Here is a 125,333-nt window from a genome sequence, read left to right as displayed (position 1 = left end):
CAAAAGCATGTAGAAACAAAATATATAGTTCAATTTCCCTTAATTTAACAATCATATAAAAAACACATTATTTCTTTTATTCCGGATTAGACGTACCCAGCCGATTGTAGTCTAGAAAGTCTTTTTTAAATTTTGATATGGCCCGGCCATTTCAAGTCATCCCTGGCCAGATTGTTTATATTTCAAGTATCTTTTTGTACAATGTAATTGGTACATAATGTGCCTTTTCTGGGTTCTTAAAAGATTTTTTGTGTGTGTATCTTTGCAGCAGTCCCTCTTTGCAGGACGTCATTTCTGGATGGAAGGTTTTTTTGTGTATCTTTGCAGCGGCCCCTCTTTGCAGGACTTTATTTCAGGGTGGAAGTTTTTTGTGTATCTTTGCAGCGGCCCCTCTTTGCAGGACTTTATTTCTGGGTGGAGGTTTTTTCTGTATCTTTGCAGCGGTCCCTCTTTGCAGGACTTTATTTCAGGGTAGAAGTTTTTTGTGTATCTTTGCAGCGGTCCCTCTTTGCAGGACTTTATTTCAGGGTGGAAGGTTTTTGTGTATCTTTGCAGCGGTCCCTCTTTGCAGGACTTTATTTCTGGGTGGAAGGTTTTTTTGTGTATCTTTGCAGCGGCCCCTCTTTGCAGGACTTTATTTCAGGGTGGAGGTTTTTTCTGTATCTTTGCAGCGGTCCCTCTTTGCAGGACTTTATTTCAGGGTGGAAGAGTTTTGTGTATCTTTGCAGCTGTCCCTCTTTGCAGGACTTTATTTCAGGGTGGAGGTTTTTTCTGTATCTTTGCAGCGGTCCCTCTTTGCAGGACTTTATTTCAGGGTGGAAGTTTTTTTCTGTATCTTTGCAGCGGTCCCTCTTTGCAGGACTTTATTTCAGGGTAGAAGTTTTTTCTGTATCTTTGCAGCTGTCCCTCTTTGCAGGACTTTATTTCAGGGTGGAAGGTTTTTGTGTATCTTTGCAGCGGTCCCTCTTTGCAGGACTTTATTTCTGGGTGGAAGGTTTCAGAAAGTACTATGCACCAGAATACATGTACACCCAATTGTTATTTGGATTATTTTACAGTAATTACACAAATGAAACGCTGCTTAAAAAGTCTAAAGGGTTAATGTATTATAGATATGACTTTAAATAGCAGATATATTAGGATATTTTTCAAAGTTATTGTTTTTTGTTTTTGTTTTGTTCTTGCAATGACAATATATATGTGTCATATATACAGCTTAAGGGTATAATGACCAAATAGTTACTAATTACCATAACTATATGATGGCTATGCGTGCGTGATAGCGTGCTAGGCTTCCAAGGTTACTCAGTGCATGCAAGATGAAAGATTCTTAGTAGCTGAAAGGCATCATGAAACGTGACTAGGCCATACAGCGAGAGCTGACTTGAAGCAAGAGACTGTGAGCACTGACAGCAGTCTTTTGGAATAGTATTCCACAGCAAGAGTGTACTTGGAAAATATATATATTTTATAAATGTCATTTGATGATTGGCTTGATGATTGCCTGGTGTAACTAATACTACATCATTAATGCGTAAATCAGAACTAATCTGTAAGTTGTCCGCCTTCTTTCTAGGAGTTGCCAATTTAATGATGAATTGATATTGGCCATGGCCCCTTTTTTGGGGGGATTGGGTTGGGGTGGTGGGGGCTACCTGTCGTTTGATAAGATACAAATGATAATGAAATTATTATACATAATGTAAATTATAAACAATTAGTTAGCCTGAATTAATACTTTGAAATACACTATTAAAATTTCAAAAGTTACAATATTGTAAAATATGTTTCATACTTTTACCTTTGTCATGCTATGAAAAATTTGCTATTTTCTTGTTATATTTTATATTGTGTATATTAAATAAGTGAGTGAAATATTTGTATTGAATTTCATTTTAAATGATATTGTAATACTGATCTCTAAAGTCTGTATGATAAATGTACATATATATTCACTAACTTTGTATTACATGATGTTGATAACAAGGAAAAAGATATTACTTATTTCCAATATGGAATTATTTTGGTTTTACAACATAAATGTATACATTATTAGTATGTTTTTCACCATTTTGTGTTTTTGCAATCATGTTTATATTTGTATATTTTGTCGTTACTTACCTAGAACTCTTACAGTCCGACAATCAAACTTTTACACTTTATGGGAATAAAGTAATTTCAGGGGGGAGGTGGTGTCATGCTATGAAAAATTAGCTATTTTCTTGTTAAATTTTATATTGTGTATATTAAATAAGTGAGTGAAATATTTGTATTGAATTTCAATTTAAATTTTATTTTGTATTTTCTGATTTCAAAATTAGGCATACATTTATATATGATTAAACTAAATAATACCCTTTTTCTTTGTTAAATCTCAAGTACATTTAGGTGGTCAATTAGAATGTCACAAACAGGTGACATGTTGTTACAGAGAAGCAGACAAAGAATTGCAAAATTCTTGTTATATTAACATCTGTGATAAACTTAATTATTTTAAAAGCAAAGGCAATTAAATTTCTTGATAGTGATTGCAAAAATGTAAGTTATTTCTCAAATATTTTCAGAATTAAGTCAGATCTTGTAGTTCCGCCTCTCCAGAAATAATGTTTAATTATTGGTCAACTAAGTTAAACCAATGGACAGTGAGAGAACCCCTTAAAAGATCCCTTTTCCAGCTGGCAGTATCATTCTGTCTGATTAATAAGTATATTTATTTACAAATTAAATAAAAGCTGGAAAAGTGGATTAAACTTTCTTATATTTTTATATTTAGTAAGTTGTATTTTATTCTATGTACATTTTGTAAATGCTTGATGTTAAACAAATAAAATTTAGTTAAGAACACTAAGCTGTTCTTATTTTGAATACTTGAAAATATAATTATGTTAAAAACTTTGTTACAAACTTCCGGTAACAAATGTTACTTAATATTTGAATAATATCTATTTTTTTTTCTTATAAGCAATTCAAGTAAATGAATGTAAAACTTACTTTCATTGATATGGTAGAATTTATTATTATGTTTTGTATTAGATCATTCTGCCTGATTAATAAGTATATGTGTTTACAAATCAAATAAAAGCTGGAAAAGTGGATTAAACTTTCTTATATTTTTATATCTGGATATTCCCCATTTTGAAAGATTCTGCACGATAAACGAAAGCAGAACACTTTATAAACACTGTGCAATAGATCTAATTCAAAATAGATATTAACCTGCAACCAACATGACACAATAATTTTCTATTGTTCAGCAACTAATCCTTTATGAAGCGAGGTTTTTACTAGATAAAACGATAAGCTGTTGGTAGGGTTTTATACAAAGTTTAAACTAGTCTTTTATTTATACAAACTTATCTGTTTTACTTTACCTTTGGATTTTTAATACCTATATGTTACCATTTTGACGTAGTTTGAACTTGCGTTGGTATGGACGCGTTGCTAACCATTAATAGCAATGTGATATATATCATGTGAACAATCAGAATACCATAATAAGCAGTATACTGCTCGGGAGCCTTCCTAAATTCAAACTGTGTTTATTTTTTAAATATTATTTATAGTTATTTATAATAAATCCTGTTGCAAAAAGGAGAAAAAAGTCAAGGTTTCTGGCCAGTACGAAGATACACTTTTTTATTGGGCCGCTTGCGCATGCGCATAGCGAGCCAAAGTTATAAGCTACATCTCATGCTTATGGCGAACCGAATTTCGGCTGAAATATACATGCACGTAGTAAATAGTTCCGTATGGTCGGTAACAAGTTAGAAAATCCGTACATTCATTCACTACAGGAGGGTTATCATACATTTTGAAATGTATTTTGATATCGAAAATTACAGTAAATTTGGGCTGTGTACAGAAAAAATATCAATGCGCGATTGAATCACGTGACAGGTCACTGAGGTCAGCCATATTTTTTCGATATCCAGGATATTTTGAAGAAATTGTAAGTTCTTTAGTAATTTTGACAGTTAGCTCGATCAAATAAGAAATACTTTATGAAACTGAGCCACCCGTGTGAGATTTGTAATTACTAAAATTGTTCGGTAACAGGGTAGCGATTCGCCCCACCTAAAATTAACATTTCTAAAATTCATTTTCGATTAAATAAGAAAGGCTTTATGAGACTGAGCCACCCGTGTGATAAATGTTTGAAGATTTGTTTATAAAATTTGTCATTGTTGTATTAATCTGATAAAATAAAGGAAATTTAGACAATGCAAACAGGAAAAGAGAAAGGTGTATATAATCTGGATTTAAGGGGTGCAGGGGAGTACTATGGAGTTGTAGGGGCAGGACATCTGTGTCGAAGTGGTTATGGTTGTTGATTCTAAACCACTAGCCCCTGCTGTTGGTTCGAAAAACAAATTCAGTTTGAACGGTTTGACCCATTTTACAAACTTTTATTTTTCATACTGTCAACCGTTCAAAATTATTTCAGCGTCTCTTTGACAAATTAAATTAGTTAGCCTAATAATTCTATGAATACTATTGACTATGTTATTTGTTGCATGACATTATATAATGGCAGATTGGTGAACCAAAAATTATTGTTTATGTTTACTAGAATGCATATCATAGAGGAAAAAAAGAACCCCATAAGAACACCCAAAATGACACAATTGAAAATATTGCAGGCTCAGTTTGTTTGAGGCTAAACAGTACTGGAAAATGCAAGTTACTGTCCTCGCCCCCTAGCACATACTGGCTTAAGGTAGCTCGCTACTTTCCGACCGAAATTTGAAAACATCTCAGATCTTGATGATTTTTCGTATGCAAATATGTAGATATGTAAGCTTTACTTCCGCAGCATTATTTTGTAAAGAAAAAGCGTTACTATGACGTCAAAGCGCCCTCTATCGGCGGCGGCGGAATAGCTACATTTATATCGATAAAACGGCCTGTTTCTATCAATTCTCATCCGATTTCTCCATTTGAGTTTTATAATGTTCGGTAAATGTGTGCCTTTACATTGATGTCTTTCTTTTAACTTTGCTAAACATACTGCGATTTTACGGCTAATTTCCCTCTGTTTTGACGAATAAATTTGTTGAAAATATCGCACATCATCGCAATAACAATTGTAAAATAAAAACAAGACCAGCACGGTGAATTTTGCTATAATTTTTTAAGCATGAAGTGAAATCGTAAAGGAAAATATTTATGCAATAAAAATATAGGGTCAACGCGTAAGATATTTTGCTATTACTGTTTGAAAATAAAATAAAGGGTGAGTAAAACGTAATGAATTTGGTGATGTCAATAGCCGTTGGAGTTTAAAGAATATACCAGAAAACACTTTTATTACGTCGAACATTTAAAATCACACAGGGACTCGATGAAATATTTTTTTTATAAATTGCTGATTATTTTCATATTGAAATGCATATGTTAGATGAGCAAACTTACAATGTTTAATCCGATAAGGCATTTTATTAATACGTTTCCAATTTGCTGGACGCAGCCTCATACATATTTCAGTTTTATTTTTTACAATTTGGTGATTGTAATAAAAGAGTAAAAAGTGTTAAATTATTACATGAAATAACTAATTTCAGCGCAAAAAAGTAAGAATCGCATATTGCTGTATGAATGAAGTAATAACATTTAGTCGCTTAGCTGATACCCGTTAGAATATTTTTTTACGTTACTTCAGCTTTTAAACACTTTCATAAAATCAAATACAGACAGACGAGCCCCGGTGTCAATACACATATTTAAAATGCAATCTAAGTAGATATACATACAAATGTGCCGAAAAAAGTGATAAATAAAATTCAGAAATAATATTTAAAATATGTTAACAATAGTTAAAAACAAACTGTCCAAGATATAAAAAAAACATTTAATTTTGCTTACCATTTTCAAGTTTGTGCAATACATTAATCTAATAAAAAATGTTATGATAATAGGTTTATAAATTAAAAAAATGAACACTAATGTGACAAACTTTAATAATATTTTGGAAGCAAAAATCATACTCCAAAAAAAAAAAATTTGCATGTTTGCAACTGCAGACTGGAATACGAAACACTATATATAACCATTACGCTACTCGGAGTTACGTGTACGTATACCGACTATTTTTACAACAATATATCGTACACAGAGCGACTCCTAAAATATTATTTTTTATCTAAAGATTTCTACTTCATCTATCCTCTGTAGAGCAACAACTGTAAGAAAAAAGGGTATTTCTCTTAAATAATTTGTGCAACTGATGTTACCACTAAATACGAATGATGTATAATGTTGACGTTATTGTGTTCATTATTTTTAGTACAGTATAACATAAATACAAAATATAATTATTAAATTACTTGTGCAATTAATGTTACCATTGAACACGAATTATGTATAATGCTGACGCTATCGTTTTCAATTTTTTTGTATACAGTTTGCTTTTAGTAGAAAGAAACCCACACACAATAAGGTGTTTATCACAGTTTATGTAAACAATAATAGGCTCTATAGCATCGTATTACATGTACAATGTGTGTGCAAGAAAAAATCACACAAATTGAGGATCCTACATGATCCTCTTCAGTACAAGGCGATCTGATTTACATATGTAAAAAATGCGCAACATGTCTTTCGCCTCAAATCGAGAAATGAACTGATGAATTGATTTATACTATTCGAACTTGTTACATATGATAACACACAAGTTAATGCAGTACCGAGATACACATAACATAATGACACTGCGACTGCGCCAGCCTTTTCATTCTTTTTCCTGACATTCTTTTCAAGATTTATGTTTGTATTTTTTCCACTTAGGCGGGCTTTTCAATTATATCTTTCAATATTCTGAATTGTCTTTCAGTTTCTTGAAGTATATATATCCATTGGTTGCAGTTTTTTAGCAGATATTAATTCCAACTTGATAAGCAAGATTTGCAGACCGTCTTACCCTGTACATGTATAATATTTCAAATTGTTCATTAAAATGCAGGCAGCTGACAGAATATTTCCTTTTAAAAGAACATTTTTCATTCCTGAAATTATGCTACTTACCGAAAAAGTCTTGAATTTTTTTTTGAGAAAAATATTTGACGTCATCAAAGTCATTACGTTTTACCCATTCTTTATTTTATATTCAAACAGTAATAGTAAAATATCTTACGCAATGACCCTATATTTTCATTGAATAAACAGTTATCATCAAGACTTCTCTACATGCTAAAAATAATTATAGCAAAATTCACAGTGTTGATGTTTTACTTATTTCACAACTCTTCGAAATTTTCAACAGATTTGTATGTCAAAACGGTAGGATTGAGCTGCAGAATCGCATAAATTTAACAAAGTAAAAAGAAAGCATCAATGTAAAGACATACATCTACTGAACATTACAAAATTTAAACGGAGAAAATCGGATGAGAATTGAAAAAAAGGCCGTTTTATCGATAAAAACGTTGTAATTCCGCCGCTACCGATAGGGGGCGCGTTGACGTCATACCAACGCTTTTGCTTTTTCTTCACAAAAAAATATGCTGCGGGGAAGTAAAACTTACATATCTAAATATTGAATGTTCGAACTTGTTTTTCCAGTTGTCATTTTATTTTTTCCTGTAATGAAAATTAAAGCAGTGCCAAATTTGTTTTCCTGAAACAACAATACAAATCACGCCTCAAATAGTAAATTAGAAAACCAAAAATAAAAGTCACAGTTGGGTTAAAAATTAAATATTCTAATCTTGCTCATACATTTTAATAAGAACACATATATATATTTCAAAGTAGCCCTATCATAATTATTAATAAATGAATACAATGGTAAGCTGGTAAATGTCAGTTCTTTGAAGCTCAACGTCTATTGACGTCAACAAATATATATAACGTTTTACTCACCCTTTATTTTATTTTAAAAAAGTAAAAGCAAAATATCTTACGCGTTGACCCTATAATTTTATCTCATAAATATTTTAGTTCACTGTCTCACTACATGCTCGAAAAATTATAGCAAATTTCACCGTTGTTTTATTTTTTTTTCACTATCTTTATTGCAATACCACACGATATTCGCATCAGATATGGACGTCAAAACGTAGGGAAAAATAACGTAGAATCAAAGACTATTATGCAAAAGTTCAAGAAATACATAATTACAAAGACATACATTTACTGAACAATATAAAATTAAAACGAAGCAAATCCGATCAAAATTAATAAGAATAGACTGGTTTACTGATAAAAAGACGCAATTTCGCCGGCACCGATAGAGGGCGCTTTGATGTCATAGTAACGATGTTTATTTATAAAATAAAAGTGTGGAAGTAAAGCATACATATATGCATGTTTGCTTACCAAAAATCATCAAGATCTGAGATTTTGTCAAATTTCGGTCGGAAAGTAGCGAGCTACCCTTCCAAAAAGTTACTCAATGGGCAATCGGAACCAAGTTGCTTTTCAGCAATCAGTATAGTTTAAGTGATTTAGTATTTTGTATGGAAGTAAAAAAAAAACTACTTTGCTTATATGCAAACAGTAAGGCCTTACATGTTGTAAGTCTGTCCTAGGGGAGTTGTCTGAATATTCTTTAAGGCTTAGGTTCTCACACTGACACTAACTGAGTTCAAATATTTTGCCAAGTTCAGTTTTTATAGTCTAATTATTGAAAGAATCTAAACCAAAGTTTTTGAAAAAAGCAGAAACATAAACAGAATCTTGATGAATAGTATCCTTTTTGTTCAGTTCCCCCATTCTTTTTTTCATTAAGGGAACACACATTGTATTCTTTGGGAATCATACGCCACTTTTCATGGAATGGCACTAACATGTCACATCGGAGGTTCCATGATCACTGCCATAAAAAATACACCTGCTAATGTTTCTAATTTCAAAATTTTACCATTACATGTTTAAATGTTAATACTGCTTAACCTGGGTCTATTGCCCGGTGTGAACAGTAGCATGCACTTTCCAGTACTAATAATCCATGAACTGTCTCAATCAAACTGATTCTGCACAGCATTTTCAATATTGCTATTTTGGACTTTCTTTTTAGAATTTCTGTTTCTCTTTATGTACATTATTACCTAGTATTAAGCTTTAAATGAGCGAATAAAGAGACCACTAAGGACAAACACATATGCAAACAACTGGATTTTATTCATTTTGCTCAAGCATTGTCATTCAGTCATATTTGCGGTATTTAAAGAAAGATTCTACAATTAGATTTTTTTATTTTCCCACAAACGAGTGTGTGGTTCCCCATTCTGCTGTATGCTAGTGCATACAAATACGGACGATAGTACTTAGACTGTGTATCATTTAACACTTTATTTACATGATGGGGATTTTCTAATAATATGAAAAAATTGTTGATATAAGAAAAATATATAATTCAATTGATAGCATGGGATTTGACTTATTAATTTCACAAATAATCATTGTATATTATAAAAATGAATGATATTGTCTTAAGGTCAACATTTTACTTGCTTATGATTTGTTCCAATAGTTTGATGCATTGACCTGTTTTGAGTTGGTATATATACATTTACATGATGTAGCTGGTTTGACTATTAAGCCAAATGATTAATAGATAACTATAAGTTGGGAATGCTTTATTGTTGATATGAAAATCATATAAATGTTAAATAAGAAATGCATTTATTTCAGGTGTGTGATATAACGAACTGTTGTGTTAGGTTTTTAATGTGACATGGTCAAGACATTCTATGATAATAGTTGTTCAGTATAAATTCTCTTTAGATGTTTGTTTATAAGAAAAACCCACATTTATTTTATTGAGCTCTGGAAAATTTTGAACACATATTTGACTTAGTAGTCAAATTTAAGAACAACACTACTGTCATGGAAGTATTTCCTGTACAAAAGCAGTATACCAACTTTAACAGGTTTGTCATTTTTTCAATAATAAATTTAGGTCTGTTGTTGATTGCATGTACAGTAAAGGTCTTTCCTTATCATAAGGTTCAAAGGTATGTCATCTTGTAGTAATAACTGATCCCTTAGTAATAAATTACAGTCATCAAACTTTTTAAACATGTTTACTGTAATCACTTGTTGCATGGTGCATATACCTGAGGCCCAGGATTTTGTGACAAATATCATCACTTTACTATTAGATTATGTGGAAAAATGATTAATAAATGAATTACAGTTTTAGGATTTTTCAAAATTTTCAATTTGCACCGATCTTGTTGTACATCAGGATTTTACTTTCTCATGTTTGTCTGATATCATTGCAGACCTTTTCTAATTCAAAATCATGGCAAAGTATTTAAAATTATAATTCTCCCTTCAAGAATTACATTAATTACATTAATTCATTGTAGGAATAGTAATCATACAAAAAATATTATTGTAAACATGTTACACTAGAAAATTAAAAAAATGAAATGTATGCTCATAGTGAAATGATCCATTCAAAAGTTAAATTTTCAATTATTTTTCTGAAAAACAATAACAGATTATGCCCGGCATCTAGTTTCTTGTATTCGAACAAATAATGCTGTTTCATTGTTTTAATAAACCTTGCAAGAAGTTGCCCACTCTGTTCAAATGAAGCTGTCTGAAGTACCCAGTAGAACAATGTTTTATTTCTGGAACAACTTAATTGAAGTGAAGCTTACTATGTGAAGGAGTTATTTCTGTATTCAAAAGGAAACTTCAGCATACAGAATACCAATTGAGGTATAGTAGTCCACTTTAAATTTTTACTTTTATCCATCTAAAGAAAGCATGAGATACAAAAAATAAGCGATAATAATTATTTTCCTGACATCAGAATACACTATGGTTCTGCTTGCAGTTAGAAGTGATGTTCTTTTCTTGTACAGCAGCATTAATTGAAACCAATATTTGTCCTATCATTTAATTGAAAGTAATTGACAATATTCTTGTTTGTTTTTCAGCAGCATTTGTAAAGTTTAAGTCTGAATATCACACTATCCATTACTTTTGATTTTCTTGTTTATGTTTTCTTTCATTTCATTCAGCCAAACATAAATAATTTATCATTTAACTCCATAATTAATATCCTACAAGGATAAAATATAAATAAGAAAGACAATGTAGGAGTGGCTACTACAGGTTCACTTTAATTTTATCGAATAAATAAATATACATTCATACACATCGACGACACTTGAAGAAAAAAAAAAAAATCACTTTAAACTAGTGAGGAGTGTCTCTGCACTTAACAATAACAACATATGCAATGATATGCTCATATAAAAGTCCCATGTCGTCGATCCGAACATTCCAAAAATTGTGGTTCCGTGTAATTCCAGTGCACTGTAAGGAATAATATGTCTTAATACACACAAATGTGTTACCTCAAAGTCAGAACCACAAAACTCACTCAAACTTAGCATCCATCCTTGCAACGTTATCAAAAGACAACAAAAAATTGTCTACTCTGAAAAAGACAAAACAAAGATAATTTCCATATTAAATAAACATTAATCAATACCATTGATTAACCTTAGAGTATACATTTTTTTTTTTTTTTACATTATTGTGACATTACAAAGTCCAGCATGACATATACAATCTTAAGTATAATCTCAAAACGTGGGCGGGGTGGGTGGGCGTCTGTGTGTAGTGAACCTATAGTACCTCGAATGGTCAAATACTTTTTTTTTTTTTTAATGCGTTTATTTAAGGTCGCCGCCGGAAAGCCCATATGGGCGACCGTACGCTCAAGTCGGGCCATCCTAGAGCGTCCCGCCGAGATTTTTTCGTCGATTTTTTTCCAGCTTTTATTGGTGGAGGAAGACCCCAGGTGCCCCTTCGGACATTATTTCAGGCACGAGCAGGCACCTGGGTAGAACCACCGACCTTCCGTAAGCCAGCTGGATGGCTTCCTCACATGAAAGATTTCGACCAGAGTGAGGATCGAACCTACAGTGGTGAGGGACCAGTGATCTCAAGTCAGCGACCTTAACCACTCGGCCACGGAGGCCCCAAATACCCGTGTGCATACACCTTATATATTGACCAGTCTTACGCATCGATACGCTTGGTGGACAGCTGAAATACAGCTGCGCTGTCCACAGTGACCGAAAAAACATATTATATTAAAGACCAATGATAAATAAATTTATGTTTTCTTTCATTTCATTCAGCCAAACATAAATAATTTATCATTTAACTCCATAATTAATATCCTACAAGGATAAAATATAAATAAGAAAGACAATGTAGGAGTGGCTACTACAGGTTCACTTTAATTTTATCGACAGAAAAAGAGCGGGATACGTTTCATAAGTCGATGAATAATTGATCTAAATGCCCAGATTTAAAGACACACTTCGTTTAATTTCGTCACTTTCTCTAATGTATAAATTTTTAGATGTCTCAGACTGCCATCTACCATGTTTTTGCAACAATCTTTCACAAACTCCTTGATTACTAGCCGAAGTAGCACCTCCTGATCTAAATGAATGCAAACCGAAATTTCTAGTATTCAAACCGATATATGCTAAATTCTTTATGAGAATTTCTGTAGCACGCGTATAAGAAATAGGAGAACCCCCTCTCAAACATATTCACCTTTTTTCTTGCAAAAACTTACTTTCCTAAATAAGTAATCCCCCGAATCTATATTAATTTTCCCCATTTTTAAATACTTCTCCAAGGCAGTAACAGGACAGGTAAACTTATTAGTTCTTGCTATAACTACTGTAGCTCCCTTCCTTAATTGATCTGTTTTAGAAGATCCTAACATTATTTTGACCTGACTATCATCAATTTCTAAATCAGATCGTTTTAATTGTATTACTTCCGCAAACCGTAAGAATCCAGAAAAACTAAGAAGAGACATTGTAATAAATCTCAATATCCATTAAGTTTACATTTGAATTAAAATGTAAAACTAATTTAGCTAAATCTTCGGCCAAAAGAGGCTCTTTAGGCTTAGACGGCTTACCACACTCCCTTAAAATGCCACATTTAATATTTTTCACAAATTCAGAAGAACACGGATCTTCTAACCCGGCCATTTTATGAGCACAAGAGATTGAATACAAAATACTGTTTATTTTTGACTCTGACGAACCATAGGTGAAAACTGATGACAAATATAAAGCTACATGTACATCAAGCGCAGGTAAAGAGCTGAAATTGTATTTCTTACACCATGTACAAAACAACTTAAAATAGCATTTATATTTCTTTAACGTATTTTCCGCTTTAGATTTTAATGTGAACTTTTTAAGCTTTACATATTCTTCATGTAATTGTTGTGGTAATTCTTAACTGGTCCAGCTTTCGCCATACTCCAACTTTTAAAACACGTCTGTGAAATGTATAAAATAAAACTTCTATTTAAAGCAACATAACAATAATAACAACCCAGCCCACTTTACGGCAATCTCAAACAGCAGATCATGCAGACCGAGACTTCTGCTACATAAATAGATATAAATACAGACATGTACAGAATTTGTGTACATCAACATCATTCTTATCGATCGGATCGATACTTCGTCTGCATAGGATGCTAGACGGACATGTACAGAATTTATGTACATAAACCTCTCGATACTTCGTCTGCATAGGATGCTAGACGGACATGTACAGAATTTGTGTACATCAACATCATTCTTATCGATCGGATCGATACTTCGTCTGCATAGGATGCTAGACGGACATGTACAGAATTTATGTACATAAACCTCATTCTTATCGATCGGATCGATACTTCGTCTACATAGGATGCCAGACAGATATGTACAGAATAGTGTACATCAATTCGTACTAAACAACTTACACAACACAATTTCGTCTACGTATTAATTAAAACAAAAACAGTCGTGTAAGAAGAATAAAAACCCCGCTGCTATCATTCAAGTACGATGTTGTCTGTCTACGACGCAAGACAGACATGTACAGAATTTTTGTACACCAATGTACACCAGTATATATGCATGTATTAAAGGAGGGGGACATGATGATAAGTAAACGAGAAAAAATGTAATGCTGTTAATCTGAAATACTTATTACAAAAATAAAACTTCGTTCAAAATAGATTTATTCATTTTAACTTGCAAATAGATCAACAACTAACAAAACTTCGTGTTTTCTTATTCTAAGCGAATAGCTAAAACTTTACTATTAAATCTTCTGGAATCAAAAATACAGTTAATGCAATTTTTGTTCATGAAAATATTTTGACCTGCTTTAAACTCTAGAATATCTTTGATAAAATCTTGCTTGACGCCATTGTTTTTAAACAAAATTGGCCAAAATGACGAACTGGGCATTTAGGAACTATCAGAGTGCCTTTCCCTTTACATGCTAAAAGGTGAAATATAGTTCTAGAAACAAGATATATAGGTGGCACAAGCCAGTTATTGCAGTCTGACCAAGACTGTGTAAAAGCATCGATTGCCTCAGACTTATATTCATAAAACAAAGAGTTAAACCGATTTAATTTGCGATTTTTGAAGCTGGCAAACCTATCGACTTCATGAGGACCCCACATTTGATCAATAAAATTGAAAAATTCGGTAGTAACCTCCCACTCATCTGAACTATATATTTTTACTTATGTCGTCTGCTATCTGATTATGCTCACGTGGTACCCACTGAATGCTTAAATCTATGTTCCATTTTAAAACATAATTTTAAAGATATTAAGCGACTCAAGTTGCAAATCTAATTTCGTGCTACCCGACTGAACAATTTTCTCACATGACTGAGAATCAGAAAACCACTTTACTTTAGAATTTTCTAACAAACTTCCATAAGCTCGTAAAGCAAGATAAACTGCTCTTAACTCTCTAAAAGTTGAACTCTTAGCCTGTTCTTCATTATTCCAAAACGCTATGGAACACACTGTTTTTGCAGTCAACGATATAAGAACCACATGACAGATGACTTGCATCAGAATATATCAAAGTCTGTACCTGATTGTACGCCGACAATTTTTCTGACATTTAACTTCTCTAAATTTCAACCCCAAAAATTTACTTCAGTAAGGCAAGGATGATTTAATGGCAATTTTTAACAAAAAATCCCACGACTTACTAGTCTCTATCTCTTTATACAAATACCTAGTCATCAGTCTTTGCTATATTCCCAATAACGGGCATCATAGAAAATGACTTTTCCTGTAAATTTCGCTAAATGTCTAGCAGAGACATAAGGGAGAGAACCCAACAATAACTTGAGAGTTAAGTTAAAATCATTAATTCTTCTTTGAGGAATGGAATATACAAAATTTTTCACTGTTCCAGAAAAAATACCAATCCACTCCAATTCTTGAACTGGGAACCATATTGATTTTTTGATTAATTAAAAAACCTGCCATCTCAAGACTGTTCTTAACAAAAATAAGAATCGGCTTTAGTCTGTTCAAAAGTTTTGTTGCTACCCCCAACCATCATCTAAAAACATTACAATTTTTATTCCGTTCAATCTCCAGTATTTAACCATTTCCCTCAACACTTTTGTAAAAATGTAAGGGGCGCTACTGATGCCAAAAGGTAAAACAGTAAAACAGTAGTTTTTCCCCTTTACTGAAAAACCTAAAAAACGTTTGATGGCTTGGAAAAATGTCTAAATGATGGGTAGCCCTTACTTAAATCGAACTTAAAACATATACCCATCATGTGTAAAATACTCAAGTCCAACTTTCCAGTCCTCAAAAGATATTTTTTCTTTCCAAATATGTTCATTAACTTTTCTCAAATCTAAAATCAATCTCTTTTTTTCCTAAATTGTTGATGGAAACAGTCAATGGATTGATAATATGTGGTGTAAATGGAACCTCAACAACACAATGATTCTTTAAAAGTTCTGAAACAGCTTTTTCTACAAAATCCATATTATCTAATGCAGACTTGTTATTTTTAGAAATTGACCTTTGAGGTACAGAAAATAAAGGTAATTTGTATCCATTTCTCAATGTATCTAAAATATATTCATTAGCTCCCAATTTTTCCCAAAATGATACATTTTTCTTGAGACGACCCTTTTACATTTCCATTTAAAACCTTGCTTTTTCAAAATCTAATTCCTGCATCTCAAAAAAATTCTTTTGAACATAGATACATATCTAAATACTTATCATTAACTGGTGGCTGTACTTGTACTGGTTCCGGTTGTCTTACGTATGTCGATTCCGTCGGTACCCTGTTTTCCAGACAAGAAACGGTTGCATTGACGCCGGAAGTGCCCTCTGTACCCACAATGCGTAGCAGACGTCATTTGGTGTTGCTCGTCTTTGGCCACGAAAAAGCTGATTGAAGTTGGGACGTGGGGGTAACCAATATCTTGAATCATCTGCCCTTGGTGTGGTTGATTTGTAACCCATGAAAGAAAGAGAATCACTCTTATAAGGATGAAAACGAGCTTGTTTTTGAAGAAGTTGTCTTAACCTTTTTAATGGCTCTAGATTCGGCCTGCTTGAGTTTCCGTTCATCATCGCTATCGCTAGCGAGAGAAGGCTTCTCATATTCTCGGACTGTAGACCAGCCCCCGGGGGAACTATCTGCTATTTGTATCAATTTATTCCTGTGTTTAATCTTACTTATCAAACCTTTAACATCAGCCTTCAAATCTGATTTAGACAACTCCTTCAAAATCGACTCCAAACCGTCAAGAATTTCAAGGTTAAATTCGTGTTGAATTCTATGCGACTCTTTATTCAAAGTTACTTTTTTAACTTTAGACTTCAAACTTTGAGAAGTTATATCACTCTTCAAGTCAGACAAACGAGAATCAAAATAACTTCTAAATAAATCAAAGGCTTGAAAAACTTCGTTCCCTTCCCCCGGGGACTTACCTCGTCTATCTCTGGAACGCTCCTGTCCTTCTCGACTATCTCTCGATGGAAACTCACTTTGCCTGCTTGGCGAGTTTCTTCTAACTTCTGGTGAAATACTTCGTCTGCTTCTTGAAGTTCTCGAAGGCGAATACTGTTCTCTGTCCCGAGTTAAACTTTCTCTGGATCTAAATTCAACGTGTTCATTGCCACGTTGCTCATTATCTTCCATTACTATCGTGTAATTACGTCTGTGTGTAGTGAACCTATAGTACCTCGAATGGTCAAATACCCGTGTGCATACACCTTATATATTGACCAGTCTTACGCATCGATACGCTTGGTGGACAGCTGAAATACAGCTGCGCTGTCCACAGTGACCGAAAAAACATATTATATTAAAGACCAATGATAAATAAATGACCAGAAACTAGCATTTTACATAGTGGTGTAAGCTTACTATGATAATTTATGCAAAGATATGATAAAAAAATTATAGAAGAAATATGTCTTCGATTTCACTGGTAAATTGTTAAGTATGGAGCACATTGTCTGTATGATGTTGAATATATTCAGTGCCAGATAAACAATTACTTGCAACATGACAAATATATTTTATTTTCAGATATTTGTAGCTTCCGCTATGGAAGAACACAAGATTAATTGAACTGGAATCCCTTCAGACGTTGACATAGCTAAATTCCGCAGTTTCAACTATAAATGGACATTAAATTAATATACATTGGTTTTATTTTATATATGTATTTGTTAATATTTTGTTTTTCCATTATTTCCTAATATTGTTAATTTTGGATAATATAATGCCACAGAAAACTTGTCGGTCTTGGAGTATGGCTTTTTAACAAAAACACTCCAGATTGTTTGTCAGAACAATGAAATTACAGTTTTGCTTGTTAATGAACTAATTTACGTAAATAGATAATTTTTGTAAGCATGAAGAAATTTGGAACATATCATATAATGGGTATTTGAATCTTTTGCATGCAAGATTTAAATATATTTCATAGAGTAGATTTAATATTTTCATGAATGGCATTGAAAAACATTTACAATGTATAACTTTGCCACAATGTTGGTAAATGGAGGCTGCTATTTTACTGTGACTGAAAGTATTTCAGATATGACGCCTTATTATGTCCGAGATCTATAGCCCATCATACAAGCCAAAGAGAGCAGATTTTTTTCTGTGTAAAATCATTAATTTTCAATGTTCATATTTGAAAGTGATTCTCTCATATTTCCTGAATTTCCTTCATGATTTCCATATTAATTATCTACTCTTTATTTATCACATGTTTCTGAGAAATAAATGTATTTCCCACAAAATTTCTGTTTGTTTATAGGCTTTTCATCCTCATTCAAATAAAATCTGGCTTCTTTTGAAATTATACTTTATTGTGAAATAATCTTAAAGTACTGTCATTTTTCACTGAAAAGCATGTTATAAGTTATGGTGTTCAATTGATTTCTTGGGGATAAGAGTTATTATCAATCTGATATTCAAGTTATCATTAACCCACGTGCATATAGACTGGATAGTGTTCAAACAACTCGAAAAAAAATGGTTGAAAAATCTTTCTTTTTATATGCATACTAGTAATAAGTGTTCCATCAGGGATAATTTTTCAGTGATAGTGAATACATGATTTATCAATGTCACAATTTCATCTAGAGAGTTTCAGAAATTCTCACAAAACAATAACTCAAGTATGATCAGTTAAAACTAGAACTATCACGTAATGTGATAAATATCCACATAAGACTGCTTTGGACATTAGGATGTAACAGAATACCTTGTAAAAGAATTGAAATAGAGCTATGTTTGTGGGCAATTAAAGATAGTAAGTTGTGGTTCTTGTATGTTGCTTTTCCTTTCAATGTGGTTGACCATTGATGAAGTTTTATTGAATTACTCTGTAATAAGTCTAGAAGACAAGGAAAAGGATCAAAGGGCAATAACTCTATAAACACTGCTGTAATAAGTCCAGAAAGACAAGGAAAATGATCAAAGGGCAATAACTCAATAAATACTGCAGATGGAGTAATGGTTATTGTACACTGCACTTTCTCTCATTTCTCTTGACCATTGTATGAAGTTGCATTGAATTCCAACCACTAGTTTTCAAGTTGTGCGCTGGACAAGAGTTTCAAAGGGCACTAACAGTAGGGTCATTCCTGCAAAGTTTGGTTACTGTGCAGTCTTTGGTTTCTGAGGAGATTTGTTTTAAAAAATTTATACCGACAAGAACCAACAAGTATATATTGCAAATAAATTCATATAAATTTCATTTGTCAATGACAAATTCTAATAAAGCAAAACAATTATAAAACATTATCATTAAAATTTATTAGTTGAGTATTTGCCCCCACAGTCGACGATATCGAATTCATGACAAAATAATTGAAACATGCAAAGGAAAATAATAGTACTGGGGAATAGACCAAACCACTTTGCAATTACATGTATAATCATTATTGAACAATCATTTATAACTGTTTTTCATTCACAAATCATTGTTTATCATTCAGTTAATCATACATAAATCAACAAATCAATTCAAGTTCGAATCGTACACAACAATTAAGTCCAATGGCAGATTGAATGGCCAATCACCGAATTATTGATTACTGCTAGATCTATCTGTCGGGGTTCAATCACAAACAGTATTTAACACAATGTTTTATTATAAGACATTGACTAAATGATATTGTAAAGTTGCATATAATGTAAACACGGATGGCCAGCCCAAAATACAGTAACACCGCGTCGTTAGAGACCAAGGTGACTTCCTATCAGTCAGTGTTACCGACGACTCAAACTGATCGGTTTTAGGAGATCTGATCGTTAAAAATCATTCGCTCTCCGAAAATCTAATGTCTCTGGTGGAATGCTTAGCTGGCTAGGCAATCTTGCAGGGCATTCCTAAATATAGTGTAAAAATGCTGTGCATGAATACTCAGCTAGGTAGGAAATTAAGCAGGGTATTTCTAAATATAGTGTAAAACTGCATTGATGGAACGATATTATTAGACATAAACTAAAAAGTCATTACTTTCATTGTGATTTACATACATTTTGAGATATTCCCTGCTTAATTTCCTACCTAGCTGAGTATTCCTGCACAGCATTTTTACACTATATCTAGGAATGCCCTGCTAGATTGCCTAGCCAGCTAAGCATTTCACCAGAGCATTTTTACGCTATATAATATATAGTAATGCCATTCTAGATTGCCAAGACAGCTACGTATTGCAGCATAGCAATTTTACACTATATTTACGCATGCCCTGCCCTGCTAGATTGTTTAGCCAGCTTAGCATTTCGCAAAGCATTTTTAATCTATATTTAGTAATGCCCTGCTAGATTACCTAGCCAGATAAGCATTCCAGCAGAGCATTTTTACACTATATAGTAACGCCCTGCTAGATTGCCTAGTCACCTTAGCATTCCAGCAGAGCATTTTGACACTTTATTCAATAACGCTCCGCTAGATTGCTTAGCCAGCTAAGCATTCCAGCAGAGCATTTTTACACTATATTTAGTAACGCCCTGCTAGATTGCCAAGACAGCTGAGTATTGCTGCAGAGCAATTTTACACAACATATAGGGATGCCCTGCTAGATTGCTTAGCCATCTTAGCATTCCAGTAAGCATTTTTACGCTATACTAAGTTATGACCTGCTAGATTGCACAACCAGCTTAGCATTCCACCACAGCATTTTGACACTATATTTAGTAACGCCCTGCTAGATTGCTAAGCCCGCTGAGTATTGCACGGATCATTTTTACACTTTATTTAGGAATGCCCCGCTAGATGCCCGAAACAGCTGAGCATTACAGCAAATCATTGACTTTTCTATATAAATAGAAGTGCATTTTTGCTTAGTTCACTGTTCACTGCTAACTTCTCAGATACGATAAATTTAGCCCACCCACTTTGACAAAATATAAAACCTACAGATTTTATGAAAACCTACAGATCTTATGCTTTTTCTTAAATTTTTACAACAAACCCTTATTATTAATTGAATGTCAAATAAGAAATATAATAGCATTTTAAATTTTGTATATATACATATTAAGACATTACGCAGGGCATTCCTGAATACATTGTATAGTGTAAAAATGCTCTGCTGCAATGCTCAGCTGAATAAGCAATATAGCGGAACATTCTTAAATACAGTATTAAATTTGCGTTATATTCCGAGCTGGCTAGGCAACCTAGCAGAACATTCTGAAAAATAGTTTGAACATCCTGTGTTTGATGAGCAATCTTGCGGTACATTCTGAATTATAGTATTAATATGCTCTTCTGATATGCTCAGCTGGCAGACTGACTCAGTTCCAGGATTTATTGTAGCCAACGTTTTATTGACATTTTCGACTTTTAGGCACTTCTGAGGCACACGCAGACTTTAAGGAATTTTGGAGCCAATAGAAATAATGATATTTTGACTTCTAGGGACCTTTAAGAGACTATTTCATTGTCCTGCGACTTTTTGAAGAACACTCGCAGGCTTTCAGGAATTTTGGTGCCAATGCTGATTAGACTTCTAGGTACCCTCAAGAGTCAATTTTGTTTGTCCTCAACTGATTGTGGGACAATCGAAGACTTTCAGGAATGGAAATTACATATTTTTGACTTCTAGGGACCTATAAGAGTCCATTTCATTGGTCTGCTGCGTAGTGTTAGACACTCGCAGACTTTCAGAAAAGTTTGATGCCACTAGAGATGATGACAATTTTTACTTTTAGGGACTCGCCAGAGTCCATTTTTCTGGTCTGCGATTGATTAATTCTGGGACACTCGCAGACTTTAAGGAATCTGTGGTGCCAATGGAGATAATGACATTGTTGACTTCTAGCGACCCACCAGAATTCATTTCGCTGGTTTGCGACTGATAATGGGACATTTGCAGACTTTCAGGAATTTTTGATGGCAATGGAGATAATGACATTTCTTACTTCTCGGGAACCGCCAGAGTACATTTCTTTGGTTTTCGAGCATTTTTACTCTAAAAGGTCATTATCTGCATTAGCACTAACATTTCCTGAACGTCTGCAAGTGGCCAATAATCAGTCGCTGACCAACGAAATAGAGTCTGGATGGTCAAAAAATGTCAAGAATTTCATTATTTCTATTGGTACCAAGGATTACTGAAAGTCTGCGACTGTCCAAGAAAAAGTTGAAGACCAACAAAATGAACCCTGGATGGTCCCTAAAAGTAAAAAATGTCAGTATCTGCCTTGACATCAAAACTTCCTGAAAGTCTGTGAGTGCCTCAGAATCAGTCGCTGACCATAATAATGTACTCACAAAGATCAGATATATAATTATCTGCATAGACACTAAAATTCCTGAAAGTCTTCGAGTGACTCAGAATCAGTCGCAGACCAAAGAAATAGATTCAGGAGGATCCTTTTGAAGTAAAAAGGTCATCATCTCCATTGGCACCGAAATTTTTTTTACAGTCTGTGAGTGTTCTAGAAACAGTCGCCGACCAACAATATGGACTCTGGATGGTCCTTAACACATGTAGAATTCACAAATGTCATTATCTGCATTAACACCTAAAATTCCTGAAAGTCTGTGATTGTCCCAAAATCAGTTGCAGAACAAAGACATAAACACTTGAGGGTCACGTAGAAGTAAAAAATGTCGTAATTTGCATTGGCACTAAATATTTCAGAAAGTTACGAGTGCCAAAAAATCAGTTGCAGACCAACGAAATGGACTACTGAGAGTCACTAGAACCCAAAATAAGCTATCAATCTATTTGTACTAAAATCCTGGAAGTCTTCGAGGCTGTCAGTCAAAGGCGCAGACAAAGACCAGTGGTACATTTTCAGAGGCATAAGGATTACAAGAGGATGCATAGGAATAAAAGAGGAAAAATACTGAATACTGTATTTAAGATTGCCCTGCTAGATTGCCTAGCCAGCTCAGCATTTCAGCAGAAACAAAATATACTTTATATTAAAGAATGCCCTGCTAGTTTGCCTACACAGCTCAGCACTCCGGCAAATAATTTTACACTTATTTTCAGAATTCTCTGCTGGATTGCCTAGACAGCTGAGCATTTTTAACACTTTATTTAGGAATGCCATGCTTAGGATTGCTTAGCCAGCTGAATATACCAGCAGAGCATTTTTACGCTATATTTTGGAACGCCCCGCTAGTTTGCTAGGCCAGCTGTGCTTACAAGCAGAGCACTTTTTCACTATATTTACGAATGGTCTACTAGATTGCTTAGCCAGCTAAGCATAACAGCAAAGCATTTTTTATACTATATGTAGGAATGCCCTGTTAGATTGCTAAAGCCAGCTGAGTATACCATCAGATCATTTTTACACTATAATTTGGAATGATCCGCTTGATTGCTTAGCCAGCTGAGCATACCAGCAGAGCATTTTTACGCTATATTTTGGGACGCCCTGCTAGATTGCCTAGCCAGCTGAGCATACCAGCAGAGCATTTTGTACACTTTAATTTGGAATGCTCTGTTTGATTCCCTAGCCAGCTGAGCATTTTTAACACTATAGTTAGGAATGCGCTTTTAGATTGCCTAGCCAGCTGAGCAATTCAGCAGAGCATTTTTACACTATATGTAGGAATGACCTGCTAGATTGCCTAGCCAGCTGAGCATACCAGCAGGTTATTTTAACACTATATTTAGGAATGGCCCGCTAGATTGCTTAGCCAGCTGACCATAACAGCAGAGCATTTTTATACTATATGTAGGAATGTCCTGCTAGATTGCCTAGCCAGCTGAGCTTACCATCAGATCATTTTTACACTATAATTTGGAATGGTCTGCTTGATTGCTTAGCCAGCTGAGCATACCAGCAGAGCATTTTTACGCTATAATTTGGAACGCCCCGCTACATTGCCTAGCAGGTGAGCATTTTTACACTTTATTTTATAATGCCATACTACCGTGCTTAGCCAGCTGAGCATACCAGCAGAGCTTTTCTACATTTTATTTTGGAATGCTCTGCTAGATTGCTTACCCAGCTGAGAATAATAGCAGATCATTGATTTCCCTATAAAAATCGTTATGGCTTTTTGCTTAGCTCACTGTTATCTGCTAACTTCTCACATACATCCGATAATTATAAAAGAAAAACAGCATTATTTACACTGGTACGTTATTCTATTTTTCGTTTTTTTCTGTGAATTATTATGCAAATATTTCCTATTAAAACTTATTCGTTATTGGACGAAGGTATTTTTGCTTCCTTTGGGACAAGAGGGTGAGCTTAAATGTCAATAAATGCTCATATAATCATGTGTAAACATTCAGTTTTGATTTGGTTGCATGGAACTATTTGATGTTATTTATTAATTGTTAATTGTGAGGATATTATAGTATAAGAAGACAATATTATAAAGGTACTCAATTAACGTATATTTAACTTATTCAAAGTTTAATTTTGAAAATGTAAAAATGGCTTTAAAGCTTTCTAATTAAGATAATGACCTTTGCGTGCGATATCTACATATAGTAAATATAAGTACAAAAAGTATTCATTAGATATAAAGTGTACTTAATATATTATATTTTTCCATTATTGGTTTTTTATTATTCAAAAGTTCAAGTGACAGATACGATGAATGATAAAAGCGATTTAATTAAAGTTTTAAGTTTTAACAAAAAACAAATCTACAGGTTTATGATAACAGCAAATGTTATATACTGATAACAATCAGTGAACTTTCTGCACCCCAATGTTTAAGAGGGTACTAGAAAGTGTCGCGTTCTACCTTAAAGTGCTAACGTTGCGATGAATAAACTCTCAATGAACCACAGCGTGTACAAACATCACTGATAACCATCAGTTATGATCTGTCCTTAGCTGAAAGCGCTAATATTATGATGAAGAACCTTTCAATGAACCACAGCGTGTACTAACATGACCAACTTTTAATTAACAATATCTCACTTTTCTGTACGAAATCTGCTGTGGTCATAGTTTATTTGCACTCTTTAATTTGGTTTGCAAATCATGGTTATTAGGTAAAGAAACAGACGCTTATTTTGGTTGAGTCTATTATGTTTTGTTCAGGGGGTAAGTTGTCATACACAAATTTTCAATTTATATGCATTTATGATTTTGCAATGATTTTTATTATTTCAGATGCATAATGGAATTGTTTTCTCAAATTATTTGTAAATGAAATTGTTATATATCCGATTAAAGGCGTAATTTTAATGACCAAATGAAATTAGTTCACATCTTCATGTGTATTGATCACGTGATTATTTCAGCCAATGAAAAAGCATCAACATGGTCGGGCAGAGAAAAGGTTTGCAAATAGTAAATCGATAATATTGATGTAGGAAATAAAATTTGAATTGCAATTTCAATTGAATTGCGACGCCCTTATGGAATGAAATCAGATTTTGTGAAAGGGCAATTGCAACTTCTCGAGCCTTTTCGTCGGCCATAAAAGCCGAACATTCCGATTGGTATGAGTGTTTGATTATCAAAAATTAAATGTCGCGATATGTAAATGAATGGCAAAACTAGATAATTTAGCAATGTAAACATATTCAAATGCAATTATCTTATCCGTCAATTAATCGCGCTCTTTTCGGTATTTTTATAAATAATTTTGTAGTATACAGCGGGTTATTATGTGTTTTATGCTTTACTTATAAATAGAATAACGACCTGAGCATTGTGAAAGTCCGAAAATGTATTAATAGTAGTAGTTTTAGTTTAACGAAACGGTCATTCGTGTCGCAACGAACTGGAGAATTTTGCAGGAAATGAAATGCAAACATATTAAAACAATTGATTGCAATCTTTAAGTAAGCATATTTTACGAATTGTTTTATCATAGTATTATCATTCTTCGTCTGCAATGTTAACATGAGTTGTTATGGGTTTATTGATAGGCATGTAAGGGGACATATCCGAATGATGGCCTCGGTCAAACTTTTTAATAACTCAGACATGGTGTTTTGAAGGCACTGGAAACTTCTGATATTTCGCTGTCATTGTAATTCTTTCTTGTTTGTGTGTAGACAATTAAGAGTATTTTTGGGTTTTTACCCGAACCTAAGCATTTTGGTAGTTTTGTTTGTATTTGTGACTCTCCGAATTGAGGTGAAAAAGTTAATAATCAAGCTTTGACAGTTGGCGCCAAACAAGTAAGATATTTCGGATAAATTTTGTGAAAAACTAAACGTATGACAGACACTTTATTGGTCATTTTTGCAAATGTTATTGCTTGCACTGTGCGTTAGTGATATGTTTTAAAGGAATCGGGCGGATTCTTGAGTATGCTGCATCTTCATGAAGATTGCCCATATTGGTATATTTTAGGTGTGATTTTGGGTGGGTGGGTGTAAATATAAATTGTTGTCAATCATCTTATAAGAAGCAATGCATGCAAACTATTATTTTCTTCAATGTATGTCATATATCACTGAATAATGTTGTGCAACTGGTTATCTGCCCGTGAAACAGATTTTGAAATATTTGAAATTGTGTTTCTGGCCACACTGAAATACAAAATTGTTCATTTTTAGGTACCCTGCCCCTAAATACACTGATGGGTCAGACTAGGTCATTAAAACAGTAAATTGACCAATTAACAGGCTTTGTTCATTTTGACTATCATGTTGTATGTTCCGAAGAAAATAGCACATGAACTTGAAATTCTATCGAAAAACCAATATTAATAATAAAATCAAAAATACTCCTCTTTATTTTATGCTTATCAGTGGATTACTGATTTATCCGTGAAAATTATATTTGATAATTTCACAGTGAAAATTATCAAAATATAATTTCACACTTTTCAATGACGAAACTACTTTTTCAAGATTTTTCCCATGTGGTACCTCAATTTTATTTTTGCTGACAACTCTGACAATGTCAGGCTGTTTATAGAATTCCAATCACCAAATTTCGTCTCTAATTCTTTTTGTTTCATTTTTACAGTCTGAAAAATACATTCCTTCCACATGCTAAACTGCTCTTGATGACATTTGGGCATATTAAAGTATCATACAAGCAATAATGCCGTATGCTTTATGAAAACTTGAAAAGCAATGGCACCCATAGCAAGCAATGGCACCCATAGCCCGTAGAATAAGTAAACAACCCAGCGTTCCTCAGCCAGCCTTTGAAGTTTTCCATTTTTCTTGCTGCTTTTTGAATGATTTCACATCTGTCAACACTTATTTTTTGTCTGTTACAATCCTAAAATACGTTTTCTTTCTTTAAAAAAGGTGTATGACTAACAAATCCAAATGATATCCCTCTGAATCCAACACAATTATTTCCTCCCGTGAAATACACAACTTTAAAAAATGGCTGCCGTTTACATTTAACAAAGCCAGGTCTGATATAAATACGTAGTAAGTAACGGAAATATGGATGGATAGTTGGACTTTATCTCCTACAAGAATTGTCTGTTTTTATTATTAAAACAAGCGATCATGCATATTTTTTAAATAAAATGAATAATATCACCGTTATTTAACGTTGATTGTCGAACAAATTTTTCAGCTCAAGACTTCTAGTATTTAATGCGAAATTCCGACTAAATGGGGCTCTCAATGGGGAAAACAGATTTCAATACTAACGTTAATATAATGAAAATTTCGTTTTAAATTGTTTTTAAGCATAAATTAAATGAAAATTTGTTTGTTTGTTGTTTAAGCTGTAATTTTATTTCATCTCGAGATCTTTAAAAACAGTATTCTCATTCGTGGCTTGTCAACACATAAGAGGTTAGACTCATGACTTGAACTTCATCAAAATTTTGGAATTGATGATCCTGAAGGAACAGAAAGATGTCACAAGATGTCACAACATAACTTGTTTCGTGCATACCTTTATCATTTCACATTTGCATGGTCTTGTGTGGGTATTTATTTGGTGTTTTATTATTGTATTTCACTCAGGCAGTAATTGATAGCTTTCAACACGTTTTACAGAGCTAAAAGCATGAACCTTTTTAAGCACGGAACATTTAGCTACACATTTTCCATTCATTGCTAGGTCAACTGCTCACAAACAGTATCACAAACATAACCATGTGTTATTTTGTGCAAACCATGTCAACCAGTGACTATGTATTATCCCAGTGGAGCAATTGGATAACAAGTTAACCAATTTACATAAAACTGTAAACATTGGAAAGGTCCGTTCCTTCTTCCTGTCTTCCTGTCACTATGGAAGGATATTATTTTTATTCGTTTTTTTTCTAATAAGTATTGTTATAAATAGCTTCGTTTTCATTGATTATTCTTAACATACATGTAACTATGTCAGTATTTTGCAGGTTTGTCGTTATATGGCTTTCTGTATTCAGCTAAAATAAAATTATGAAATACGAACTATCTACTTGTTTATCCGCACGATTCAAACAAAATGCATTTATAATTATGTAACTAATATACATGTATATATTAGTGATTGTTGGTAACTTAAATTAACTGGATCATATCTAACACGTGATAACTGAGAAGATACTGATCATTATTCAAACATTAACATTTATTAGTGGCGTTTAATTTACATAGATCAGATTTGAACGTTTTAGAAACAATTTATGAACTTTTTACGAGGGATTATTTTTGCCAAATGTATGATTTCTTGTGTTTAACTTTATGAAACGACTTATGATTAATATAAATTTGTAAATTTTATCATTAAAGCATAACTGTCAAATGAATTCGCATAAGCACGTGGAAATCATGACAAAAAAGAATCTTTATACGAAAAAAGCCAACGAAACATGTGTATGCAAAGCTAGCAATAATCTTAAAATCTTACGTTTAGAAATTTAATAATTTTCTTACACAATCCCTACGATCCCACATGTATTTGAATTACCCCAAGGAAAGTTGAACAAATTAAAACGTAATTGAATAATTATTTTCATCCTACAGCAATTACGAATTCTTATATAAACGAACATACTAAGATATATGAATCACTTTAATTTATCTGCTGTATAGTAACATATACACAATGGATGTCTGGAAGATATTTTGTGTTGTCATGCTATGTAAGTATATATGTTAAATTTAATTCAGTGTAATTGTAATATTTTGAGAACAAATATTTTTTTCATTCTTTTCATTTTATTTCATTGATTCCTTTCTTTGAACTATGCTAAATATACTCGCGATTTTACGGCTAATTTCCCTCTGTTTTGACAATCAAATCTGTTGATAATATCGCACGACATCGCAAATCGCAATAACTATTCTGACATAAAAAAGATCAGCACGGTGAATTTTGCTATAATGTATTAAGCATGCAGTGAAAAATACGTGAAGGAAATCTGAAGTCTGTTTTTATTATTAAAACAAGCGATCATGCATATTTTTTAAATAAAATGAATAATATCACCGTTATTTTAACGTTGATTGTCGAACAAATTTTTCAGCTCAAGACTTCTAGTATTTAATGCGAAATTCCGACTAAATGGGGCTCTCAATGGGGAAAACAGATTTCAATACTAACGTTAATATAATGAAAATTTCGTTTTAAATTGTTTTTAAGCATAAATTAAATGAAAAAATTGTTTGTTTGTTGTTTAAGCTGTAATTTTATTTCATCTCGAGATCTTTAAAAACAGTATTCTCATTCGTGGCTTGTCAACAACATAAGAGGTTAGACTCATGACTTGAACTTCATCAAAATTTTGGAATTGATTGATCCTGAAGGAACAGAAAGATGTCACAAGATGTCACAACATAACTTGTTTCGTGCATACCTTTATCATTTCACATTTGCACGATTTGCACGGGTTTTGTACTCTTGTGTGTGAATTTATTCGGTGTTTTACTATTGTATTTCACTCAGGCAGTAATTGATAGCTTTCAACACGTTTTACAGAGCTAAAAGCATGAACCTTTTTAAGCACGGAACATTTAGCTACACATTTTCCATTCATTGCTAGGTCAACTGCTCACAAACAGTATCACAAACATAACCATGTGTTATTTTGTGCAAACCATGTCAACCAGTGACTATGTATTATCCCAGTGGAGCAATTGGATAACAAGTTAACCAATTTACATAAAACTGTAAACATTGGAAAGGTCCGTTCCTTCTTCCTGTCTTCCAGTCACTAAGGAATGATATTATTTTTATTCGTTTTTTAAGTATTGTTATAAATAGCTTTGTTTTCATTGATTATTTTTAACAAACATGTATGCGAGTATTTTGCAGGTTTTCTGTATTCAGCTAAAATAAAATAATAAAATACGTACTATCTACTTGTTTATCCGAAGAGATTTTTATCACGATTCAAACAAAATACATATATAACTATATAACTAATATATATATTCGTGATTGGTGGTAACTTAAATTAACTGGATCATATCCAACAAGTGATCAGTGAGAAGATACTGATCATTATCCAAACATTAACATTTATTAGTGGCGTTAAATTTACATAGATCAGATTTGAAACGTTTTAGAAACAATTTATGAACTTTTTAAGAGGGATTATTATTGACAAATTTATGATTTCTTGTGTTTAACTTTATGAAACGACTTATGATTAATATAAATTTGTAAATTTTATCATTAAAGCATAACTGTCAAATGAATTCACATAAGCACGTGGAAATCATGACGAAAAGGAATCCTTATACGAAAAAAGATAACGAAACATGTATATGCAAAGCTAGCAATAATCTTAAAACCTTACTTTTAGAAATTCAATTATTTTCTTACACAATCCCTACATGTATTTGAATAACCCCAAGGAAAGTTGAACAAATTAAAACGTAATTGAATAGTTATTTTCATCCTACAGCAATTACGAATTCTTATATAAACGAACATACTAAGATATATGAATCACTTTAATTTATCTGCTGTATAGTAACATATACACAATGGATGTCTGGAAGATATTTTGTGTTGTCATGCTATGTAAGTATATATGTTAAATTTAATTCAGTGTAATTGTAATATTTTGAGAACAAATATTTTTTTCATTCTTTTCATTTTATTTCATTGATTCCTTTCTTTGAACTATGCTAAATATACTGCGATTTTACGGCTAATTTCCCTCTGTTTTGACAATCAAATCTGTTGATAATATCGCACGACATCGCAAATCGCAATAACTATTCTGACATAAAAAAGATCAGCACGGTGAATTTTGCTATAATGTATTAAGCATGCAGTGAAAATCTGAAGGAAAGTATTTATGCAATAAAGATATAGGGTCAACGCGGTAAGATATTTTGCTATTACTGTTAGAAAATGAAATAAAGGGTGAGTAAAACTAAATTATTTTGGTGACATCAATAGAATTTGGAGTTCTAAGAATATACCAGATAACAATTTTATTACGTCGAACATTTAAAATCACACAGGGACTTGATGAAAAAAATTGTTTATCATTTTCTCATTGAAATGCATATGTTAGATAAGCAAATTTACAATGTTTTATCCAACAAGGCTTTTTAATAATATTTTTCCAATTTGCATACATATTTCAGTTTTATTTTCTACAATTTGGTGATTGTAATAAAAGAGTTAAAAAGTATTATATTATTATATGAAAAAACTTATTTTAGCGCAAAAAGTAGGAACTGCATATTGCTTATAACAGAAGTAAGAAAATTTAGTCGCTTAGCTGATACCCGTTAGAATACTAACTTTACGTTATTTCAGCTTTGAAACACTTTCTCTTAAAATCACATAAAGACAGACGAGCCCCAGTGTCAAAACACATATTAAAATGCAATCAAAATGGATATACATATATAAAAAGTGATGAATGAAATTCAGAAATAATATTCAAATATGTTAAGAATATTTAAAAGCAAACTTTTCGAGATACAAAAACATCTATTTTTTCTTACTGCTTTAAGTTTGTGCAATACATTCATCTTATACAATTTGATGAAAATAGGTTTATAAATTAAAAAATGAACACTAATGTGACAAACTTTAGAACTATTTTGGAAGCAAAAATCATGTTAAAAATAAAAATATTCACATTTTCGCAACTGCAGACTCGAATACGAAACACCATATATAACCACTACTTTACTCTACTCGGATTAAGGTGAACTTACTTACAAACTTTTTTTAAATACAGTATAACAAAGTGGCCCCTCAAAATATTATTTTTTATCTAAAGATTTCCACTACCAAAACGGCAGGGTCGCGGAGCGAAAACACGCTAATTAGCGAGGGTGCGGGGCAAAGATTAATGAATAAAACTTCGCCACGCGGATGCGCGTAGCGAGATTTAAGAAATAAAACTGCGGGGTCGCGGGACGAAAACACAATTATTAGCGGGGGCGCGGGACATAGTTAAATGAATTAAACTTTGCCGCGAGCCCTCGCTAATTCGCGTGTTTTCGCCGTTTTATTTCTTAAATCTCGCCCCGCGCCCCAGCGGGGCGAAGCTTTATTGATTATCCTTCGTGGCGCCCTCGCTCATAAACGTGTTTTCGCATTGTGCCCCGCCATTTTAACTAATTAATTCTCGACTTTTCGCTTGGCCGGATCGCGTGGCAAAAACACGAATGGCACAAATCAGCCACCATAATTTTTCTTTACTAGATACAATCATATCCATTCCAAAAATGACAATTTCAGAATTTTCCTACTTATTGATTAATACTATTCGAAATTATTACATATGATAACATGGTAGTTTATGTAGACGTACCGAGATACGCATGATGACACGGCCACTGCGCCAGCCTTTTCATTCCTATTTCTGACATTTCTTTTCAAGATTTATGTTTGTATTATTTCCACTTAGGTGGGCTTTCAATCATATCTTTCAATATTGTGAATTGTCTTTCAGTTTCTTGAAGAACATTGTATTAAATCCATAGGTTACAGTTTTTCAGATATTAATACCAACTTAATACGTAAGATTTGCTGACCGTCATACCCTGACCTGTTGTTCATTTATAAAAAAATAAAATTGTTTATCGAAATGCAGTCAGCTGACAGGATTTTTTACTTTTAAAAGAACTTTTTTCATTCCTGGAATTATGCTATTTATCGAAAAAGTCACGATTTTTTTTCTGAGAAAAATATTTGACTACACCAACATCATTACGTTTTACCCATTCTTCATCTTACATTCAAACAGTAAAAGCAAAATATTTAACACGTTGACCCTAGTGTTTTATTGAATAAAAATTTCTTCACAAATTCTCTACATGCTAAATAATTATTTCAAAATTCACCGTGATGTTTTTTAAAAAATTATTTCACAATTGTTCGATATTTCCAACAGATTTGTACGTCAGGGCGGTGGGGAGTTAGCTGCAGAATCACATAAAATAGAAAGACATCAATCTTAAGCAATCATCTACTGAACATTATAAACTTTCAACGGAGAATATCGGATGAGAATTAAAAAAAAAATAAAAATAAAAAAAAACAACAAAACAGGCCGTTTAATCGATAAAAAAGACTAAATTCCGCCACTACCTATGGAGGGCACGTTGACGTTTTACCAACGCTTTTGCTTTTCCTTCACAAATAATGCAGCAGAAGTAAAACTTACACAACTAAATCTTGAATGTTCGAATCTTGTTTTTGCAGTTGTCATTTTTACATTTCTGGTAATGAAATTTAAACATGTTTCCCGAAATAACAATACAAATCAAGCCTCAATTAGTAAATTAGAAAACCAAAAATTCACAGTCGGGTTAGAATTAAATATGATAATCTTAAGCATACATTTCAATAAGAACTAGTTATATATTTCAAAATAGCCCTATCATAATAATATTATTAATTACTATTACAATGTTAGACTGGAAAATGTCAGTTCTTTAAAGCTCAATTGACGTCAACAAAATATATAACGTTTTACTCACACTTAATTTTATTTTAAAACCGTTATAGCAAAATATTTTTCGCGTTTACCCTATATTTTTATCGCATAAATATTTTCCTTCAATTTCTCACTACATGCTTGAAAAATTATAACAAAAATCACCATGTTGAATTGTTTTTATTTCACAATCTTCTTGCGATATCGCACGATATTTGCATCAGATATGGATGTCAAAACGTAGGGAAAATAACCGTAGAATCGCAGACTATTAAGCAAATGTTTAAGAAATACATCAGTACAAAGACATAAATTAACTGAGCATTATAAAATTAAAATGAAGGAAATCGGATGAAAAGTGATGAGAACAAACCGATTTACTGATAGAATTTTGCCGCCACCAATAGAGGGCGCTTTGACGTCATAGTAACGCTGTTTATTTATAAAATAATGCTGCGGAAGTAAAGCATACATATCTACAGGTTTGCTTACCAAAAATCATCAAAATCTTAGACTTTGTTAAATTTCGGTCGTAAATCAACACTGTCAAATATTTTTCATGTGTTTTCTATAGGGCAAGTTGACACTGTAGGTGCGCAGAAGCTACTTAGTGAGAGAGCCAACACTTTGAGGTCAATAGACAAGTTGATAGTGTATATAAAACTTGGGAATGATGAGGTTTGTGCTGGTGTACAAATTTCTGACGCTTGGATACTCACTCTTGCTGACTGTGTCGATACTAAAATGTAAGTTGTATCATATTTTATAACCAGTGAGGAATATCTGTTTTATATCAATTATTTATTCTTTCAAAAGAGATACCATATAAGTCTTTTTACAACTGGCCCCTTACCGCTACAGGTTAAATTACGCCAGTGATTTTTGATTCTTCATTCGAGGATGTTATCCATCGAGCCTGAAGAACGTTGGTGGTGAGCTGAAAAATCCCAGTATGACCCCTACTGTATTGGTGAGACGTAAAACCAAACCAAATAAATAACAGTTTAAAGGGTAATTTCAAGTTTTAATAAATATTTATAACGCAAGAGTAGGCACAAGGGTCGCCATCTTGCAGAATCTTTACTCTTACGAGACTGACAAAACCGAGGTTTTGCCGTCTTTAAGCCACTTGTAGTAAAGCACCGGTTTAAGAATCATTTAACATTAAAACATGAAAATTGTGAAACTTTTAATTTAGAAACATGTACAGAATTGTTCATATGGCGGTTATCACGGTATATCCAATGTGACACCTTCGTGCCATTCCATGAAAAGTGGTGTATGGTCCCCAAGTAAAAGAAAGCGTGAGCCCAAAACATGAAAACAATGGGTAAAACTAAACAAAATGGAATGTTGACAAATATTGTGTTTTTTTCAAAAACGTTTATTATACTTTTTGTTATGAAATAGCTATGAATATATTTCAATCTTTAGTTGAAATCAATACATCCGTTGTTACATACGATATATTAAAAGTTAACGTTTCATTGCCTTCATTGCGGCAATAACACCACCAATATAGTTTATAAGTCTTCTCTATGTATGTATTTTTATCCCGAATACCGGGCGTACCGGATCCCGGGACTCCGACCCATCGTCTCAATGTTTTGAAAACCCCCGCGACGGAGATCGATGTGATATAACGTGATCAACGATTACCACTATTTAGTTTTATAAATGTGCTTCTTTAGCATATTTTTTTTATGATGTTTAACGTAAAAAACTATTGATTTCTTTATGTTCTTGTCTGAAGTTTGACGGAAAGGGCCAAGTTTAACCAAGGTAAAAAGTAAAAGGTTTTGAAAATCAATTTTTAAATGTTTAAAATATGAGTTACAGAACTTTCTAATGATTTAAACTATTAAACTTTTTAAGGTAGTACACCCCTAATGGGCACTATAAGGAATTGTAAATTTGACAACATAGGACAGTTATATGCCTTAAATGTCACCTGTATGCAAAATTTAAACAAAATTTACCGTGTGGTTTATGAGTCATGGACATTTTTATGAACTTAGAAGGGATTTTTTTCAGAAATGAGGAAACTCTAAATAATCTATAATATCATCATTATGAAAAATGTTTTCCTTTTGCTCATTGTTAAGAAATAAATAATGACATTTAGGTAACAAATTAAATAAGAAAAATGATTGTTTTTAAACGAAATGTTTTTAATGTGTATAAAAATGTAACCCTACCCCACCCACTTTGAACACTAGTTTGAACCTTTCCCTATGTAAAAAGCCTTATTTAAAATATCCCTAAAATTTTCCAAAATCAGGGGCTATTTTCAAAGTTTTCCTAAATTTTCTTAAATGTAAATTGGTTGGTCTTGCAAAATATGAAATACTTTAACAGTTTAATTTTTATTTTATTAAACTTTGAAAATATCTGGTATCATATTTGTTATTAAAGTTGGCTTTATTTAGTAAATAAATACCTGCAATAATTATATAATTAAAATAAAACACTTTTTTTCCATAGGGGGTCTGAGAGATTAATAAAAAATGTTAAAAAGAAAAAAAAGAAAGACAAAAAATTGCCCCTTCTAGGGTTTGAACCCACGCCCCCTCAGTTTTAATACACTTTACAGTGATTTTAGCCTATTTGAATACTCTTCAAAGTGGAGACAGTGCATTAGGGGTATACTACCTTAAGAAAAATTACTTTGTTATTATTATTACAAAAATACTAAGGTTTGCATTTTATCAGCACCAATCATTCACAAGCTATTTGCATGTCTATATACAAGTATTAGCATTTCCAAAAATGCCTTGAATCGCCGTTCAACCATGAGAATAGTTCTTGCCTTATACCTATTTGGTATGTGGTCAACGCATAAAGCTACTAAAAATACTTAGATTTATTCGACTATCCCCTTATAGTCGAACTTTTTTGACGTGTACATTGAAATTGATGTCAACGGATGTTTTGATTCACGTTTAGGTACTATGTTCTATTCTTCGTCGACTGTTTTTTTTGAAACGGACTTAAACTGTCCTGCTATCCTATAGATATTATACTTTAAAACTATGAGACGCATAGTTTTAAACTCTCCCGCAAGAAAGTTTTTTTTTCAAGTGCAAGTTTTTGGAAGAAAGAAAACAAAATAACACTCTTATTTAGGCTACATTATTTGATCAGAAATAACATGAAGCAAAAATATTGCATTTTGTGTTGTGTTTGTCCTGCAAGAACCTAAAACTAGTCCTGAGTTGATACATTGACAATGGTATCTGCCAGCTGTACGAATAGGTTACTCGTCAAAAATGGCGGTTTGACGGGTCTATTTACGCATCCCTTTTTGAAGTTTTTTTATGTCCATTTTATTATCATTTGATATAGAATTATTCGTTTTGATTGACTTAAAACAGGCGATGAACGGGTAGAACTGTTCAATAAATTGTATATATCGACATTTTGAAACGATATATATATAGAACTAACCAGAACATATACTTTGTATTTTCCAGTACTCCATATATTTTGGATAAATTTGTTATACTTTGTAAGAATTTGTTTTGTATGAATATGCTTGTGATATGAAATAAAATAAAATTTCAAACTGTCAAATAAACAACACCGCCTGCAAGACCACCACCACCTTCTTAACCACCACCACCACCACCACCACCATCACATTTCACCACCGCCACCATCACCGCCACCATCACATTTCACCACCGCCACCATCACCGCCACCATCACATTTCACCACCGCCACCACCACCTTTAACAAGCACCACCTCCACAACCACCAACAAACCACAAATACTTTTACCACCAACGACAACATAGTATAAGTAAAGAAGTTCAATTTTGTAAAATGCGTAAGAATAGAAAACCCAGTGTTACTGAAAAATGGACAAAAACAAGTGTTCAAACTGTCTCTGGATGATTCAAGACAGATGACGTTACAACGTCTGTTTTCTATTGTTGTATCCCGACCGAGCGGTAGATGAAAAAATGAATGAACAAGGAAACTGATTAAAGCCGATCTAGTACGTCAAGCGCCTGAGAAAATCATATGGTCCTTTGGACAATGAAAGCCTTTGTACGACAAACTTCAGCTTTGAATATCGCGGATCGAATTTGTACTCGGTAAGTTTCAATGCCACATATATCAATCCAATCAAAAGAAATCTATTTCTTTGACGATTTCATGACGGAAGCTAAATGCAACCAAAGGACTGCGGATCTCTTCACCTAGGGTAGTCATCACAGAAACATATCTTTCGTATAATTGATGCAAAAATATATATTCCACAAGAAACGGCCTGCAGAGATTTTGCATTGAATAAGTAGTATCTCGTATTGTTCAATAATCATTTAAATAGACAGCAAGTGGCGACGTTGGCGAAAAGAATTTATTCCTCATCACAAATTATATTTATTAACGCTTCGAAAACGCAACGTCTAGACCGCATGGCTATTTCGTGGTAGACTTAAAATCGTGTACCTCGGAACAGGATCGTTTGCGCAAAAGTATATTTGACATAGAAAGTCCGGCTACTAAAAAGAGAAAACGAACGGACAAAGACGCATTTTTCGGTGTTGGAAATTCGTCCGACACTGATGATGATAACGCGGAGGAAGAGGAGGAAATACATATTGACATGAAAGCGGTAAAGATTAATGTACCACCAGGACTGCAGAAAACAGAAATGACAAAGCTGAAAGATCACGTAACCTATAAAGCTAATCACGCGTGATCCGAGCAGTGCATTTTGAAATTTGAAATGGTAACGTCGGTCTATGATTTGGACAGATGTCCTTTGTACAGACCAATTATGAACTCGTCCGAGTGACATCATTTTAATTTGCATTTACCCGTCTGTTAAGTTAGAATTGCTGAGGCTATTCGCGTCTACAAACCCGATTTGAACGAAGTTCTCATTCCAAAACAAGACGAAGAAGAGATCGATGACGATGATGCTTATAATGATGAGGATAGTAATGACGATGAAGAGTAGTTCAGAAAAATAAAAAATTAACACAACTTCCGAAACAAAAATGAGTGATCGTCTAGTGCTTTAATTTGTATCGCCCGTAGCTATGGCGTATGAAAAAGCTAAATCTGACTGGCAAACGGACAATAAAAAGCGGAGACATCTGGTAGGTGGAAACAACAGTATGCCTTAGACAGTCTACAAAATAAGATGTTTGCTAGAGGAAAACTGCACATTAATCCATCAGCAGCTTAACACAAAAATTAAATTACAGAAGTCGAGGAAACAGGACGAATGTCGAAATACAAAACGAGGAACTTCCTATTAACAGTCCCTCAAAAAATAGACAATACTAGTAGTAAGAATGGACTCAAACATATTTTACATGCCCGTAAATCAAATCTATCAAATGTCGCGTGGGATATAATGCTTACATTCCGGAACAAATGAATGTTCTTGACAAACCATTATAAAACCGTTTCATGCGCGATGCAGGTAACGGAGTAAGGGAAATTTGTGATCTTATTTTGGTCGATAAGTTATTACTCGAGAATATTTTTCGTTTGAGTGAAATATGGAAGTATTTCAAAATTGGTGTTAATTTACATGAGCACTAAGATTTTACTCAAACTGCCGAATTTTTGTCTAAATCTGGTGGCCGAGCACTAGATGCAATTATTTCTAAAGTACATAATTATAAAGATGTTGGCTTTAAAACATTTATTAAAAGTACTATTCATATGTTATTCCTGTAACAGATTACTGTTCCTCAATATGGGGTTTTAAATATTATAACAAAATTAATATGACACAAAACAGAGCAATAAGATATTTTATGGGTGTGCATAAATTTGCACCATTATTAGCAATAAATGGTGATATGGCCTGGATTTCCACTCAACATAGACGTTGGGTTAACGTTTTACGACTTTTGACACGACTTGTAAATTTGCCGTACGATAGACTTCCAAGATAATGTTCTCCTATGACTACAATTGTTTCTGAAAAAAACATGGTGCTATGATGTAAAGACTTTATTGCAACAAATTCAAATGTCACATTACTATGAAAACAAGTTACCTGTAAACCTAAAAGATGTTGAAGATGCATTAATTGTTAAATATAAAACGGATTGGTGTAATGATGTTAGAAATGTTGCCAAACATAGAACATATATTGAATTAAAACAACATTATAATACTGAAAATTATTTGCTTTCGTCATTAACTAAAATTGAACGGTCTCATTTAACCCAATTCCGATGTGGTATACTTCCATTAAAGATAAAAACGAGAAGATAAGTCGGTTTAAATGTAAACGAAATATTTTGTCACTTTTGTCCAGTTAATGCTGTAGAAGATGAGACTCGTTTTCTTATAAACTGCATTAAATATAATGATAGGAACCATTAATCAAAATGGTAAGATAGAAATCCTGATTTTGAGCATATGCCTGAAGTAAATAAGATAGTATATGCTGTCAACTATCATTATGTGCATGTTGCTAAATTTTTAGTTGAAACTATGAACAGAAGAAAGATGTCTCTGTACAGAAATTAATTAAAAATATAATGTTGTAAATGTATTTGCCCTAAAGATATGTACATGAATGAAAACTGTTTATGTACCATATATGTGATTTGATACCGGGAGTAATTGGAAAAAAAAGAGTAAACTTGTATACTTCCTATTTCTCTTACAATGCAGATTTTATTATGTCCAAGAACGTTTTTATCACTATTTGTTCGTGAATATATGTAATTGGTTAATATCTAAATTATGTTTATTATTGTATATTTTGGAAATGATTAAATAATTAAGTAACTTGTAGGCCCACGTGGCCGAGTGTTGTAAAAATTAATATTGGTATATAATATACATGTATATATTCATATATAAATAAAGTTTGGTTGAAATCACACCAGTAGTTTTTCCTGTGAAGGCCGGACAACCTTTATTCGGACGGACGGGCGACCGGACAGACGGACGGACGGACAGAAGGCAAAAACAATGTCTCCAGTCATGTCTCCTGCATGGTTTATTTGATTCAGTTGTATTTCAAGTAAAGTAGAATGAAAATTCAATAAAATAATTCGATTTCGTTACAATAATTTTTAAAGAGTATAAAGCTATATATTATGATTTTTTTATATAATTTATCAATAGAAAAATTGAATTGTTTTTATTTTATTATGGTTGATTCTTGAAAAGATTGTCTTTATATATATATGCCTATTTTTATTTAACAGACATAGAACTATATATTATACAAGCAGAATAAAATGTCCCGGAACAAAGTATTACTTTCTGTTAAATGTAGGGTTTTACACATCAAGCAATGATTTTTGTGCATGCACACTTTGCTTTATAATTATGTCATAAACTACCATATTTCTCAACCATTTTGGAAGTATTCCTTTTTAAAAGCCAAATAATAATTTTTGCTGAAGATATATTATAGCTTTATACACTTTAAACTTTAATATAATAATTTTCGCAAGAAGAGTAATTCAGCAAACTCCATTAGCCGGAAACATATATCCCGATATAGCCTTTTTAACGAAATGTAATCAACAACATTGCACAAAATTTCCATTTTTGTTTGTTTTATATTCTCTTTGAGAAACATGTTGAATAATTCAGTGGGTAGAGGGTATTGTATTTACAAACAATATGAAAGGACGATTGACGATTTTGTATGTTCCAATTCCCCTAAATTTGTGAAAACAAAATTATAACTTAACAAAATGAATTATAAGGTTACAATTGTTAAACATCATGACTGTTACTATCACAAGTTACAATCAAAAGTTCAAGACACAATATGTCAATATTACTTCTGACCGACAGGTGCATAACTGACTTTCAAAAGAGTCGCCGATTTCCTATACAAACAAAAAACTACATTCACAGAATCAAACTGACATAAAAAGAAAACTGGTTGTGTCGAATTATAGCAACAGATCATTCATTGATTAATGGATTGTGGTCTTTTATTTTGTGTGCGCGTGTGTGTGTGTGCGCGCGCACGTGTGCGTGTGCGTGCGTGTGTGTGTTTGCAAACATTTCCGTCTGTTTTAAATGAAAAGTTAATTAAATGTGATAGTTATATTTCATGTGTCTTAAAATTCATTTTTCAGATTTTTGTTTTATTTTGATTTTCTATTGATTTTTTAATTTTTTTAGCAAGCTCGGAAAGTACAGTATCAAATACCAAGATGGTTCAAAACAGGTCATTGCTGAAGACAGGGTGAGTGAGATTTGTTTGATAATAAGTGCATGATACTTTTAATTTTCTTAAAGTGGATAGGTCTACAATGCGCACGTTTTCCATATTTTTCAAATTCTGATAAAAAATAGAAATTTATGATTTGGATATTCTCATAGCTAGGAAATATAATGTTGATAAAGTTTTTATTTATTTAGAATGACCATTTATAGACGAATTATGATATTTTGTTCTAGAACATTTCATTATCTGCTATATAAATTATATATTTTATATCGGATCATGTATCTCACACTTGCCATAAAATAATAATTTCGTGATTTGTTGTTGTCTTATACTTAATTATTCATTGTATCACAGGCCTTCTATTACACACGGTGTCGGCGTCGGCGTAACCACTTATGTTAAAGTTTTTGTAATACGTCGATTATTTTCAAAGTTCATTGACATATGGCTTTAAAACGTTGCACACTTGTTCACCATCATGACCCTAACCTGTAGACAGGAGGAGGTAACTGTATCAAACATTTTGACAGATTTATGCCCCTTTTTCGACTTAGAATATACCTTAAAGTTTTTGTAATACCTGAAATATTTTCAAAGTCCATTGACATATGGCTTTGAAACTTTGCACACTTGTTGACCTTTATGACCCGAACCTGTAGACAGGAGAAGGTAACTGTATCAAGTATTTTGACTGAATTATGCCCCTTTTTCTATTTAGAATTTACATTTAAGTTTGCATACCACCTCAGATATTTCATATTCTCTTGACATTTGGCTTTGAAACAAGTTGAAGTTTTATATTCCTACCGGCAGCTCTTGTTATACATCCAATAACTTATTTCCTTACACGGCTAGTTTTGAACGTTTATAATGCAACTTGTGCCAAGCCGACGGTCCTTAACACCAAGACAATCAGACCCCAAAGTACCTTCATAGTATAAAACTTCTTTTAAAAGTATTAATTTTCATTTTTGGTCGGGTTGCACAGGTGCAAACCAGGGTTATAGTATGGTGATTTTTGGGCGGCGGGCACGCGGGCGACCGGAGAAAAGTTTCCTAACAATTTTCTCAGCAGCTACTTATCACAGCCTCTTGATATTTGGCATACAGCATAAACATGTGGTCCCATACCCGTGGGATTCGATTTTAGGTCTGTCGCTCATCCACTTCCTGTATGCCGACTTAGTTAAATTTTCGACATTAATGGTCAATGGTTGGAATTTTTCGTAACAGTTTTCTCAGCAACTACTTATCACAGCCTTTCGATATTTGGTATAAAGCATAAACATTTGGTCCCATACCGTGGAAATCGATTTCAGGTCTGTCGATCATCCACTTCTTGTTTGCCGACTTAGTTTAATTTCCGACATTAATGGTCAATGGCAAGAAATTTTCGTAACAGTTTTCTCAGCAACTACTTATCACAGCCTTTTGATATTTGGTATACAGCATAAACATGTGGTCCCATACCGTGGAAATGTCGCTCATCCACTTCCTGTTTGCCGACTTAGTTGAATTCTCGACATTAATGGTATATGGTAGGAAATTTCCGTAACAGTTTTCTCAGCAACTACTTATCACATCCTTTTGATATTTGGTATACAGCATAAGCATGTGGTCCCATACCGTGGAATTCGATTTCAAAAATGTATGCTAAGCATTAATTGCAAAATATTATCTTCATTTTTCAGGACTCCGTTGGCGAAGAATTTGTTCTTCTGCAGATGAAGTCAACTAAAGAAGCCAAAACTAAGTTTGCAAAACTTTCTGACAAAATGTTACCTTCAACCGACTACGATTATCAGCTCTACATTACGGATGAGTCCGGTAAATTTTAAAGAAAATAAAAATTAGTTGATTTTTTAAAATTGCATTGCCATCATTTCGTTCTTTCCTCAACATTCCCATTCGCTGCAAAAACATTTACATCGGTTTATCAGGTTGAAGTTTGATTTTTTAGCGTCTGTATACGATATTTCTTCGATTTCTATGCATTATAATCAAACAGAATTTAGAAAGAAAACATTCTTTTATTGTTCTAAATAACTATTTCATCTGGGCAAAACGCAACATTTCACTGTAAGCTTTGTTTAGAAAGTGTGTGTACATGTTCTTAAAATATAAGCATCCATTCGCCTTTTCTGGCACTGAGAGTGCGGACCACGGACATGTCACCAATCATGTCCTTTAATAATATTTAGATTGCCAAATATTGACCTATTAATTTAATTTTAAATAGATTCAAGATTTTTCAAGATTTTATTTTCAAAACACAAGAAGGTTATACACCTATGTGGCCAACAATCACATACTATATATGGCTTCAGCAATCCGACATTTTAAAATCATAATTGCATATTCAAACATGCATACATACACACAAACATGCATATACATAAACATAAGTACATTCACGCTCATATATCTGCATATACACTTACATGTATACACATATATTTTCATATATGTATAGACACTGCTATATGCAACCCGATTTTTAATTACATTGATATGCGAACGATAAAACCTCTAACATTTTTCATAACATAATAGACATAATCCAGTTTTAACATTCAATAAACTTGTCTGTGCATATACAACATAGTACAGTAAAGTAAGTAGTAGTAAGAAAAAAAAATCTATATCTAGTCACAACTTGTTCGAAAGCTAGAATGAAAAGTTGGTGACCAATAAATTTTATTTCATATTGTTATGAATTTAAAATCATGAACGTGAAATGTCATTTGGACATAAAGTAAATATGAATTCTTATTCCAAATCAAGTCACAGCTTGCATTAAAACGAAAGAAGCAAGTTAATGACATATAGATATACTATAATGGTACATAATGAGCTTAAATTTAACAAAGCTACGTGATAAACAAGAAAGGCATATAAGAGTTATGCTCAACAAAATTCAGATCATTACATCTTGGAAGATAAGTTTAAGAATAATTGTCTCTGTAAAGACCGTTTGTTCTTAATGTAAATGCTTTTTCTACATAATTATGTACTTAAATTTCATATGACACGCTTACATTCTGCAGTAATTAAATCAACAAATCTTTGCATATTTGGTCGTCTGTAATAATAGGTTGGTACAAATTGCTTTCTCGAATCGTTATATAAAACACATTCTAAAACAAAATGATATTCGTCCTCTAATTTATCACATAAAGTACATTTCTGTTCATTTACTGGAGTACTAATAGGTCTAGTCATCGGCCACTTTCAATAAAAATCTATCTGATGATAAACGTTACCGTGATAGACAATCACGGATTATTTTTACGTTTACTAAATCAAGATATTGTTGAAATATGTGGTTTAAAATGTACATATAAAAACAAAGATCTACTTGAATTATTTAGTCCAGCAGACCAGTTTTATAAAAATAGGTCAAAATATAAGTGTGAAGACGTACTTTTTGTGTCTCTCATAAATCTCTTAAAATTTCATACGTACGTTAAGTTAAATGTGTCTGTTTAAACACCACAGCAGAATTCTGGATTTACTGATCTGGATTAACTAATTGGAGTTTAAGATGCTCAAGTAAAAAGTGGTTTTAAGTCATTTTTTGGATATTTTGATTATGGTGCAATGTGATTTCGTGGTTTTCTTTATGTAGAAAACAGTCTTAAAGATACGATGTCGCTTACGCTTTAATAGTGAGAACATATCACATATATTTTCATTATTGAAGAATAACGGTGTTTTGGATTAAGAGATTAGACATAGCCTCAGGTTCTAGGCGGGGTCAATAATAACTGTCACGGTCATGGATTACGTGCTCGAAGATCATCAGATCAGTGATAATGAAACATTGGACTTTGTAACTCCAGGGCAACGCTTTAATCAGGCGGAGTCTTGCGACAGCTCAATTGATGACAGAGATGACGTCATTTTTACACATGATTTGTCCGTATTTTCTGACCAGCAAACTGATGACGTTCTATTGAATGACCTCAATGAGTGTGACTTTATGGCTGTTGAGGAATATAGGGCATTGGTGAAGTTATATAGAGAAAACCCACGTGATATTTGTGTCCAGTTAATTTTGCAGAAGTATAATTCTTCTGAAACCGACTTAGATCGCATGAGATGTGATTACTTCGAACATCTTAAACACACTTGTACTGAATTTCCGTTTGATAAAAATGCGGAACTCAAAAAGCGTGTTTTTACGCGCTCAGGGGATCCAGTTGCATTTAGATTGGCACAAGATATCTATAATATCATAAGCGTGACTGAAGGTACCGATTTTAACATATTAAAGAACATGATTAGTACTGCAAAGGTCCGCAAACAGCATGTAGAGAGCATGTCAGCGATTAGGCCGACAGAAAAATGTTCTTGTAGTAACGAGATATCTTTAATGAAAGATTCAATAGCCTCATTACAAGCAAACATATTACTTATTAAACAAACAATGCATGCCCAAGAGATTTCACACAATGAGCAAATGAAATATGTCAAAGATACCTATTTAAAAATAAAGACAGATATACTTAGTTGTGCACAGCTTACAAACACTGTGTCTTCATCAACAGTAGCTACGATTAGAAATATAACGCAATCTGTGGTAGAGCGGGTTACTGAATTTGAAGACCGAGTGCGTTTAATTGAAGTGCAAATGGAACGTGATGACATCAATCCGGGCTCTTCAAGGAAATCAAACAGTGGAAATAATATGAAAAGCAAAACCGTTGTCAATGCTTGTGCATTTTCTCCGCCAACTTACGCATACACGGCGGAACGCTTATGCCAAAATGATAGCATATCACTTTCAAAAAATGCGTGTACACCAGAAATATGCTTAGAGACAGACAAACAAGGGGAAACAGAGAGGTCAGTCTCATTCAATGACGTAACAAGTTATACGCCCGAGGCTGAGAAAGTAGGGGCAACAATACCGGTACGGGTGACAACTCGAGAACAACAAGTGTTGAGCGGTGATAGATTGTTCGAAAATGATTTTAAGCTTGTGAAAAGGAAACGCACTGAGAGATTTTGTGTACTTGGTCTTAGTTCGTGTCTTAATACCGAGCTCCTTAAATCGGTTATCGAGGAAAAGGTGCCTTGTGTTACAGGAATGAGAAAATTCAAGTTACGTCGCAACCCTGATAAGGTTCTACTTAAACTGACACTGATAGCCAATGATAAAGCAAGGCTTGTTCTTAGTGATGACTTCTGGCCACACTACCTTTGATGCGAACCGTGGTTGGCATTGGAGTCACGGCGTGAACGGTCATATTTGTCAAGACCGACGGATAATAACAATAGCAATAAAGGGTTCACCCAATCGGGAAGGCATTCAACATTTGGCAACAAACAAGATTTCCCATTTTACAGTGGAAAACCTGATAAATAATGCAAAAATACAAGGGGCATCACTCGGGAGAATCATATCAGAATGTTTCGGATCATTCACAATGGTCAAATCATTTCAGTATTTTGGATGAAACAAAATGCTATGTTGACTAAAACTATATGTAAAAAATGTAAATTTTTATCTATCAAATGATGGTCATTATGGCAGTTTTATATCTTATTATGATGTTAAATGTTGTAACATGGAACATTACTGGAATTATGTCCAGTGCGGGCTACCTTAGTAATATTTTAGATGAGGGAAATATAGATATATGTGGCTTATCCGAGCATTGGTTAACGCAAAAGAACTTTCATTTTATGGATTCTATCTCGTTGGAATTTATACATTATACAGTTTGTGATATAAATAATGTGAGAAAAGGTGGTGTATCTATAATGTGGCATAGACGTTATAACAATTTAATTTCGAAAGTTGAGACTGATAGTGATCGTATAATAGGGATACAATTAGAAATTGGTTCTTCATTATTTGTCTATTTTTTTCAAGTTTATCTGCCATGTAGTAACTATTCTGTAACAGCATACAATGAAGTTATATCAATGATGTATGATATTTATAATACATACTGTGATAAAGGTATCATTGTCTTTATGGGCGATTTTAATGCAAACATTGACAATGCAAAGTTTTCAGGCAGGAGCGCAACCCTGAATTGTTTTATTAATGACTGTAATTTATTTGCTGTAAACACTACGGACAGATGCTTTAATAAGACAAGTACATATGTCTCATATGATGGGCGCTTTACGTCTACTATTGATTATATATTGTTAGGCAATGAATTCTCAAACATTTTATCTTACATTGAAGTAGCTGATGATTGTTCTTTAAATGTTTCATGTCACAAACCCATACTTTGTAGTTTAAACTTTGAGTGTTACATGCACAATGATGTCAGTTTCGAAACTAATACAAATGTTGAAACAATAAACTGGAAAAAAGTTCAAAGCATGCATATTGACAATTATAACGAACAGTTGAAAAGTGCATTTAAAAACTTTGATTTCAACGAAGATAAGAACTTGTCTGATACTTATGATACTATAACTGAAAATATATTATTATGTTCTAAGTCTTTTCCAAAGAAAAAGTATAGAAAGTACATGAAACCTTATTGGTCGATTGAATTGTCTCAATGTCACGAAGAAGTGAAACAAGCCAGAGAAGTGTGGTGCCGGGCAGGGCGACCACGCGGAATAAACCACAAGGAGTATGCAAATTATAAATCTGCAAAGACTAAATTCAGAAAATTGCATAGGGCGGCAGTGAATTCATATTTGCGTGATCTCGACCATAAACTAGAGGTCAAAGCTGAATTAAATAGTGATTTGTTTTGGAAAGATATTCAGGCACGTAAACAACAAACTAGCGTTTTAGGAAGTAGCATGTGCTTCAATGGAATAAAATACAACTGTCGCAGTGATATAGCAGAGCAGTGGGCTAATTATTTCAAAGATCTGTATAAACCTACGGCTTCAGAACAGTTTGATAAACCTTGGTATGACTTTGTAGAACAATATATGAGTGATTCTTTAAATAAAATGAATCTCAGTAATAATGTGACTGTATTCGAGGAAGATGTAAAGTCAGCCATTCAGACTTTATCGAGAGGAAAGGCAAGCGGACCGGATGGTATTGCCCACGAACACTTGTTATATGGCGCGGATATATTATCACCGGTATTAGCAAATTTCTATACATTGATATTAAGAGGTGGTGAAATACCCGATTCGTTAAAACGCGGTAAAATTATTACTCTTCATAAAGGTGGCAATAAGAAACACGACGACCCCAACAGTTATAGAGCAATTAGTCTGACTTCATCAATACTTAAAGTGTATGAAATAATTTTGCTTAGGGAATGTAAAAAACACATATTATCCTCCATTAGTTCTCAACAAGGTGGGTTTCAGGAGCACCTCGGCTGTTTAATGACATCTTTTTCATTAAGGGAGTGCTTACATTTTGCACGTGAAAACTCTTCATCGGTGTACATGTGTTTTCTAGACTGCAGACAGGCTTTCGACCGCGTCTGGACAAATGGTTTATTTTATAAATTACTACATACTATTTCTGACAACGGGGAACATATTAATACCAACATTTTAAAGTCGTTTTATGATATGTATAAAAATGTATACAGTTATGTACAGTACAAAGGCACAGCTTCTAACTATTTCCCAATACTGCAAGGTACTCGACAGGGAGGAATCAGTTCACCTTCAATGTATCTTCATAAATGGATTGATACGCGAGTTGGAAGACAGCGCGAATGGCGTTTGCATTTACAATTTAAATATGTCGTGCCCCACCGTTGCCGATGATATGGTACTGGTATCATTCTCGAGCGCTGGTCTAGATAACATGCTGAAGATTTGTAACATTTACTCGAGAAAATGGCGCTTCCTATACAACCCTTCAAAAAGCGCTATTATAACGTTTAACCCAGCTATTCTAGTGCATGACTCGGTGATGTTTTCTCTTGGAAATGACGTCATACCTATTAACTTCACATATAAGCATTTAGGTGTTGAATGTGATCAGCATTTGTCAACGATGAAGTCAATGAAAGACGCATGCGTTAAGTTACGTGGTACGTTACTAAGCATTTGTAACAGTGGATTGCATCTAGTTTTTATAAGTCCTGCTACACTCCGGAAAATATACATGACAGTTGTTGTACCTAAAGCGCTATATGGTTGTGAAAACTGGACCTGTTACTCAAAAAAAGACATATCCAATTTAGAATTAGCACACAACTTCTGTGTTAAATTTATACAAAAACTGATTCTTTAATCTTCATTTCACATTATACAAAACAGTTCAGAGTCTCCAACCGTCTGAAATAACCAAAATTCATAAAAACCAAGAGTACATAATAAATCTTTCAATGGTGAACACCAATTTATTCTGTTTGGATTTTCAATAATATCTTTTATCAACATTAAATACACCTTCCTAGTATATTTGTTTTCATATGTTACCAACAATTTTATCCAAAATTTTATATTGTTATAATATCTAATACTTTGCAAAGGCAGTCTTCCTAATTCACCATAAATAAAGTCGTTTTGTGTGGTTTTCTTTACTCTTAATAGTCTTTTGTAAAATTGCATAATATTAATATGTAAACGTTCTACGGCCTTCCCTTGATTAAAACCCAATACTTCACTTCCATAATTAAATATTGGTAATGCCATTTTATTGAAAAGGTCCAATTTATGCCTTAAAGATATATCTGTGAATTTATACACATATTTATCCATTTTGTAAATACCCTCGAGTGCTTGCCCAGCAATTGTATTTTGTGCTTTTTACATTAATACTGCAATACGAATTTTGCCATTTTATGCGGTGGATCCAAAATTGTCTTCTTGTTTATTGACTCTACTCCAAGTTTAAATATGGATGATTCCGTATCTGTGCATTGTGTGCTGTGATTTGTGCAGAGAAAAAGGACACGTTCGAATGTTTTCGCTTCTTTACTTGTAAGCCTGTTTTATTGAAGGAATCTTTTTCAATCTTGAGTTATTTTACTTTAGGCGTGTATATATATTCAATCAAGTTTTCTATTACATGTATATTGATATGGGATTAATTTGTTAGGCGGAATTTTATTTATATCTATATTATTTATATTCAAGTTTTCTTTCCTTAATTTCTCTTTTTTTCTCTCATTTTTTATTTAAGAAGCTGTATATCTCTTTCACGATATGTGTTAAGTCTGAATGAATCACGTCGACACTGCCAGTTTTGCGCATTTATCAGCTTGCTCATTCCTGGATTTCACCTAGAGTTATGAAACTTTACAGGAATGTTAGTCAACATGTTTAATTGTGCACCTGGGTATTTGTGTGTGGATTTATTCAGTATTTGTAGAGTTATTGCTCATGACTTAGTAAAACTTTGCTACTTTTAAATTGTGTCGCACGTAGCTCAAAAAGTATTTGACCAAAAGACATGAAAATGTACAGGAATGTTGCTCAGAATTTGAAGTTGTGCACTTGGGGTTTCGCTTGTCGATAATTGCTGTTTTGTCAGAGTTATTGACCTTGCCTTAGTAAAATTTTGTAAATTTTAATCGATGTCGTGCTTAGCGCAGAAATAATTTAACCAACAGTCATGAAACTTGACAGGAATTTGGTCAGCATGTATAGTTGTGTACCTGGGGTTTCGCTTTAATTAGTGCAAAAATCAATTTTCAACTGGGGTCTTGTGTTGTTAGAAAACACTTGACCAAAATCTTGAAACTGTAGAGAAATGTTGGTTGGTATGAGTAGCTGTGCACCTGTGGGTTTGATTGTGAATTTATGCAGTATTTGATGAATAATTGCCCTTGACTTAGTAAAAGCCGTCCCGTTATGTTGTGTTAGGTGTCCTTTGAGTGTTTTAGTTAGAATCATCCAACTTTACAGGAATAATGACAACATAACTGTAAAGCTGTGCACATGTGAAATCTTTTGCAGTTTTGTTAGAGTTATTGTCCTTACTTAGTATAAATTTCATATTTTCAATTTGTCCATGCATATCTCAAAATATATTCAACCAATATGCCTAAGGACAAATTTCTTGTTTTATTTATACCGCTTACACGGATTGTGGTTATTTCGCATGTTTAAAAGATGCGTATTTGATTTGTTCCATAATGGTTTTCTCGTTTATATTTCCAAAATCTGCCGTATTCAATTATTCACGCACTTGATGTACCATTATTCGAATTTATATATCATTTGCTTAAATATGAAGATGGTCCGCATACTTTCCAATAATACAGAAAGTGACCGTTACTAAGCTTCCGTTTCCGAAGAACACTTGTTATTCTTAATAAATTGTACTTCATTTTGAGTATACGATATTTTTATTTGTTTCTTTGTTAAAGTACGGAGTTTTTCGTTTTTAATTATTATTTATAGGCATTGTTGGCAACACTGACCTGATACACATAACTTTCGGGATGTTTTTCGTTAGTTTCCGTAGTTTGTTAAGATTTACTCCTAAGATTCTAATGATATTGTAGATCTTGATACTTAGTGATAAGAATAATTAGTAAAAATAAGTAGTCAACTGCAAATTCTATAATTTTCTTAAAAGGAATAAAGGTAAGAATAATGGAATTGCTACCACGTAGTTTCAATTTCAAATCTTGGACCAACCTTTTTGCGATTGTAATGAACTGGTTTTTTATGTTAATTAAACAAAAGACAAGTTTATAAAGTGTAAATTGCATCTTTTTGACCGCCAGTTATTGTGGTCGTGATATAATTCAGGCGACCGAATCATCAAACAAATGTAAACTTTGTGCTTTGATTTTTTATTTTGTATATCAAATTTCTGTATTGTTTCGATTATGTGTTCATTATCAAACTAAAGATTATTGGACTTCAAACACTTCCTTGTGGACATCCATTTACTGTCTCTACTCACTGGTCGTTTACTTTTACAAACTTTTCTAAACACAAAGGACTTAATTTTTGTAGATTTAGTTTTCCAAGGTATGCTGAAATAATGTCGTAATGGGGGAAAATGCGTTAGTCTCTCGATTGAAATTTCAAACTGTTAAATATGCATATTCATGAGGCAATATAGAGACAAATCTGCCGTGCAGGGTCTGAATAAGTATATGGCTGGATACCGGATCCTGTTCCTTACAAGCAAAGCACAAAAACATTTAACAAACTAAACTACTTGTAGTATGAACCGGAATAAAAATCGTCTACCTGTTCTTCCCACAAATAATCCTCCATCTTGAAAATTCAACATTGAGCCGGAAAACGAGATACTGTAACACGTTCCCTACGGTGATATTTACTTTATTAAATGCCTTTCTACCGTCCGCTTTAAGCCGATAATCCGTCCCGAGAGCTATTTATTAAGCTTTATAAACTGTTTGTCGGACCGTACATGTCAGAGGCCTTATTAAAAGAAATTAAAAATTAAACAAACTAAAAAAAACCCCAAAAAACGTATATGTCACGTCTTTCTTTACCGCAGATGAAAATTGACAATTTTGACAAACTCAAAGGCATAAACTCAAGCATAACTACGAAAAACGACAAGCAACCGCCAGTTGAAAAAAACTATATGCTTACAAACATTCATGTAAATTTTCATGACCTTAGCTCAGGTTCTGTTGGAGCTACACGAGAGACAAGTTGTGAATTGCAATTTTGACTAAATTGAAGGCAATAACTCTGGTATTTCTGCCCGATTCGACAAACCAAACCTTAGGTGACCAACATTTCATGACCCTAGTTATCCTGTTTTTCAAAACTATGCAGCACGCAATAATTTTGGATGGACGCACGCGCGTATGCACAGACGCACAAACGGACAAACAAGAGTAAATCTAAATGCCCAATGTCTTTGATCCCGGTCATAAATGTTTATTTTAAAATCAATAATTACCGAAGGCACTCTAATTAAACGAACAGTTTGACTGTAATGTTGTTAGAATTTATACAAACAGTTTGTCTGTAATTTTGTAAGAATGGATTTAAAGCATGTTAGCAGCTTATCACCTGGAGAAAAGAAATTCTTGAAAAGAATTATTTTCTATAAGAATAGCAAAATGTAAACACTTCCATTCAATGTACTAAATCACTTTAACAGTAGTTATTGCCAATATTCAAAAGAATCACATGATCACTCACTGTATGGCCAATAAGTACTCTTAAGAAATTTCAAACAGCGTTCCAAAAGAAAATAGCTTTTGAAAAATGAAAAGTTTAGTTGGGAGGGGTCAATGGGCCTTTTAGAAACAAAAGATATTTGACCAATATTTTTGGACCAAGGTACTCACTGACCCCCCTGTGTATTGGAAGAGTAGACATCTTTCCTAAGAAAATAATTTGCAAAGCGGCGTGGACTTAAAAATACTTTGCTTGTTTTTGTTGTTGATAATAATGATGATGTTGTTGTTGCTGATGATGAAGATGATGATGCATCGTTGACGATGATGAGGGCAAGATACTGCTGCAACTGGTGACGACGACAATGATAATGATTGGTTTTATGTGTAAATTTTTGTGACATAAACGGTCAAGCATTTACTGCCAAATTTCAAAAATTCGTTTTGAGCGTAAAGGAAGCTGTGATTAATTCGGCCGAATATATTTTACAAGTGTGACATATACATTCCGTGACATATAAGGTCTAGCAGACGTTCGTTTTTAAAATAGAAGATCGTGAAACAAATCGTCCGCTTTACTAATTAAAATATTGAGAGCGGATCGATATATTAGAATTTTCAAGGGTTTTCCATTTTATCTTCGGCAAATTTGATTTTCCACCTTAATTGTCTATAATATGAAACTATTTATCTAAAAGTAACAGTGTTTGCCTTTAGGAAGCGTACTAAAGGCCACTTTATATCCCACGGTTGCAAACTCAACTACGATCATTTGGTGACTGATATTTTGTTTTCAAGTGAGCAAATCTATTTCAATTCAAAGCTATTGAAGTAACATATTTTGAAATATTTGGGCCTGTCCATATAAATGTAAACTTCAACTCATGTTTTGCTACCACGAGTCCAATAACAAACATTTACTGGTGGTATGAATTTATATAATGTAAACATGAACTGATGTATTATTATTTTTTTTTAATGACATAGGTTTTTTGCTATTATATTTAAATAATGTAAGAATCAAATAATGTATAAACGTTGTTTGTCTTTTCACTTATGACATCGGCTGCATTTATAGCATATGTGTTAAATTGCCTAAATTGATTTAGAAAATTATATCACATTACGTAGGAAGTCGTTTTTTTCAATATTTAACGTGTATATTACCAATACCCTAGATAAGTTTAAACAACGAGATTGATTTATGACAAATATTGCTTTCTGAAAAGAGATTGTTTGTTCATAATGTACAATTGTTATCATAAATTCCAAAGTTTGTTTTAATAAATACGTCAGTACAGCTACACTAAGAAGATTTAACTTTTATTAATCTATTAAAGTCGCTTATTGCTTTGATATTACAGATAAACTAACTGCAAATGATGTTGTTTTTGTCAGAGGCATTCAATGTGTGAAAAAAGGCATTGAAGGCAACTTTGGAGAGACACGCAAATGTTTTCAAGTCAACATGGGCAAAACTACTGAATGTTTCGTATGTTCAATTGTTATGATTTATATCTCTTTATGGAAGTCTATTTCCTCTCGCCGAAATGCATCTAATATGCATTATCCTACAATGTAAAGTACAATTTATCCAATTATGTTATAATGTAAGTAAATAAATAAGACACTTTAAAGTGTTAAACGGTATATATCTGCTGTCTGCAGTGAAAAAACAACTTTAGTTTGCAACAAGTATACAGTGTAATTTATCAATGAGGATCACCGCACATATTAATAATGCCATTTTTTATGTGCTTTGTCTTGTTGCAATAGAAATAAGGCTGCGTAGGATTTCAATTTGTTTCGAAAATGTTCTCCTGCTTACGTTTAAAAAACAAGTTTAGGGATTCTGTATTTATCTACTATTACTAGTATTTGATTAGGTCTTGCTGTTCAAAACTACATAAAATATATTTCAAAGAAATTTATAACTATTGGAGAATATTTTGATCATTTTAGCCAGGAAACCCAATATTTGGATCGAAGGAAAATAAAATTATGTTGCAAGGACTTACAGTAGCATCATTAGATTCTTGCTCATCATCGTTTAATGCATATGCGCCGATAAAACCGCAAGTGAGATGGATAAACACGGTCATTTTGGGTATTTATCACGATTCAATACTTCTGTTTTTGTTATTGTGATTACGTACATAATAGTGATGGAATTAGGATTGTCTTCCTTGTACTAAATAATAGAAAGTAATATCAAAATTTATTCATGCACATTCTTTATACGCCTGAGCAATTTCGGCGTCAATTGTTTTATGCACTTGGTTGTCTGTCTGTCAGTCCGTCTGTTAGCAATTTCGCGTTCAGTCAGCTTTGTATGGACCAAAAGAAGGGGGTCACGTAGTTAATATATACTTATTTAAGTTTTATTGTGTCAAATTAAAATGTCCAGAGCAAAGATGTTTTGCATGTAGCATTGATTTGTTGGCCTCTACAAAAGTGACATAAATCATGACACTTATATAACTCTTCTATTTTATGTTGACTTGTAAAAAATATTATGAAATATAATGCTCCTATAATTTATAATGCCCAAAGCTTTGAAAGTGGTATATACCATAAATTTCTAGTCTTCAAGCGCAGCACAAATTGAGCCAGATCTTAACAACTTTACCAGAAGTGCTCATCTACTGACTAAGGCCAATGCACTTGTTAGTAAGTGAGAGGATCGTTGGCCAATGGGCTGTCGTGTTATTGGTTTGAAACCATATTAAAATACAAGTCAATGTGGCCTTGACTTTTGACCCCTTAATCAAAATAATTTGGGACATCAACTTGCAAAGTCCAATGCACCTGTTAAGTTTTTGAGCCGACGAACCATAGGTCAAAGTGTTACTGGTCGGAAACCATTTTTATCGCAAGGTTAATGTGATCTTGATATTTGACCCTTTGACATCAAATAAATAGGTCATTCATTGGGAAAGACTTATGCACCTTTGAAATTTGAGGGTTTTTGGATTTTTCAGTTTTTGTTAGGAAACTGTTCATTCATTTTAGATTAATGTAATCTAAACCTTTGACCCCCTTACTGTTCTTACTACTCAATCCACGGGGGGAAATACCATTATGTGAAAAAAGCCGAACGAGAAACAAAAAGGACATAGTAATGACACTCTTCTGATTAAAACAGATATTTTATTACTTTTTTGGATCTGTTTTCCTTATTAATTTAGAAAATTTAAACTGTGTCATACATAACTTATTAAAAACAATATTTGAATTTGTACGATTTGGTGTGTAAGTAAAAAGAAATAAAAGATTCTAGCCCTGTTAAATTAAATCAAAATTGAAAAGTGACGTTTGAAAATAAATCAACCGTAAATAGGAGCGTCCGTGACCGTTAAATGTAATCATGTTTTATAGTAGATTAAAATATTTTTTTTTTACATTACCTTATTCCAGATATGTCGCATGTTTGATTTCTTTCAATATAAGATATGACAGTGTGAAAGGTTTCTATCAGAGTAACAATTTTAATTGTTTTCAGAATCTTACATTTCAACTAAACTGATGTAAAATGTGCATGATGTTATTCTCTTCGATTGTTTACACACTGTTTTTGAACTTGTGGGGTCTTAGATGAGGTTTTTCTTAGTTGAGGTGAAACAGAGCTAGAGTGAAGCAAAAAATATGGATAATAAGATACAACAAAACAAACAAACAATACATATCTTAAAAGTGTTTACTTTAAATCGAATCTACAGTTATATATTCCTGCCGTGCCTGTTCCATAAGAAATAACTTGGGCAAATTGCATTTTGGTCATATGTTTTCAGTGTGTTAATTCCTACACCGTGCTGTTGTCATGCATTAATTGTATGTATTATATTGAACGTACGAAAACTTTGGTGATTTTAAAACAATTTTACAGATTGTGGCGCAGTAAAAAACATTCAAAATGGAAAGATTTCTCTCGACAAAAAATCAAAAACGTCTGTTGGAGCTACGGCTACAGTTGAATGTGATCAAGGTTATCTAGCAAGCCAGCAGAAAATTGTCTGTCTAAATACCGGAAAATGGCAAAAATCCATTTGCGCAATAAAAGGTAAAATTAAGTTGATATTTTTATATATGAAAATAAAAATAATAATGTCTTTATATATATGATGTTGATGAATATAATTGTCACACAAAGAAATTGTTTATATATTTGAAACAACAACACATAGGACACGCAAATAGGATGATGTCACTAAGGTCGGTGATGTTCTGATGATATGCCATTTTGTTTTTATAAAATAAAGCATGTAGTACTATATGAAGAGATTGAAAAAAGAGAGTTTTCTCTGTGTTGATTTCTATTGAAATAATCAATTCAGTTATTCATTACCAATATAATTGTGTTACCTTTGCTCTTTATGTGCTCAAACAGTGCAATATGTAATGATGAACTACCATAATAACCAATGAGATGCTGTAATGTCTAAAATAAAAGTTATTTGTTAATAAAGTAATTATTTTAATTAAAATTAATTCAAAAGAAATAATGGCAAACCAATACACGACAGAGTAGGGTCGGAAGGTGCTAATCGGCCCACAAAATGAATAATGGACCCGTGGGCATTTTTCATTTCAGGACCGATTATCATCTTCTGGCCCCTCTATGGTGTGTATTAATGTTTTTATTACACTTGATAGTCCTAAGAGAAGCAGTTTTATTTTTAATTTACTTTGATATTTCTTTCCTTGACATTCCTTTTTCTGTACATACATTTCAACTGTTACGTACAGTATTTTATACAGCGTTGCTTCCCTTATTTGTATCCGACATAATTAAGAAAGTTGACACAATTAATGTTTTCGGAATGAAATTGCAGCTAGTATTTTATTTCTTTAAATCTCAATAAAGCTGTGTTTGTAGCATATGTTCTAATTCTAAAATCAAGCTATTCGTGCTACAATCCTACTTTCACTTTCACACCAAGCTGATTTGATGACTAAGAATGTGACGTCATTGTTTCAGTTTGTGCACCTACTCGTGTTCAGCGGGCCTTAATGATTATCAGTTATCGGCCCCGGGCAGCAAACTAATAATCGGTCACGTGACACTCATAATCACTACTATATATAGTAACAAGAGTATAAAGATTAAGTTTTGTGTTGATGGTAGTGATGCTGTAAGATATGACTTTTATTGCTTACATTTCCTTATAGATTGCCATATAAAGACATGGAAAATTAATAAAGCTTCTTTCATATCATATGACATAAGTCCATGTATAAGTGCATAAAAGTTTAATAGATTATATAGGACCCATAACATATTATTGTGTACACTTTATATTTGGACTACTTTCGTTCTCTGCATGTTAAAAAGCATAACAATGAAACGAAAACAAAGAAAGGCAAACTATTCCAAGCAATTAAATTCAAAGTTTAATAATATGCATAGATTTACAGGAAAGGTATAACAATGAATGAAGTAAGGCTCCATGAATTCAACTGAAATTGTTTTTTTTTGTAATTTTTCTTTTCATTCCACTTTGTTTTCAGGTCCTTTTATATAATTATTTTGTAATATTATGTGGTTTTGTATGTGAGTATATCACAAGTAGACAACGTATAACTCAAATGAGAAAAAAGAGACACAAGTGTGTTCTATGACTACAAAATTCATACTCGAGATAAACTCTGAACAAGAACTGCTGTACTACTTTCTAAGCATGTGCATGTATACATATATATTAACACTCTCATATTACAAGTTGATGACCAAAATAATGACCAAATGTTGAACAGATATTACACAAAGTTCTCCAAATCAACTTTAAAAGATGGAGATAACTTAAGTATGACTAAAGTATGTAAAATTATTGTGGAATTTGTATGTTTTGTGACTAAAATTGATATTTAGGTCACAATACATACTTTTCCTATTTGAGACATTTAGTTTAATTTCCACATAGCGGAAAAAACCAGTTAGAGGACTTGCAGTGTCAAAGAGCCATAACATATTTTAATTTTCTCCCTTAAAACAAAAAGTGCATGTCCTGCATGTATAAAGTACATTGTACAAAGTCGTTATTCTATCATCATTTTAAAGTAGAGTAAAGTAAATATCCCGCTTGGTTCTATCTTTTTGGTGGAGGATAAGTAATCTGAATATCGAAAGACTTATAAACTAGATACATAGACACCTTTGTTAATGAAAACAAATCAATATATATTTAACTGTTGATATATACAATATTGAACAAATTGTGATTACATAACATCTCAGTGAATATTTGGATGAATTTAATAGATTACAAATAATGCCAATTAGATCACAATCGTACTGCCATCAAATCTGATGTATAATAATTTATTAAAAAAAGAGTCAACAAGATATATAAGCTATTTATTCTTGTCAGTTAAACAAGTACTTCAGTAACACCTGTATTCCAGGCTAGTAGTCTCAAAGACTTATGTCAGTGTCTTGCTGTATATAAAGCAAAACTATTTTTCTCAAAATTTCCTTGAAATTTCAGTATTTCCCCACTATCCGGGAATAGAAATATATTCCACTATCTTTTGAAATGTAAATATTTATTTATTATATGCCAACCTTGGTTGTCATGAGTTCATAGACGTTCCATCATTGGGTCTAAAGAGTAACATAATATTCAAAATAAAAAGATATTAATTCGAATGTATAAATAATATGTAATATAACAGAATCAAGTCCTTTGGTTTTGTTAAATTACTGATAGAAATGTAATGTCATTAGCAGGTCCCTGCGACCGGTCATTTTTTAATGACTTTACAGAATTATATAAACGTTTTAAACCTTTTTTCTTCTGACTAAAATTTGTTCAAAGGATACCCTTAAATGGCCGTACATTAGTATCATCATGCATTGTCTTGTTATCGTAAAACTTCATGAAATTTCAGTGGGTAAATGTGAACAACTTCGAATGTTTTTACCACATTTCTATACATTTTCAGACTGTGGTCCTGTTAAAAAAATGTTACGTGGAAGAGTTATCCTTGACAAAACAAAGACGTCGACATATGGAGCAACAGCGACTGTAAAATGTAGCCCTGGTTATAGACCTAATCAAAAGAAAATAGTTTGCTTGGATACAGGGGAATGGGAAACAGCAAGATGCAAAATCAAAGGCAATGTTCAGTATTTATTAGATCCAAATGAATTACCGACGTTAATAACTTCTAAATATATGATATTAAAAATATAACTAAACTGTTTGTTAGTACCAATACTGCTGACTCGACTCACTTGTGATTGCTTTATGGTCTGTAATGATTTTCTCTTTCTTTTTTATAAACTGTCCATGTTATTTACAAAGAACTATATGTAAGCTATGCTAGGCAGGTACCAGTGAAACAACTTTAACGATTAAAAATCTTGAGCATGAAAATACTGTTATAACAACAAAATGAATGATTGCAAAATGTAATAAATGTTTAATTGTTATAAATCGGTTTTGAAGAAGACTGTTTAGTTATACCAACGCATTATCAGCTTTTTCGAAGGTTGGTCTCACGTTTCATGACAAAAACATTCTAGCTAAATTATTTTACCTCTCTTTTACCATTTCGTCACGTCATAATGTAATTTCTTGTTTATGAACATGCGTTACGTTTCATCAAATATATAAATCAAGAGGTATATGAAAACATAAATTACCAATATGTATATATACAAGGAAATATGCTTCCTGCTTCTTTAAAATACATTTTCAAAGAGCAAATAGAATAATGGCAAACAATATCTTATTAAATGCATAAAATCATCTTTAAAATATGTTAAACACATACATTTTATACTCTTTAGTACAAACGTTTAATAAAAATTCAATCAAAATATATTTAATTGTACGGAGCCCCTAAGGTGACATTTTCCACACTTTTTCCCCGGAATTTTATTCGTTTTTACGAAATAATAATTCGTTATTACGAAATAATAATTCGTTTTTACGAAATATTAATTCGTAAATACGAAATATTAATTCGTAAATACGAAATATTAATTCGTTTTTACGAAATATTATTTCGTTTTTACGAAATATTTATTCGTTTTTTACGAGATATTAATTCGTTTTTACGAAATATTAATTTGTATTTACGAAATATTATTTCGTAATTACGAAATATTAATTCGTAATTACGAAATATTATTTCGTAATTACGAAATATTAATTCGTTATTACGAAATATTAATTCGTTTTTACGAAATATTATTTCGTAATAACGAAATATTAATTCGTAAAAACGAAATGTTATTTCGTAATTACGAAATAATAATTCGTAAATACGAAATAATATTTCGTAAAAACGAATTAAATTTTTTCTAGCGTTTCAAAGAGTTTTGGTAATAGTTATCAATTAGGCCTCAAAACTAAGTTCCTGACTTAATATAAGGCATGTACATGCAATATAAATAGTGATTTTTGTTCTCCCCAAGTTTTTTAACTTTACACTATTGTACATAAATTAAAATATTCGCATGTCAATAGCGTTGAGCCACACCCGTGATAGTACACGCGCTAGGAAAATTTACTTAAAATGGGGGTCCTGTGCTTCAAATCCAAACACGGACATTTCTAATACTAAATTGTGAGGAAATATGCATTTTAAATTGATTAGATTAGTGAAATCTGGACCAACCCCCTCCTCGTCCCATTAGTTTTACTTATGTATATGATAAAAGAACGGAATAATATAGCATGTTTCTGTTTTAAAGATACATGTCGTAAAAGATTGCCTCAAACATTAAAACATTGCTGATAGGAACATGTATTTGACAATGGGGAAAAAAGACCATTTTGGACAGAGAATGACTTCTCACTCAAAAACCCTGTTCACTTTAATATAATAACTTGAGAACCATTCGGCTTATAATCGCAAAGTTGATCAAGGCATGTAAATGACCCATTTGTGAGATTAATAGGTTCTTTATCAAGCTCAAAATGACCTTAAATACGATTTCGTAAAAACGAATTAATATTTCGTTATTACGAAATAACTTTTCGTTTTTACGAATTTATATTTCGTAATAACGAAATAATATTTCGTAATTACGAAATAACATTTCGTAAAAACGAATTAACATTTCGTAAAAACGAATTAATATTTCGTAAAAACGAATTGATATTTCGTAATTACGAAATAACATTTCGTTTTTACTAATTAATATTTCGTAATTACGAAATAATATTTCGTAAAAACGAATTAATATTTCGTAAAAACGAATTGATATTTCGTAATTACGAATTAATATTTCGTAAAAACGAATTAAATGCCGGGGAAAAGTGTCGAGAATGTCACCTTAGGGGCTCCGTATAATTGTTTATATTCGTACAATATTGAAGAAAATGTGTTTACATTTTAATGAGTAAAGTAAAACTATCCTGGACAACTAGTATTTCCTATTGTGTTGAGAAATATGAATATTTCCAAATTATATGCCAACCTTGTTTGACATTATTATTATTATTATTATTTACCAAACTTATATAGCGCCCTTTTCATATACATGTTCAAAGGCGCTTTACAATGATATAAACTAATAACTAATTACAGCAGTACAATTTAAAAACTAAAACAGCATTCACATAATAAATCTACGACATAATAAGAACAAGAATATGAGACAATCAATTAAAATGTGGTATTTACCGTTTTACAATGATATAAAAACTAATAACTAATTACAGCAATACAATTTAAAATACTAAAACAGCATTCACATAATAAATCTACGACATACTAAGAACAAGAATATGAAACAATCAATTAAAATGTGGTATTAACTTAGTCGTTTAGAATTAAAATAATTGAATATCGACAACATACGATAAAATATTCTAGCGAAATTTCTAAAACACCAAATTAGAAATAATGTATTTTATAATCAACACCTTAATTATTTGTAACTGTCTTAAAAATATTAGCAGAATTAAAACAAATTGTAAAATTATGGTTGATATCACACAGTAGTCACACAGTTTTCTAAAATCACTGTCTCAGATTATTCACGATAATGAGTTCATTGACGTTCCTTCGTTTCTCTTACAGAATTTAAAGTTTAGCAAACGCTAGTATCACTTCGAACTATAAATAATTTGCGAACTGAATTAAGTTATTTGGTTGTCACTTTACTTATTGAAACATTATGTCATCAACTGGTCACTGTGACCGGTCAATCTTTTATTATTCAAAATATTTTAAGAATATTTGTAACGATTGTCCTTTGACTGAAGTTTGTTCAAATGGTACCTTCCATTAACCGTACATAAGTACCAGCATGCATTGTCATGTTATCGTTATACTTATTATTTAAGTGGGTGTATATGATCTACTTTAAATGTTTTAATTTGTTTGCCATATGTCTGTACATTTTTAGACTGTGGTCCTGTTAAACAAATTGTGAATGGAAGAGTCACCCTTGACAAAACAAAATTGTCGACATATGGAGCAACAGCGACTTTAAAATGTAATCCTGGCTATAGCCCTAATCAAGTGAAAATAAGTTGTTTAGATACAGGAAAATGGGATGCAGCAAGATGCAAAATCATAGGTAGTGTTCAGTATTTATGAAATACAATTTAAGCACAGTCGTTGTTAACTTCTTAATTTATGATTTTAAAAATATCATTAAACCGCATGATAATACCTCTGTCGAAATTCACATCTAACTGCTTATAATACTTGTACATATTGTATGTAACGTTTTTTTTCTTTTACGTAAATAGTTTTGTCATTTATTATTTGTCTATGTACTAAATGTAAGTTATACTAGATTAAGAATACCGGTAAAACAAAATTTAAGACTAAAAGTCTTAAACATTTACCGGTAAATACCTTTATAGTAGAGGTGTCATCGTTAAGGATTTTTATATCGATATATCGGCAATGAATTATCGGCGATACAGCGATATATCGATTGCCAGGCTAAATTTTAGCTTTCAAGTCTTTTTAAATGTTTCCTAAGGACACTGACATAGTAGTTATATATAGACAAATGCAAAAAAAGATAAGCTATGAAAACTGAACAATTTGTTTCTTTTTTTATACAGCTAAAAATGAAAACTAATGACTAGTAACTATAAAGTTTAAAGCCTTTTCCATTTTGAGTGAGACTAAATAAAGGATTGGAGCACCACACTAAATACCGTATTCCGGTAAATACCGGACAAGGCGCTTGAATCGTAAAATGCCAAAATCTTGCTTTTTTACGCAACGGAATGAACTTTAATAGGTCTAATTCATCTTTTCACACTGATTTATGTATGATAATGCATGAAAAATGTTAAAATCAGCGAAAAAAACGATATTTGTCTATTTTGTGATCATGATTTCTGCAAGCGTCTAGAGGTACTACTCCAATCCTGTATTGAGCTAAATCCTTCCATTTTACTTTTGTTGTTGTTGTTGCTATTACGTAGTTACTGATCATGCTAAATCCCGTCCTAGCCGCTCAAATAAAGCCGGGTTTAATTGGCAAATTGTAATGTTTAGAACCTGAATATTTATTAAAGTTTAACATTTTGTAATCATGATTTTTACAAAGAAACACTGACAATTTTTTCTTGGCATTTTCCCTTTCTAAAATCTGAATTGAGGGGTCTTGACATCCACTTAGCAGACGTGCGAGATTACAACGAAATTAGGCAGCATTCGTTAAAAACACTGGGAGGTAACTTTGGCATTGATTTCCGTTTTCATTTTTAGAAAAAAAATGTTTCTGGCATCCATAACTTTACATGTCGCTTTTATTTTGACGTTTTGTGACAGTAAACAGGTCTGTCAGTTGTATAAAACCTGTTCGCTGACGTCTCTTTAGCTAAAAATATATGTGCATTCGATATCCGATATTTAAAAAATGGAATCGATATCGAATCGGATAACAAAGATCGTTGATACACCGATATCGATTGAATCGATGACACCCCTACTTTATAGGTAATTTCAACAAAACGATTATTAGTATTTTTCTTAAGATATATACTTCACACTTCAAAAATATATTTATCGGCCACATTATATTTGACAAGGTTCATGAGTCTTGCGCTAAGATAATGAGAATAACCGTCCATTTTTAGTTAATTGAATGAAAGTTTCACACATGCTCCACTCGCTGTCAATAGAATATACCGAGGAATTCTTTCTTTCAATGTATTCTATAATAGTTGTTATCAGAATATAAACAATAATTTTACTATCTACGTTTACTATCTATGTAATATTAAGCTTTTAACACTTGAGGCAACTTAAAAAAGCATATAACACATAATTAAAATAGGTTGAATATATGTCTGTACATATTCACATCGTACAATATATCTTATGTGTGACCTCTTTTTTCTTACCTTAAATATTTTCATTTGGTTGTGTTGCTATTTTTTCCCAAAGTACTTTATGTTAGGTTTGTAAGAAATTTTCGAATATGATATTTTTTACCCTTGGATATCGATAAATTTGAATCATTAAAATTAAAACAAAACCAGTGTCTGTTGAATATAGGTCATGCTTTTTTCATAACATTAAAATACACCTGTCAATATGCCTATATAGATGTAGTTTATCAGTTGTATACAATCAAATTAATCCTTTTCCACGAGTATACAATAACTATGCAAATTCTTATTTAATTGATGTTTACATGTTCTACTTCTGTGACGACACGTGACATTATCAGGTTATGACATTTCTCAGTCTTCTGCTAAATTTGCTAAACTGATACCTTTTTGATCAAATGGTGAATACTTCAAGATGCTTCGAAACATTTTATATCCATCTTTCGAATATTTAAACTAATCATTCGTTGATAATCGTCTAATAATTAATTTATCTTACTTAACACATTTTACGCGAAGTTATCCAGTAAGGCTTTACACAGCGGACGATTACACTACCTTTTGGGTATATAGCGCAGTTTCGATGCAGCGATTTTATTCAGGCTGCACAAATACAATACGAATAAACTCTGTTTCTTTTAAAAACAATATAAAATGGTGTTAATAATGTTCAAAATTCACATAACTATTAAAAAGCGTAGATTATTAAATTAGTTTCAGCCATTCAATATCCGAAAATGGAACATTCCCAGACAAGAATTTATAGTCCTTTTCAAAAAAATAAATGGAGTAACACACTATCACTATTGTCAACCCCGTTAAGCAAACAATCTGTCACGTGACCTCACAAGGTATTCTTGTTCAAATGTATTATTCGCTGTATGCTCACATGCTTGTAATCATTGCTTGAGCTAAATAAAGTTTATGTTGTTGTTGTTGTTGTTGCAAATGTCACAATTATTCGTCTGTCATTTATTTTATATCATTTCACTTAATCATGAAAACGTCTTTAAAAGTTATTTCAGTTTAAGCGTGGCCTAAATTGCTGCATTTCTGAAGAAAATTTATCTGCGTCATTTTCTTTCAAGATGAGGAAAAAGCATAATACTCATTTATGCCATGAGATGTTTTTTTTAAGTAAATAGCATAACAACATTGGTTTTGGTTCATGAAGTGTAATGATAAGATCACAGCTACCTTGAATCAAAAGGAAAGTTCCTCCCAATAACATACAAATGGCTTATTATGCACTTTTCAAACATTTATATTAATTTCACTTTTTGTATATCATTTGCATGACACGAGATTTATTATTGCCGATACAGATATTTTGAATATAACACCATTGCTTCTTATGTTTTATCGTCAAGATTTAAATTTAAAATATTTATGAACGGACTTGCATTTACTAGTACCGTCCATGAACTGGCTAAATCAAACCAAGCCTGCAACATTTCCAATTATTTTGTTTTGCTCTGTTTTCCCTATTTGATCATTATTTAGACTGTGAAATTCCTTCAAATGTGGTCAATGGTTCTTTGCTTTTTTCCACAACAACGTATGGATCAAACGCTTCTCTTGTTTGTGATAGAGGATATAATGGAAGCCACACAACCATAAGTTGCCTTGACAATGGTAGTTGGGAAATAGCAACATGTGAAATTAAAGGTATATAACAATAAGAATGCATTTCTTCATCTTTTAAATGACTTTTTGTCCACATATTATTATTTTTTCATATATCAATATTGATAATAACGTATTATTTATAATCACTCTAAAATGTTAAAAGGTTTTGGAGCGTAAAGTTCTCCTTTTACTCATTTTTATTTGTTTGGTTCGTCAGACCAAACAAATAATGGTATAGAAATTTCAGACCCTGCTTTGCATATTTGCAAAATCCGAAAGGAGTCCAAACTTCTCGAAGCGATTACTTCCCTTTATAAGTATATTAATGCCGAAAAATTAAGGGGAAACCCTGCGTCAAGATTGTCAAATGACAGGCGCATTAATTTTTAAGCCTTTTCAAGGAAGAAATAAGTTCCTGATTGGTCGAAGATTTCTAATATTGTGTTATTCTTTACAAATATACATGCCTATATAGAGATCCATGATTTAAATACACCAGTGTTAAACAACAGGTTTACGTGAACAAAATATATCTCGAAATTAAAAAGGGTTACACGCTCGTTTAGGAAGCGAGAGGTGTTGAGTTCAAATCCCTGTAAAAACAACTCATGTATTTTTTGTTTTCTTTTAATTCTTTAAGCCAAATAAACAATGAATTAATTAGTCTTCCATCGCCATATTAGTGAATTCGAATTGTATCCCTTTATTATATCATGATTCCATTTGCCACAAAACATGAAAAGGACATTTTGAAAAATAAAGTCGATGTAACGTTTTGCCTTTACTTATTTACATATGGATTTATATATTTCTTACCATGTTCAGTTGCTGATATTTGTAGTTAATATGAACAGACAAAATTAACTCCATTTTTCGACGTTAAAGTTTGCGTTCCACCTCAAATATTTTCATATTCCATTGAGTGAAATTATGCACACTTCTTTGCAAGCACAATATGACTCTCTCCAAGGCTTATAACTGCACCATGGATTTAAAGAAAAACTTTGTTAACATTGACAATTATACTTTATCAATTTTATTAAATATCTGACATCTCTCTCATGGACAGTGCATACGATAAGTATAATTATGCAAATGTAAATGATTTACAAAACATTCAGAACAATGTACAAAAGTAATCTAAATAGAAAATGACCTTTGCGTAGGAATCACTAGGTAAGATATTCTAACCTGCGTAATTTTGTGTCAAGGTTAAGTTAATCATTTTACATTTTACTAAGGTGATACAAAATAGAATAAAAAGACAACAATAATTGATTTCGGTTCAGGACGCTTAAATGTCAAGGTAACAGTAGTCTTAAGTCTGTACAAAGTAACAAAAGTATTAAATACTAGGCAACCTTCAAATTGCAATCTGTAACTGACACACTCCTGTTCTTTGCATGGGTCATGCAATCAAGGGTAATCGTTACAATGAAGTTGCATATAAAACACTTCCCGCTTATGTTTAACGTCATGATATAAACTGTAAAATTTATAAATGAATTGGACTATTTTTCAGACTGTGGGTTTCCCTTAAATGTGGCCAATGGTAATTTGCACTATATAGCAACAACGTTTGGATCAACGGCTTCCCTTGTCTGTGATAGAGGATATGATGGAAACGGGACAATAAGATGCCTTGACACTGGAAGTTGGGAAACACCACCAACATGTTCTATTAAAGGTCAATTTTAAATTGTATCAATTTCAATTTTTGTAAGATATTATTAAAACTTTTGTTAATACATTCATTATGTATATTTTTAACTATAATGTAAGCCCAGACGTAAATGAATTGTTAAAGTATTATATGTATTGCTGTTTATGTTATATAAATAAAGAGCTGACACCATTTTACTTCATAGATATTGTACATATTTTCCTTTTTTAATCTTAATATTGTTTTCTTTCCTTAATTGTCTGATGTTATTAATGAAATATCATATTTTGCTATTCACAACTGTACCGCAAGGACAACGTTAAAAAATTAAAATTTGTAACAGGAAAAAAACAACAACTTCATGGTAGCATAACACTACCGATAAAATATTGAATCTTGTTCATGAATTTTAAGATTTTAAGTCACAGTGATCTGACACAAGATATATGTTCGTCCCAATGCCTTACAAATATGTTATGTAATAAGTAATTGACTCTTCAATTTCAAACTGAAATATTAAAAAAACGTCGTTGTATTTTAGCTGACCAGAGCATATTTTGCTCATATTTGTAGTTCAACAAATAACAACGTTCTTCATGTGATTTGTTGTGATTTTAAACCGTTTGTCGGCGTATGTCAGTACGTCTTTGCTATCAATCTGGTGTTAAGTATCTATGTTTGTTTTAAATATGGCTTCGTGTAATAAAAAATAGCTTAAGGAATATGCTATGTTGATATTGACATTTGGGAAACTAGAACATGGGTCGTTAAAGTATATTGAAATGTGTTCATAATTCGTCCTTTTTAAACATTCAGAGAGCTCTTTTCTATACATTTTGACCTGTATATATTTGTTATACAAATTCAAGAGTGGAAAGCTATATCCTATAGCCTTTCTAAAAAAACAACATGTTTAGAAGCTATTCTTTGTGAAATGGGCGATGATTGCACGCAGTCCCCACTCGCTGTCACTAAAATATACGGAGAATTTATTTCATTCTAGGTAAAGTTAATAGTTACAATGAAGATGAATGTAAACCGTTTTTCCGCTAATGTTTCACGTCATGATATAAATTTTAAACGTAACGAATGAAAATTACTAATATTCAGACTGTGGATCTCCATTGAATGTGACCAATGGTAAATTGCACTATAACGCAACGACGTTTGGATCAACCGCTTCTCTTGTCTGTGAAAGAGGATATGATGGAAACGGTACAATAAGCTGCCTTGCCACTGGCAGTTGGGAAACCCCACCAAAATGTTCTATTAAAGGTCAATTATTATTATGAATTAATTTCAATCTTTGTTAAATACTAAGAACATTTGTCAATACATTCATTATGTATATTTTTAACTACAATGTAAGCCCAGACGTTAACGATTTATAAATGTATTATATGTATTACTGTCCAGGTGATATAAATAAAGAGCTGACACCGTATTACATTATAGGTATTGTATCCTTTTTCCATTTTTGATTTTGTTTTTCACCTTCATATTGTTTTCTTTCCTTAATTGTCTGATGTAATTAATGAAATATTTATATTTAGCTATTCAAAAATGTACCGCAAGGACAACTATAAAGAACTAAATTTTGTAACAGGAAAAAAGAACTTCATGGTAGCATAACACTACCGATAAAATATTGAATCTTGTTCAAGAATTTTAAGATTTTAGGTAACAGTGATCTGATACAAGATATATGTTCCTCCCAATTCCTTACAAAAATTTTATATTATAAGCAACTGACTTCTCAGTTTCAAACTCTTATATTAAAAGATGGTTGTTGTATTTAAGCTGACCAGCGCATATTCTGCTCACATTTGTAGTTCAACAAAGCACAACGTTCTTCATATGATTTGTTGTGATTAAATAACGTTCGTCATCGTATGTCAGTACGTTTGTGTTAATAATTTGGTTTTAAGTGTCTATTGGTCAAAAAGGGAACAGTTAATTATCTTTGATTTCTTCGATTGGTAAATGTTTGATGGCTTTAATATGGCTTCATGCAATTAAAAATAACGTAAGGATTATGCTATGTTGATATTGGCATTTGTGAAACTAGAACATGGGCCGTTAAAGTATATTGAAATTTGTTCATAATTCGTCCTTTCTAAACCCTCAGAGAGCTCTTTTCTATATATTTTGACCTGTTTATATATGTTACCAAATTCAAGAGTATAAAGCTATATTCTATTGTCTTTTTAAACAAAACGATAAAATTATGCTGTTTTGATATAAATATTGTACGGAAACAGGATAAAATGTTCAGGAAACAATTTCTTTAGAATATATTCTTTTTTAATTAGACATGATTTCACGCAGTCCTCACTCGCTGTCAGTAAAATATACGGAGGAATTATTTAATTCTAGGTATTCTTATTTAATCGTTACAATGAAGATGACTGTAAACCGTTTTTCCGCTAATGTTTCACGTCATGATATAAATTTTAAATGTTACTTATGACAATTACTACTATTCAGACTGTGGATCTCCATTGAATGTGACCAATGGTAAATTGCAGTATAACGCAACGACGTTTGGATCAACCGCTTCTCTTGTCTGTGAAAGAGGATATGGTGGAAACGGTACAATAAGCTGCCTTGCCACTGCCAGTTGGGAAAGCCCACCAAAATGTTCTATTAAAGGTCAATTATTATAAGAATCAATTTCAATCTTTGTTAAATACTAAGAACATTTGTCAATACATTCAATATGTATATTTTAACTACAATGTAAGCCTAGATGTTAATGAATTATAAATGTGTTAGATGAATTACTGTCTAGGTGATATAAATAAAGAGCTGACACCGTATTGCCTTATTGGTATTGTATACATTTTCCATTTTGTTTTTGTTTTTCACCTTTATATTGTTTTCATTCCTTTTGTCCAATTGTCTGATGTTATTAATTAAATATTATATTTTTCTATTCAAAAATGTACTGCAAGGACAACTATAAAGAATTAAATTTTGTAACAGGAAAAAAGAACTTCATTGTAGCATAACTCTACCGATAAAATATTGAATCTTGTTCATGAATTTTAAGATTTTAGGTAACAGTGATCTGATACAAGATATATGTTCCTCCCAATTTCTTACAAATATGTTATATAATAAGCAATTGACTTCTCAGTTCAAAACTCATATATAAAAAGATGGTCGTTTTATTTTAGCTGACCAGAGCACATTCTGCTCACATTTGTAGTTCAACAAATTACAACGTTCTCCATGTGATTTGTTGTGATTAAATACCGTTCGTCGTCGTATGTCAGTATGTCTGTGCTAACAATTTGGTTTTAAGTGTCTTTTGGTAAAATAGAGAACAGTTGATTGTCTTTGATTTCTTCGTCTAGTATGTGTTTGATGTCTTTAATATGGCTTCATGCATAAAAAATAACTTAAGGAATATGCTTTGTTGATATTGGCATTTGTGAATCTATAACATGGGCCGTTAAAGTATATTGAAATGTGTACATAAATAGTCCTGTTTAAAACCTTCAGAGAACTCTTTACTATATATTTTGACCTTTATATATATATATGTAATACAAATTCAAGAGTATAAAGCTATATCCTATTGTCTTTTTAAACAAAACGATAAAATTATGCCGTTTTCATATAAATATTGTACGGAAACAGGATAAAATGTTCAGGAAACAATATCTTTAGGATCTATTCTTTTTAAATTGGACATGATTGCACGCTGTCCTCACTGGCTGTCAGTAAAATATACGGAGGAATTATTTCATTCTATTCTAGGTATTCTAGTTAATCGTTACAATAAAGATGAATGTAAACCAATTTTCCCGCTAATGTTTCACGTCATGATATAAAGTTTAAATGTAACTAATGAATATTACTACTATTCAGACTGTGGATCTCCATTGAATGTGACCAATGGTAAATTGCACTATATCGCAACGACGTTTGGATCAACCGCTTCTCTTGCCTGTGAAAGAGGATATGATGGAAATGGTACAATAAGCTGCCTTGACACTGGCAGTTGGGAAAACTAACCAAAATGTTCTATCAAAGGTCAATTATTTATTATTTGTATCAATTTCAATCTTTGTTAAATACTTAGAACATTTGTCAATACATTTTTAAATCAATCTAATATTTGATAAATATTAAGAACTTTTGTCAATACATTCATCATGTATATTTTGAACTACAATGTAAGCCCGGACGTTAATGAATTATTAATGTATTATATGTATTGCTGTACAGGTGATATAAATAAAGAGCTGACACCGTATTAACTTATAGGTATTGTATACATTTCCCATTTTTCGGCCCCTAATTTAGCTTGGAGTTGGGGCATTTAGATTTACCCATGCCCGTCCATCCATCCGTCCGTCCATCTGTCCGTCCTTTCGTCCGTTCTCTTTTGTATAGCACATTACTCAAAAAGTATTTGACATAGTGTCATGAAACTTAAAAGGAATGCTGATCAGCATGAGCAGGTGTACATCTTGGTATTCTCCAGTGAATTCATACAGTACTTTTAGAGTTATTGCCCTTGACTTAGTACAAATGTGCAACTTTCAACTTGTGTCGCATGTAACTCAAAAACGATATGACATAGAGTCATGGAGCTTTACAGGAATGTTGATCAGCATATGAAGTTGTCAACCTGGGTATTTTTGTCTGGATTTATTCAGTATTTTTAGAGTTATTGCCCTTGACTTAGATTTATTGCGATTTTCAACTTGTGTCACATTTAACTTAAAAAGGATTTGACTTAGAGTCATAAAACTTTACATGAATGTTGATCAGCATGTGTAGTTGTGCACCTGGGTATTTTTGTGTGAATTTCTTCAGTATTTTTATGGTTATTGCTCTTGATTTTGAATTATTTTGCACTTTCAACTTGTGTCGCATTTAATTAAAAAAGGATTTGACATAGAGTCATGAAACCTTACGGAATGTTGCTCAACATATGTAGTTGTGCACCTTGGGTTTCGCTTCTGGATTTATCCAGTATTTGTAAAGTTATTGCCCTTGAGTTAGTTAAAACCGTGTTATTTGTTCCCTAAGTGCTCGAGTTAAAATCAACCATCTTTACAGGAATAACGATCAATATCACTAAATTACAGGAATAATGATCATCATCACTATGAAGCTATGTACCTGGGACTTTGCATGTGGATTTTTATTTCAGTTTCGTTATAGTTATAACCCTTGACTTATAGTAGTATAAATTTGCAATTTTCAACTTGTTCATGCATAGTTCAAAAAGTATTTGACTTGTAGGCCTGACAGTTTACAAGAATGTTGGTCAGAAAGTTTACTTATGCACCTTGGGGTTTGCTTATTGATTTATTCAGTATTTGTAAAGTTCTTGCCCTTTACATAGCAAAAGATTTTTTTGTTCTCAACATATGGCACATGAAGTCTAAAACATATTTGACCTAGAGTCATAATATTGATAGAACAGTGGTGTTTGGGGCACGCGTGTGCTATGGCCACATTTTAGTTGATTTCCACCGTTATATTGTTTTCTTACCTTTATTGTCTGATGTTAACAATGAAATATTATAGTTAGCTATTCAAAAATGTACCGCAAGGACAACGTTAAAGAATTAAAATTTGAAACAGACAAATAAGAACCGCATGGTAGCATAACTCTACCCATAAAGGATTGAATCTTGTTCATGAATTTTAAGACTTAAGGTCACAGTAATCTAATGCAAGATATATGTTCCTCCCAGTTCCTTACAGATATGTTATATAATAAGCAATTGACTTCTCAGTATCAAACTCATAATCATTATAAAAAAGATGGTCGTTGTCTTTTAGCTGACCAGAGCACATTCTGCTTACATTTGTAGTTCAACAAATTACAACGTTTTTCATGTGATTTGTTGTGATTAATAACCGTTCGTCGTCGAATGTCAGTACGTCTGTTCTAACAATTTGGTTTTAAGAGTCTTTTGGTAAAAGAGAGAACAGTTTATCGTCGTTGATTTCTTCGTTTGGTAAATGTTTGATGTCTTTAATATGCCCTCATGGAATTGAAAATAACTTAAGGAATATGCTTTGTTGATATTGGCATTTTATAAACTAGAACATGGGCCGTTTAAGTATTATGAAATGTGTACATAATTCGTCCTTTTTAAACCTTCAGAGAGCTCCTTTCTATACATTGTGACCTGTTTATATATGCTACAAAAATTCAAGAGTATAAAGCTATATCCTAAGGTCTTTTTTTAACAAAACGATAAAAGTATGCCGTTTTCATATAAATATTGTACGGAAAGAGGAAACAATGTTCAGGAGACAACTTATTTAGAATCTATTCTTTATAAATTGGACGATGAGTGCATGCAGTCCCCACTTGCTATTAGTAAAATATACGGAATAATTATTTCATTCTAGGTATTCTAGTTAATCGTTACAATGAAGATGAATGTAAAACATTTTCCCGCTAATGTTTCACGTCAGGATATAAATTTTAAATGTATCTAATGAATATTACTACTTTTCAGACTGTGGATCTCCATTGAATGTGACCAATGGTAAATTGCAGTATAACGCAACGACGTTTGGATCAACCGCTTCTCTTGCCTGTGAAACAGGATATGATGGAAACGGTACAATAAGCTGCCCTGACACTGGCATTTGGGAAAGCCCACCAAAATGTTCTATTAAAGGTCAATTATTCATTATTTGAATCAATTTCAATCTTTGTTAAATTCTAAGAACATTTTGTCAATACATCCATAATGTAATACTATTTAAACTACAATGTAAGCTCAAACGTTAAGGAATTTTAAATGTATTAGATGTATTACTGTCCAGGTGATATAAATAAAAAGCTGACACCGTATTACCTTATAGGTATTGTATACAAATTCTTATTTTTGTTTTTGTTTTCCACTTTTATATTGTTTTCTTTCCTTAATCGTCCGATATTATTAATAAAATATTTACATTTAGCTATTCAAAAATGTACTGCAAGGACAACTATAAAGAATTAAAATTTGTAACAGGAAGAAAAAACTTCATGGTAGCATAACTCTACCGACAAAATATTGAATCTTGTTCATAAATTTTAAGATTTTAGGTAACAGTGATCTGATACAAGATATATGTTTCTCCAAATTTCTTACAAATATGTTATATAATTAGCAATTGACTTCTCAGTTTCAAACTCATATATAAAAAGATGGTCGTTTTTTTAGCTGACCAGAGCACATTCTGCTTACATTTGTAGTTCAACAAATTACAACGTTTTTCATGTGATTTGTTGTGATTAATAACCGTTCGTCGTCGAATGTCAGTACGTCTGTTCTAACAATTTGGTTTTAAGAGTCTTTTGGTAAAAGAGAGAACAGTTTATCGTCGTTGATTTCTTCGTTTGATAAATGTTTGATGTCTTTAATATGCCCTCATGGAATTGAAAATAACTTAAGGAATATGCTTTGTTGATATTGGCATTGTATAAACTAGAAAATGGGCCGTTAAAGTATAATGAAATGTGTACATAATTCGTCCTTTTTAAACCTTCAGAGAGCTCCTTTCTATACATTGTGACCTGTTTATATATGCTACAAAAATTCAAGAGTATAAAGCTATATCCTATGGTCTTTCACACAAAACGATAAAATTATGCCGTTTTCATATAAATATTGTACGGAAACAGGATAAAATGATCAGGAAACAAAATATTTAGAAGCTATTCTTTGTAAATTGGACGATGATTGCACGCAGTCCCCACTAGCTGTCAGAAAAATATACGGAAGGCATTATTTCATTGTAGGCTTTCTTGTTTATCGTTACAATGAAGATGAATGTATACCATTTTGTCCGCTAAAGTTTCACGTCATGATATAAATTTTAAATGTAACTAATGAATTTTACTACTATTCAGACTGTGGATCTCCATTGAATGTGACCAATGGTAAATTGCAGTATAACGCAACGACGTTTGGATCAACCGCTTCTCTTGCCTGTGAAACAGGATATGATGGAAACGGTACAATAAGCTGCCTTGACACTGGCATTTGGGAAAGCCCACCAAAATGTTCTATTAAAGGTCAATTATTCATTATTTGAATCAATTTCAATCTTTGTTAAATTCTAAGAACATTTTGTCAATACATCCATAATGTATATTTAAACTACAATGTAAGCCCAGACGTTAAGGAATTTTAAATGTATGAGATGTATTACTGTCCAGGTGATATAAATAAAAAGCTGACACCGTATTACCTTATAGGTATTGTATACAAATTCTTATTTTTGTTTTTGTTTTCCACCTTTATATTGTTTTCTTTCCTTAATCGTCTGATATTATTAATAAAATATTTACATTTAGCTATTCAAAAATGTACTGCAAGGACAACTATAAAGAATTAAAATTTGTAACAGGAAGAAAAAAACTTCATGGTAGCATAACTCTACCGACAAAATATTGAATCTTGTTCATAAATTTTAAGATGTTAGGTAACAGTGATCTGATACAAGATATATGTTTCTCCAAATTTCTTACAAATATGTTATATAATAAGCAATTGACTTCTCAGTTTCAAACTCATATATAAAAAGATGGTCGTTTTTTTAGCTGACCACAGCACATTCTGCTTACATTTGTAGTTCAACAAATTACAACGTTTTTCATGTGATTTGTTGTGATTAATAACCGTTCGTCGTCGAATGTCAGTACGTCTGTTCTAACAATTTGGTTTTAAGAGTCATTTGGTAAAAGAGAGAACAGTTTATCGTCGTTGATTTCTTCGTTTGGTAAATGTTTAATGTCTTTAATATGCCCTCATGGAATTGAAAATAACTTAAGGAATATGCTTTGTTGATATTGGCATTTTATAAACTAGAACATGGGCCATTAAAGTATAATGAAATGTGTACATAACTCGTCCTTTTTAAACCTTCAGAGAGCTCCTTTCTATACATTGTGACCTGTTTATATATGCTACAAAAATTCAAGAGTATAAAGCTATATCCTATGGTCTTTCACACAAAACGATAAAATTATGCCGTTTTCATATAAATATTGTACGGAAACAGGATAAAATGATCAGGAAACAAAATATTTAGAAGCTATTCTTTGTAAATTGGACGATGATTGCACGCAGTCCCCACTAGCTGTCAGAAAAATATACGGAAGGCATTATTTCATTGTAGGTATTCTAGTTTATCGTTACAATGAAGATGAATGTATACCATTTTTTTTCCGCTAAAGTTTCACGACATGATATAAATTTTAAATGTAACTAATGAATTTTACTACCATTCAGACTGTGGATCTCCATTGAATGTGACCAATGGTAAATTGCAGTATAACGCAACGACGTTTGGATCAACCGCTTCTCTTGCCTGTGAAACAGGATATGATGGAAACGGTACAATAAGCTGCCTTGACACTGGCATTTGGGAAAGCCCACCAAAATGTTCTATTAAAGGTTAATTATTCATTATTTGAATCAATTTCAATCTTTGTTAAATTCTAAGAACATTTTGTCAATACATCCATAATGTATATTTAAACTACAATGTAAGCCCAGACGTTAAGGAATTTTAAATGTATGAGATGTATTACTGTCCAGGTGATATAAATAAAGAGCTGACACCGTATTACCTTATAGGTATTGTATACAAATTCTTATTTTTGTAATTGTTTTCCACCTTTATATTGTTTTCTTTCCTTAATCGTCTGATATTATTAATAAAATATTTACATTTAGCTATTCAAAAATGTACTGCAAGGACAACTATAAAGAATTAAAATTTGTAACAGGAAGAAAAAAACTTCATGGTAGCATAACTCTTCCGACAAAATATTGAATCTTGTTCATAAATTTTAAGATTTTAGTTAACAGTGATTTGATACAAGATATATGTTTCTCCAAATTTCTTACAAATATGTTATATAATTAGCAATTGACTTCTCAGTTTCAAACTCATATAGAAAATGATGGTCGTTTTTTTAGCTGATCACAGCACATTCTGCTTACATTTGAAGTTCAACAAATTACAACGTTTTTCATGTGATTTGTTATGATTAATAACCGTTCGTCGTCGAATGTCAGTACGTCTGTTCTAACAATTTGGCTTTAAGAGTCTTTTGGTAAAAGAGAGAACAGTGTATCGTCGTTGATTTCTTCGTTTGGTAAATGTTTGATGTCTTTAATATGCCCTCATGGAATTGAAAATAACTTAAGGAATATGCTTTGTTGATATTGGCATTTTATAAACTAGAACATGGGCCGTTAAAGTATAATGAAATGTGTACATAATTCGTCCTTTTTAAACCTTCAGAGAGCTCCTTTCTATACATTGTGACCTGTTTATATATGCTACAAAAATTCAAGAGTATAAAGCTATATCCTATGGTCTTTCACACAAAACGATAAAATTATGCCGTTTTCATATAAATATTGTACGGAAACAGGATAAAATGATCAGGAAACAAAATATTTAGAAGCTATTCTTTGTAAATTGGACGATGATTGCACGCAGTCCCCACTAGCTGTCAGAAAAATATACGGAAGGCATTATTTCATTGTAGGTATTCTTGTTTATCGTTACAATGAAAATGAATGTATACCATTTTGTCCGCTAAAGTTTCACGTCATGATATAAATTTTAAATGTAACTAATGAATTTTACTACTATTCAGAGTGTGGATCTCCATTGAATGTGACCAATGGTAAATTGCAGTATAACGCAACGACGTTTGGATCAACCGCTTCTCTTGCCTGTGAAACAGGATATGATGGAAACGGTACAATAAGCTGCCTTGACACTGGCATTTGGGAAAGCCCACCAAAATGTTCTATGAAAGGTCAATTATTCATTATTTGAATCAATTTCAATCTTTGTTAAATTCTAAGAACATTTTGTCAATACATCCAGAATGTAATATTATTTAAACTACAATGTAAGCTCAAACGTTAAGGAATTTTAAATGTATTAGATGTATTACTGTCCAGGAGATATAAATAAAGAGCTGACACCGTATTACCTGATAGGTATAGTATATAAATTCTTATTTTTTGTTTTCCACCTTTATATTGTTTTCTTTCCTTAATTGTCCGATATTATTAATAAAATATTTACATTTAGCTATTCAAAAATGTACTGCAAGGACAACTATGAAGAATTAAAATTTGTAACAGGAAGAAAAAAACTTCATGGTAGCATAACTCTACCGACAAAATATTGAATCTTGTTCATAAATTTTTAAGATTTTAGGTAACAGTGATCTGATACAAGATATATGTTTCTCCAAATTTCTTACAAATATGTTATATAATTAGCAATTGACTTCTCAGTTTCAAACTCATATATAAAAAAGATGGTCGTTTTTTTTAGCTGACCACAGCACATTTTGCTTACATTTGTAGTTCTACAAATTACAACGTTTTTCATGTGATTTGTTGTGATTAATAACCGTTCGTCGTCGAATGTCAGTACTTCTGTTCCACCAATTTGGTTTTAAGTGTCTTTTGGTAAAAGAGAGAACAGTTTATCGTCGTTGATTTCTTCGTTTGGTAAATGTTTGATGTCTTTAACATGCCCTCATGGAATTGAAAATAACTTAAGGAATATGCTTTGTTGATATTGGCATTTGAGAACCTAGAACATGGGCCGTTAAAGTATATTGAAATATGTACATAGTTCGTCCTTTTTAAAACTTTAGATTGCTCGTTTCTATACATTTTGACCTGTATATATGTTAAACAAATTCAAGAGTATCAAGATTTATCCTATGGTTTTTTAAACAAAACGATAAAATTATGTCGTTTTATATAAATATTGTACGGAAACAGGACGATTTGTTTAGGAATCAAAATATTTAGAAGCTATTCTTTGTAAATTGGGCGATGATTGCACGCAGTCCCAACTGGTTGTCAATAAAATATACGGAGGAATTATTTCATTCTTGGTATTCAAGGTAATCGTTAAAATGAAGATTAACATTAACTATTTTTTCGCTTATGTTTCACGTCATGATAAAATTTTTTTAATGTAACTAATGAATGTTTCCAATATTCAGACTGTGGACCTCCATTAAATGTGACCAATGGTAATTTGCTCTATATTGCAACGACGTTTGGATCAACCGCTTCTCTTGTATGTGATAGAGGATATGATGGAAACGGTACAATAAGCTGCCTTGACACTGGCAGTTGGGAAACCCCACCAAAATGTTCCATTAAAGGTCAACTATTATTTGAATCAATTTCAATCTTTTTAAATACTAAGATTATTTGTCAATACTTATGTATATTTTTAATTACAATGTAAGCCCAGACGTTAATGATTTATAAATGTATTATATGTATTACTGTACAGATGATATAAATAAAGAGCTGACACCGTATTACCTGATGATTATTGTATACATTTTCCACTTTTGTTTTTGCTTTTTCATCTATATATTGTTTTTTTACCTTAATTGTCTGATGTAATTATTGAAATATTATATTTAGCTATTCAAAAATGTACAGTAAGGACAACTATAAATACCTTAAATTTGTAACAGCAAAAAAGAACTTAATTGTAGCATAACTCTTCCGATAAAATATTGAATCTCGTTCATGAATTTTAAGATTTTAGGTAACAATGATCTGATACAAGATATATGTTCCTCCCTATTCCTTACAAATATGTTATATAATAAGCAAATTACCTCTCAGTTTCAAACTCTTTTATTAAAAGATGGTTGTTGTATTGTAGCTGACCAGCATTTCTCGTTTTTGTTTTTCACCTTTATATTGTTTTCTGTTCTTAATTGTCTGATGTTATTAATGAAATATTATATTTAGCTATTCAAAAATGTATCGCAAGGACAACGTTAATGAATTAAAATTTGTAACACGAAAAAAGGAACTACATTGTAGGATAACTTTACCGATAAAATGTTGAATCTTGTTCATGAATTTTTAGAATTTAGGTGACATTGATCTGATACGAGATATATGTTCCTCCCAATTCCTTATAAATATGTAATATAATAAGCAATTTACTTCTCAGTTTCAAAATCAAATATAAAAAATGGTCGTTGTATTTTAGCTGACCAGAGCACATTTTTCTCACATTCGTATTTCAACACATTACACCGTTCTTCATGTGATTTCTTTTGATTAATGACCGTTCGTCGTCGTATGTCAGTACGTATATGCTAACAATTTGGTTGTTAGTGTCTTTTGGTAAAATAGAGAACATTTAATTGTCGTTGATTTGTTCGTTTGGTAAATGTTTGATATCTTTAATATGGCTTCACGGGATTGAAAATAACTTAAGGAATATGTACATAATTTGTCCTTTAAAACATTCAGAGAGCTCTTTTCTATACATTTTGACCTATATATATATATATATATATATATATATATATATATATATATATATATATATATATATATATATATATATATAGGTTTGTGAAAAATATTTGAATCTACAAAATACCTTTCAAAAACACTGGATCCAAAGAAGGATACAAGAACGTGGAAAAAAAAATTTGGAGAAAATAAACGTTCATACAGTGCTAAAGTATAAGTACCCAAGTACTTTCGGCGTATTATGCCTTCATCAGGGGTGTATTACATGTATAATGTGCACACAATCGAGCACAAAATCTCAATACGTGTGTACTGTATAGTATCAAAAATTGAACTGAAACACAGTCGCTAGAAAGGTGATAAAATAACATCGATTATGAATAGACCGTTATTGAATGGTCATTGTGTAGTACTTTACAAAAGAGAATATAGCCTGCGGTCAATATGGCAAAAACTCGGTTAAATATATCTATAGAACTGTGTTTAAAAGAAAAAAATAAAACTTCACATATAAGGGCGTTTTGTGTTTTTATTACTTTAAGTATGATGTAAGAAAATGCAAGTTACAAACAGTATGATGTTATATGAAGTGGAAATTTACGATAAGGTGAAAGTAAAAACGAAGCTCTCAGGCAAGGGAAAAATAGCCCTCCCCGACACCGCCTGATGACTAAAGTTAGGTTTTAAAGTTTGTCAAGAATGGGCTAGAATAAGTGTGTAAATTAGTCTCCTTTATTGATTCCTGATGGCTCTAGCGTATTCAGTCGGCGAATCCAGTATGTCTCGCGTGATTTCCGTGTTATATCTGACCACTTTGTGTTATGTTCAATACAACAGAGGGACACGTCTTTAAAACTGTGTCCCTCAAGGTGAAAATGTTCAGCAACTGGGGATCTGTTAAATTTTCGTGTTTTCCAGTCAGAGCGGTGTAAGTTCATTCGTTTATTTAATGGAAGTTTAGTTTCACCGACATATTGTTTGTTACACACTTTGCAAGAAATAAGATAAATAACGTTTGCCGTTTTACAATTCATTATGTCTTTGAGAGATGTTTTGGCCCCTATTTTTGAGGAGAATGTTTTTGTAAGGAGCATGACAGCACAGGTTTGGCATCTTGGTGTGCCACATGGTCCAGACTGACCTTCTTTATCTGTCATTATTGGTCTCAGTTGGGCTCGAACAAGTATGTCCCTGAGGCTTTTAGGTCTCCTATATGCAATGGTTGGTTTAGTTGGGAACATCTTGTTAAGTTTCTGTGAAGACTCAATAATTGGCCAATGTTTGTCAATGATGGCTCTAGTGTTAGGTAAGTCTGGGTGATATGTGAGCACAAATGGAATTTTATTTTGTGTAGAACCACTAGATTGATGTTTGTACTCTAGTAAGTCTTTCCTGTGCTTGCTGTCTGCATTTAAGATCGCGTTTGCAATGTCTTCTTCCTTGTATCCTCGCTTCCTAAGATGTTCAGACAGTTCTTTTGCTCTGATATAGAACGTGCTGGGACTTGAACAGATTCGTTTGATTCTCAAAGCCAAACTGTATGGTATGTTCTTACAACAGTGTCGAGGGTGGCAGCTGCTTGGAAGAAGGTATTTATTGATGTTTATCGGTGGGTTTTGAATACAAATCAGTAATTATATGATTGTCTTTAATATGAGATGCTGTGTCGAGAAAAACATGTTGTTCGTTTGATACCTCAGTGGTGAACTTTATAGATTTGTGAAAAGTATTAGCTCTGTAAAGAAAATCTTGCAAAGCTTCTTCCCCGTGACACCATTGCATGTCAATGTCATCTATATAGCGTAACCAACTGAATGGTTTAAGAGGTACTGCAGCTAGCAGTTGTCCTTCTAATTTGCCCATAAACACGTTGGCGTAAGATGGCGCCATTTTAGTCCCCATAGCCGTGCCCTGTACCTGTAGGAAATGTTTGTCACAGAAAACAAAGTTGTTGCATTTCAGAATAAGTACGAGAAGTTCGATAAGTGTTTCTGTGGGAGGATTCTTTATTATACGAGAATCCCATGCTTCTTTGCACGCTGCAATGCCATCTTCGTGGGGGATGTTAGTGTATAATGCAGTAACATCCATAGACACCAAAAGGGTTTGGTCAGGTAAATCTTTCTGAGATTCTAATTTTCTTAGATAATCAGTGGTGTCCTGCAAATGAGAGGGCAAAGCGCATACAAATGGCCGAAGATGGTGGTCAACAAATTCTGAGATACGTTCTGTTGGGTGACCGTTGGCAGATACAATGGGGCGGCCTGGGATTCTTCGTTACAATGAAGATGAATGTATACCAGTTTTTTCCGCTAAAGTTTCACGTCATGATATAAATTTTAAATGTAACTAATGAATTTTACTACTATTCAGACTGTGGATCTCCATTGAATGTGACCAATGGTAAATTGCAGTATAACGCAACGACGTTTGGATCAACAGCTTCTCTTGCCTGTGAAACAGGATATGATGGAAACGGTACAATAAGCTGCCTTGACACTGGCAGTTGGGAAAGCCCACCAAAATGTTCTATTAAAGGTCAATTATTCATTATTTGAATCAATTTCAATCTTTGTTAAATTCTAAGAACATTTTGTCAATACATCCATAATGTATATTTAAACTACAATGTAAGCCCAGACGTTAAGGAATTTTAAATGTATTAGATGTATTACTGTCCAGGTGATATAAATAAAGAGGTGACACCGTATTACCTTATAGGTATTGTATACAAATTCTTATTTTTGTTTTTGTTTTCCACCTTTATATTGTTTTCTTTCCTTAATCGTCTGATATTATTAATAAAATATTTACATTTAGCTATTCAAAAATGTACTCCAAGGACAACTATAAAGAATAAAAATTTGTAACAGGAAGAAAAAAACTTAATGGTAGCATAATTCTACCGATTAGATATTGTATCCTGTTCATTAATTTTAAGATCTAAGGTCACAGTGATCTGATACAAGATATATGTAAATCCAAATTCCTTACAAATATGTTATATAATAAGCAATCAACAACTCAGTTTCACACACTCAAATATAAAAACATATGGTCGTTGTATTTTAGCTGACCAGAGCACATTCTGCTCACATTTGTAGGTCAACAAAGAACAACGTTCTTCCTGTGATTTGTTGTGATTATAAACCGTTCGTCTTCGAATGTCAGTACGTCTATTCTAACAATTTGGTTTTAAGAGTCTTTTGGTAAAAGAGAGAACAGTTTATCGTCGTTGATTTCTTCGTTTGGTAAATGTTTGATGTCTTTAATATGCCCTAATGGAACTGAAAATAACTTAAGGAATATGCTTTGTTGATATTGGCATTTTATAAACTAGAACATGGGCCGTTAAAGTATAATGAAATGTGTACATAATTCGTCCTTTTTAAACCTTCAGAGAGCTCCTTTCTATACATTGTGACCTGTTTATATATGCTACAAAAATTCAAGAGTATAAAGCTATATCCTATGGTCTTTCACACAAAACGATAACATTATGCCGTTTTCATATAAATATTGTACGGAAACAGGATAAAATGATCAGGAAACAAAATATTTAGAAGCTATTCTTTGTAAATTGGACGATGATTGCACGCAGACCCCACTTGCTGTCAGAAAAATATACGGAAGGCATTATTTCATTGTAGGTATTCTTGTTTATCGTTACAATGAAAATGAATGTATACCATTTTGTCCGCTAAAGTTTCACGTCATGGTATAAATTTTAAATGTAACTAATGAATTTTACTACTATTCAGACTGTGGATCTCCATTGAATGTGACCAATGGTAAATTGCAGTATAACGCAACGACGTTTGGATCAACCGCTTCTCTTGCCTGTGAAACAGGATATGATGGAAACGGTACAATAAGCTGCCTTGACACTGGCAGTTGGGAAAGCCCACCAAAATGTTCTATTAAAGGTTAATTATTCATTATTTGAATCAATTTCAATCTTTGTTAAATTCTAAGAACATTTTGTCAATACATCCATAATGTATATTTAAATTACAATGTAAGCCCAGACGTTAAGGAATTTTAAATGTATTAGATGTATTACTGTCCAGGTGATATAAATAAAAAGCTGACACCGTATTACCTTATAGGTATTGTATACAAATTCTTATTTTTGTTTTTGTTTTCCACCTTTATATTGTTTTCTTTCCTTAATCGTCTGATATTATTAATAAAATATTTACATTTAGCTATTCAAAAAGGTACTGCAAGGACAACTATAAAGAATTAAAATTTGTAACAGGAAGAAAAAAACTTCATGGTAGCATAACTCTACCGACAAAATATTGAATCTTGTTCATAAATTTTAAGATGTTAGGTAACAGTGATCTGATACAAGATATATGTTTCTCCAAATTTCTTACAAATATGTTATATAATAAGCAATTGACTTCTCAGTTTCAAAGTCATATATAAAAAGATGGTCGTTTTTTAGCTGACCCCCGCACATTCCCCTTACATTTGTAGTTCAAAAAATTTAAACAACTTTTTTTATGTAAATTTTGGGTGATTAAAAAACCTTCTCGTCAAATTTCCCCAGTAGGTCTATTCAAAAAATTTGGGTTTTTTTTTAAGGTTTTTGGTAAAAGAAGAAAACCCATTTTTATTCCGTTTTTTCTTCTTTTGGTAATTTTTATGTCTTTAAAATATCCCTTTTTTTGGGAACTGAAAATAACTTAAGGGATATGCTTTGTTGATATGGCATTTTATAAAATAAAACATGGGCCGTTAAAGTATAACGAAATGTGTACATTCAATTCGTCCCTTTTTTAAACTTCAGAGAGCTCCTTTCTATTACATTGTGACCTGTTTATATATGCCTACAAAAATTCAAGAGTTTAAAAGCTATATTCCTAATGGTCTTTCACACCAAAACGATAACATTATGCCGTTTCATATAAATTGTACGGAACAGGATAAAATGAATCAGGAAACAAAATATTTAGGAAGCTATTCTTTGTAAATTGGACGATGATTGCAAAGCAGTCCCACTAGCTGTCAGAAAAATATACGGAAGGCATTATTTCATTGTAGGTATTCTTGTTTATCGTTACAATGAAAATGAATGTATACCATTTTGTCCGCTAAAGTTTCACGTCATGATATAAATTTTAAATGTAACTAATGAATTTTACTACTATTCAGAGTGTGGATCTCCATTGAATGTGACCAATGGTAAATTGCAGTATAACGCAACGACGTTTGGATCAACCGCTTCTCTTGCCTGTGAAACAGGATATGATGGAAACGGTACAATAAGCTGCCTTGACACTGGCATTTGGGAAAGCCCACCAAAATGTTCTATTAAAGGTCAATTATTCATTATTTGAATCAATTTCAATCTTTGTTAAATTCTTAGAACATTTTGTCAATACATCCATAATGTTATATTATTTAAACTACAATGTAAGCTCAAACGTTAAGGAATTTTAAATGTATTAGATGTATTACTGTCCAGGTGATATAAATAAAGAGCTGACACCATATTACCTTATAGGTGTAGTATACACATTCTTATTTTTGTTTTCCACCTTTATATTGTTTTCTTTCCTTAATTGTCCGATATTATTAATAAAATATTTACATTTAGCTATTCAAAAATGTACTGCAAGGACAACTATGAAGAATTAAAATTTGTAACAGGAAGAAAAAAACTTCATGGTAGCATAACTCTACCGACAAAATATTGAATCTTGTTCATAAATTTTAAGATTTTAGGTAACAGTTATCTGATACAAGATATATGTTTCTCCAAATTTCTTACAATATGTTATATAATTAGCAATTGACTTCTCAGTTTCAAACTCATATATAAAAAGATGGTCGTTTTTTTAGCTGACCACAGCACATTTTGCTTACATTTGTAGTTCAACAAATTACAACGTTTTTCATGTGATTTGTTGTGATTAATAACCGTTCGTCGTCGAATGTCAGTACTTCTGTTCCACCAATTTGGTTTTAAGTGTCTTTTGGTAAAAGAGAGAACAGTTTATCGTCGTTGATTTCTTCGTTTGGTAAATGTTTGATGTCTTTAATATGCCCTCATGGAATTGAAAATAACTTAAGGAATATGCTTTGTTGATATTGGCATTTGAGAAACTAGAACATAGGCCGTTAAAGTATATTGAAATATGTACATAGTTCGTCCTTTTTAAAACTTAAGAGAGCTCGTTTCTATACATTTTGACCTGTATATATGTTAAACAAATTCAAGAGTATCAAGATTTATCCTATGGTTTTTTAAACAAAACGATAAAATTATGTTGTTTTATATAAATATTGTACGGAAACAGGACGTTTTGTTTAGGAAACAAAATATTTAGAAGCTATTCTTTGTAAATTGGACGATGATTGCACGCAGTCCCCACTGTCTGTCAATAAAATAATGGAGGAATTAATTCAATCTTGGTATTCAAGGTAATCGTTAAAATGAAGATTAACATTAACTATTTTTCCGCTAAAGTTTCACGTCATTATAAAATTTTAAATGTTACTAATGAATGTTTCCAATATTCAGACTGTGGATCTCCATTAAATGTGGCCAATGGTAATTTGCTCTATATTGCAACGACGTTTGGATCAACCGCTTCTCTTGTATGTGATAGAGGGTATGATGGAAACGGTACAATAAGCTGCCTTGACACTGGCAGTTGGGAAAGCCCACCAAAATGTTCTATTAAAGGTCAATTATTATTTGGTTCAATTTTATTATTTTTTAAAATATTAAGACTTTTTGTCAATTCATTCATTGTGCATATATTTAACTACAATGTAAGCCTGTGCGTTAATAATTTATAAATGTATTATATGTATTACTGTACAGGTGATATAAATAAAGAGCTGACACCGTATTGAATTATAGGTATTGTGCACATTTTTGTTTTTGTTTTTCACCTTTATATTGTTTTCTGTTCTTAATTGTCTGATGTAATTAATGAAATATTGTATTTAGCTATTGTATCGCAAGGACAACATTAATGAATTAAAATTTGTAACAGGAAAATACAACTTCGTGGTAGCATAACTTTACCGATCAAATATTGAATCCTGTGCATGAATTTTAAGATTTAAGGAGGTCCCAGTGATCTGATACAAGATATAGGTTCCTCCCTATTCCTTACAAATATGTTATATAAAAAGCAATGGACCCCTCAGTTTCAGACTCAAATAAAAAAAAGGTCGTGGTATTTAAGCTGACTAGAGCACATTCTGCTCATATTTGAAGTTCAACTAATTACAATGTTCTTCATGTGATTTGTTGAGATTAAATAAAGTTCGTCGTCGTATGTCAGTACGTCTGTGCTAACAATTTGGTTTTAAGTGTCTTTTGGTAAAAAAGAGAACAGTTACTTGTCTTTGATTTCTTGGTCTAGTATGTGTTTGATGTCTTTAATATGGCTTCATGCAAATAAAAATAACTTAAGGAATATGCTTTGTTAATATTTGCATTTGGGAAACAAAAACATGGGCCGTTAAAAGTTTATTGAAATGTCTACATAATTCGTCCTTTTAAAACCTTCAGAGAGCTCTTTTCTATACATTTTGACCTGTATATATGAAATACAAATTCAAGAGTATAAAGCTATATCCTATGGTCTTTTTAAACAAAACGATAAAATTATGCCGTTTTCAAATGAATATTGCAAGTAAACAGGATAAAATGTTCCAGAAACAAAATATTAAGGATATTTTTTTTTAATTGGTCGATGATTGCACGATGTCCCTACTTGCTGTCAGTAAAATATACGTAGGAATTATTTAATTTTAGGTATTCTAGTAAATCGTTACAATTGAGATGTTCATAAAACATTTTTTTTCCAATAATGTTTAATATCATGATATGAATTTAAATGTAACAAATGAATTTACCATTATTCAGACTGTGGACCTCCTTTGAATGTGACCAATGGTTATTTGCAGTATAAAGCAACAACGTTTGGATCAACTGCTTCTCTTGTCTGTGATGGAGGATATGATGGAAACGGGACAATAAGCTGCCTTGACACTGGCAGTTGGGAAACACCACCAAACTGTTCTTTAAAAGGTCAATTTTAATTTGTTTCAATTTCAATCCTTGTTAAATATTAAAACTTTTGTCAATACATTTGTTATTTATACTTTTAACTTTATTGTAAGCCCTGACGTTAATGAGTATTAATGCATTATCTGTATCATTTTATTGAATATTTTAAAAGATTTATCAAGAACTATACCGTACTACCTTAAAGGTATTGTACACATTATTTTGATTGCCACCTTTATATTATGTCATTCATTAATTATACGTAAATATGGAATTCGTCAAAGCCTATAAACAGGCAAAGCGGTTTATATATTCGTTCATTGTTTCCATTTTCCGTTTTAAAGGGACTCCACTGAGGTTTCTAAAAACATAAAATTTGAATTTCTTACATAAATGAGCTTGAGCACTTTAAACAGTAATATATGCAAAGATAGTTAGAAATATACTTTGAAATAAATTGAAAATCGTAGTTTTATGCTTTTCTTAGGCTAATTTGAGTGAAAAGCGTTTACACGCTTTTCAGTTTGGGTCAGTTTTTTACAATTTGAATAATTATTCGGGAAAACGGTGTGCGCGAATGATTTGAAATTTTGCACAGAGATTAGTGGTCTAAACCTACATCAAATGGTACAATTATCTGGAAAAAATATTTTCAGTCCCATCATGTCAAAAAACCCCAGTGGAGTCCCTTTAAAGGTGCATTTTGGTTATTCATGCACTACTTCCGCTTTCACTCGGAAGACCCCGACGATTATTTTTAAACCGAAAAGTTCCGATTGTTTCGTTTTCGGAATATCCCGCCTATTATCATAGAGTTACGTTGAAAATGGCGGCCCCAACTAGAAATAACAATGACAATTTCACTGATAGATTTTAAAATCTGTATGTTTTTGAACTGTTCTTTGTTATTTTTTCCTTTAAGATATACACGTGTAGTCTATAGCCGGGAAAGTCAAAGCTATGGCCCGCTTCGCTGACCAGGCCTTTGTCTTTCCCATTTTAATGAAGTTTTATATTTAGCTATTTAGAAATGTACCTTTAGGACAACGTTTGAGAATTAAAATCTTGAGCAGGGATTTACAACTTCATGATAGAATGACGCTACAGATACAAATTAATGATTTTGAATGAACATTTGAAGTTGAATGTCACAATGATCCGTACCAAGATATTCGTTTACACAAAATTACTTAAAATACTTATTAATTAATCAAACGTCTCGTCCCCTCAATAACAAAAGAATGGTTTATTATGCAACTTTCAAATATTTTTGTCAAATTTCACATATTCGTAAAGTGTGCAGATTTCAAATATTTTGCTTATATTGCACTTGTTGAATGACACATTCAAGTCGTGTTTGCATAGGTCACATGATCGAAGGTCATCATTTCTATAACGTTGAATATTTAACCTATTTCCGTTAACTTTTATCTTTATGATTTTATTCTAGATATTTATTAATTAACTATTAAAGGTAAATGTATATAAATAATTGACAATCTATTGTCCTTTATAAAGCCTTAAGAAATTTAGCTGATATTTGTTAATATATCTTATGTTATACAAATTTAGCACCGATATAAACAATTAACATGCTTTGTTAATGATATATTAACTGTTTGATAATATATCTTTAAAGACTCACGCCTATCTGCTCATAATGATTGTGTTTCTCGTTGTGTTTCTTCACTAACCTTATCAATGCTCTTCTATTTATTTTGATCTATCTGATTTTGTTTATATGTGTTTAGTTTTAGGATGTCCTGTAGGATGGACCCAATTTGAAGATAATTGTTATTGGTATGATCGCACACCTGTGACATGGGAAACTGCCAAAGTAATATTATTTTCTTTTATTATCCTATACGTTAAACATTTTCCACGATTGACGCCTCTACGTTTTTTAATTGTAAAATACCCCATCAACATCATTTTTTTACAACATACTGACCCCCAAAATGATATAAGAACGTTGTACCTTGCAAAACAGCTTTTAAAACAAGGTGCTTTTTTTTATTTTGACAGTTTAATCATTTTAAAAATAGTAGGGGGTCGGTTTAACGTCACGTTCGGGGATTCCATAAAATTATAGTATCTTTTAATAAAAAAAATAACATCATTACCGAGAAACCCGGGCTAGGGGATGTATTGAGGGAAGGGCTTTTGTCCAAGCGGAAAAATGATAAAAATTAAAAGCAGTATAAACAGACAAATTGTTTAAATACAGATACAAAATATATCTAGTATTATATAGATAAATCCATACATGAATTTATTGAATACAAACTGCAAAACATAACTATTTTAAACATTTTATTCCATTTTACATTTAAAAACGTTTAAAATAGATACATTTTAACCGATTTCACAGAACATTTTTATACTGTTGGCGATGTTTTTCGTCCAGCGATAAAATGTCCCTTATCATCTCTTATTGTGCATGTAATAGTGTCCGTTACTTTATGTATTTTGCATTTTCATCCTTAGTACGAGGCGGCAATATTGGATTCTATATGAAAAATGACAAATCATTCCTTTTTCAGAATGACATTATTATTTTATATTGAATCTCCCGTAATTGCTAATTTCTATATTTAGAATGACATCACAACTCTATTTTTAGATTAATTATCTTAATATACTGAACTGGTTCATTATACCCTTATTTCATATTATTCTTTAAGAATGACATCATCAGGTTATAAAATAAAACAAAAGGGACAGCATTACCGAAAAATTGAAAAGATATCTATACAGATAATATCGCAAAGATTTATCCATCTGTTAATCTGATTGATAAAATAACGATTGGTGCAAAAATAACTTTTTTAAACGAACTTTTTATTTCATTAAACAAAATTTAAGATAGATTTATTTTAAGCTAAAATATTTATTGACGATGTTGTCTGTTTGACGTCACTATTCCAATAGCTAACGAACCTTGACACATCGCTCTGAAAGCACAACTGATCAAGAAGGAGTGGGAAAAGGAGTAGGGCGGAGGAAGAAAAGCGAGGAGGAGAAGGAGGATGAGGGAGTAAAAGGAAAGAGGAGGAGAAGAAAGAGTGAGGAGGAGGAGGAAGGAGAGGGATAAGGAGGAAGTGGAACGAGAAATTGGAGGAAATGGAATGTGGAAAAGTAAGGAGGAGGAAGAGTAACGAGGAGAGAGGAGAAAAAAGTAGGATGCGTGCAGTCTTTGTACGATAAACTTCAGCGTAGAGTACCCCGGATCAATCTTGTCCATTGTATTGTATTCTCGACTATTTAAACGATTCCCAATATATCAGCCCTGACAAAAGGAATCTATTGGTCTTTGACGATTAAATGACGGAAGCTAAATATGACCAAAGGATTGTGGATTTCTTAATCAAGGTAAGACACACAGAGACATATCTATCTTATACTTGACGCAAAATATATTACCGCATGAATGGGGCACAGTAGTGGATTATCTTCCCTTGATAAAAACCGAGGTTAACCAAAATGTAAGTAGGTCCAAATATTTGGAATCCTTTGCTTTTATCGTTGAATTTTATATAAGACAGGTTGATATGTCTTAATCATTTATTTACACATGCATTAACAAATATGTAAACCGTAAGGAAAAAATGATTACTTTATGTCAACATATTCTACATCTAATCGCAACATCTAATCTGAATATTACAAATGATCATAATTAGCCCTAATTAATTCAGTCTGCTACAAAGAAATATGCGATAAAGTCCGAGTAATCTAATAGCTTAGGACCTATCCATTTATAGGGAGTATTCAGGGGAGGTTATTCACTACTGTCCCTCATTGGACTGCAAAGATATCGCATTTAATACGCAGTATCTCGTATTGTTCAATAACCATATAGATAGACAGCAAGTGGCGACATTTGCGAGAAAAATCTATCTTTCATCACATGCCATATTTATAAAACTTTTCCAAAACACAACGTCTAGACAGCATGGCTTTTTGGTGGTAGGCTTAAATCGGGTACCCCGGAACTGGCCTGTTTGCGCGAAAATGTATTCGAGATAGAATAAAAATCTGGAAACAAATTGATCCCTCGGAAGCATTAATCACAACAAAATTACAAGAGAATTGCAGAATCGGTTTGATTGAGTCTGTACATGAGGGATAATGAATACGTGCAACAACCCTCACGCCCCCTAGCACCGGCTTGAGCGGTACTCAATTCTCAACACTCAAGAGTGCTGGCATCAATGATCCTGAAGGACCAGAAAAATATCACAACACTGAAGTGTAGTACGGGGCAACTTTTTACAGGTACCACATAGCACTTGACACCTGCTGTTGTAAAGTATAAAAATCTGGAAACAAAGTGATCCCTCGGAAGCATCAATCAAAACAAAATTACAAGAGAATTGCAGACTCGGTTTGATTTAGTCTGTACATGAAGGTTACTAAAATGTTCGGTTACTAAAAAAGAGAAAAGAAGCAGATGAGGATGCGTATCTCGGTGAATGTAACACGATTGTTACGGCTATGAATGATTTAAATCATGATGATGATAATGATGATGATGATAGTGATGTAGATGATGATGATTATGATGATGGTGTTAATTAAAAAGAGCATGTAGTGAGTGGTGTTAAGAGACAGTCTATCTTTATAGAGCCTCCTGGTAAGCGCATGGAAGAAGATCTCTAAGAATAACGCAAACGTAATGGTATATTTTACAAAAAAAAGTTTAGAAGCCTTTTAGTCAGTCTCAAACAGAACAATTTAAAAATAAGTTAATCTGTTACATAGATCAATATTTTAGTACTGGCGTAACTCTCCAGGAATGATGGTTGGAAACTACCCGCCTATATGACTGAAATACTGTTGGGAAAAAGGTGTAAAATAAAACAAACAAACAAACAAACAAACAAAACTATTACCTTCTTGCCGGAGCTTATCCTTAAGCAGATATTGATGAGTTACCACATTTGAGGAAAAAGTTGAGACAAAATAAAGCCCTGATTGACTTTTATGTATTACATTGGGAGCCTATGCAGCAACTAATTCTCCAATCAGCAAAGAAACTTAGACATCAACACAACATGACTATTGCAGAATCTATCAGACAAGCCGTTAAACATAGAAAAGACCTGTTGCAGGCGATATGGACAAATCATGACCTCAGCAATTCTAATAATGAAAGCAATGAAGGAATTCAATTAGGAGACCTGATGAGAAAAATATAAGAATGATCCCCAGTTTTTTACTTTTAAAAGACAAGATGGGCCCTTTAGAAGTATACGATCATAAACAACAACATGGGAACAATATACACCTGAACCAGAGAAATGTATCAACATGTTTAGAACTTGAGTGACGGGTATGTTATTGCCAATCATAAAAGCCATTAAATTGATTGCAGCAGTAATTCTCGTAGAGGCTGATAACATTAGAATATTGTAAACAAGGAAAAGCGGCGTTCACTGAACGAAACCCTCACACGATCCAGCAACAAGAGACAATGACAAGGAGCCCAGGTGGACCCCATTAAACAGGACAACACACAAGGGAGAAGCCGAGCTCAAGGAAGCGGCGTTAACCTAAAAGAAACAGAAGAGAAGCTCTAAAATACACAACGCCCTATGGACATATGGTAAGCCCCGTATCATAAGAGATAGAAACGTCATTATTCGCCGTATTTAAAAAAAAATGCCGTAAAAGGGACAAAATTGTAACACATCAATAGTCGTATTACTTCCCTTAAATAAAGGAAGCAACAAATGTTTAATACAGTTAATATTTACCGATATATATATAATTATACCCACGGCCAATTATATTTGTTCAAATCGAGCAGCATTTTATAAGCTTAAATAATTAAACTTTTATTTTACGATATTTGCAATAATAAAAAGAAAAACTTCTATATGATCAAAATACTTTTAAAATAGGCGAGGCTTTATCATAAATGAAAAGGGACAATAAATTAGAACAGCCTTTTAATTCAAATCGGCTGTAGGAAATTTAAAACTTTCTTTGAATACTGGGTATATATCTAATAAAATTCAAATCTTTGAAAAATGTGTGTCTGTTTAACAAAATCGTAAATAAGAATCTGAACGTTTCGGGCAGTGAATATTACTTAATTTTTTCGATATTAAACCGACTAATTAGTAATATTTATAACTTTTGAGATATAAAATACAAGTTTCTAGTTATACGTTTATTTAAACGCTTTTATTTGATTTATTAAAGCATTTCTTATACGTATAATTTAAAAACGGCCAAAGTAATTTGACGTATAATAAAAAGGATTCTTTTTTCAGCAGCTTATTAAAATGTCTTTATTACGATAAATATAAAATATCGAGAACAAACTCACCTCGGGCTTTTAACAAAAACTCTGAGTTTTTATAAAAATATAAGGACAAAATTTAAAAGTACGTCTTATTTTTTTAAAAGTATAATTAATAAGTTTGGAATATGTTTTGTACATTTGCGGGTATAACGATTCAATTGATAGTTAATTCTGGTTAGTAACGGTACCATTTTATTACTTTTAAATGATACCCCTATTTGTTTACTCTGCTATGATTACCGTATATAACGGGCCGTGAAACACAGTTTCATTCATCGCAACGGTTAAGTATGTAATTTGAACGATTTCAAAAGACAAATTTAGAATACGTTAACAAAATCGAAATTGTGATTCCGTGCTAATAATTATCATATAATAATAATAATAATAATAATAATAATAATAATAATAATAATAATAATAATAATAATAATAATAATAATAATAATTTTATTCGGTAAAAGTGTAACCTTCCAATCGCACTAGGGTTCGTTATTTATCTTAATGTATCTTTAAATTGCCAGTAATTGCCCACGTTAGTGATATAGTCCGATGCAAAGCGCAAGAAAATAACCATAAATTAAAGATATCATATTGCAAACTAGTGTTAAAAATTTGTCAATTTTGTTACTGGCTATATTTTAATAGAAACCCTTCTGGGTTCAATAAAAATGATGCATACATTATTGTAGTCATTTTGACGCTTATTCGTTATTATGCCCCCCTTCGAAGAAGAGGGGGAATATTGTTTTGCTAATGTCTGTCTGTCTGTCGGTTCGTCGGTCCTACGGTCCGTCGGTCTGTCCGTCTAAAGACCACAGAGGTTCCGCTAATTATCTTAAAAACTATTAATCACAAAGTCTTCATACTTCACATAGTGATTGGTTATAACCAGAAGATGAACCCTATTGATTTAAGAATCACTAGGTCAAAGGTCAATGTCACAGGAGTCTTAAAAGTCAAATTGGTTTCCGCTGATTATCTTCAAAAGAATCCATCACAATGTTGTCATGTTGCACATAGTGATTGGACATAACTAGTAGATGACACCTATTGATTTTGGGGTCAAAGGTCAAGGTCACAGTGGCCTTAAAATTCGAAATCTTTTCCGCTGATTATCTTGAAAAGTATTCATCACAAAGTCGTCATATTTCACATAGTGATTGGACATTACTGGTGAATGACCCCTATTGATTTTGGGAGCACTAGATCAAAGGTCAAGGTCACAGGGGCCTTAAATGTCTGAACGGTTTAGGCTGATAATCTTGAAAAGTATTTTTACAAAGTCGTCATATTTCACATAGTCATTGGTCACAACTAGTTAATGACCCCTATTGATTTTGGGGTCACTAGGTCAAGGTCACAGGGGCCTTAAATGTCTGAATGGTTTCTTCTGTTTTATCATGAAAAGTATTCATCTCAAAGTCTACAGGTTTCACATAGTAATTGGTCATAACTAGTAGATGACCTCTATTCATTTTGTGTCACTAGGTCAAAGGTCAAGGTCACAGGGGCCTTTAATGTCAGAAGGGTTTCTGCTTATTATCTTGGGTACAATAAATTGCAAAATCTTCATATTTCACATATTGATTGGTAAGAACTTTGGTAGATGACCTCTATTGATTTTGGGATCACTAGGTCATAGGTCAAGGTCACAGAGGCCTTGAATGGTAATATGATTTCCGCTTATTATCTTTGTTACTATTTGTCACCAAGTATTCATATTTCACATATTCATTGGTCATTAATAGATTACTCCTATTGATTTTGAGGTCACCAGGACAAAGGTCAAGGTCAGAGGTCTTTGAATGGTAGTGGGTTTCAGCTTTTTATCTTGAAAGATAATTATCACAAAGTCTTCATATTTCACATAGTAATTGGTCAAAATCAACAGATGATCCATATTGCTTTTGGGTCACTAGATCACAGGGGACTTAAATGTCAGAATAGTTTCCGCTTATTATCTTAAAAAGTCTATTTATCAAAAAGTCTTCTTATTTCTAATATTGATTGGTCATAACTAGTAAGTGATCCCTATTGATTTTGTGGTCACTTGGTCAAAAGTAAAGGTCACAGGGGCCTTAAGTGTCTCATTATCTTGAAAACTATTGATTGCAAAGTCATCATATTTTTCTTTTTCCTATAATTGAATACTTCAATGTACCCAATTATGGCAACTTTCTCTAACACAATTACCAATTATGTGAGTCAAGGGCTAGAAAGTGGGGCATCTATGTCGTTCGACATTTCTTGTTTTATATAAATTCCATGAATAAATGGATAAATCTTTACGATACAATTACAAATGTTGCTGCAATGCAGCAATTGAGAAGCTCAGCGCAAAAAAATGTGCTCAGTACAGATACCTTACCAAATTATTCCTACGCATATTCAGATTAAGTACTATTGTAGATTTTTTCCGAATGTTTTGTAAACCTTTTTTGCATAATTATACTTATCTTATGCACTGTCCATAATTGAAAAGAGGGGAAAATATTTAATAAAAAAAATGCTTTCACTGATGCCTACCTGGTAAGGAAAGTAATTCCATTGAATACAAACAAAACTTTCACGACTTGTAAATGTTATGTGACATGACTGTACTGTGTTCTGTTTGTGTCAATACTGTAGTCAGTAATAGAAGATAGATGATAGAAATATCAAAGTCTGTTATAATTGTAACAAATATACAAATAGTAACAAAGGAACTAATATTATAATATAGTAATATTACATGCATATCTTTCATGTCAAATTAAAAAAAATGGTTTCTTTCAATACTGAAAGTAGAACACACTGTGGAATGAAAAAATGGGATGAATTTCAAAAAGACCAAATTCAGGATTTTGTTTGTTTGTTATACACGCGTTACATGGTGATACAGTATTATCAATATAATAGAAGACTGTTACCTGAATTTTAGGTAGGTATGAGGAAATTCACTAATATGGTATTCGTGCGAGACAAGGATATGAAAGTTATTTGACATCGGTAATATATATAAAAAACTATTATTAATTAATTTATTGGGAGATCAATTTATATTTTTTGTTGAATTGCTTTAAAACCATTCATAAAAAACATTAAACTTATGTTCAAACTGCAGATCAAAGTTTCTGTTGTTGTCATGATATCTATCTATAGCCTATGCTTAAGGTGATTCCGAATAAAACGAATAATTATCTTTTCATTTTCTCGGTAATGCCGTCTTTACAGGATTTTTTTCTTTATTTATAACGTGATGATATCGTTCTTTAAAAAGGATATGAAATAAGGGCACAATGAATCAATTCTTTATATTGAAACAATAATCTTTAAAAGAATCGTGATGTCATTTTAATTATAGAATTTAATACTTCCGTGAGATTAAATATAAACTAATGGGGTCATTCTTGAAATAGAAAGATGTTTCATTCTGCATATAGAATCCAATAATGCTGCCTCGTACTAAGAATGCAAATGAAAATTTATGTAACAAAACATATGACATGCTCAATAAGAGGAGATGAGGGTCATTTTATCGCTGGATATCAAACATTGTCAAAGTAGCAATATTTTCAGGTTAAAATGTATCTATTTTAAAAGCTTTTTAACGTTAAATGGAACAAAATGGAATATGAAGAAAATTTGATAGTTACTTTTGCATCGTTTGTTTTTATGTAAATTCAATTTATGTTAAGATAAATGTATATGATATTTAACCCTTTACCTCATATATACGCGAAATAACGCACTTGCGACGCCCGCTCTTTATGGCCTCAAATATTGAAAATTGTCCTGTTTGGTCCCTAAACACAAGTTTTCGTTCAAAAAATGTTGATAAAAAGTGACAATTTTTTTCGGCGCGGCCCCCAAGCAAAATATACATCAGGGGCGGCTAGAAGGGGGATGTGCCTCCTTCTGTTTTGGAAGGGGGGTTGAAGGGGACGGCAGTTTCCTTCATCGCCAAGAAAATTTTGGACTTGTGAGAGGCTTAAAATGACCCAAGATCGATTATAAGGTAACGTGTTACCAACGCTTAAAAGCATTAAACTCTATATCAATCCATTGAGAAGTTGCAGCACATTGAAAACAATTTTGATGGTAAACAAAACGCAAAATATTGATTTTTGGCAATTTTGAGAGGTCCCTCGTTGCCATGGAAACATGAAATTTAAGCCTGAGCATGTTGTTACAAAGGCAATGGTCTAGTTAACATTTGTGCCATGTTTGATTAGTATTGAAGCAGTTTTTATAAACTTATAGCAATTTGAACTTTTAATAGGAACCTTATCAATGAAAACAGTCATTTTTCACTAAATGCATATGAAGTAATGGGTTAAATATATTTCGTGTATAGTTTTCTTCATCTGTAATTAAACAGTATATTTACTTAGACTTCTTAATAAGTTTTATCATCTTTACGTTTAGAAATGAGAACCTGACCTCCAATATTCGGTCCTAGATCGGCTATACTACTTGCACAAGATAATAAAATAATGATGCTATTATTCATAAAACGATATGTCATTCTGCATATAGAATCCGCCGCCCACGCGCAGTACGTGGCGCTTACCCGACCCTCTTCTACTTTGAAAGTTAAATAAGTTTGCTTAATTGAAGATCTTTACAAAGATATCGTTCCGAATAAGTTCTTCAGAAAATAAGATAACGATCAGTATTCTTTAATAGAAACATACTAAAACTATTACATATTTATCAAGCAGTGCTGCAGATGTACAATCAGACCATTTTAGCCAATAATTTGCTAAATATTTCTGTCTTATTTAACAGCCATATATTCAAACGTTGTAAACTATTTGAAATAGTTTTTCATATTGTTTTAAAGTGAACAAAACGTGTTTTCAGGTCTTTATGATACAATTACCCTTTAGAGCAAATCATTTAAATTCCTGTTAACTTAAAAATAAAGAACCATGATTGCCCTGAAATCGCTCACCTGAATAAAAAAGTCTCCTCGACAGGGAACAAATAATATTGTTAATTATGAACAAAAGCAGATATAAAATCTAAATCTGAAACTGATATTACAAAGTTCATAATTGTATCTGAAGTTATGCATGTGTAAAACATTACTGGTTGCTATAGCTAAGGAAAAAGACACAGTTGAAAAAGATGTTTATGCTGAATAGATAAGCTCTAGCGCTTTAAATATTTTAAAGTTTTTACTATATACATATAAAATAAATCAATGACCCTTCATGGCGGGGCCAAGTTTTACCCCAGGGCTTTCATTTGAACAAAATTGGAACAAACCCATGAGCAGATGTATCATGCTTAATAGTTAAGCTCCAGCGCTCTGTTTTTAAATAGAATTTTTAACGTTTTAGTGTATACATTTAAGGAAAATCAATGACGCCGAGGAGATGGTATTTTTGACCCCGAGGTTTTTATTTGAACAAACTTGGTAGACACCTATAAGAAGATTTTTCATACTTAAAGGGACTCCACTGAGGTTTTTTGAAATGACTGGAATTGAAACATTTTTTTTGAGATTATTACTCCATTTGATGTGCAAAATTTCAGATCATTAGCTTGCTCCTTTTTTCCTGGAATGATTATATGATAGTAAAAAATTACCCACAACTGAAAAGCGTTTAAACGATTTTACTCCAAATCGGACTGAAAATAGCACAGACATGCCATTTTCAATGTATTTCTTGATTATTTCTTAGTTATATTTTATTTATATTTCTGTTTTAAGTGCTCGAGTTGATCTATGTGAAAAATTGAAATTTTATGCTTTTAGTCTAATAAACTTAATAGTGGAGTTCCTTTTATATCTAAAAGAGGAGTTTTAAAGTTTTAACTACCGTACAAGTGATTTTTTCTGTGGTGGCTTTATTTTTGCGTATTATGCGGTTAGTTTTAGCACCACCGAAAAAACAACAAAAAACGAAGAATATTTCTCCATGTTGTAGCTTTAACCTACTACGATATGTGTCTTACATTATGGACTGTGTCTTCCAATGTAATAACGACTGACAGATTTTAACGGTTGACGGTCATCGAGCTTTACAAAACTGTTGTCAGCTAAGTATGTAATCTGTGTTTGCAAAGATGCACTTATTACTAATTATGTCAATTTATGAATAAAGATATCTTTCACACTTCATTTCACGCTGATCAGAAGATGAATACTATTCTATGGTTGCACTTTACATTTGTTTGCACGTGAGTAGTAATTACTGTACAGTTTTGCAGTGACGACGATAAACAAATGCGAATGTGTACATGCAAATGTGATATATTCCCACAAACTGCAGTGACCGCTTACAGCACACAGAACTGTCAAGAAGGCTGTAAAATTGAACCTAAAGCATTGATTGTACATTATTGTATTACCACCATGCTCACGGCGAAAGATGAGCAGCAGATATTAAATTACGTTTTGTCTAAGGAATATGCCGCGGAAAAATGTACCGCAAAAATAGAAAAATATGGCAAAATTTGGAAAAACCGCAGAATTTGGAGCCCGCAATAACAACAAAAAATATACTGTTTATACTCGTACATATTAGGAAAATCAATAACACCCTTGGTCAATTTTGACCAAAGAGCTTTTATTTTAACAAACTTGGTAGACACCCATTAATAGATGTTTCATGCTAAATATCTAAACTTTAGCTCTCTGTGCTTTTTAAAAGATTTGACTATATACATATAAGATAAAACAGTGACCCCCGGGTGGGGGCCAATAGGTCTTTTTTTAAAAAAAATTTTAAGTTTTTTTTCTTTCTGTTGCCACTGCAACCAGAGTTCTGTATGAAATAAAAATTATTTGAACAATTCTTAAAGGCGACCACCAAAGGATCATTCCTTTGAAGTTTGGATAAAATTGGCTTACCAGTTTATGAGGAGATGTTGTATAAAAAGAAAAACGTTTACGGAAGGACGGACGCAAAACGAAAAGCGATCGCAAAAGCTAACTCACTATATGACATTGTGAGCTAGAAATTGTGAAACATATCAAGGAAGTTGAATTTCGTTACTAAACAATTCTGTACTTTCGTTATTTAAGTTATGCAGTATATGAAGGGAGTGATAAAAATCATAGCTCAGTTTTATGAATTAACTTTAGTATCATTCTGATGAAAATTAAGGTGATAAAAACTGTCATGAAAAATCAATTGATAGGGCTATACTAGGAACGTACTCACAAATCCTGTAGCACATAAATCACAAAACGTCAATTTATAACTCACCCTTCGCAGCTCGCTGAATACGATAACGCACTTACGTTTCTTTAGACGTTAGCGTTCGTGAAGTATTCGACCGATGCGCAGGAGAGAAATGATAAATGTAATGAATCAAAATAAGCACAATAATTATTATACGAAGCAGATTTGTTTTCATTTTGTTGGCATCAATAAATACAATTATTTCAGTTTGATGAGGCATCAACAATGATATTTTTACCATCTCTGTCACAATTCCGAAAAGAGACACATTGGTTTTCAGCGAAATTAAATAGTTATAATAATATCTTTATAAAGAGATAGCTACGCGTATCAAACAGATGGCAAAAGTCAAATACATTTGAAACTGCTTTGCTTTACTCTTTTGGCAAATATACTCGCAGAAAATGATATTATACAGAGACAAACAAAAATGGATTACACGAACTCACATGAAACATCTGTATTAAAATGTAATAGGGCAGAGATATGTTCATTTAAAATCTTTAATTATATATGAATTTGCTTTTATCTCCTGCAGAATATATGCAAGTCAAAAAAAGGATACCTTGCTGAAATCACCTCTGGATCTGAGGGTGCTTTTGTTACTGCCATGATAGGATTTTTTGACAGTAAGTAAACCGTTCTAACATAAAAGCATTTCAAAGAGACCAGCTTATTATTTTATTTGTGGTTTGAGTTTACGTCACAGTAGCACAATAGACCCTTTCATTTAAGACCTTATTTAAGTTGTCGCCCTTGGAGGACGTCATTGGGGGATACGGTGGACAATGCCGATAAGATTAAGTGCAGTAATATAGAGGGATATAAAGATCTTAATACTTTCTCAGATTGAAATTGCCAAAATTGTGTGTAATTGAAGAAGATATTACATAAAAAGGATGGTGAAATGAATGCAAATGTTTACTATAATAAGGTTAACGATTTGTTTTAATAGTAGACCATGTTGCTGGGTAACTGATGATGATTACCATTTTCGTTAGATTCTTAATAATGAAAATTTTACCAGACAGTTAATAAATCGTACTTAATAGTACTAACTTGCTAATACCAGAGATATATACAATGTATCTATGTCTCTGCTAATATACAATACCCAAAAGATAGTTTGAGTTTCAAAATTGTAAGGATTCAGTAGTTTAAAAAAAACGGCTAAGAAATAATTAATTGCAAGATACGTACTTGTTTATTATAATTCATTTTGATTAAAGCATTACTTAGACAAAGAAAAACAACAATATGAATCTATGTAATTTCAGAACAAAAATGTAAAGGCATAAATAGTAAAAATTCTTTCGAATGTACATGACTGTATACTATTTGTGTCGGTAAAAAATGTACTTTCAAAAAATCGTACATCACACCAATATATTTAAGCTGATAATGTTAAAGTTTCAACTTGATGCTTTTTAACTCATACTCTGCTTATCAAATATTTTTAAAAAAAATCACACACACACAATTCGTTATTAACTGGATTATAATTTTACGTATTTTTGACTGTGCCACTTGGTAGGACTCTGGATCGAGTATCAAATCAGTAAGGCACGACTAATAAAGTCCCTAGAATGATCCATAACAAAATTCGGACCATAAATATTTTGACAACTAACAAAAGTGTCGTAATCTGATGTAATATTATAACTTAAAAAATGCACCCTGGTGATTTATGATATCACAGCCAATTAAGTGCCGCTTGTATATACAACATATGCACCCTGTTATTTTAATGTGTTACGGCTCAGTGGCGCTTATAGATACACATCTATTTTTCTATGAAATAATTTACTTGGAAACGGTCTTCATTTTTATAACCATAAGAATAGATTTTTAATATCAAAATTATCTGATTATCGTCTGTTGCGAATCTAAAATTTTAAAAAAGTCAATGCCACATGGTTTTCGTCCTTTCCAGAATATTTATAAAATTATATCGTTCACTGATTCTTTGAAATATTTTTTATACGGGATAATGAAAAAGAATCAGTAAGTATTGACAGAATGCATTCCAGTTTATTCTATTTAGGCTTGAAAGAAAATTATTAAAAGACATTGACAATCTTATTTTCATTTTTATCACAAATACGCCTGATTTTTTTTTAAATGACAGAAAATAACCAAGAAAACTAGAGAATGGCCATTTAAATTTATAATAGGCGACTTCAGTGTTTATGGATGTTTATAAAATATTAAAATTTGATTTAGTTACTAGCTTTTTTTTATCCTGGCATTATAGAAAATCTAGATCTAATAAATTTAGTCACTTTGAATTTCGCTATTTCATTCCGTAGCGAGAATTTATCTCAATCTTTGTTTTTGTATCTTTCCTATTGTCTTGATCTTTTAAATGTTATAATCATTATTGAACGATCATTATTTAAGCATTTAACTTTACAGTAAGCTAACATTCTATGCGGCCTGCATAGTTTTATACCCCATTTACATCCCATCCGGTAAGGGAAGTAACTCTTCCCCGACTGTTATCGCTTAAATGAAAGGGTCTATAAGGATAATATGGCTAGGTTCCTCACTTGTTTGGTTCAGTTTGTGTATTTAACCAATTACATATTCTTATAAACTAAAAGTAACAATGTTTTGAACGTTAGAAATAAGACGTGTAAGCGAGAAACGTTCCTTTCGCTCTAACTAATTAGTTGTCTCAATTTCCAAATATCACTTTCAAACGACTTGATATTTAACATTTAATGAAAACTTAAGACTATTTAAATACATTCTTTTTCTAGAAACAGTCATATTTTTCTAACATTTGCTTAAACATGATGACGTTACTGCACAATAGCATATTTTCTGCGAACAGTCAGTGGAGTGTTGTATACCTTTAAAAAAATTATAGTATATTTTTTTTATTGATATGTGATATCTCAATTTATTTTTTTATTTTTAGAAAAATTCATTCATTTATTTTTTGAACTTCTAGGTTTTTTTTAAAGTGGGTCTATGGGATGGCCTTTGACTTGTTATGGAACTGTCTAAGCGCCTTACACTTGTGTCTATAATCATGCATTTCATTTAGAAAGACTTGAGGACCAAACATACCTTATTTTATCAACAATCAACGAAAATCCTCTAAATTCATGTGTAATGAAGTGAATACTTTTACAATGGAACTCAGTTTAATTTACAAAAAAGTGAATAAATACTATATGAATATTCATATTTACTTCAGTGACATAAACAATGTATACATTGTGAGAAAATCTATAGAGTAGAGCCATCAATATATTAAAATATATGTTTTGTAAATCTATTTTTTTGGTACTTTAAAAGGCAAAATATTATAACAACAAAAGTATCAGCTCACAATCAACAATAAAAATTTTGAAATGCCTTCATGCCAACATATAACTGTGACAAAAACAATCACCTTTATAGTAACAAGAAAGACGTGTTCTATTTAATTATGGACCTTTCTAGGAACGACATATTTTTATGCCATATTAAATCCTTCAGGTCCAAATGCTGGTATCTATAGTAAAATTTATGAATAAATGTAAATAAATTTGACAAAATCAAATGCTTTCCCTCACAGAAAAAATGGCGATTGATATGGAAAAAATCTCCGTCCATGGGTGTACCCGTTTTTTTCTTTTTGTGATTGATACATAAATTTTATTAAGTAGTTAATATGGAGATAGTTTATGAAGTTAAATTAAATCTTCTTACATAGATGAAGACACAAAAACAAGAGGGCCATGATGGCCCTAAAGTCGCTCACCTGTATATAGGCCCCCGGGGCGGGGCCAGTTTAAACCCCAGGGCTTTTATTTGAACAAACTTGGTAGACACCTATTAGAAGATGTTTCATGCTTATCATCTAAGGTCTAGCTTGTTGGGTTTTTTAAAAGAAGATTTTTTGAAGTTTTTTTCTTTACACATGTAGTTTAAAACAATGAAACACCTGGGGCAGGGCCAGTTTTGACCCCAGGGCTTTTATTTGAACAATCTTTGTAGACACTTACCAGACAATGTTTCATGCTTAATATCTGAACTGTAGCTATTCAGGTTTTTTCGAAGAAGATTTTTAAGTTTTTGCTATACACATATAAGGGAAATCAATGTCCCCTGGGACGGGGCGAATTTTGACTCCAGGGCTTTTATTTGAACAAACTTGGTAGACACTCATTAGAAGATGTTTCGTGCTGAGTAAATAAAATCTAGCTATTTGTATTTGTTTGTTTTCAAAAAAGATCTTTTAATTTTATGTTATAAAAATATAAGGAAAATGAATGACCCCGGGGCGGGGCCAGTTTTGACCCAATGGCTCTTATTTGAAGGAACTTGGTAGACATCCATTAGAACATGTTTCATGCTAATTATCTTAGCTCTAGCTCTTTGCATTCTTTAAAAGATTTTTTTTAAAGTTTTTACTATATGCATATAGGGAAAATCAATGACCCCCCTGGGGCGGGGGCCAATTTTGACCTCAGGGCTTTTATTTGAACGAACTTGGTAGACACTCACTAGAAGATGTTTCATGCCAAATATCTAAACTCTAGCTATTTGAGTTTTTTCAAAGAAGATTTTGTAAGTTTTTGTCATACACATATAAGGAAAATGAATGACCCCCGGGGCGGGGCCAAATTTGACGCCAGGGCTTTTATTTGAACAAACTTGGTAGACACTCACTAGAATTTGTTTCATGCCAAATATCTAAGCTCTAGCTTTTTGGATTTTTTTAGAAGAAGATATTTAAAGTTTTTCTTTTGGTTGCCATGGCAACCAGAGTTCTGCATGGAATGGAATTCTTTGAACAACTTTGTTAAGGCTTCACACAAGGAACATCCCTGTGAAGTTTCATTATGATCTACCTTATGGTTTAAGAGGAAATGTCATTTTAAAAGTGTGAACGGACAACGGACGACGTACAACGGACGACAGACGACGGACGAAGAGTGATCCTAATAGCTCACCCTGAGCATATGCTCAGGTGAGCTAATAAAAAGTAAAATGAGCATACAAGTCTTTCCGGTGAACGTCTAATTTAAATAGTTTATTAACAAAATACGCAATGATTGGTAACATTTAGAGATTTAGTGCATCACATAAAAACGCAAACTGCGCTTGCTACCGATAGACACGGTACACATTAGCATGATAATTAGCTATATAGCCAGATAGATATCCTGGAAGAGAAATTCAGTGAACATGAATGAGGACCCCGCCATTTTATGGTTTCGGAGTAATTACTCTGTTTTAATTTGTCTGAAGTGTTCCACTTTAACAGAAAAGTGGAGCTATTATCACAAACCTCTTTTTTAAATTTTTAATGTGAGTCGGTGTAAATGAATTATCCTCTTTTAATAGCACTTTGTCTGTTCGACGTCTGTATATGCTTCTTGTTTCACATTAGAGCCAGGATACAATGTAATATTTGAAAGTTTGGTATCTTAAGATAGAAAATTGTACATTGGAACTATAAAGTATCATTTTTCAGTGGCTTGGATTGGCTTAACCGACATAAAAACAGAAGATATATTTTTGTGGGAATATTCAGGAGCAACATTTGAACCCTCCAAAGTAGGCGTAAATATTTCATTTAATGACGAAAATAGCGATTGTGTCTATTATGAGGAATATTTTGGATATTGGGGCGCAACTGCATGTGAAGCATCGAGATCATATGTGTGCGAAACATCACTCTGTGAGTAAAATCTTTATAATTATTACTTCTTTCCAGTGTTGAAGTAACAATTGATTTAAATAAGATATTCTGAACCGTAACTATATTACTGTAACTTTAAAGTATCACACGCAATCATTTGTAAACCAAGGATATAAATCCTGGAACCTGGGATTACTGTTTTGCAGTTTTACCCATGAGCTTTCGTGGTTGACAATAACTGAACGGTTAATTTCCATTACAGTTTTATAAATATTATTTCCTTTAATAACTAGAAAATTGTTCATTATAACGTTTGTTATCGGAGTATGTATAAAGTTCAGCGTCCTTTATATTATATATGTTAAAGAACACTGTCATTTTGACTTTATTTGTTTAGGTGTATCATATTGTATCGACAGCTAAGTAAGTTTGTTAATTAAATATAAACCAAACACAATTGAATTAGATAATGTTTAATTTCAAAGAAGAATCATAAAGTGTCTTTGAAAGATTTGTTTGGTAGAATAGGTTTTGACATGGTTCTACACAATGATTCAGTGAATAAAATGCATTTCTTCTCTTTCAGAAATATGAAGGAACTTGCCAGGAAAAGAATTTAAAAACATGTACTTGCTACGATCGTTTTGTTGTTATTTTTTCTTTTTAAAATTGAAATAAATTCAAACCAAGCGAATTCATCAAATATTGAAAGTATAATAAATAAATAAATTACGTTCTAATAGATTGATTGTTGTTTATTGACCTACTTAGATGACACATTTGAACTTAGGTTCTGGGTATTGATGTAATTATCTAGCTAATCAATATATCTCATAATAAGAATTGTTTTCATGAAAGGTGATGGTCACATTATTCAGTCAGAGTCCCTGTTGACGATACAAAGTAAATGTACAACATATGGAACATTTTTATACCCCCGCAAAACAAAGTTGTAAGGGGGGGGGGGTAAAATGGAATCAGCTTGTCCGTCCGTCCGGCCGTCCGGCTGTCCGGCCGGCCGTCCGTCCGGCTGTCCGTCCGTTTTTTCTTGTCCGCCCAATAACTTAAGATTCCTTTGACCCTTAGTCTTCATATTTGGCATGGAGGTTGGTCATGATTAGAAGATGACCCCTATTGATTTTTACATAACCAGGTCAAAGGTCAAGGTCACAGGGGCCTTGACTTCAAAAAGCTTGGCCGCCAAATAACTTAAGATTCCTTTGACCTACAGTCTTCATAATTGGCAAGGAGGTTAGTCATGATTAGAAGATGACCCCTATTGATTTTGAGGTCACCAGGTCAAAGGACAAGGTTAAGGGGCCTTAACTTCAAAAAGCTTGTCCGCTCAATAACTTAAGATTGCTTTGACCCATAGTATTAATATTTGGCATTGAGATAAGTCATGATTAGTAGGTGACCCCTATTGACCTTGAAGTCACCAGGTCAAAAGTCAAGGTCACAGGGTCCTTGACTTCAAAAAGCTTGTCTGCTCAATAACTTAAGATTCCTTTGACCCTTAGTCTTCATATTTGGCATGGAGGTTAGTCATGATTAGTCAATAACCCCTATTGATTTTGAGGTCACCAAGTCAAAGGTCAAGGTCACAGGGATCTTGACTTCAAAAAGCTTGTCCGCCCAATAACTCAAGATTGCTTTGACCCATAGTATTTATATTTGGCATTGATGTTAGTCATGATTAGTATGTGACCCCTATTGACTTTATGGTCACAAGGTCAAAGGTCAAGGTCACAGGGGCCTTGACTTCAAAAAGTTTGTCTGCTCAATAACTTAAGATTCCTTTGACCCTTATTCTTTATATTTGGCATGGAGGTTAGTCATGATTAGTAGATGACCCCTATTGACTTTGAGGTCACCCGGTCAAAGGTCAAGGTCACAGGGGCCTTGACTTCAAAAAGCTTGTCCGCCAAATAACTTAATATTCCTTTGACCCACAGTTTTCATATTTGGCATGGAGGTTAGTCATGATAAGTAGATGATCCCTATTGACTTTGAGGTAACCAGGTCAAAGGTCAAGGTCACAGGGGCCTTGACTTCAAAAAGCTTGTCCGCTCAATAACTTAAGATTCCTTTGACCCTTAGTCTTCATATTTGACATAGAGGTTAGTCATGATTAGTAGATGACCCCTATTGACTTTGAGTTCACCCGGTCAAAGGTCAAGGTCACAGGGGCCTTGACTTCAAAAAGCTTGTCCGCCAAATAACTTAATATTTCTTTGACCCACAGTCTTCATATTTGGCATTGAGGTTAGTCATGATTAGTAGATGACCCCTATTGACTTTGAGGTCACCAGGTCAAAGGTCAATGTCACAGGGGACTTGAATTCAAAAAGCTTGTCCGCCCAATAACTTAAGATTCCTTTGACCCTTAGTCTTCATATTTGGTATGGAAGTGAGTCATGATTAGTAGATGACCCCTATTGATTTTGAGGTCACCAGGTCAAAGGTCAAGGTCACAGGGCATTGACTTCAAAAAGCTTGTCCGCCCAATAACTTTAGATTCCTTGACCCCCGTTCTTCATATTTGGCATGGAGGTTAATCATGATTACTAGGTGAGCCCTATCGACTTTGAGGTCACCAGGTCAAAAGTCAAGGTCACAGGGGCCTTGATTTCAAAAAGCTTGTCCGCCCAATAACTTTAGATTCCTTTGACTCACAGTCTTCATACTTGGCATGGAGGTTAGTCATGATTAGTAGATGACCCCTATTAATTTCTAGGTTACTGGATTAAAGGTCAAGGTCAATGGGACTTTGACTTCAAAAAGTTTGTCTGCCCAATAACTTAAGATTCCTTTGACCAACAGAATTTATATTTGGCATGGAGGTTAGTCATGATTAATAGGTGATCCCTATTGATTTTTAGGACACTGGGTAAAAGGTCAAGGTCACAGGGGCCTTGACTAAAAAAGTTTGTTCACAGTCTTCATATTTGGCATGGATGTTGATCATGACCATAAGGTGACCCCTATTGCCTTTGAGGTCACTGAGTCAAAGGTCAAGGTCACAGGGACCTTGACAAAAAAAGCTTTTCTTCTTAATTGCTAAAGAATGCTTGTCGGCAGTGTATTGATTTGGACATTTTCACAATTGAAGCGTGTAGAATACATAAGTTAGCAATGCACTGGCTTAGTAACCTCAGATTTGGCAGGGCGGTTGTCCTTGAGCTCTAAATAGCTACTGTTGATTCTGACAAAGTGGTATGCGTGGGTATTCACGCCATGATAGTGGCAGTTCTAGTTTGTATAACAAATTCTATGCTGTCAAAATAAAATGTTATGTCTTTATAAATTTATTAATGTTCTTTCTTGAACACAAGGTTAAGCTAAAATCTTAAGATATGAAGATAATGCTACAAGTAGCCTTAAAGGGGCTACAGTGAGGTCTGACAGGTAATTTGGTGTCCAAAAAAAATGTAAACAAATTTCCTCACAAATCACAATATTATAACTAGAATAACAATAACTTACACTTTATTCAACCCTCTTATAACAATTATGCTAGAAAATGCATTTTCACATTAGCTTTTTTTGATGCAAAAAACGAAAGTAGGTTTCCCAGACATGTACAGAAGTTACCCACAATTCATCGGGTATGACTAAAATACGCAACGGAACATTTTGGAACAACAGAGTAAAACGGGGAAAAAAAAGTCTATTGATTTTTTTCTCAAAACTCTAACCTATTATGTTTATATAACTTGAGTATAACGAAGAAAAACTGTATAAAAGATAATCAAGGTAGCAATTTCGTTGTCTTGAAATATCAAACGTCAGCGAAGCGGACATTTTCTAGACAAAACGGCAAGATATAATATACATGTACAATTATTTTCATTGACATTTCGATCAGTTTCAATTTCAATATTCTAAGGCAAACATAATGCATCAGTGATATTTATACTATAACGAGCAGAGTGTAATCACACTAATAAATGTACTTAACGCTATCTATAACGTATTTAAATCAAATACAATTAATGACATGTCTCATTTGACTTGATTGTTTGTTTTTGGAATGGAATGGGGGTTACGTCACACAAAACTGTGTAGGTCATTTTGGCGACTCTTCAGTTTTACAGGTGGAGTAAGAACTGAGGTGCCCCCTTTGCAAAATTGTTTCTGGCACAAACGGGCATCTGTGTATGTAATGAATGACGTTTCGCTATCTTGATAGGATCCGCGTACATACACGTTCCACACACAATTACATTATATTCATACCATAGGCAAATTAAATGCACGTTCCTTGTTGTAACAATATGAAATCCCAGAAAAAAACCTATGAACAAGCTTCTGAATGTGGCATTTCTATCGTTATTCCACAAAAAGCAACCCCCCCCAAAAACAAAGAAAGAAAAAGAATGAGTACATCAATGGGCATGCTCTGGAGTGTTGGGAACTATTACCTGCACTCCAGTAACGCACTGTGCATGTATATGAATTCGATTTTACTCTCGACACGTTTTCAACAGAAAAGACTTCAAACTATGATACAATAAATGTTTATGATTCTATTAGAAACTTGTTTAGAATTTAATGATTTTTCGGTGAAAACGATATAGTTTACTTGTACTACAGATAAGATCAAAGTGCTGAAAGCACTGAAGAAAAAACCGTATAATCACACACTTTTTGCACTCCAGTATCACAGGTAAATTAATTTTATATGTCGCGGTTTACATCTTAATATCAGCTAACCTTTGCCTTTTGAGACTTTTGTTTTTGAAAATAATCTAAAACGGGTAAAAATAAACCATCTTTTATGGGCAAATAATTTAATAAGTAGCATCCCCGATTTCTCTTTCATAAATTGGCTTTAGCAAATTCTTTTCTATTCAAATATTAAGAACATTCTGTCAGTGACGTGTCTTCTACTTGAAATCTTCCTGGTGTGTATCTTTCGGTAATAGGAAGAAAATGACAGTCTGTTCATTTGATCATGACTGTGAAAAATCATGTTTTGTGAAACAATTTATACTGCTGATAAAGATTTTGCAAACAATCTGGTGGTTTATGTTCTAGTGCTTACACTTAGTATTTAATTCCAAAGAACATTTCTTAGGAGACCTTTAACGTTTGATTACGGTATAATCACTTTAACCGAAATACTTAGGATTTAAATTGAATTCTGTTACTGTGAAATTTTTCGTTCATGTGTTTAAAAATACTTAAGTAGCTCTATAAATTTTCAAAACGATATCCAGTATTTTCCAAACAATTTACAAAGGCTTTTAATACACAATCTTATAAATTAAAGTATTACGAGAACCACCCACCTAATCTCCAGCACATACATACGACAAACAAGATAAATCAAAAGGCAGCAAGCTCTGTGGTTTTTTTCTGATCTTTGCAATCTAAATCGCACTGTATAACTGTATTATTTTCCTGTATAAGTTTATTTTTATGTACTATTATTCTTCTTGCTTGGTACCAGAGCTTGATACATATGGAATTTTGCATGACTAAAGTAGCATCACAAAATCATTTATGTTCATTTTTATGACAGCCACACTTTATCCTTGTATATCGTGGCTATTTCCTTAACAAAGAAACTTTATAAAAAATAATTGCCCGGAATTGGATTTGAACCCCAGACACACTAAACAAGCGCGTTACCCTTGCACCACGGAGAAGATATACGAACAATTCCTGAATAAAATCAAGTAAATTATACTTAATTTAGATTTTCCATTGCATTTCGGGTTTGTAATCCTTATTAATTACGAGGTTTTTTGTTCAAGATAAACCTGTTGTTTAATATTGATGTAAATAATTTAACAAAAATCTTCTCGCCAAAACAGCCCGACATGTATATATTCCACTCTTCGACAGTCAGATTTATTTGTGAAATACCCGCTCGATATCGCTTAAAATTAATAAATTAAACGAGACTTACCTGGAAGTTGAAGTTCAATTATTATTCTACTGCTACTGGACCACAGGGTTTAATGAGATGAACATATGATCTTATCAGATGACCAAGCAGACTTTCAGAGCATACATAATTATGCAAAATGCGACAATGGCTTATACATATGGGAGGGGTAATTGGGTGGGCATTAAACCCTGTGGTCCAGTAGCAGTAGAATAATAATTGAACTTCAACTTCCAGGTAAGTCTCGTTTAATTTATTAATTCTACTGCACTGGACCACCTAGGGTTAATGAGATTTTAGAGACCATGCTCGCATTTTGATAAGTCGTTTAAAAACTTCATAACCAAGTACAATTGATTACGCATTCAATCTACGACTATTAACTTTTCAAAACTGAAAATGTAATGTACAAAATAAAGTATGCAATTGCCATATTACATAAAATGCTGTTTAAAAGTAAACAATCATTATAAAGAATACTATTCCCTATTTCTACTGTGCGGAAAAGGTCATTAGGCTTGACCCCTGCTGCAATGTTACATTGCAAAATTGATACATTGTATCGTATATTGTAAACAGAAAATTGTAAACAAGTTTGACACACATATACGTGTAGCACAAAATTCTTTCACATGTAGTGATATTCGAAGTTTTCTATGGTTTTAAAGCAACACATTTATGTTTTAATTATAATTTCTTTAGGCTCGATTTCTGATATCTTGCAAAATCAGTGTTTTGAAATTACTGATCTGCGGTTAAAGGGCCATTAAGCCTAAACCTGCCATTATTCGTTTATATTATTTCCATTTTTTTTTTTTTCCAAGCATGTTTTCTTCAATAAACACATGTATATTATTTTCCAAATCAGCTCTGTATTGCAGTTACAGTACATGTTTCTATGGTTCACGTTTTCGATTCCACTCGATACAGGATAGGATATAATGAAACATACAAATGAATTTGTTCATTTTTCCTGAATTATTGATATTATTATCATTTTTGTTCGGAATCAATCAATCAATTAATTAGTTAATTAAGTCATCGACTGATTTATTTCAAAAACGATAATGAAAACTACCAAAACAAATGGCTGAACCTCTTATCACTACTTACTTATTCATGCAGTTGTTTGAAAACAAAACCCCAAACAAGTAATATTCTATGACCATGCCATTTGGTAGAATAATCTGCTTAGTGTTTTCCTTTCCCCGGGCAATGACGAGTAAGGTACCACATCTACATATAATGATTCATATTATTAATTTACCTGGCCATTTCTTTTTCAAATTTTTGTAACATTTTTCTAGTTGACTAATTAACATGCAGTCTACAAATATAAATGCGTTCATCAACCGTAGAAATGTTTCATAGACTAAACTGCAGTTTTCATGATATAATTAATATTTTTATTGAAACTAGTTGTTTCAATTATTTAAATCAAAATTTTAATGACACTTTGACAGCCATAGCACAATCAGGATTTTGTTTGCCTACTGTTGTGATAGGTCCGACACAAATCCCTCTCTGAGTGATTTATAGTGCCATGGATCATAACACAGGTTAATTAGCAACCCCCTCCTTGCAAACAAACAAATCAAATTAAGACATATGTTTGACCTACAAACCAGGCACAGCTATTAATACCTGCTGTTTTCCCAGGAATAAGTCCGATGATAAACCCTAACAAAAACAATTCACTGAGAGGGTCCAGTGAGAGATTTATCTGAAGATGCAGTACATGTATACAATAAATCCAAATTATCAACCTTATCTAAACCATCTAAAATACTGCACATTACAACTTTGTATAAACTATCATTATTGTAATGAATGGTAAAACATTGGTTTCATAGGTTTGTCCAACAGTGAAAGACAAGGCAAATACAAATGATTTTTTTTTTCCATCTTAATAGTATATTTTATTATATTCATTAATTCATTTATTTCTTTTCTATATTTTACTGTAGTTAGCTTGAGCAAAAATTTCAATGCATACAAAGTATATCAAACATGTATTCAATTATGCATTTAGCTATGTCTATATACACCTTTCAGTCGAAGAAAATTCTTGATAGAAAAATATTTTAGTGATTAAATGTTTATTTTCTTCACTAAAACTTTTCATATCTTATTTCATGTTCTTCCATTTCGAATGACATGTCATTTTCTTAAAAATAAAAGCAAGTTCTTTACAATCGACATAGTCAGTGTACTTTACTTGAGATATACAGGTAAAGAGTTATTCAATATAAATTTCATTATTGAACCGTCTCGAGCAAGTACCAATATTGAAAGTTATCAACTTACAATGTTCATGGTATTTCGAAGTGTTTCTAGAGTATTGTAAAAACAATGCATACTCACATTCTGTTAGCTTTCTTGTATATGTACTCATGGTTGCCCCTGAGATTCTTACCTCACACTATATACAACCAATGTTATTTAATATGTGTTTACTTTCCGTAAGGAAAGTAACAATTTCTTTCACAAGATCAGCTCCAAATGGTGCCTTTTCCCAAGAGCAAATTTGGACTCACAGTTTTTGACACTTCTATGCAAAACACTTTCTCCAGCATATTTGATCTTCGTATATAACAAATTTGGGAGAATTCAGGTTTTGACAATATATGCAAAATTTGCTTCAACATATTCCTTCTCGTATAACAAATTTGGAGTACTCGCGGGTTTTGACATTTCTATGCAAAACATGCTCCAACATATTCCATCTTATATAACAAATTTGAAGAAACTCAGGTTTGGATATTTATTGCAATACTAGCTCCAGCATATTCGCTTTTATATAGATAACTAATTTGTAGTACACGGTTTTGTCATTTTATGCAAAACTAGCTCCAGCATATTCCCTCTTATATACCAAATTTGGAGTACACAGTTCTTGACATTTTAATGCAAAACTAACTCCAGCATATTCCTTCTTATATAACAAATTTGAAGTACACTGTTCTTGACATTACTATGCAAAACTAGCTACAGCATATTCCATCTTATATAACAAATTTGGAGTACACAGTTCTTAGCATTTTTATGCAAAACTAGCTCCAGCATATTCCATCTTATATAACAAATTTGGAGTACACTGTTCTTGACATTACTATGCAAAACTAGCTACAGCATATTCCATCTTATATAACAAATTGGAGTACACAGTTCTTAACATTTCTATGCAAAACTAGCTCCAGCATATTCCCTTATATAAAAAATTTGGGGTACCCAGTTCTTGACATTTTCTATGCAAAATTAGCTCCAGCATATTCCATATTATATATAAAAAATTTGGAGTACACAGTTCTTCAATTTCTATGCAAAACTAGCTCCAGCATATTCCATCTTATATAACAAATTTGGAGTACACTGTTCTTGACATTTCTATGCAAAACTAGCTCCAGCATATTCCCTCTTATATAACAAATTTGGAGTACACAGTTCTTGACATTCCATGTAAAACTAGCTCCATCATATTCCCTCTTATATAACAGATTTGGAGTACACAGTTCTTGACATTTCTATGCAAAACTAGCTCCAGCATATTCCATCATATATAACAAATGTGGAGTACAAAGTTCTTGACATTTCTATGCAAAACTTACTCCAGCATATTCCCTCTTATATAACAAATTTGGAGTATACAGTTCTTGACATTTCTAGGCAAAACTTACTCCAGAATATTCCTCTAATATAAAACCATTTTTGTGTAAATAAAATCTCTACAATACGCCCAAAACAGCAAAAATGAAAATGTTGCAGGCTTGGTTTGAATGAGCCTGTTCAAGGATGATACTGTAAAATGCAACTTACTGTTTTTCCGCCCAAAGCATGTTAAAGATATACTATACTCATCACAGAGTAAAATATTTTTATCCCAGAAATTATTTGAAATCTATGTATTTCTTTCTAAATATGTCTTATTTGAATAAAAGAATGTACAAACTGTGTTTGGGAAGCTGCATATAAGTAAAGCTGACCTTTTCTTAATTTTTTTTTTTTTCGACACTATGCATTCTTATTGTGCCTCTAAATTGTGTAGAGTTTAAGACATAAGATATCTTCTTAGTGTGTAGTTAAAACATGTTTATCTTATATTTAAAAAGAGACTGTGTAGCAATTATCAATATTTAAAAATACAATGAATTTGAGCATATTATATCTTTAATTCAAATAATTTTTATTTTAACTTATCATACAGTTACCCAACTAAACATAGAATTATATTTTGTGAGCAAGAGCTGATATTTTCTTATATCAAGTAAGATTTAAAACAGTAAGATACTGCAGATCTTTTTAACCAATAGAATAAGAGTCTTATAAATTATAAGCTGTGATATGTGCATTTCGTTGGCCTAAGACACATGACTTTGGTATATGTTCGTGGCTCAAGAAATTAAATTGTTAAATAATATAATATTAATTTTATGTCTTGATAACTTCAAGATAAAGCAATACTGTCTTTGTTGTTGTAGTAGTAGTTGTAGCATAAAAACTTGGAAGGTCAATCATCTGGCCAAGGCTTCATACTGTTGTCCATCATTCCATGATGACGAAACAGATTTTCCTAATCTGTTGCAGAGTTAATATTGGACCTACTGTCCGCAAACTCTAGACATTCCAAATTTTGTTGCAGAGTTATGTTGGACCTACTGTCCGCAAACTCTGGGGTTGTCGCAGTACGCCTCAGTACCTACTGTACTGGTTATATAGCGACTGTTGGGCTTCTTGAAAAGTGGAGTTCCCTACTGGAACTGAACACTTTACCCATTCTTGTAGCATCCATGTGGAAAATATAAATGGATAATCAAATCAAAAACAGAAGTCAATTGTTATATCCAGAATATTGTCACTTTAAATAAAATTATGAACAAATAAGTCCGGTATTTAATCCATTTTACAAAAGTTATTAAGTAATTGTATTAATCCATTTAACAAGAATAATTCTAGTAATAACACATAAACACATAAATTAAGAGAACTTAACTGCGGCCACTCTGATAGGATACTTTTAGCGTTCTGCTTGGTCATCTGATAAGATCATATGTTCATCTCATTAACCCTAGGTGGTCCAGTGCAGTAGAATAGCATTTTCATTGATTAAAATGATATTCATCCGCGTAATTTGTGAATGTGCATTCATTGACAATTCTATAACCCAAAGCTACTTTTAAACTTTGAATGCGTTGTAATTTGTTGGATACTTATAACAAAATGAAAATATTTCTTTCTTTTAAATTGCTAGTTTTCAGCTGTTTTAAGAACTGCTTGTTGTAAGATTTGTCGTGAAATGTCAAAAATACAAAAAGGAATGGTAACACTTAATGAATGCAACACCCACACGACCAAGCAACACAGGACCACAGATAAATTATCAATGGAATATTTAATTTCAGGCTTTCAGTGGTAAATAAAAAGAATAAACAAAAGAAAAAATGAAAAAAAGGAAGAAAGAAGAGACAAAAGTAGAGAAAAGTAAAGGTTTTAGTGCTATAAAGCAAGAAAAGCAGGGTTCTCTTCCTAACTTATTTATGCAATGATGCACCCGATCAATATTTAACCAATGAAGTTTTTGAAACCAGTCATTCTTGTTTTCAAAATAGTCGGGAAATGAACCTGACCTTTTTTATCAAAATTTACAAAACTATTAACAATGAGTATGCCACGATAAACAGGCTATAAGGAGTAAAAACAATGGTTAAGATATGCATTGCCCTTTCCTAAGTTTGTATACCGTCTAGGAGTTGGAAGTATTATAAAACATAGTTTAAGCAATGGTTGTTGTATGAGGTGAGGTTAATAATATCTTACTGAATTCTTAAAGTTACCTTTACTTACCTGCCCTTCACATTTGTCTTGCAAGTATCATGGTTTTGTTTGTTTCGTTTAATTTGAAAGAAAGTTAGGGTTTAAAGAACAACAACTATATAATCAGTTTTAAGTTTATTTCACAAGTCACTGCAATAACCCTGCTGTGGAAGCTTGACTGTGTCGGAGGCTGCGTCCTGTGAACGTGGCGTCGCCTTGTTTGTCTTTATTCCAGTTTTCCTTTTTTACTCTTATAACGCTCTCAATTTCTTTTCCACCGGGAAGCTTCAAAATATTGGTAACATTAAGGCACAGCTCAATTGACCCATCACTAGTACGCAGGCCTTCAAATAAGAAAGAAATTTATCAGGATATCTGCTAAATCAATAATGATAATAATAATATTAATAGAGCCAGATTGTAACTCTTTTCCAACCTTATTGATAATGTTTACCATGTGCATGAAACAGGTATCAATTACCTATAGATTTGAATGTCTAGATCAAAACGTAGTAATCTTCTCATCAACAAAGTTTACATCCAATGCGGATAAATATGCAAATATGTATGTAAAATAATAAATATTAAATTTCAGATCTATCTAGCAAAGGAGATCGATTTTTTCTTATAGAATTTTAATTATATGCACTTGACATACATAAGAAATATTAACTAATAAAGTTGAAGCCTAAATGTCCTATAATGATGCCGGATTCATTCTCTATTTAGCCAGTGCTTTCAGTGCTTTGATCAGAGTTAAAGAGAACTCTCTGGAATAACATTCTGTGTGTGCGTGTGAGTTTTTATGCTTACAATACTCAAGTTCATGTTCGTTGCATAAAAGGTATTACGAAGTTTTTTTTTCCTGAACGGGTGTCAGATAAACCAAAGTGACCTTTGAAATAGGACCCATTACACTGATTGACAAAGTAATTTTTCTTAGCCTAGATATTATGATAGTTTTACCATTACAAAGTTAATACATAATATTTAATAATTACCCGAAAGCTCTCAAATTAACATAGAATACTTGTAAAATTTGTGTATGTCAGTTTCCAACTCCGTACGTTTAGCTAAATGCATCATTGTATTGGAGAAAAAAACATGATTACAACAATGCAATGCTTTAAATATATTGAAATTGCTTTTGAAAGATTTTTCTCACAAGAACATATGTGAACAACAAGAAATTTAACAAACACACCCATAATTTGCTTTTAAATTTATGGATTGTTGGTATATTCCACTTTTGCACTTTCGTTAATGCCGATACACAAAAGAATCTCCGATTCGCTTTTTAGTCATCCCAAGAATCATCACGTGACCGTTGTTTTTATTCAGATTTGCAAACTGAAAGGAGTTTAAACGCTTTTCCCACAAAATTGGAAAAAATATGTATTAAAAACGATTTGCCAATCCAAAGAACACATATTAATGTATCACTGATTCTGTTTGAATGTCCCTAACACGCAGGTAAAAAAAAATATCGGTTCGTGAAATTTTACTTTTTTTGTGACATTCGGCCGTACCTCAGTGGAGTACCTTTAACTAAAACATGTGTTTTCCAGACGGATTTATCATGAGCCATTAATTTTACCCTAAAAATAAAGGTAACACGAACCAAGAAGTATTCTCACATGAGACCTTTAATGAAAAGATATTTTCAGCTAATAAAAACGTTAATGTGAGACCACGATAAAACAACATCAGTTTTAGAATTAAAGAGATAAACACACATGAATCCTTTACACGAGCCACAGATAATCTTACATAAACTATAAGAATAAACTGTATTTACAAATAACAAGAGGTCTTACTAAACTCATAAGTAAAATAGCACCTAGGTAAAAAGTTACATAAACCCTTGAAACAACTTATATTGACAAAATGTAAAGAAAATATCAACGCTAGAAAAACTTCGGCTCTGAATATAGCAAAAAGTACTCTTTTGGTCAATTAAAATTTCTGCGGAAATCTTTGATTAATTCAAAATTAAGAATTTTCAAGCTTCAACTGTCAGTACATACGATTTTCTACACTTTATTTTTCGTTGTACTGCTATGAAAGAGACTTTATCTTGAGTCTCTCTGAAGATAAACAACAAGTTGTTATAGTCGCATTTAATAATACTACCGGATACCTTGATGATATTTTTAATTTAGATAATCCTTATTTTGATCATTTGGTGTCTGACATTTATCCAAATGAACTTCAACTTAATAAAACGAACTCTTGAAATTTTAGTACATAATTTTTGGATCTTCATATTACTATCAACAACAATTCTATTCACACGAAAATCTATGATAAAAGAGATCACTTTGACTTTTGTAATGTTAATTATCCACATTTAGATGGAGACGTACCCCATGCAACATCTCACGGGGTTTATGTTTCTCAGTTAATTAGATTCGCTAGAGCTTATAGCAACGTAAAGGATTTCAACGAGCGGAATATTTTTATTACCAGCAAGCTTCTAAAACAGGGCTACCGCTATCATAAATTACGGAAATATTTTACTAAATTTTACAATCGTAACTTTGATTTAATTTCTAAATTCAATAGTGTTTTAAAAACTCTTCTGCGACAAGGGATTAGCCAGCCTGGTTAATATGGCGATGTGATTTACAAACTTCGTAAGATTTTGGGTCATGGTAATTTTTCTGCTTTTTTTACTAAAATCATTAAACGTTTTATAAAAAGAGGTTATGACCCTTCTCCTTTAAGACATACTGCATGTTTAAAGTTCAACCTTTTTACAGTTGGACACTGATAAAGTTGGCAAATACATACAATAACATAGATTGGAAACAACTTTCCCTCTACCAACGCGTACACCCACACTAAGTGAACGTGTGTGTTTATTATTTAAGTCAATATTTACAAAACACTTCATGATAAACATATACTTAGTTTTGTGTGTTTTATTTTTCGCTTCACAAGACATGTATTAATCTTCTTATTTCATATTTATGTAAAAAAGTTTATTGTTGGAGAGCCCTCTATATAAATGGCTTTTGACACACAAAAAATTGCTAAGCGTTAAGAGTATGAGCAAGCGTTATTTCCTATCACTGCTTACACGTTCTCTGTTACATACTTCTTATCAAACCATTATTTGCAGTGATTATCAATATGACATTAAGAGCCTATGTCTGTTGATCATGCGATGATAGATGTTACAGGTTTGTTTAAAGTGACATTATGCTCATATTTTCATAGTCAAATTGAGCTGAATTGACGTTATATTTCAAACGACTGACTGTTTAAATGGTGTTTAACCAACAGGTGATATTTGAAACATTTTCAAGTTTCAAACAAAAATAACGTAAACTAGAGTTACAATGAGGCAAATTTAACATTCTAATGAAAATAATTATTTTCTTCACACACAATTCCTTTTAAATATATTACATGACAAAATGCGAAGATAAAAACGTGGACGCCAAGATATGTTAATTGTCAGATGTGACAACTTCGACCTTTTGATTGGCTACTTTTCAACTGTTTGCAGCTGGTGCAGACGTGTTCAGTTTAATTCTAAAAGATAAAAAAACATATAAATACTCTTCAACTTGTTTTTGACAAAATTGTTAGCCTCATACACATGTGATATTGTACAAACTAAAATTTCGAAGGTATTAAACTGACATCAAATTTAAGACATTACATACGCACGTTTTGTGCATACATATTCATAGGCATACATTCAAAGGCGGCCGACAGACATGATAAGAGCATGG

At 32.4% G+C, this 125,333-nt stretch overlaps 2 protein-coding genes and 5 long non-coding RNA genes across 7 annotated transcripts; all 7 read left to right on the top strand.

Moving 5' to 3' along the window:
• Positions 1 to 34,073: 34,073 nt before the first annotated feature.
• Positions 34,074 to 55,245, top strand: LOC132734337 (uncharacterized). The gene is made up of 4 exons (XR_009626300.1): positions 34,074 to 34,319; positions 41,708 to 41,771; positions 43,448 to 43,583; positions 55,144 to 55,245. It is a non-coding gene; the product is annotated as an uncharacterized LOC132734337 (long non-coding RNA).
• A 2-nt stretch (positions 55,246 to 55,247) lies between these two features.
• LOC132734329 (sushi, von Willebrand factor type A, EGF and pentraxin domain-containing protein 1-like) lies at positions 55,248 to 60,972 on the top strand. Its single transcript, XM_060721061.1, has 4 exons — positions 55,248 to 55,271; positions 55,742 to 55,886; positions 57,666 to 57,839; positions 60,722 to 60,972. The coding sequence occupies exons 1-4, from the start codon at positions 55,248 to 55,250 to the stop codon at positions 60,970 to 60,972; spliced, it is 594 nt and encodes a 197-aa protein (XP_060577044.1).
• A 3,174-nt stretch (positions 60,973 to 64,146) lies between these two features.
• LOC132734336 (uncharacterized) lies at positions 64,147 to 69,406 on the top strand. The gene is made up of 3 exons (XR_009626299.1): positions 64,147 to 64,316; positions 67,600 to 67,764; positions 69,248 to 69,406. It is a non-coding gene; the product is annotated as an uncharacterized LOC132734336 (long non-coding RNA).
• Positions 69,407 to 70,502: 1,096 nt separating this feature from the next.
• LOC132734333 (uncharacterized) lies at positions 70,503 to 73,423 on the top strand. Its single transcript, XR_009626298.1, has 3 exons — positions 70,503 to 70,663; positions 71,876 to 72,040; positions 73,265 to 73,423. It is a non-coding gene; the product is annotated as an uncharacterized LOC132734333 (long non-coding RNA).
• A 2,420-nt stretch (positions 73,424 to 75,843) lies between these two features.
• LOC132734332 (uncharacterized) lies at positions 75,844 to 78,813 on the top strand. The gene is made up of 3 exons (XR_009626297.1): positions 75,844 to 76,050; positions 77,271 to 77,435; positions 78,655 to 78,813. It is a non-coding gene; the product is annotated as an uncharacterized LOC132734332 (long non-coding RNA).
• Positions 78,814 to 78,947: 134 nt separating this feature from the next.
• On the top strand, positions 78,948 to 88,055 carry LOC132734334 (sushi, von Willebrand factor type A, EGF and pentraxin domain-containing protein 1-like). The gene is made up of 6 exons (XM_060721063.1): positions 78,948 to 79,002; positions 80,037 to 80,141; positions 81,417 to 81,581; positions 85,081 to 85,245; positions 86,469 to 86,633; positions 87,871 to 88,055. The coding sequence occupies exons 1-6, from the start codon at positions 78,948 to 78,950 to the stop codon at positions 88,053 to 88,055; spliced, it is 840 nt and encodes a 279-aa protein (XP_060577046.1).
• Positions 88,056 to 89,252: 1,197 nt separating this feature from the next.
• LOC132734330 (uncharacterized) lies at positions 89,253 to 92,554 on the top strand. Its single transcript, XR_009626295.1, has 3 exons — positions 89,253 to 89,407; positions 90,605 to 90,769; positions 92,506 to 92,554. It is a non-coding gene; the product is annotated as an uncharacterized LOC132734330 (long non-coding RNA).
• The last annotated feature ends 32,779 nt before the right edge of the window (positions 92,555 to 125,333 follow it).

This window comes from Ruditapes philippinarum, unplaced genomic scaffold, assembly GCF_026571515.1.
Source record: "Ruditapes philippinarum isolate M1 unplaced genomic scaffold, ASM2657151v2 ctg2046_1_1_1_1, whole genome shotgun sequence".
Classification (NCBI taxonomy): domain Eukaryota; kingdom Metazoa; phylum Mollusca; class Bivalvia; order Venerida; family Veneridae; genus Ruditapes; species Ruditapes philippinarum.
This window is presented reverse-complemented; position numbering and strand designations above follow the sequence as displayed.

Coding starts and splice junctions, on each gene's coding strand:
- LOC132734329 (XM_060721061.1), top strand. CDS start 55,248: ATGGGCAAAACTACTGAATGTTTC. Junction 55,887..57,665: donor GATAAACACGGTCATTTTGG/GTATTTATCACG, acceptor ACAATTTTACAG/ATTGTGGCGCAGTAAAAAAC. Junction 57,840..60,721: donor ATCCATTTGCGCAATAAAAG/GTAAAATTAAGT, acceptor ATACATTTTCAG/ACTGTGGTCCTGTTAAAAAA.
- LOC132734334 (XM_060721063.1), top strand. CDS start 78,948: ATGTATTACTGTCCAGGTGATATAAATAAAGAGCTGACACCGTATTAC. Junction 80,142..81,416: donor AACAGGATATGATGGAAACG/GTACAATAAGCT, acceptor TCCAATATTCAG/ACTGTGGACCTCCATTAAAT. Junction 86,634..87,870: donor ACCAAAATGTTCTATTAAAG/GTTAATTATTCA, acceptor ACTACTATTCAG/AGTGTGGATCTCCATTGAAT.